At 44.2% G+C, this 144,179-nt stretch overlaps 5 protein-coding genes across 6 annotated transcripts; all 5 read right to left on the bottom strand.

Annotated features, from left to right (window-relative positions):
* Nucleotides 1-15,167: 15,167 nt before the first annotated feature.
* Nucleotides 15,168-37,812, bottom strand: LOC311128114 (oxysterol-binding protein 2-like; the record flags this gene model as incomplete). The annotated part of the gene is made up of 14 exons (XM_084160086.1): nucleotides 15,168-15,310; nucleotides 15,470-15,690; nucleotides 15,887-16,071; nucleotides 16,181-16,276; nucleotides 16,676-16,779; nucleotides 18,344-18,464; nucleotides 23,816-24,061; nucleotides 24,677-24,811; nucleotides 25,014-25,083; nucleotides 25,357-25,471; nucleotides 25,810-25,978; nucleotides 26,217-26,467; nucleotides 35,856-36,061; nucleotides 37,652-37,812. The coding sequence occupies 14 exons, from the start codon at nucleotides 37,810-37,812 to the stop codon at nucleotides 15,168-15,170; spliced, it is 2,223 nt and encodes a 740-aa protein (XP_084016212.1).
* A 3,708-nt stretch (nucleotides 37,813-41,520) lies between these two features.
* LOC311128657 (RNA-binding protein EWS-like) lies at nucleotides 41,521-70,100 on the bottom strand. 2 transcript variants are annotated; one of them, XM_084160853.1, is made up of 16 exons: nucleotides 69,954-70,100; nucleotides 69,289-69,325; nucleotides 65,944-65,998; nucleotides 65,579-65,717; nucleotides 65,212-65,380; nucleotides 60,141-60,403; nucleotides 59,861-60,047; nucleotides 55,263-55,300; nucleotides 54,667-54,684; nucleotides 54,458-54,573; nucleotides 53,789-53,918; nucleotides 53,507-53,626; nucleotides 53,149-53,302; nucleotides 52,968-53,065; nucleotides 42,215-42,449; nucleotides 41,521-41,892 (listed from the first exon to the last, which is right to left on the bottom strand). In XM_084160853.1, exons 1-16 carry the CDS (start codon nucleotides 69,967-69,969, stop codon nucleotides 41,790-41,792), a joined length of 1,878 nt encoding a protein of 625 aa, XP_084016979.1. In that variant the 5' UTR covers nucleotides 69,970-70,100; the 3' UTR covers nucleotides 41,521-41,789. The 2 variants fall into 2 exon arrangements, with proteins under 2 accessions (XP_084016979.1, XP_084016978.1); XM_084160852.1 differs by lacking the exon at nucleotides 54,667-54,684 and having other exon boundaries at nucleotides 54,458-54,591.
* A 21,825-nt stretch (nucleotides 70,101-91,925) lies between these two features.
* LOC311127780 (V-type proton ATPase 116 kDa subunit a 2-like) lies at nucleotides 91,926-103,088 on the bottom strand (the record flags this gene model as incomplete). The annotated part of the gene is made up of 20 exons (XM_084159661.1): nucleotides 91,926-92,028; nucleotides 92,264-92,435; nucleotides 92,562-92,679; nucleotides 92,770-92,889; nucleotides 92,969-93,088; nucleotides 93,232-93,442; nucleotides 93,548-93,666; nucleotides 93,844-93,934; nucleotides 94,097-94,254; nucleotides 94,379-94,518; nucleotides 98,854-99,004; nucleotides 99,113-99,325; nucleotides 99,498-99,591; nucleotides 99,716-99,798; nucleotides 99,910-100,036; nucleotides 100,156-100,250; nucleotides 101,024-101,161; nucleotides 101,540-101,640; nucleotides 102,269-102,347; nucleotides 102,972-103,088. 20 exons carry the CDS (start codon nucleotides 103,086-103,088, stop codon nucleotides 91,926-91,928), a joined length of 2,550 nt encoding a protein of 849 aa, XP_084015787.1.
* A 1,564-nt stretch (nucleotides 103,089-104,652) lies between these two features.
* Nucleotides 104,653-106,982, bottom strand: LOC311128375 (NF-kappa-B inhibitor-like protein 1). Its single transcript, XM_084160491.1, has 4 exons — nucleotides 106,361-106,982; nucleotides 106,151-106,263; nucleotides 105,922-106,033; nucleotides 104,653-105,844 (listed from the first exon to the last, which is right to left on the bottom strand). Exons 1-4 carry the CDS (start codon nucleotides 106,632-106,634, stop codon nucleotides 105,267-105,269), a joined length of 1,077 nt encoding a protein of 358 aa, XP_084016617.1. The 5' UTR covers nucleotides 106,635-106,982; the 3' UTR covers nucleotides 104,653-105,266.
* Nucleotides 106,983-133,841: 26,859 nt separating this feature from the next.
* Nucleotides 133,842-136,144, bottom strand: LOC311128113 (apelin receptor B-like). Its single transcript, XM_084160085.1, has one exon. The coding sequence runs from the start codon at nucleotides 135,966-135,968 to the stop codon at nucleotides 134,853-134,855; it is 1,116 nt and encodes a 371-aa protein (XP_084016211.1). The 5' UTR covers nucleotides 135,969-136,144; the 3' UTR covers nucleotides 133,842-134,852.
* Between the last annotated feature and the right edge of the window lie 8,035 nt (nucleotides 136,145-144,179).

Raw genomic sequence — 144,179 nt, 5'->3', positions numbered from 1 at the left:
ATCCTTCATTGTTTCTAATCATTCTTGCATCTGGGAAACTAAGCCAGGCTGGGGGCTAAAACAACACCAGGTGCAGATAACTATAGGATGAACCCAAGGTGGCTTATGATGGGAGGGGTGGAACCAGCCATGACTACGCATTTTAGTGTCAGCTATATAAGAACCAGGATTCCTCTGTAAGGTCAAGCTCTCGGCACACACACTTCAGAGTATGCGGTCAACGGCTTCATTATTGCAATAATTAATCAATGTTAAATAAAGATAATTGCTTGAATAGTTGTCTAAGTTTCTCTCAGTACTGACATTTCCACGACAAAGGCCCTCGATTAGATCATTGCAATCAGTGATTGATATAGAGGGGAACTGGAGGCCCTTCATGGCGAAATCCCTGACATCAAATAACTTGGCAAATGATTCCAACATCCTCTTCTATACACGGTCCCTTGATTAAAAAAAATCAGTGAGCTTTGTTTGCCCATTTTACTTGTTTTTGCTAGCCAAGTTGGCTAGTGAGTGGCCTACACTAATGTTGTAGCTAGCTAACGGTGAGTAGCCTACACAGTGCAGCCTAGCCTACACAGCAATAGCTACTGTTTACTGCACAAGGTATCAGTGCGAAGTGACACGTGCCAGAACCCGGCCATTATTATTAAATTGATAAGCTGATTGTTGTTGTTTTTTTTACAATTTGTTTTTATCGTTTTTTCCTGGTAAATAATAAATAATAATTTAAATGCATTACATAGGCCTAAATGAAATATATTTTATGTACAGCAGTAGATTTTATGTAAGTTGTTCTTGAGTGTCCTGAAAGGCATCTGCCAAATCAAATGTATTATTATTATTATTATTGTCAATATACACTGAGTGTACAAAACATTAAGAACACCTGCTCTTTCTATGACATAGACTGACCAGGAAAATCCAGGTGAAAGCTATGATCCCTTATTGATGTCACTTGTTAAATCCACTTCAATCAGTGTAGATGAAGGGGAGGATACAGGTTAAAGAAGGATTTTTAAGCCTTGAGACGATTGAGACATGGATTGTGTATGTGTGCCATTCAGAGGGTGAATGGGCAAGACACAGATTTAAGTGCCTTTGAATGAGGTATGTTTGTAGGTGCCAGGTGCAACGGTTTGTGTCAAGAACTACACCGCTGCTGGGTTTTTCATGCTCAACAGTTTCCTGTGTAACAAGAATGTTTCACCACCCAAAGGACATCCAGCCAACTTGACACAACTGTGGGAAGCATTGGAGTCAACATGGGCCAGCATCCCTGTGTAACGCTTTCGACACCTCGTAGAGTCCATGCCCCAATGAATTGATGCTGTTCTGAGGCTGTTCAACTCAATATTAGGGAAAGGGGATACCTAGTCAGTTGCACAACTGAATGCATTCAACCGAAATGTGTCTTCCGCATTTAACCCAACCCCTCTGAATCAGAGAGGTGCGGAAGGTGTTCTTAATGTTTTGTACACTCAGTGTATATCCCTTTCGTTCTCTCACCCACTCCCTACTACTTGCTATGAATTATATCTGATGGTGTATGCATGTTTAGGCCAGTGCTTGACTTGGACACAAATAGCTGCCGGTACTATTTTTGGGTGCCGGTACTGTTTATATTTAGGTGCAGGAACTCCTCAATACTTTGAGATAATATTCTATAGGAGATGCAGGAACTCAAGCAGAAGATAATTTGAGGTGCCAGTACTCAGTTCCGGTGCGCTCCTGCCCAAGTCAAGTACAATGCTTGGGTAAAAAGACAAATAATGTCCCGTTTGGAACACTAACAATTAGAGCATAATTTGTTTCATTTTTTGTTTTAGTTTTTCTTGTTCAGTCTGCACCCACCCAGGCCCAAATCGTGCCTACACCATGCTAGCTAATAGGCTATGTTAGAGTTTACACTTCCTCTTCCATTTACAATGTGGGGAGGTCAAAATAACTAAAAACGATCTACCAAATATTTTAATTTGTAAATGTTGATTACTTCACCTTGCCATTATCATTCACCTGATGATAAGACATGTGGAGCTGTCTCTAGCCTTTTGGGGGCGCTAAGCTAAATTTGGTTGGGGGGCCCCCCCACCAAGCAGAGAGAAACATTTACTTTTTAAAGCACCTTTCCTGCAATTCTACACATTCTGCCAAGAGGCGGAGAGAAAATTCTGCAATTTTATAACACATTTCATGCAATTCTACACATTTTGCCATGACTTGTGCCATGTTAATATCTGAGTGATAGTGACTAACAAAATCAATGGGGGCCCCCTGGAGGTCAGGGCCCCTGGGCACGTGCCCTGCATGCCAGGTCGGTATTCGTCCATGATTACTACAAGTTTAGATAACTGGCTAGACTAACTTACCAATCTAAAAATTGTTAGCTGACATGGCTAATTAACTGACTGTCAGGCACTGACAAAAGAAGAGAAAAACTGCTGATGCACAACCAAATTTCGAACTTGCACCTTGTGTACTCTACTATTCTAAAAGCTAATTAATGCTTGATCCAACATGTGGTCGGAGGCGTCGTATGGAGGGTGTGATGCAATTGCAGAGCCTCCGGAGGCATGCAGAGGCCAAATCAAGCTCCGTACCGCATCACCGTGCGCCTCTCAAATGTTGTAATAATGTGGAGGGCTCCGTATATAGCTCCGCAATGACATGATTGGTTGACAGTAGGTGGGGGCGGTACCTCCTGTATAAACACAAACTCCCTTCCTTGACAACTTCCTACACAATAGCTCTGCTCTGCTCCGCTAAGCGCAAGAAGTATGAAAGCCCTGAAGTCTGCAGAGGCTGCATCGCAGTAAATGCTGTACGGCCACTTCAGACGTCGGATTGACCATGAAGAGCATTTTACTCTCAACAATAAGTTGAGACCCGACTGAGTTCCTAAATATATATATATATATATATATAGATATATATATATATATATATATATATATATATATATATATTATATATATATATATATACATTTTAAAATGTGGGTTGGGGGCCCCATTGCGGCCGGGGGCCCTAAGCGACTGTTGATGTCGCTTACGCCTGGAGCTGGCCCTGAAGACATTATTGGGGGTCCCTGGGTCACCAGTTTGGCTGGGAGGGGGTTTCCTGGGCAAGAAAAGGTTTAAGACCCCTACCTTTGAAAACTGCTCACTCTTCTACTTCCTCTACGGATGCATCTGTGATTGGTTACAATTTCAAATCCAAAAGTTATGACACAGAAAAGTTTCCAAAGAGTATTCAATTGGCTACAATCAGCTGCATAGCCAGGGGTGGGGATGCTGTAAATCTTTTTGCCTGTGTTGGCCCTGCAAATTGATATATCGGTCTGCTATCTGTCAGCTAATACAGGACTATTTATTCATATTTATTTATTTATTCAAAATGTTCAGGGGGTGCTGCAGCACCTTCAGCATCATTACATCCCGCGGCTATGTTCAGCTGGCTACATATCTCCTGCTGTTGTTAGCCAGAATGAAGTCGCCAGACAGGAATGTAAGCAAACCTCCGCTCTAGCAGCTGCAGTCGCAAGTAGCTATAGATAGAAGCATAATTCATGCGAGGGGTCTCATGATTGATAGTAGCAGAACTACGACGATTCTTTTAACCTACTCTACAGCTAGGCGACACATGAGACAAGAGACAGAAGGGGGTAATTGTTCACTTTATTGACCGTGGGTCATTATGATGCAAATACATTGTTGTCGACACATTGAAAAGATGCGAGGCCCCGCAGGGTCCTACACAGCGTAATTAGTGCACGGATCTAGCATCATCATTAAGCCCTGTGTCGCATGCTTTGCTTCATCCAGCGCGAGCGCGGTGTAGAAAATCATGACGTTTCTATCAACTGAAGTTATTATAACCTACCCTGTCCTACCCGTATACATAGCGCGGCAGGTAGCCAGCCTAACGGTTAAGAGCGTTGGGCCAGAAACAGAAAGGTCGCTTGTTCAAATCTCCGAGCAGTAGGTGAACAATCTGTCGATGTGCCCCGGAGCAAGCCACTTAACTCTAATTGCTCTGGATAAGAGCGTCTGCTAAATTATGTACATGTACACCTAAAAAAAAGTCGGAATAAAATATTAGACCAGATAGGCCTGATAAACGATGAAACACAGAATCGTCAGCTGCAATGACAGACCAGCTAAAACAGCAAGTGAAACATCCTCACCGTATGCACATTTAACATACATTTACCTCTATCTTTGTGCATCTTTGGCTTGGTAACATCACAAAAACATCCCCGGCACAAATAGCGGACTGCCTGTCTGCCTCGTTATCGCCAGATCAGCTGTGCTGTTCACGTAACTGCAATCGCCCTCTTCATTCACTGGGACAGTCACTAAGAAAAGATGACCTCGGCGAGGACAACGCTGATAGAGGAAGAAGAAGCAATACTCTATTATGCAGTGTCCGCACACCTCCTCTAAAGGCGTTTGTTTTTATATAACACTTCATAAAACATGTCTGCACAAATTTGAATTACATAACCTAAACAGAGCACTCAATGTACACAGTGAACTAATGTTGACTTACTGCTGACTATTAAAAAATAAACAGTCCACCAACGCAAATATAGCTTATGGGACAGAAATCACAGCGAGAGATTGTTCCCCCTTCACCCTGCTCTCCCACCTCCAAGTGAGGAGTTGTAGGGTGAAGTATGCATGAGGGGACACGTTTTGGTAGATTGCAATGTAGACAATCAAAATCAGTTATTTAAGTGGTGTATTTCCATTAATTAATGATGAAACAACTTGATAATGTATTATTCAGTGGATGCTACAACCCCTAAAACAACACCAGACCCATACTTTTGCTAAGGTTCTCTTTCAGTGCTAGTGGGGCGCTTTAGTAAATTAACTGGGACACTATTTTTTCATTAGAAATACATTAGTGTCCCACTTCACCTCACACTTGTTATGAATTCATCAATAAGACTTTGTAGAAGCTTGTAGATAACACACTATGTGAGGGAAAACACTCCTATTTAACTGGTCTGTGACTCACTGAAAACCTTTCCCGGTCAGAGGAATAAGGCAACCTCACAGAGATAACACACACAGGAACTTTATTGCCAAACAGGGGTAGGGACATGGAAATTGGACATGTAAATAGTTTTTACCCATGCACTCCATGAACACACTGCCATATACACTACCAGTCAAAAGTTTGAACACACCTACTCATTCAAGGGTTTTTCTTTATGTTTACTATTTTCTACATTGTAGAATAATAGTAAAGACATCAAAACTATGAAATAACACATATGGAATCATGTAGTAACCAAAAAAGTTAAACAAATCAAAATATACTTTATTTTGAGATTCTTCAAAAAGCCACCCTTTGCCTTGATGACAGCTTTGCACACTCTTGGCATTCTCTCTACCAGCTTCCTGAGGTAGTCACCTGGAATGCATTTCAATTAACAGGTGTGCCTTCTTAAAAGTTAATTTGTGGAATTTCTTTCCTTCTTAATGCGTTTGAGCCAATCAGTTGTGTTGTAACAAGGTAGGGGTGGTATACAGAAGATAGCCCTATTTGGTAAAAGACCAAGTCCATATTATGGCAAGAACAGCTCAAATAAGCAAAGAGAAACAACAGTCCATCATTACTTTAAGACATGAAGGTCAGTCAATACGAAACATTTCAAGAACTTTGAATGTTTCTTCAAGTGCAGTCGCAAAAACCATCAAGCGCTATGATGAATCTGGCTCTCATGAGGACCGCCACAGGAATGGAAGACCCAGAGTTACCTCTGCTGCAGAGGATACGTTCATTAGAGTTACCAGCCTCAGAAATTGCAGCCCAAATAAATGCTTCACATAGTTCAAGTAACAGACACATCTCAACATCAACTGTTCAGAGGAGACTGTGTGAATCAGGCCATCATGGTCGAATTGCTGCAAAGAAACCACTACTAAAGGACACCAATAATAAGAAGAGACTTGCTTGGGCCAAGAAACACGAGCAATGGACATTAGACCGGTGGAAATTTGTCCCTTGGTCTGGACTCCAAATTGGAGGTTTTTGGTTCCAACCGGCGTGTCTTTGTGAGATGCGGTGTGGGTGAACGGATGATCTCTGCATGTGTATTTTCCACCGTAAAGCATGGAGGAGGAGGTGTTAGGGTGTGGGGGTGCTTTGCTGGTGACACTGTCTGTGATTTATTTAGAATTCAAGGCACACTTAACCAGCATGGCTACCACAGCATTCTGTAGTGATATGCCATCCCATCTGGTTTGCGCTTAGTGGGACTATCATTGTTTTTCAACAGGACAATGACCCAACACACCTCCAGGCTGTGTAAGGGCTATTTTACCAAGAAGAAGAGTGATGGAGTGCTGCATCAGATGACCTGGCCTCCACAATCCCCTGACCTCAACCAAATTGAGATGGTTTGGGATGAGTCGGAGCGCAGAGTGAAGGAAAAGCAGCCAACAAGTGCTCAGCATATGTGGGAACTCCTTCAAGACTGTTGGAAAAGCATTCCAGGTGAAGCCGGTTGAGAGAATGCCAAGAGTGTACAAAGCTGTCATCAAGGCAAAGGGTGGCTATTTGAAGAATCTCAAATATAAAAATGTATTTTGATTTGTTTAACACTTTTTTGTTTACTACATGATTCCATATGTGTTATTTCATAGTTTTGATGTCTTCACTATTATTCTACAATGTAGAAAATAGTAAAAATAAAGAAATACCCTTGAATGATTATGTGTTCTAATACTTTAGACCGGTAGTGTATCCACCTCTGATCTTACACTGGAAGGTTAAAGGCCATTAGCAATTTGTTCTATTTATAGGGCTAGCCAGTGCAGGACCAGCTAGATGTCCTTAACCAATCAGAGGGTGCATGATCAGCTCATGTACAGAGTGTGGGGCAAGTGGGCACCAGCTGATTTAGCTGAGACCACTGGCCCTGCCCTGATCGATATCTCCTCACATGAGGAGAGCTAGACTCAGCGGAGCCAGCCAAACATAAACAGATGTGCACATAAACAAGTAGAAATGTGAAATAGGGTCCTGTAGTGCCCTCCACAGGGGGAATTCTGTACACACTCTGTTTTTAATAACCTTTTACTAAACCTTCTCCATGGCCTTGGAAAATATTTGGGGACATTCCAAGGTCTTGGTGAAAATCTAACTAAAGGAGTTTGCACAGCTTTTACTTGATACTGAAACACCTCTACTATCCCCTATATTCTGTCACCTTTCATAAATGTAGCCTCTTTTCCATCCTATTTCTTTGCTCATTTTGCTTCCTTTCTTTTCTTTCCAACCCTTGTTATTTCTCTCTAATTTCTTCCATGGCCATCCTATGCTGTTTCTTTGCTATATAACATCTCAAATTGTTTCAGAGATCTTATGAACAACTAAAACAACATACTTCTATGTATTTTAGAATATTCAATGAATGAAAAATACATTTAAATTGATTAAAGGTTCATTTTGTGCATTTTAATAGCTGAAAAGGTCAGTGTCCCACTATCCAAACACCATTCAGGGGAAGTGGGACAGTATTATAAATCTGATTTCATAAAGTATAATAACTGTTTACATGAATTATTATATTTTAAAACGACCAATTACTATTAATTTTAACACCAAAAGGTAGATTATTGGATTATAATTGACAGAATGACAGCCATATCATTATAGCGCAAGGTGTCATATGTAGAGCGTTTTTTCATGAGTTTCAACGGGTCAACCCATCTAGGAAACCTGACCACACACACTACAATGATGTCACACTAACCAAAACCATTTTTTCATGCACAAAACACATTCAGCAACAAGCCAATAACATTTGTTGTGATTGGGTTGCAAAATTACCATAGCATAGTACCCTCAAACACAAATTAACCTCTACACCTGATGTCCCACTAATGCTGACATCACCCTATGTGAAAAACTAATGCAAACTGGATTGCATGACACTGCCTCAGTTTGGAACATGCTGTTCCCAGTGTAGAATACAGTATATTACAGATATATCATATAGCCAGGGAGCACTATCATCATCGCCTTAGGTTTTATTTACACAAATAGGCCTACATAAATACATGTGCCACAATGGTGTACTTTGGCAGTTAACAGTAAAGAAAACTGAATTGCAGGGCATTTTACATAAGATACTAAGAGCATAAAAAAACATTACAATGTGATCTACCCCATCCAATGTCTGTTTAAAAGCCTAATCAGCAAAAAGATGGGCTAACTTTCAGATATAATTACTGTAATGCTTAATTCCAAAATATCTTTCATAAGAATACACTGGGATATTCTATTCTCTAAATTTAAGGGAACCCTAGATTATGTAATCCTCAATTCTGAGGAATACATAATTCTGTGCCATATCAATCATAGAACATAAGGTTGTGTATGTACATCCAGGATATTTCACATCAGTGTATCAGGTGAAGAACACGGAATCACCTATTCACTGTTTGCAATACAATTGCATTTTCCTTTTTCCATTCATGTGTATAGCCTAGCCATGAATAATTGTATTTGAATTATTAGACTACCTGAATACTGAACTTGTAGCCACACCAATCAGCTCAATAGAAAACTAATTATTCGTAGCCTCGGACAAAACATTGACATGATGACCATAGATCTGCACTCAAAGGCAGGCAAAAAGTCTGCACCGTGCCAGTTAATCTTTTACTGCAGTGGGCTAAATCAGGGCCATACAGAGTGATTCTTGGTCATCTTTAACAAATCTATTTTGAAACAAAAATCTCTGAAGCTGGAGACACTTATCTCCCTCACTAACTTTAAGTATCAGTTGTCAGAGCACCTTACCGATCACTGCACCTGTACACAGCCCATCTGAAATTAGCCCGCCCAACTACCTCATCCCTATATTATTTATTTTGCTCATTTGTACCCCAGTATCTCTATTTGCACATCATCTCTTGCACATCTATCATTCCAGTGTTAATACTAATTGTAATTATTTTGCACTATAGCCTATTTATTGCCTTACCTCCATAACTTGCTACATTTGCACACACTGTATATATACTTATTTCTGTTGTATTTTTGACTTTGTTTTGTTTTACCCCATATGTAACTCTGTGTTGTTGTTTTTATCGCACTGCTTTGCTTTATCTTGGCCAGGTCGCAGTTGTAAATGAGAACTTGTTCTCAACTGGCTTACCTGGTTAAATAAAGGTGAAATATTTTTTATATATATATATATATATATATATAAAAAATATACCTCACACACATGGTTATGGGCTTAAAAAAAGAAGACACCTGTACCCTCAGATATAGAGTTGAAATGTATAAAATGTTGTTTGCATCCAAATATTACCCTTTATATACATCACAGAAGACTGAAATATAACAAAACTGTTTGTCATAGAAACACTAGATTATTTTCATTTAAAAAACAACAACGTTATTAATTATGAAATTATGAAAAATATTATTAGTAATATTCGACCCACGAGACCAAAGACGGTGCTTTTGGTCATTGACATGCAGGAAAGGGCTACACCCAAAAGATAAGATAATCATGTTTTTTTCTTACTGTCAGTGAACATGGCATTACAGCAGCAATATTACAATTTAGACTATAGTGGCACCTGCTGTATGTAAGTGCTACTGCAGCAACAAATAAGTATTTGGTGGGTGTTTATATTTGTCCTATTTCACACATGTAAAAGTGGGTATTAATATGCATGTGTTAATTGGGGATTTTTTTGTTGTTGGCATATCCAAATTCTCCCTGAGACACCCTCCGAGAGTGGAGTCACGACCAGGGTCTGCCATTATCAACGGAGACTCTGGAGCAATTAGGGGAAATGTCAACATTTTAAAACTTCATATTCATCATCTCCATTACCACCCCAACATGTCATTGGAAACGCTTATCTTCCTATATCATTTTTTACTACAAAACATAAAAACGCGCCATTTTCACATATGTTGATGTTGGGGTGGGGCTGGAGATTATGAATATAAAGTTAACAAATTGTGAAATTTCCCTTTAAGTGCGTTGCTCAAGGGCACCTTTGACAGATTTTTCACCTTGTAGGCTCGGGGAATAGAACCTTTCGGTTACTGGCCCATTGCTCTAACCTCATCCTTAGGTTCAGAGAGGTCAGTTGAAGATGAAACATTGATCAAGATTAGCCAATAAAGTGCTCATACGTAGATTTATTTGTGTTTATTGAGTGTTACACCTTGAATACATGTGTGTGCTAGAGACAAGGTGACATCAAACGAGTAGCCTAAAGTGGAGTGTGCAGCCCTCAGTGTCCTTTCAATACCCCATCATGAGACCCCAGGGCTTCTGCTGCTCCTTCATCCAACCAGCAAGCCCAGATCAGACAGACGGTCCCAGTGGAAATCTCCTCTCGGCTTTGGGTCTTCAGGGGACATCATCCTTCCTTAGGCTTGTCTCATTTACTTCTCATCTTTGTCTTGAGTTGAGAACTGACACCAAAGCAGATTACAGCATTACAGACTATCTCTAACGACATTGTGAGTGTTTGAAAGACTACATTGAGATGCTTTATGTGTTTGTTTGAGCTAATAAATTTATATTTCTGAAGACCTAGGGCACAGGAGTTGAATTCACATGATGTTCTTCTGTGAATGAAGTCTAGAAACAACTAATTGATACTAATTAATGCCTAATTAATACTAGGTAACAGTGCACGAGCTCACTAAACCATGCATGAGCTACACGTGGTGCCACAACACTCGTTTGCGTTCATTGATGGTGCATGTTTAAATGCCTGCAGTCAAACACAAAGATGTGTAATAATTGAATTACACACCTCAATTGCACCATGAAACTCGCCATTACACCTTATAGTATAATTCATATGATTTCTTAATATTGTAAAAAATATAAGACTTTCATTGCACAGGGAGGAATCATGAAACAATTAAAGATTTTGTTAAGATTTAGGATTTTGTCTGTAGACACTAGACAATAAAACAAGTCTACACACCACTTGAACACTTCACATTTTGCTGCCTTAAAATACATATAATAATGATTTTTGGTTCTACTGATGTACACAGCCTACTTCACATTTCCAAAGTTAAAGGAAAATTATGGTGGAAGCTCCTTTGGCAGCCATTACAGCTGTGAAACATTTTGAATAAGATTATATCAATTTTGCACAACTATTAGAGCAACATATATCCATAGTGTTTGTCCAAATGGCTCCAGCTCAGTACATTTGGTTGGGAGTCATTGGATGAACAGCAATATTCAAACCTTGTCTTACATTTTTAAGCATAATTAAGTCAGGACTGAGACTGGACCATTCAGGAACACTCAACACCAATTGGAAAGCCGATCTGGTTTCTCTTTTCCATTAACATTTGTGTAATTGTTCAGCTGAAAAGTAAACTATCCCAGGTTTAGGTATTCAGAAGACTGAGGCAAGGTTTCTTCTAACTTTTTTTTTGGGCTTTGCTCCTTTCATTTTTTGTAAAAATCCTGACAAACTCCTCAGTCCATGCCAGTTACAAGCATACCCATAACATGATGCTGCCACCACAATACTTGAAAATACAAAGGGATCAACAACATTGCATTCACTCCACATTACTGACCTGTATGACAAAGGGAAAAGAATGAAGCCTGTTTTTAAAAATCCACTCCAAATCATCCATTCTGTTTGCAACAAGGCTGTTAAGTAATACTGCAAGACAACACGGCAAAGAATTTGAATTTTTGGCCTAGATTAAAAACTACAGGCTTGGGTCAAATCCAGTACAACACAACACAGAGTGAAACCCTCCGTTTCTTTCAAGTATTGTGGTGGAAGCATAATGTTATTGGTATGCTTGTCACCGGCAGGGACTGGGGAGTTTGTCAGGATAAAATAGGAAAGGAGCAAAGCCCAGGTAAAAATTTAGAGGAAAACCCACCTCAGTCTTCTGAAAAGCTAACCCTAGGATATAATGTTATTATTATTCAGTGGGACAATTATACAATTTAAAATGTCAAAGACACCATAATGGCTTTCTAAGAGGTGTTGAGTGTTCCTGAATGGTCTAGCCTCATTCCTGATTTAAATTTGCTTGAAAATCAGAGGTTTGAATATTGCTGTCCATCAACGACTCCCACCCAAATGTATTGAGCTTGAGCAATTTTGACAAAAACAATGGATAAATGTTGTCCTAAGATTTGTGCAAAGTGGCTACCAAAGGTGCTTCCACCAAGCATTAACTATGGGGTGTAAAGACATACGCAATCAAGACGTCTTTGTTTTTTATTTTGTATTAATTTTGACATTTTTATAGAATTTTCTTTAACTTTAAAATGTGGAATAGGTTGTGTAGATCGGCAGGAAAGAAATCCAATGTATTCCCTTTTGAGATTACATTTTAAGGCAGCAAAATGTGAAGACTGTGCAAGGGGTGTGTAGACTTTCACTAGCGACTGTATGACCAACATTTGAGAAATCAAGACATTTGAACAAAATCTATATATTTTACAAATTATCATAATTGTGGGTAGCTTGTTACATCCTCAAAATTCCCCTTTCTTTGTGGTCTGTACTAATCTCTTGTGGACAGACACACGTAACATAACTGGTATAGATTTTAGTTCTGGGTCTCCGAGATTACGTCCGTACAGATCTTAAATCAAAAGTGCCCATAGTGATACCAGCGTCCACTACACCTGTGTTTTCATGCACTACAGAAAAGCACAGTTTGTTACAAACCTGGGGAGTGCCTAGTTGTTGCATGGAAGGAAACATAATGTTACATATAGATATGTAAAGTATATTGGAGATACTTGAAGTAGAGAGTCATGTCTGTTCTGGTTACTCTATTTCTATGTGCAGCTTTTTGTTTCATAACCTTTCAGTTACACAAACCTGGGGGAGCTTTATCTCCTGGCATTCCTATTGGCCAGTGCAACATAAATGCAGGCCCCTATATCTCCAGCAGGAGGAACACTCTGTTCCTAACCAGCTCAGAGGAACAGGACATCCTATCCTAGCACCAAAACCCAAACTCTTTCCCCCTGGCTTCTGCCTATTACTGTATAATATTATATACTTACGGTAGTTATTACCTTATTACCAGATCAATGGGGCACCAGGCACCACCATACATACAGTGAGGGAAAAAAGTATTTGATCCCCTGCTGATTTTGTACGTTTGCCCACTGACAAAGAAATGATCAGTCTATAATTTTAATGGTAGGTTTATTTGAACAGTGAGAGACAGAATAACAACAAAAAAATCCAGAAAAACGCATGTAAAAAATGTTATAAATTGATTTGCATTTTAATGAGGGAAATAAGTATTTGACCCCCTCTCAATCAGAAAGATTTCTGGCTCCCAGGTGTCTTTTATACAGGTAACGAGCTGAGATTAGGAGCACACTTAAAGTAAAAAAGAGTGCTCCTAATCTCAGTTTGTTACCTGTATAAAAGACACCTGTCCACAGAAGCAATCAATCAATCAGATTCTAAACTCTCCACCATGGCCAAGACCAAAGAGCTCTCCAAGGATGTCAGGGACAAGATTGTAGACCTACACAAGGCTGGAATGGGCTACAAGACCATCGCCAAGCAGCTTGGTGAGAAGGTGACAACAGTTGGTGCGATTATTCGCAAATGGAGAAACCCAAAATAACTGTAAATCTCCCTTTGCCTGGGGCTCCATGCAAGATCTTGAGAACGGTGAGGAATCAGCCCAGAACTACACGGGAGGATCTTGTCAATGATCTCAAGGCAGCTGGGACCATAGTCACCAAGAAAACAATTGGTAACACACTACGCCGTGAAGGACTGAAATCCTGCAGTGCCCGCAAGGTCCCCCTGCTCAAGAAAGCACATATACAGGCCCGTCTGAAGTTTGCCAATGAACATCTGAATGATTCAGAGGAGACCTGGGTGAAAGTGTTGTGGTCAGATGAGACCAAAATGGAGCTCTTTGGCATCAACTCAACTCGCTGTATTTGGAGGAGGAGGAATGCTGCCTATGACCCCAAGAACACCATCCCCACCGTCAAACATGGAGGTGGAAACATTATGCTTTGGGGGTTTTTTCTGCTAAGGGGACAGGACAACTTCACCGCATCAAAGGGACGATGGACGGGGCCATGTACCGTCAAATCTTGGGTGAGAACCTCCTTCCCTCAGCCAGGGCTTTGAAAATATTAAGTATTCCAGCATGACAATGACCCAAAACACACGGCCAAGGCAACAAAGGAGTGGCTCAAGAAGAAGCACATTAAGGTCCTGGAGTGGCCTAGCCAGTCTCCAGACCTTAATCCCATAGAAAATCTGTGGAGGGAGCTGAAGGTTCGATTTGCCAAACGTCAGCCTCGAAACCTTAATGACTTGGAGAAGATCTGCAAAGAGGAGTGGGACAAAATACAAGAAACGTCTGACCTCTGTGATTGCCAACAAGGGTTTTGCCACCAAGTAATAAGTCATGTTTTACAAAGGGGTCAAATACTTATTTCCCTCATTAAAATGCAAATCAATTTATAACATTTTTGACATGCGTTTTTCTGGATTTTTTTGTTGTTATTCTGTCTCTCACTGTTCAAATAAACCTACCATTAAAATTATAGACTGATCATGTCTTTGTCAGTGGGCAAACGTACAAAATCAGCAGGGGATCAAATACTTTTTTCCCTCACTGTACCAGCTCAAATAAATACGGTTTTCCATGCAGTAGCTATTTTCTAACTCTTTCACTCACACTCAAAATATTCTCTCATAAATAGCTATTTGTCTCTTTCACTCACGCTGTTGCACACACACAATCACTCACTTACTCACTCACTCACTCACTCACTCACTCACTCACTCACTCACTCACTCACTCACTCACTCATTCACTCACTCATTCTCTCACTCAGTGAGTGAGAAACACACAGGTGTTATGATACAGAGCATGTTTGATTAGAGAACTACATCGGGGAGGGGGTCAGATTATGTGTATATCTCAGTTCTTGAAGTTTGGGAAGTTGACATTGTTCTCAATGGAGGGCTCTGTCTTTCTCGAACACACACAAATACACATACACAGACAAAGAGCTGTCCACATCTCCATTTGTCTGCAGCATGTGGACCCTCCCTCTGCTTGTCGATCAGTCCCTCAGCTCGGCCCTCCAGTGATGATGTCACAGTCCCAGGGGCGGAGCCTTAGAAGATATCAGGGCATTGGCTCCAGTCCTGTCTGTCTTTGGACTCCCAGTATCCACCCCTGTACACGTAAGTGCTCTCCCCCGTTGAATCATCTGTCCTCCTCTCGAACCACAGTGGCTGGAAGCCCTCAAAGTCTTGCCCTAAGGAGTCAGAGACACAAACATACACAGATATTCCTCAATATGGGTAACATTTTGCTGACATACACAGTATCACAATTGTCACACTTTCTCTTCCTAGTTTCTATACTGTAATCTCTCTTGACATGTCTTATCTAGTCCTTTCACTCCCCACCTCACCTTCTTCCAGGGCTTGTGTGGCCTGTGCCTCCCTCTTCCTTCTCTCCAGCCTCTGTCGTTCCTCCAGACGCTGTTTGTGGACGTTGGCCTCGTCCCACAGCCCCGCCTCCATCAGCCGTTGGTCGGGCCTCAGGCGGCTGTCAGTGGGGGCCACGCCCTCCTCGGGCTCATTCAAGGTCAAGGCCAGGGAGGAGAAGAAGTGCATGTTCTCAGCATTCTCCCTGGGGAGTAGAGAAGGAACTGAGGTGAGACAGATAGGATGGACAGAGAGGGAGAGGGCGAGTAGCAACGGGTAGAGAGGTGGAAGTAAGAAGAGGTGCGAGGATGCAAGAAGAATCAAATGACTTGTATAAATAGGTTAGCGTGCATTATGTGCTATTAGGCTGACTTCATAATATGCAGACAGGCTGATCTTACGGAAGTGGGTATTTCTTCCACAGCAGTTTGGGCTGGAGGGTCTGGTAGACGGTCTTCTGTTTTCCCTCTGACCCTCCACATCCCCGGCTGCTTTCCACTATCTTAGCGCTCTCCATCTTTTCGTCCCAGGTCCCAGACAGGATGTGGTGGGCTGTGCCCTCGCTGTCTGCTACCACACCTGTCACCTGTAGACACAACACCAGAAGAGGGAGGAGACATTGAGGATGGTAAGGACTGCCAGTTTGTTTATATATGACAGAGACCCAGAGGACACAGGGCAAACCATAGAGTTACCTTGCGTGGGAGGTCTCTGGAGAAGTAACTGTAAGGAACAAACTTGAGGTGGCAGGTGTCCTTGGTCCTGTGGTTGACTATTTCAATGTCCCCAGACTACAGAGAGAAAAACACAGGCTATTTTATTCCAAGCCTCAGGCTGATGACTCTCCTAGCTTTACCATTATTGACATACTGTCCACAACATGCCTTACAAAATATGTATAGTTTATCAATGTTAGCAGTCTATTGTAATCATTTACTATGGATGTCATTAATCATGATACGGGACACTGTTGAAAGTGAGAATACCAGAGCAGTACATGGAGGGATGGAGACAGATGGGAGAAAACAGATTGGAGATCTGATGAGTCATACAGACATAATGAGAGACCGCAGAGGATGGCAGAAACCACGGGGCAGATTCTGCACAACACCGCACACATCTACAAACAGTATGGACAAACAGATCGAACACAAATATACAAACACACATTAAATATGTGAAAGACACACCTGGTCAATCCACAGTTTGCCTACTATGATGTTGTGCACCGTGGAGGTGACTTTGCCCCACACATAGTGATTCCCACTGGAGTGGAATTGCAGGTGGATGCAGCCTAGAGAGAAAGAGATCATTAAAATAATCCGCCAGTGGAGGCTCCTCAGAGGAGGAAGGAATGGACCATCCTCCTCATTGAATTTCATAAAAATAAAAACAGTGAAACATTAAAAAAGTTATCCTTTTTAGATAAAACTATGCTAAATATATTCATGTCACAAATAATTGATGAAAACACACTGTTTTGCAATAAAGGTCTACAGTAGCCTCAACAGCAATATGTAGGGTAGCACCATGGTTTAGCTGGAGGACAGCTAGTTTTCGTCCTCCTCTGGGTACATTGACTTCAATACAAAACCTAGGAGGCTCAATTACACAGTAATTATGACAACTTCCATAGGACATCCTCCAACCTATCAGAGCTCTTGCAGCTTGAACTGACATGTTGTCCACCCAATCAAATGATCAGAGAATGAAACTAGTACTGAAAGCATAAGCTATAGCTAGCTAGCACTGTAGTACATAACATGTGGTGAGTAGTTGACTCAAAGAGAGAGAAAGACAAATTAATTTCTTTAAAAATGAAGGAGAAGCAAGAGAGAGAGAGAGAGAGCTATATTTAGTTGTATTTTTTACACTTTCACTTACTTAGCTAGGGAATGCAGCTAGCTAGTTTAACCTAGCCAAACACCTGGCTCAAACAGAGAGGGATGCTATGTTAGCTAACTGGCTACGGCTATCCAACACTGGAACTCTTCCAAGTCAAGGTAAGCTTTTGGTTTTATTAATTTATTGCCAATGGGGCCCACCAGTGTAGCGGCTAAACTGCTTGCTGTAAACTGTACTGCATGATTGTAGTGGGTTTACTAACGCGTTAGTTCTAGTAGCTATGTTTACTATGACGTTAGCTAATATGGTGACACAACGATGTAGGCTGTGTGTAGCGGTTAGCGGTTATGATATGAAGGTTTGGCTTGGAAATGTTTTTTTGCAGACAGACAGCTGTTGTGTTGTGCAATGAAGTCTACAAGTGAAGGGAAAAGGTGAGAGGAGTAGATGTGAGAAGGAATTATATAATGAGCAAAGTGATAATGCTGTTTGTATGTGGCTGCTATGAAAGTGAACTGTGTTTGCGGGTGATCAGGGGTGTATTCATTCCGCCGATTCTGTTGAAAAACCTTTCTTAAACAGAAGGAAACAGGGATAAACATACCTGAATTTGTCCAATAGAAACTCTCGTTAGCAACTGTTTGAACTAATGATTACACCCTTGATCAGCTAGATGCAGGCAAGCGTGTGCAAGGCGGTATTGAATGTGTCACTGTCTGTCACCTTGATTACTCACATTTTTCTCTCGACCTGTGCACCTACATTGTAAACTTTCATTCGTAGGTTGTAACAACCTCATGAGCCTAAACCAATCAATGTTACATTGAGCTGGATGAATGGAATATGAATGACAGTCATCCAATATGCTGTAATAGAAATAAGGCCATGCTCATTAAAAAAACATCCTCCCTAATCTTAAACGGCACAACTGGATTTGAAATAGATATGGTACATGCTTCTGTATGTGTAACCATATTGGAGGAACATTCATGTACTGTGTATGCAGGGCTCACCTAATGGCATGACAGAAATGTATTTCCCTCTGAACTTGCTGTCGATAGTGATCTCCTGCCACAGGGTCCAGCCACGCTGTGACGTCACATGGTGGGCGGCGGCTGGGGGGTGGTGACTGACCTGAGAAAGCAGGAGGATGACATCGTCAGTACGTAGGGGTGTGAACGTTTAAATGAAATTGGGATCCTTAACGTTAAGAAAAATCTCTAACCGAAAAACAATGTTTTTTGTATTTTTTCTCCCACAGAATTAAAATCTGTGCAGTTATCACAAAAAACATTATTTTCCGTGTTATAGCCCAACTAGACGATAGAATTTCCTGGGGAAAGTTGTGTAATTTAAATAAAAAAAGAGAGGAAGAGGTGAACTTTAGGCTACTTTGGTGAATTTGCAAGACTTCCAAGACATATGCGCATGGGTTCTTTCTGCGTGCCCCCTCCTCCTCTCTCTCCCTCACCTGCTCTTTCTCTTTACTAATGATGCGAGTGTGTGTTCAGTCTTCGGTCTCTTGCGTGTAGAATATCCTATTCATTGATGATAGGCCCTGCTTTACTGAAGTTGCGAGACATTGCAAGCCAAGAAATTGAGAGATACAGCATTCCATTGCGAGTTACCGGTTTTGATTGCCGATAGATATGCCTAGTGAACGGTTCTGACTCAGTCTGCCTGGTGGCCAACCTGCCTTCTCTCTCCGTCTCTCGCTAGCTCATTATGAAAGATGCAAGTGTTTGTGAAAGTGTTCTCCGTTCCAAAAATACTGAATCTGAGGAGTCGATTCCTAGTGGAATCGAATCTTGACACTCAGAAATGAGAGTCGACGTGCAAGGAGTAGAGGAATCAATTATTTTGGAGTCGACTCTCCACCAATACGTCATCGTCGTTAAGAGTTAGAAGAATTACAGACAAATGCAAGCAACAGCAGCGAAGTCCTGTATGGCAATACTTTGAGAAGTTAAATGAGATGGAAATGCAAACTTTGCGAGGTGGAATTGAGGTACAATAATGGTACCTGACACCCTAGACCCACTTCAATTTGCATACGGCCCCAATAGATCCACAGACGATGCAATCGCCATCGCACTGTACACTGCCCTATCCCATCTGGACAAGTGGACTCCCTATGGAAGAATGCTGTTCATTGACTATAGCTCATCCTTCAACACCATAGTACCGTCCAAGCTCATCATTAAGCTCGGGGCCCTGGGTCTGAACCCCGCCCTGTGCAACTGGGTCCTGGACTTCCTGACGGCCATCAATAGCCATCACTAGCCAGCTACCACTCGGTTACTCAACCCTGCACCTTAGAGGCTGCTGCCCTATATACAGTTGAAGTTGGAAGTTTACATACACCTTAGCCAAATACATTTAAACTCAGTTTTTCACAATTCCTGACATTTAATGCTAGTAAAAATTCCCTGTCTTTGGTCAGTTCGGATCATTACTTTATTTTAAGAATGTGAAATGTCAGAATAATAGTAGAGAGAATGATTTATTTCAGCTTTTATTTCTTTCATCACATTCCCAGTTGGTCAGAAGTTTACATACACTCAATTAGTATTTGGTAGCATTGCCTTTAAATTGTTTAACTTGGGTCAAACGTTTCAGGTAGCCTTCCACAAGCTTCCCACAATAAGTTGGGTGAATTTTGGCCCATTCCTCCTGACAGAGCTGGTGTAACTGAGTCAGGTTTGTAGACCTCCTTGCTCGCACATGCTTTTTCAGTTCTGCCCCCAGAATAGGATTGAGGTCAGGGCTTTGTGATGGCCACTCCAATACCTTGACTTTGTTGTCCTTAAGCCATTTTGCCACAACTTTGGAAGTATGCTTGGGGTCATTGTCCATTTGGAAGACCCATTTGCGACCAAGCTTTAACTTCCTGACTGATGTCTTGAGATGTTGCTTCAATATATCCACATAATATTCCTTCCTCATGATGCCATCTGTTTTGTGAAGTGCACCAGTCCCTCCTGCAGCAAAGTACCCCCACAGCATGATGCTGCCACCCCCGTGCATCACGGTTGGGATGGTGTTCTTCCGCTTGCAAGCCTTCCCCTTTTTCCTCCCAACATAACGATGGTCATTATGGCCAAACAGTTCTATTTTTGTTTCATCAGACCAGAGGACATTTCTCCAAATCTTTGTCCCCATGTGCAGTTGCAAACCGTAGTCTGACTTTTTTATGACGGTTTTGGCGCAGTGGCTTCTTCCTTGCTGAGCGGCCTTTCAGATTATGTCGATATAGGACTCGTTTTACTGTGGATATAGATACCTGTTTCCTCCAGCATCTTCACAAGGTCCTTTTCTGTTGTTCTGGGATTGATTTGCACTTTTCGCACCAAAGTACGTTCATCTCTAGGAGACAGAAGGCGTCTCCTTCCTGAGCGGTATGACGGCTGCGTGGTCCCATGGTGTTTATACTTGCATACTATTGTTTGTACAGATGAACATGGTACCTTCAGGCGTTTGGAAATTGCTCCCAAGGATGAACCAGACTTGTGGAGGTCTACAATTTTGTTTCTGAGGTCTTGGCAGATTTCTTTTGATTTTCCCATGATGTCAAGCAAAGAGGCACTGAGTTTGAAGGTAGGCCTTGAAATACATCCACAGGTACACCTCCAATTGACTCAAATTATGTCAATTAGCCTATCAGAAGCTTCTAAAGCCATGACATCATTTTCTGGAATTTTCCAAGCTGTTTAAAGGCACAGTCAACTTAGTGTATGTAAACTTCTGACCCACTGGAATTGTGATACAGTGAATTATAAGTGAAATAATCGGTCTGTAAACAATTGTTGGAAAAATTACTTGTGTCATGCACAAAGTAGATGTCCTAACCGACTTGCCAAAACTATAGTTTGTTAACAAGAAATATGTGGAGTAGTTGAAAAACGAGTTTTAATGACTCCAACCTAAGTGTATGTAAACTTCCTACTTCAACTGTACATAGACATGGAATTACTGGTCACTTTAATAATGGAACACTAGTCACTTTAATAATGTTTACATACTGCTTTACTCATTTCATATGTATATACTGTATTCTATTCTACTGTATTTTAGTCAATGCCACTCCGACATTGCTCGTCCTAATATTTATATATTTCTTAATTCTATTCTTTTACTTTTAGATTTGTTTGTATTTTAGTGAATTGTTAGATACTACTGCACTGTTGAAGCTAGGAACACAAGCATTTCGCTACACCCGCAATAACATCTGCTAAATATGTGTATGTGACCAATAATATTTGATTTGATTTGATTTGGTAGTACAGGTGCAATGCTTAACCATCTGAAAGGGACGCACTGTGAAACCCAAAACATTGCTGGCAGCAGCGCAGCTGCTTTGTGAATTCACATGGAAATGTATTATTTTTTCTTATCGTTTTAACGGAAAACCAATAAAAAGATGACAGTTTAAAAGTTACGAAATGTTTTCTATTTGTCACACCTAGTCAGTGGTGTACTAGACCTTATTCTGTCTGTCTCTGGGTCTTTCTATAAACTAGGGTACTAGTGAGGATTTCCTACACTGGACAACTTGTTACAGCAGTGGATAAGTCATTGATAATAATCAGCACGTTTTTTTCATGTCATTACATTAAGATATAACGGGGGATCATAGCTATATTCAATAAAATTCACGAGTTGATTTAAAACCTATTTTTAGCTCTTTATCATGGTTGGTCTCTTGATGGATCTTTCCAAAATCGTGTGACATAAAACATTACTTTTCTGTCATTGCATTTATGGCAGTGTAAGTTGTTGAAATATCATCCATTAATCATTAATCAGTTCAATTAGACATTGAACTTGAAACATGTAAGAATCCTGGATCTAGCTGTCGGACAGTTTTTTGTAGAGATCTCAGTTTTCATGCGCACACAAATCCAAAATAATGTATGCGATTGCAAAATCGAATGCTTCTGACCAAAAGTCACCTTTCCTTGATACTTAAAACTTAAATCGATACTATCATTAATGTGGTTCTTCAATAATTATGCATAATACTTGTTGGATGCGCTTTTGGTGTCCAGCTGATTAGTTACACCTTGATATTTTCACACATCATCATCTGATCCAGGAAGGAATTCTTCCGAATGACAGTCAAGTGACGAACAGCTGTTGTGATAGAGCATGCTATACAACAACAGCCCAAGTGCTGGAAAAAAGGTGTTCCGGAAGAATGTCCAAAATATTTTGTTGTCTCATTCATTACGCCATTGAAGACAGTTGTGGCTGGATCCACGTTGGATCTAATATCCCTAGTGAATTGATGTTGATCATCTGTTGCTGTCTGCTTGATTTACAGCAGGGGCTCATTAGATTTACCAGAGAAAGCATCAAGGTAATGAGTTCGTGTTTTCATATGTTTTTGTGCCTCGGTTTGGACACCGAGTCTAGTGTGCACAATTGTTAGGATAGACGCTATTCCTATGAATTATTCTGGATATAATGACAACAAATTACATAGCCTAGTGGGCTTATTCACAATATGATCTGGTAATGAAATAACACAATTCAAGTACTGGAATAGGCCTACCTTGAAAATCAGACATTTCCTCAATTTGGTGCTTGAAAAGTCCTTGTAATTATTGTAGACAATTTATAAGTTCTCCTGCTCCCTTATAATTATCCCTGATTTCATTTTTGATCCGTTTTTGTGAGGATGTTGTTTCCCGCCACTTCAATGTTGTCGTCCTCATATTATTACAAGGACGACAACATTTAATGTTGGCTTCAACTTGGTTTTCCATACAAATCCTTCCATTAAAAAAAAGAACATGGTTTTTGGTCACTTTCTCATGATAAAAACAGCGATGGTGAGATTTAAAAGGTGAGATTAATGCTACCACTATTCATCGCTCTATTATGTGTGCCTGCGTCAGCCACATAGGCTACAGAAGAATCGCCAGGCATGCATCCAATCTATTTAGTCAGGCAATGTTCACATTATTGTCACATATTTTAGAATATCATAATTTGAATATCAATGCATTGGCAATGCATCGTTCTTCTTAGTGGTAATGGCCTACTTTTTTCATACTTTGTTTTGGGGGGGGAGGGTCTATTTTACGCCCTATATGTACAATTATATAAATTATACTATTGTTTAACATTGAGGTCCTTGAAAATTACAATTAAGAGCTTGAAAAATTTGACTTGCCAATGTTTGTATGAACTTTGCTTAAAGGGTGTATAGTCCTAAGCCTATGTTGTTGTATAGGTGGAGTTATGGGCCAATTTGTATATTTACTTTTATTCCTCATGTGGAACTGAATGAAAATCTTTTTTTATTTTAGTTTCAAACCATTTAGAAATGTTGATACCAATGTCACACATTGGTCCCATTATTTCTAGAAAGATACCTCTGTGCATCTCAGACATAAGTTTCAGAGCGAGAGAGAGAGAGAGAGAGAGAGAGAGAGAGAGAGTCTGTGTGTTTGTGTGTGTGTGTGTGCGTTGTGTCTGACCTGCTCGCAGATGGAGCGGTAGCCGAAGTCGTCCAGGCGGTCCAGCTCGTAGGTCTCCCCCAGCAGGGGGTTGAAGGGCTTGGCAGTGCGGTGTATGGTGGTGGAGTAGGAGGACACAGAGAAGGCTGCCACCAGGCACATCTGTTCCAGGGATGATTCGCAGCGAGCCGCCCGGTCCAGCAGGTCACTGTACTCCAGATCCTCAGTCAGACGCTGCAGCATCGACAGGGGCTCGTTGAAGTTCACCTGAGGTTACACACGCAGGCAGGCACACACCCACATTGGAGTTAGAGCCAACTGACATTGACTCCTGAGTTGCTGAACTGTTGCACCCGCTATAGCCCTCAAATCTGGACTTCGAAGCCATTTCCACTGCTTTGTTTCATTCTTCCCCTCTAATCAGGGACTGATTTAGACCTGGGACACCAGGTGGGTGCAATTAATTATCAGGTAGAACAGAAAACCAGCAGATTTGAATACCCTTGCTCTATAGCCACCATGGTTATTATTTTACCCTGCTGGTCATCTATGAACCAGTCTTGAAAAACAATCTGGCCGTAATGGCCTCTAAAATCTCCAACCGGTACAGCCAGAAGCGGACTGGCCACCCCTTGGAGCCTGGTTCCTGCCTTCTACAGAGTTACCCCTTGGAGCCTGGTTCCTGCCTTCTACAGAGTCACTGTGCTTCTGCCTCTGCATTGCTTAGGCTGGGTATCTGTAAAGCACTTTGTGACAACTGCTGATGTAAAAAGGGCTTTATAAAATAAATGTGATTGATTACTAGAGCTTGCATTTAATACACACACACTACATAGTGCAAACACTAGTACAGACCGCATAGTCAGTTCTCCTTTCTCTTACAGGCATGGGAATCTTGGACAGCTCCTTGCCAATGCAGTTCTTCATGATGCTCCACAGGTTGAGGGAGTAATTGGGTTTGTCTGGGATACGGCTGCGTCTAACTCTGCGAAGCTGCATGTTGTTGGAGCCAGCGTCCTGAGAACAAATACATGTCAAACAGTCAGGTAAGCTGAGATATTATAGGATAGACCTCAACAAATCTTATCTCACCCTTAAGTATTGTATCATACAATCCCTTAGGCCCTAAGGTAAGATACAGGGTAAGATAGAGTTGTCCATGGTTTACTAAGGCTCTGTATGTAAAGGAGTGGTAAAGAGCAGAAGCCTACAGGCTCACCTTCTCGTCGTGGCTCCATTCATTATTGGGTAATCCTCCACTCATGATACTCTGGTTACTGCCTGAGCGTCTGAAACACAAACACACTATGACTACCGTATACACAAAACACAGTATAATGAATTCATTAGACATAAAGAAGTATAATTAATTACACTAGCATCGTCATATTACATAGCTATATGAATGAAATCTACTTGGCCCCATGATCAGTAGAAATGAGGTCAGTGACCCTGACTGAGAAAAGAAAAGCCACATACTCTCACGGCTCCGATGCAATTTAAGTAACATTTCAACAGCAAGCTTCCTTCATCAGGGTTTCATCCCAGCGACCCTGACTGACCTGTGCTGGGTGTGGTCAGTGGCGGTCACTGTGATGAAAGCAGGGGAGTCCTCCATGGCATCAAAAAACTCTGTGTCCTCATTCTCATCCCCCTCCTGCGTCCTCTCACCCCCGTCTGCCAGGGACACAAGATCATTACAGTTTGAGTTAAGTGTTTTTGTTTGTGTAGATCGGATTTTCTAACCTGAGTGCATGTATGATATAAATGAAATTCTGAAAGACAAACCAGCGACATCATCACACTATGATGCAGTGCCTACTGTGAGTGCAGTGCCAGGGATGACCAAAGGAGGGCCAGCTTCTTGTGAGATTCCAATCCATACCAAGCAATAAACTGCACCAAACTACCTTTACAGTAAGAGCTTAAACCATAGACAATGTTTTCTAATCAGTTGCACTATCAAATATGAGAGGAGAGAACCGACTGCTTGTTTGTGTGTGTGTGCCTCTGACCTGGGTGTGTGCTGGGAGCCTCTCTCCAGGCCCTCTCCAGGCTGTTGTGCTGCTTGGCTAGCTGTTCAATAGTCTCCTCCAGGTGGTGGCGCTGTTCTCTCTCATACTGCAGGGCTCTCTGCCACTTCCGGCTGTGTGTCTCCGCTACGTCCAGGAAGTCCCGACAGGCCTGCAGCCACAGAGGTGACAATACATCAATAACACATCTACAGAGCATAGCTCTACCATACAGTCAATTAGTAATAAACACTTATATATATCATGGTATTAAGAGTTCTTAATGTTGTATTGATTAAAGCATTAGATTGACTACTAGCATTGGTCATACTGAACGGTCGATTGAAGTAGCCGGTAGGCGTTGTACTGAAATGTTAGCAAAGTGTTAGCAGCAGTGAGTCGGTCCTCACATTGATCATAGCATTGGAGGTGATGCGGAAGAGTGTAGCACGCTCGTTGACGGTCTTGAGTTTGTCGGTGCCGTCAGTGGCCGTGCGCAGGTCCTCGAGCTCGCTGAGGGATCGCTGCAGGGCGGTGCCGTGTTTGCCGATTAGCTCGTTGCAGGTGCTCAGGTCGTCCAGCTTACTGGCCAGGTTCTTCAGTGCCCCCTGGGTCAGGGCCCGGTCCGGATGGGGCACGGGGGCCTCGTCTCCAGAGTCATCTGCAGACCAGACAGATTGGAAGGCAGAGTTAGAGGGTGCAGCACTGGGTTACCATTCATTCAGGCATTTGCTTACGAAGCCAGATTCTTAGAATAGCACTTATAGCTTGATTCAGTCTGTAAGTGGAAGACATTATGATTGATTTTGAGGGTGGAAAGTGTTATTTTCTTTCATGCCCTAGGACGGTCACACTCATTTAAGTTTCCATTATGTACCAAGAAGATGAGGCAGAGATACTGCGGACACTTATAATTGTGACGCACGCAGATATAAAACAACTTCTCACTGACAAATAGACATGGAGACAAAGGAAAGGGAGGGATCGATGGAGAGCTATTACGGAGATGTGAAATCACGTATAGGAATAGATGGAGAGAGTGTGAGTGTGGGGGATGGAAAGAAAGATGCAGAGAGATAAAGATATATTAACTCTACACACTGTCGTTGCCCCCAACCCCCCACCCCCACCACCCCCCTCGCCAGCAGAAAGCTGTGAATTACATTTCCACGGTTGCCATGGAAACACAGGCCCACGCAATTGCAGGGCTGGGGTTATTTTTAGCAGCGGAGGGAGAAAAAGGATGACGCACTTCACTTCCCTCTGCTCACTTCCCTCTGCTCACGTCCCTCTGCTCACTTCCCTCTACTCACTTCCCTCTGCTCACGTCCCTCTGCTCACTTCCCTCTGCTCACGTCCCTCTGCTCACGTCCCTCTGCTCACGTCCCTCTGCTCACTTCCCTCTGCTCACGTCCCTCTGCTCACTTCCCTCTGCTCACGTCCCTCTGCTCACGTCCCTCTGCTCACTTCCCTCTGCTCACGTCCCTCTGCTCACTTCCCTCTGCTCACGTCCCTCTGCTCACGTCCCTCTGCTCACTTCCCTCTGCTCACTTCCCGTGTTGGTATGAACGGGGCCATCAGTCACAGGCAACTGAGAGGAAATAAATAGGCCAGTACCAGCAGACACAGACATATTCCTGGGGAGGGATCATTATATGGACCTTGAGGAGCCCAGAGAAAGGACTTCTCAGTGAGAGAAAGAGCAGCAGTGTTACAGACATCTCAGAGCTGCTGGAGTCTGGTGTCTGAACACCCGCCATGGTCACCTAGGTCTCCCTAACCCTGCCATCTGCATACTACAACAACAACAAAGTCACCTAGAGTCTACATCATTGACACTTCAGAACTCTAACGTACTACTGACACTACAAGTGATATCTACAAATAACTTTCCAAAACCATGACTCTTTAAATGGAGAGATATAAATAGTAGGCTTCTCATTTGCATAGGGATATTTCTACAACTGGGTCAAACTGTTGTGACTCCAGTGGTTGTGAGTAAATGTCAGCATAAACAATGTAAATATCACAAATGCCTACAGTAGGTCCTACCGCAAAAACCCAGATCTGGGCCAAATCCATCATCTTCTGCATTTGCCTGCTTCACGTGACACATGCATTCATATATAAGCTACAATCTCCCATTCAGGCAGGTAGGTTTTCTGAATCTAGGCCAGTGTCAGGCAGATAGCCTTGGAGCACCAGTGCACAGTGAAGAACTAAAAATGAGAGAGTAAAAACTCCTTCAGGCATCTGCATTGGTCCGATGACCCATATACAGCACAGGGGGAGAGAGAAAAATAAGAGTGCCCAGGAGATATATATCTCTCTCTCACTCACACACACACACACACACACACACAGATACATGGTAGTGCTATGACACCAGGTAGTTTACAACTGCATCTACATAGTCACCAAAACATGTCTGTATGAAGAGGCACACCCCTGCTAAGACACATACTGTGATAATGTAGTCTAAATGGACTGTGAGTAATATCTGCAATACATTAGGACAGGAGGAGGGCTGCATGGTGTGTTTGTGTGTGCGATCGTTAAGTACACATCAGTCACACGTCAGCAGATAATTGTTGGAGATTGCGCTTGTTGGCCCTGATCCTGAGACATCTGAATGACTTGTGTGTGACTCACTATGATCCACCCCTACAGCTGATGGAGAGGGCACCCACAATAGGGACGGAGACAGAAAAGATGCCAGGAAGAGGAGAGACTGCTGCTGTTACTAGAATACAATAAGACCCTGACAGATGATGTAGATCGCAGCAGAGCTACAATCCATTTAAAATAACTGCCGTGCAAATCTATTATCACCTATGATGTCATTACTGAAGACCTCTGTAGTTATAATAATCAATCATCCAAAACCCGATCACACGCAAACACACACATAGCCTATATAGCCAGTACACTCTTGCGCTCGTAAGCACGCTCGTACACGCACACACAAATGACTTCAGTAAACCCCAATCTAAACCCCAATCTGGTGAACTTCTGATGGGACAGAACAATACCAGAACAATATCAGTCACTGTTAGGATTTACAGCTCCTTAATATGGTGGCAGCTCCTTACTGGTGCCCAACCTCAGTGACCAGGGAATTAGAGCAGAGACCATAAGACTGATACTCAATTAAAATCCACAGCTTTGGTAGAGTAATGTAGTTAGTTACCTTTCAGTCGGTCAACTCGGTACAACACAGCTTTGTGAGAGTAATGTAGCTAGTTCCCTTTCAGTCGGTCAACTCGGTACAAAACAGCTAAGGGGAGTTTGTACACTAGCGCCCTCTACTGAAGAACATTAGAATCACGCCTGACAAGGCCAATGAACACTGTGCCTCACCGGAAGCCCACCTTCCACAGGGGATAAATCCACTTCAGGGTCTACAAATTCAGAATGCTCACGAACAACCGGTTGTTATAGTCAGTGCACCCGGGCGATTGGTTCACCTCCATCAACCTGAAGGACGAGTACTTTCATGTGGCCATGTATCCCCCACACAGGAAAGTTCCTGAGTTTCCATTTCAAGGCAGTAGCCTACGAGTTCTGGTCCTCCCTTTCAGGCTTTCCCTCTCGCCTCACACTTCCACTAAAGTTGTGGAGGCGAGTTTGGCACCTATGCAGTGTCTGGGGCTCAGTATATTGGACTACCTGGACGAATGGCTGGTGGTAGCGGAGTCGAGGGAGCATGTGGTGTTACATGCATCCATGCTGGTTTCCCATGTTCAGTCTCAGGGTTTCATAGTGAATCAAGAGAAGAGCTATTTGACTCCATCTCAGCGCATTCCGTCTCTGGGTCTCGAGTTAGACTCAGTCGAGAATCGTGCCTTCTTGTCCCCGCAGAGAGAGGCCGGTTTACGGCTTTGCTTGGTCCAATTTTGGCTAGGTCACCTATTGCATTTTCACCCGTGCCTGCACCTATTAGGGATGATGGCTTCTATGATAGCAGTGGTTCCCTCTGGGCTGTTGCTGATGCGACCTTTCCAGCAGTAGGTGATAGACACTCGCTTGGACGCATCAGCCCACCTAAACGGCTCACTCCAGGTGTCCCCGTCCTGCCTACAGGCTCTGGTTCGGTGGAGGGACCCGTAAGGTGATCACAACAGATGCTGTGCGAGGGAAGCTTAATTCGGTTGTGGACAGTGTCGCACATCAGTTACCTGGAGCTTTTGATGGTGTACATAGCACTCATGCGCTTTGTCCCGTTGTTGGCCGGCCAGCATGTGCTGGTGAGGACCGACAGCGGGGCAGTGGGAGCGTACATCAACAGACAGGGAGGGGTGCGGTCTCGACCCCTCTTATCCTTAGCTCACTCCCTACTGCTGTGGAGCAGTGCACACTTTCCCTCGCTCCGGGCGACGCATCTTCCCAGGCGGCTCAACATAGATCTTTGCGTATGGTCGGCTGTTTTTCTCAATAAGGGACCTGTGCTCTGCTGGGAACGGATGCTCTCACGCACCAGTGGCCTCGGACGCTAGTGGCCTCAGACACTCCTTTGCACATTTCCCCAAGTAGACCTGATTCAGCCCATGCTGGAGTGGGTGCGTCTGGAGGTCTTTGATCCTTGTGGCTCCCCGTTGGTCCAAATGACCTTGGTTCGCGGAGATCATTTGCCTTTTAGGCGGGGACCCGTGGCAACTCCCATTGCGCAGGGACCTGTTGTCCCAGGCACATGGGCAGGTCTGGCACCCACGGCCAGAGATTTGGAGTCTGTGGGCTTGGCCCCTTAAAGGTCCAATCTTATGGCAAAGGGTTTACCTTTGTAACGCTAACACTACTATACAGTCCGCAAGGTCACCCTCCACGAGAGGGTTGTATGAGTATAAGTGTTCGAGCTTTGGTGACAAAATAAAGGAATTGTTCCTTTTCAGAGCTCTCTGGTGGACATTTTTATGAAGGTGTATATGGCAGCTATTTCAGCATGTCATGTGGGAATTGATGGTGCCGCTCCAGCGGCTCATCCCCTGGCGGTGCAGCTTTTACAAAAGCTGTGCGCTGTCTGAGGCCAGTTTGTAAACCTATTGTGCCCACTTGGGATTTGGCTTTGGTTTTTGATGTGCTGTGTGAGCCCACTTTCAACCGATGGAGTCTGTGTATCTGAAGATCCTCTCCTACAAGACCGCCCTGCTTGTGGCTTTAGCCTCAGCTAAACGTGTTGGAGATCTCCACGTGTTATGCATTCACCCCTCCTGTATGAAGTTCGCCCTTGGCGACTTGAAGGTGACATTGCGTCCTAATGCGGCCTTCGCCCCTAAGGTCATGACTATGTCCTACAGGTCTCTAGCTTTTGAGCTTTTCGCTTCCTCCGTTTGCTTCTGAGGAGCAGTGGAGGTTACATGCCCTGTGTCTGGTACAAGAGCTACGCATGTACATTGAGCGAACCAGGGGTGTCCGTTTGTGTAACCAACTTGTGTCTGATTTGCTAATCCGACTCATGGCAGAGCGCTTTCTAAGCAGCGTCTCTCCCACTGGATTGTGGAGGCTATTTCTCTGGCATATGACAGCAAAAAGGCAGGGATTACCTAACGGCTGGGGCAGAAGAGAGTCATTAAGCAGCGCGCAGATTGAACAATAACCAGGTACCGCAGGTTTTCATTACGGGCTCTGGGTGGTCTGCAGTGGGCCATTTCATTTGTTGTCCGCTGGGGTCGGCTTAGGGATTGATTTCATGTCCCCATAGCTATGATGTTAGACTGAAAGGGAAGGTACAGTTATGACTATAACTACTGTTCCCTGAAGGAGGGAAACGAGGTAGAACACGTTTGGCCTCGCACTGTCTAGTTCTGGGCTCAGTGAAGAGCGATACTGAATTGAAGGAATTAATCCGTTCATTGGCCTTGTCAGGCGTGATTCTAATGTTCTTCAGTAGAGGGCGCTAGCCCGCGAACTCCCCATAGCTGTGTTCTACCTCATTTCCCTCCTTCAGGGAACAGTAGTTATAGTCATAACTGTACGTTTACTGACATAACCATTATTGCACCATCAGTGTCCACTGTACTGCATTTCTGTAGTGTAAGCAGTCTTTCTGAGCCATGGGAAAATGTAAAACCATCTAAATGGGCTCAGACCCTTCAAATCCTGTTGACTTAGCCTAGCTTTAATTGCTACATATGTTTGTTTGGCTGCACCGACCCTAGCCACTTGCCAGGCTGTTATTGTAAATAAGAATATGTTGTAAATAAGAATTTGTTCTTAACTGACTTGCCTGACTCACCATTTGCCAGACTGTTAGAATTTGTTAACTGACTTGTTAAATAATGGTCAAAGCAACAGAGGACTTTAAAGTTCAAACCCATGTCCATAAACACACAAGCATACACAGACAAACAAACCTTCCAGAGGGTAAGACTACTGGGGACAGAGGCAGAGGCCCACCCCTCTCCTATGAATGCAGAGCCCCGAGAAAATCAGTCATAAACCCTATCTGTAGAAAAACATGCTTTACATTTAATAGACCTATTACCACCATTATCTCTCATATTTAGGTCAGTTCAAATCAGTAAGGAGGAAAAAGAGGGAGCTTTGACTCAGCATCTCCGCCAAGAAAAGCGAACATATAAAAGATGCCAAATAACAAAGTAGCAGGTAAATCACACTTGTCCCATTGTGCAGCTGAAAAATTAAACAAGGGCCCCAATGAGGTTGATTGGTGTTCAGCTCATCAGTCTTGTGCAACACTACTGGGAAATCTATCACAGTTCATAGACACACACACTAGTAAAGTCCCATCCAGAAATAAGCCTACCCCACTTACTGTCAAAGTGAATTAGCATGACAAAAGAAAAACACATTACATTACAACACAGGGAATGAATCCACACACACACACACACACACACACACACACACACACACACACACACACACACACACACACACACACACACACACACACACACACACACACACACACACACACACACACACACACACACACACCCCTCCACTATAGCTTACTTGACATTTCTGTCCTCAATATAATTATTGCAGGTAATAAATACTTACAGAGGAAAATTCATTACGGAGGCTGCATTCAAATCTCTTTCTCTTCTCCTTACAGTGCAGACGGAGAGAAAATTGTCTCAATGTAAATATGAAGCAACCCTCCCTCTCTCTCCCCTGCCTCTCTCTCCTTCACCTTCTCTTGCTTCCTCCTCTCTTTCCCTCTCCATAGCGGAGTGGGAGGAGGAGTTAAAATGCTGGAAGATCACTTCATTCAACTCTGGCTGTCGTCATATTCAGAAAAAAGGGAGAGGGAGGGAGAGACAGAGAGAGGGGTAGAGAGGAAATTCGAGAGCAGGTACACTACCGGTCAAAGGTTTTAGAACACCTACTCATTCAAGGGTTTTTACATTTACATTTTAGTCATTTAGCAGACGCTCTTATCCAGTGCGACTTACAGTTAGTGAGTGCATACATTTTTCATACTGGCACCCCGTGGGAATCAAACCCACAACCCTGGCGTTGCAAGCGCCATGCTCTACCAACTGAGCTACAGGAGGCCACATTGTAGAATAATAGTGAAGACATCAAAACTATGAAATAACACATATGGAATCATGTAGTAACCAAAAAAGTTAAACAAATCAAAATATATTTTATATTTGAGATTCTTCAAATAGCCACCCTTTGCCTTGATGACAGCTTTGCACACTCTTGGCATTCTCTCAACCAGCTTCACCTGGAATGCTTTTACAACAGTCTTGAAGGAGTTCCCACATATGCTGAGCACTTGTTGGCTGCTTTTCCTTCACTCTGCGGTCCGACTCATCCCAAACCATCTTAATTTGGTTGAGGTCGGGGGATTGTGGAGGCTAGGTCATCTGATGCAGCACTCCATCACTCTCCTTCTTGGTAAAATAGACCTTACATAGCCTGGAGGTGTGTTGGGTCATTGTCCTGTTGAAAAACAAATGATAGTCCCACTAAGCCCAAACCAGATGGGATGGCGTATCGCTGCAGACTGCTGTGGTAGCCATGCTAGTTAAGTGTGCCTTGAATTCTAAATAAATCACAGACAGTGTCACCAGCAAAGCACCCCACACCATGCTTTACGGTGGGAAATACACACGCGGAGATCATCCGTTAACCCACACCGCATCTCACAAAGACACGGCGGTTGGAACCAAAAATCTCCAATTTGGACTCCAGACCAAAGGACACATTTCCACCAGTCTAATGTCCATTGCTCGTGTTTCTTGGACCAAGCAAGTCTCTTCTTCTTATTGGTGTCCTTTAGTAGTGGTTTCTTTGCAGCAATTCGACCATGAAGGCCTGATTCACACAGTCTCCTCTGAACAGTTGATGTTGAGATGCGTCTGTTACTTGAACTCTGTGAAGCATTTATTTGGGCTGCAATTTCTGAGGCTGGTAACTCTAATTAACTTATCCTCTGCAGCAGAGGTAACTCTGGGTCTTCTATTCCTGTGGTGGTCCTCATGAGAGCCAGTTTCATCATAGCGCTTGATTGTTTTTGCGACTGCACTTGAAGAAACTGTCAAAGTTCTTGACATTTTCCGTATCGACTGACCTTCATGTCTTAAAGTAATGATGGACTGTAATTTCTCTTTGCTTATTTGAGCTGTTCTTGCCATAATATGGACTTGGTATTTTACCAAATAGGGCTATCTTCTGTAAACACCCCCAGTTTCATCAAAGCGCTTGATGGTTTTTGCGACTGCACTTGAAGAAACTTTCAAAGTTCTTGAAATGTTCCGTATTGACTGACCTTCATGTCTTAAAGTAATGATGGACTGTCATTTCTCTTTGCTTATTTGAGCTGTTCTTGCCATAATATGGATTTGGTCTTTTACCAAATAGGGCTATCTTCTGTATACCCCCCTACCTTGTCACAACACAACTGATTGGCTCAAACGCATTAAGAAGGAAAGAAATTCCACAAATTAACTTTTAAGAAGGCACACCTGTTAATTGAAATGCATTCCAGGTGACTACCTCATGAAGCTGGTTGAGAGAATACCAAGAGTGTGCAAAGCTGTCATCAAAGCAAAGGGTGGCTATTTGAAGAATCTGAAATATAAAACATATTTTGATTTGTTTAACACTTTTTTGGTTACTACATGATTCCATATGTGTTCTTTCATAGTTTTGATGTCTTCACTATTATTCTACAATGTAGAAAATAGTAAAAATAAAGAAAAACCCTTGAATGAGTAGGTGTTCTAAAACTTTTGACTGGTAGTGTATGTGAGGGAAGATGGAAATTAGATGTGAAAGAGTGAGTAGAAGAAAGTGAGTAGGCGAGAGAGACTGGGTCGCCATTACAAACGGTCATTTTGCACCATCCTTGGCAGTCACCCTAATTTCCACATACCCACGAAGTGCAAATCAGAGACCTGGACTGAGACCAGCAATTGGTGGAGTCATAGCTCAGAATTAGACAGTTCAATCAAGCCAATTTATTTTTTCAATCAAGCCAATTTATTTTAAAGGACACTAGAGCAGTGTGCCCACTTAGCAATGCAATGTGCAGAAAGGCCACATGATAGCATTGGAAGATTTTAAGGGAACAGACAACAAACCACCAAAATAATTATATTTAAATGTTGCATTATATATAGAGAAAACTGGAATACTTGTCCCATTTATTGAGCAAGTGCACCACCTTGTGGTTGATGCATGAATGACACTGGTAACCTTGACATAGAATGCTACATTAAAATGTGTTTACCTCAGGTCCTAAACCTTATAATTTTCAGAAAAGTAGTGGATGCTTTAAAGTTTAGTCACTGTCCCAATATACATTTTCACCTTGAATGAGAAGAAAGCACTAAGGTCAAATATCCCAGTGCGTCTCATATTGGTTTGACATCATTTTTTCATAATCTATAGTCCAATTCCTTTCAACAGGGTCACAAATCAATGTGTTCTGTACAGCAGTATAGCCACAATTAATATAGTTTTGTCCTACTTTCCTTATTTCTAAATATATATGAAGCTAAGCATTCTTTATCCACTCTCCCACTTAAAACCTCCCAATCCTCCCAAATATGATTTCCTCTGGCTCGCACCTGATTGGTGCATCATGTGAGTGGTGTTGGCCTTAGCCTGTTGGAGAGCCGAGACCCAGCGCTGACTCTCCCCATCGGAAGTGGCCTTCAGGTGGTAGTTCCGCCCTCCGCTGGTCAGCACCAGGTGGCAGGCGTCACCCACTTCAATGTGTGCCGTCGCCAAGGTGATGGTGCCACGGCAAGTGTGGGCCATCTCTGCCTGAGTCCTAATGCACAGAGACACACACACACACACACAAACACACGTACACACACAGAGACAGGGGAGAAGAGGCTGCTGACTACATCTAGTTCTAGAAAGACAGAAATGACACATAACAGGGCATGCATACACGCACAAATCCACACACATGCAATGTTTTAATATTTCATAGAAGTATCTCACGGTTTGTTACACCTGCATACTTGAGCATAGCTGATGTGAGTGCTTGTAAGTGTGTTCGTGTGTGCATGTCGGTGCAATGTGCATGCGTTGGTTAGGGCATAAACTCTTTATACAGTGGTGGTACTCAAGAGTACAGTTACATAAACACACATGCCACAGAGGAGAGGGGAAAGAGAGAGAAAGTATAGTTAAATCTACAAAGGAGCAATGCATAAAACCCATTAGGCTATATACAAACACAGTGAACACGACAGCTCCTCCATTAGGCTCTAAGTCTGTGTTGAAACGGTATGCCCTCCAAGGAGCCTTGGGGAGGCTACAGTTGCTGGAGTATGTCTGTGGTACTGAATGACTGAATGGAAGTTTTTGAATTCACCACCAGTCCTTGCCTCTGTGCATTTCACTTTCTCTATCTGTGTCCATCTCTCTTTGTTGTGAATGACGTAACAGCAGAGCCGTGCATTCCCATCCGAGACTGTAGGGCAGCCGGGGTAAGTGCTGATGCCCAAGTGTGCCCGCACGCGCACACACACACACACGCACACACACACGCACGCACGCACGCACACTTATGCAGAATTAAAGTGCATAACATTGATTGACATCACTCACTATTAACTGGTTTTAGGGAAGTGTGCCTAACAACTGGCCTTTACTGAATCAGTGGACCACACATTCACACATTTCTAAAGCATCATGATGCATCAGGTAAAACATGTCATACATTATCATCATCATACTGAAATGTTAGGACGTAGGTAGGTCCCCTACTTGTTACATAGAGCATACTACACTACATACAATGACAGTCATTCCTGGAATAGAAGATATCTAGGTATAAATAAGTAAAAACTGTTCCAAAATGTTATCTAAAAATCTAAAATATTATTCACAGCTTCATCTATAACAATTCTCTACATGAAATTTGCCAAAATATCAATGACTATATCATATATTGGCGAAAATATATATTCACTCATTTGGAGTCTGATACATTTCTAGCTAGCTAGATATTTTGGGGGGTTTGGCTAATTGTGTCCAGCTAGCTCATTCTGCATTTATGCCATGTCATTGACTGTGACTAGAGAATTGCCTTCCTGTGGGAATGGGTTGAAGCTCATGGCATGCTGTTCTCAATTGCCACATAGCTAAACAGATAAGATACTTGTTTTGGTGAGTAATATTGGCATAACTAGCTAGCTAGCTAAGTTAGTTAAAAAGCTACGGCATTTATATTAATTATGCACGTCAAGCACAGTCTAGACTGTCAACTACATGATTCATCTAAAATTACAGTCACTATGGGATTGGTTTGAAACTGCACTTGACTTTGCTAGGAGGATTAACGCAGTGCTAGCTAGCCTGATTTGACGTTTAACAGTAGATAGCGTAGCTAGCTGCTATCAATTACCTGTAATATGACAGAAGGCCGTTGCTAAGGACGAACCAGCGGCGTTGGTAGCCCTTCAAGTAGTTAGTCCATTTATACAGCCAGCCTTTGTAGGTGTCAGACCCCGCAGGTTGCCCCCCTGAAGAAGTAGGGGAAGGCAAACTCTTCACCGGTTCACTCATTTGCCCCACTGTCAGCGGTAGATGGAGTCAGAGCAGAGGAATCAACAGCTGTAGCTAGCTCTGTGTGGAAGGATGATACTGCTAGCTAGCTTGCCTATGAAAGACCAACACCGCACCTGCTTCACCCATCAAGTAACGCCGACGAGATAACCCACTGTAATAGCTATTAGTAGTTCAGCTAGATGCAGGGGTTGCCACAGGAATGGAGAGCGTGTTTAACCCTCTCCCCTAACCTAGCTGAGCCTTCAGCAATGGTCCTGATGAGAGTAAGGGGCGTGTGTGACGTAAATAGTGATGGGGAGTCGACTCCAAAATAATCGATTCCTCAACTCCTTGCCCGTCGACTCCCGTTGTCGACTCTAATTTCTGGGTGTCAAGTTTCGATTCTGCTAGGAATCGACTCCTAAGATTCAGTATTTTTGCAACGGATGAAACTATTTTCCGTAGTCTACTTCGAGAACACAAACTCTCGCATCTTTCACAGCAAAGAAAAAGCGAGCTATCGAGGGAGAGAGAGCGATGGGAGGGGCACAGCCAGGCATAGGTAGGCATGTACAGTAGGCTGAGCTATTCTACACACAACAGACCGAAGACCAAACACACACAAGTGTTTTTTATAGGGAAGAGGAAGAGGAGCAGGCGAGGGAGAAAGAGGATCGGGGCAGGCAGAGAGACAGCCAGAACATCGCAAAGCAGCGTCCCCGCTAAACTTTTCGGAAATGTCAAGTTCACTTTCACCATAAACACAGTCAGGTGCAAATACGGTTCAGCAGCTCAAATCAGCAGGATATGGGGCATTGTTGTCTACTATGGAGGGATCTAAAAAATAATCATTATAATCACACTTCATCAATTTAAATATTATGGGGAGACCTATACATTTAGCAGCCAAACACGAGTTATCAGTGTAGCCTATTATCGTCTAGACATGACGTTGAAATATCTTCACACCTACAATAAAAACATCCAGGCTTCCATCATAACAGTCAATTCAATTTGAAAAAAATTAGAATGACAGGGAGCAGTAGGGAAAACGAATCCTGTGTGAATCGTCCTCTGGAATAACGTACATGCTTGGATAATAAATACACAACCAACGTCTCTAGTAATCCCGTCCGAAAAGGGCTATAACATGGAAAATAATAGGTTTATCAGCGTAGAGTGCGCAGCATCATCCCATGGGATCCGTCAAGGCTGCACACATCAGAAATATCACTGAAATATTATAGTTCCTACACACACCTTCTATATCAAAACAAAATAGGCCTTTTATAGGAAAATGGCAGCATCATGCTCATGTCAGTCCTCTAGAACGCAAATGTTGTCTTCCTAGTAGGACTCTGCAATAATGAGATGGTTATCACTCAATCGCACTCCACACTGCCCTTTCCCACATGGACAAAAGGAACACCTATGTGAGAATACTGTTCATTGACTACAGCTCAGCATTCAACACCATAGTGCCCACAAAGCTCATCACTAAGCTAAGGACCCTGGGACTAAACACCTTCCTCTGCAACTGGATCCTGGACTTCCTGACGGGCCGCCCCCAGGTGGTAAGGGCAACAATACATCTGCCACGCTGATCCTCAACACCGGGGCCCCTCAGGGGTGTGTGCTTAGTCCCCTCCTGTACTCCCTGTTCACCCACGCACGACTCCAACACCATCATTAAGTTTGCTGACGACACAACAGTGGTAGGCCTGATCACCGACAACTATGAGACAGCCTATAGGGAGGAGGTCAGGACAACAACCTCTCCCTTAATGTGTGCAAGACAAAGGAGGTGATTGTGGACTACAGGAAAAGGAGGGCCGAACAGGCCCCCATTAACATCGACGGGGCTGTAGTGGAGCGGGTCGAGAGTTAAGTTCATTGGTGTCCACATTACCAAAAAACAATCATGGTCCAAACACACCAAGACAGTCGTGAAGAGGGCACGACAACACCTTTTCCCCCTCAGGAGACTGAAAAGATTTGGCATGGGTCCCCAGATCCTCAAAAGGTTATACAGCTGCACCATCAAGAGCATCCTGACCGGTTGCATCACTGCCTGGTATGGCAACTGCTCGGCATTCGACCGTAAGATGCTACAGATGGTAGTGCGTACGGCCCAATACATCACTGGGGCCAAGCTTCCTGCCATCCAGGACCTAAATAAAAGGCGGTGTCAGAGGAATGCCCAAAAAATTGTCAAAGACTCCAGTCACCCAAGTCATAGACTGTTCTCTCTGCTACCGCATGGCAAGTGGTACCGGAGCGCCAAGTCTAGGTCCAAAAGTCTCCTTAACAGCTTCTACCCCCAAGCTATAAGACTGCTGAACAATTAATCAAATAACCCCCTTTGTTTTTACACTGCTGCTACTCACTGTTTATTATCTATGCATAGTCACTTTACCCCTACCTACATGTACAAATTGCCTCGACTAACCGGTACCCCTGCACATTGACTCGGTACCTGTACCCCCTGAATATAGCCTCGTTATTGTTATGTAACATTTATTGTGTTACTTTATATTTTATTTAGTAAATATTTTCTTAACTATTTCTTAAACTGCGTTGTTGGTTAAGGGCTTGTAAGTAAGCATTTCACAGTAAGGTCTACACCTGTTTTATTCGGCGCATGTGACAAATAAAATGTGATTTGTTGTGTGTGCGCATCCGTTTCAGCGTGTTTTGGGAGTCGAGCAAAATTCGACTCCAATCACAGGAGTCGGAGTCGACCGCAAAAATCCTGGAGTCGTAAATCAAACACTGGTTTATGAAAAATTCCAACGTGTCGTTTCAACCCAAATTTAGCCTCGTGATAAACTAAATTCCAGTCACATTTCACACGACTTTTCGGCAAAATTAAGGACACTGAATGACAAGACTGCTTTATTGCATTTCCAGTGTATGAAGCATGATGTCGCCGTAGGATAAGAGGAATCAATGTATGTAGCCTACAACTCTTTTGAGTAAGCATGTGCATAGGGTCGCAACGTGATCTCAGAGCATTTTGTATTATTCTTTACTTAAATCAGGGACACTCCATTTTTTTAGTATATGTTAAGTTTTGTAATTTGTGGATGTCCATTAGTCATTTCGTATATATGTTCTGAATTACAATTCATATTATTTTACGAATTTGCAAAACCTACAATATATTATGAATTTTCAAAACGTACAATGTTATATGTTCCAATTTCTAGCTAGGTGGCTAGGAGTTAGGCTTAAGTTTAGGAGTTAGGTTAAAGGGTTAAGGTTAGCTAAAAGGGTTAAGGTTAGGGATAGCTTAAATGGTTAAGGTTAGCTAACATGCTAAGTAGTTCCAAAGTAGCTCAGAAGTAGTTGAAAGTTGCTAATTAGCACAAATGGTAAAGTTGTCCGTGATGAGATTCGAACTCGCAACCTTTGTGTTGCTAGGCGTTCGTGTTATACGCCCACCCATTAACCATCAGTCTTATATAACATTACCAAATGCAACATATCATACTAAATGGAGTGGCTTGGATTTACGTACATAATAATACAAAATGCTCTGAGACCAGGTTGAATTTCATGGCAGGCTGCAGACATTCTGCATAACTTTCACACATTCAGTCCATAGAGAGCTCATAACCAGCTAATCCCCAATATTCCATTTAATCTGGAGTGAAAAAAAATCATTCGATTACTAAACCAGTACTATCGACCCACCCTTTTCCCATTAAAGATCAAACCAGTGACTACATTTTACTTTTTTTTTATTCAACATTGTCAGAGAATGGATGGCATAATAGGTTAAAAAAACATTTGCTTATCACAAGGTTACACAAAAACAAATCTCCCATAATGTATCTGTACACGAGACTGCATGCATTTGCCACCGGTTCACAAATGTTCAACCAGACCCCAAAAATAAAAAAGAATACTACTGGTATAAAATAAAAAAGGTCACTGATGTTTAACTACCGAGCCATCACAAATAAACCATTTATAAATATGGAGTTACAAGTTTAAAAGGTTCTTGAAAAACTTAATCCTGTATGACATGGGAATTTATGCAAGCGTTGCATCCTTAAGTAGGGACGATCTCTGCGGTCCTGGCGATGGTCTCCCCTGGAGAGGGAATAAACATTTCTGTTAAGAACACATTTGTCAGATTTATTAACCGACAGCTTTCTGAACCCATTCAGTCTTTTCCTTTTTGTTCGGAACTGTGTATAATCGTGTCAGGACTGCTTACAAGCATTACGCTACACCCGCAATAACATCTGCTAAATGTGTGTGTGACCAATACAATTAGATTTGATTACAATGCCATCAAGTTACAACACATTTAAAACTATGTGGGGGGTTAAATGTGAGAAACCCAAATGTCCATTAGAAGCTGGTTTGTTTGATGGGAGCTAGCTGAGGATGTGGATAATTCTTTACTCACTTCATTTCTATCATCTTGCCGGGGGGTCCCATACCCCTCCTGCCTCGGCCGCCCATGTCATCCATGGGAGGGCCACCACGGCCCCTACCTCCGAAGCCTCCTCTTTCCATGCCACCACGTCCTCTGAATCCGCCTCCACGATCACCACCCCTGTCTCCACGGAAGCCTCCAGGGCCACCACGGTCCATCCCTCCGCGCCCGCGCATGCCTGGGCCACCCCTACCACGGTCACCACCTGGAAGGAAGACAATTTACAGCCTTTAAAAGACATGCTCCGGTACTTTGGCGACTAGTAAGTATTTTTTTAAACCTACCACTTTGGGCTGGATGTGTCATTGTGTAGTTCATACATGCATAATCTATGTGCAGAATTACTGTCTTACCTCAATGAGCCCCGAAATCCATAGTTTGAAAGCAACTTTTCTTGAAGCTGTGCATTTACCCCAATGTGGGCCAGCTCCCTAGAAATTTGAGTTTCAGCCAGAGCGTCAACCCCTTGCCATTTGAGTGACAGCTAGCAAACGCACACAGTGTTGAACGGTATACCGAAACTTCTGTACTTTTGAGATACTAGAACATAAAAAAAATGGTTTGGTACTAGAATTTGTTACTTTTGGTACTTCTGTCAAATGTGTCTCACGGATCAAGCCTATCAGCGCAGCCAACCCCTTATTAGGCAGGGCAAACCAGTTATGGTGATTTTTGATATATCAAAATAAAACTAACCACAGCACATTGTTGGACTCATTCAGCAGTTTTTACAAGATTAAGTACAATACCAATGGAAATGAATGTTGAAAGTTCAATTTATATTCCTAAAACTTAAGTTGAAAATGCTGTAACTGCTTCCTGTTGACAAGACATTTTGATAAATAGCCCAATGCCAAAACAGTTTGTTTATATATATATATATATTTTTTTTTTTTACAGAACCTTAAAAACTGCACACACCAAAAACCCAGTTGTTTTGATAAGTGGCAATACATCACTGATATCGATTAGGTGGAGAAATTAGGTTGTACGCGCTGTTGAAACTAACAAATACACAGAAACTGGATACATTTTTTTTATGCATCACTGCTTATACAACAACCTGCAGAAGACAATCAGCTACATTTTGGAGTGATGCATTTTGATACAAGTGGGTCACCAACATGGTAAATCTAACGCAACACCTGTTTTGTTATTTACTTCCATCGGTATCACGCTGAAATCAATAAAACAGGGGGCAAACGTGTGGGGTGTATCACTGTTTAAACTAACACTATTCAAAGGCCAAACAGAAACTTGGACTAACCTATACATGGTTGGTTAGATGAGAACTTGTAGAAGGCTTATAGAGTGGCTTGCGAACGTAATCACCCCCACTGGAATTTTTCCTATTTTGTTGCCTTACAACCTGGAATTAAAATGGATTTTTTGGGGGTTTGTATCATTTGATTTACACAACATGCCTGCCACTTTGAAGATGCAAAATATTTTTTTTTTGTGATACAAGAAATACGATTTTTAAAAACCGAAAACTTGAGCGTGCATAACTATTCACCCCCCCCAAAGTCAATACTTTGTAGAGCCACATTTTGCAGAAATTACAGCTGCAAGTCTCTTGGGGTATGTCTCTATAAGCTTGGCACATCTAGCCTCTGGGATTTTTGCAAAACTGCTCCAGCTCCTTCAAGTTGGATGGGTTCCGCTGGTGTACAGCAATCTAAGTCATACCACAGATTTTCAATCGGATTGAGGTCTGGGCTTTGACTAGGCCATTCCAAGACATTTAAATGTTTCCCCTTAAACCACTCGAGTGTTGCTTTAGCAGTATGCTTAAGGTCATTGTCCTGCTGGAAGGTGAACCTCCGTCCCAGTCTCAAATCTCTGGAAGACTGAAACAGGTTTCCCTTCAAGAATTTCCCTGTATTTCAAACGCCAACCATCATTCCTTCAATTCTGACCAGTTTCCCAGTCCCTGCCGATGAAAAACATCCCCACAGCATGATGCTGCCACCACCATGTTTCACCGTAGGGATGGTGCCAGGTTTCCTCCAGACGTGACGCTTGTCATTCTGATGTAAGAGTTCAATCTTGGTTTCATCAGACCAGAGAATCTTCTTTCTCATGGTCTGAGAGTCCTTTAGGTGCCTTTTGGCAAACTCCAAGCGGGCTGTCGTGCCTTTTATTGAGGAGTGGCTTCTGTCTGGCCACTCTACCATAAAGTCCTGATTTGGTGGAGTGCTGCAGAGATGGTTGTCCTTCTGGAAGGTTCTCCCATCTCCACAGAGGAACTCTAGAACTCTGTCAGAGTAACCACCGGGTTATTGGTCACCTTCCTGACAAAGGCCCTTCTCCCCCGATTGCTCCGTTTGGCTGGGCGGCCAGCTCCAGGAAGAGTCTTGGTGGTTCCAAACTTCTTCCATTTAAGAATGATGGAGGCCACTGTGTTCTTGGGGACCTTCAATGCTGCAGAAATGTTTTGGTACCCTTCCCCAGATCTGTGCCTTGACATAATCCTGTCTCGGAGCTCTACGGGCAATTCCTTCGACCTCATGGCTTGGTTTTTGCTCTGACATGCACTGTCAACTCTGGAATATTATATAGACAGGTAATGGACTGTCGTTTCTCCTTGCTTATTTGAGCTGTTCTTGCCATAATATGGACGTGGTCTTTTACCAAATAGGGCCATCTTCTGTATACCCCCCCCAATCTTGTCACACCTGTTAATTAAAATGCATTCCAGGTGACTACCTCATGAAGCTGGTTGAGAGAATGCCAAGAGTGTGCAAAGCTGTCAAGGCAAAGGGTGGCTATTTGAAGAATCTCAAATATATTTTGATTTGTTTAACACTTTGGTTACTACATGATTCCATGTGTGTTATTTCATAGTTTTGATGACTTCACTATTATTCTTCAATGTAAAAATAAAGAAAAACCACTTTCTCTGTTAGTTAACTTAAACTAATCATAACGCATCATAGGATTTCAACAGTGACAACGGTTGCCTGCCATTTAAGTGAATATCAAATCCATTGATTGGAGTGTGGCCAGCGACTTTCAAAGAGAGAACGCCCAAATTTTCTGTACCCTTTCATTAACTCCACGTCCTGCGCATCCCAGCTTGTGACAAAATCAACGGAACTAAAGAAAAGATATTGATCTGTTTTAAGCAATCTACAGTGGGGAAAAAATGTATTTAGTCAGCCACCAATTGTGCAAGTTCTCCCACTTAAAAAGATGAGAGAGGCCTGTAATTTTCATCATAGGTACACGTCAACTATGACAGAAATGGAGAAAAAAAATTCCAGAAAATCACATTGTAGGATTTTTTATGAATTTATTTGCAAATTATGGTGGAAAATAAGTATTTGGTCACCTACAAACAAGCAAGATTTCTGCCTCTCACAGACCTGTAACTTCTTCTTTAAGAGACTCCTCTGTCCTCCACTCGTTACCTGTATTAATGGCACCTGTTTGAACTTGTTATCAGTATAAAAAGACACCTGTCCACAACCTCAAACAGTCACACTCCAAACTCCACTATGGCCAAGACCAAAGAGCTGTCAAAGGACACCAGAAACAAAATTGTAGACCTGCACCAGGCTGGGAAGATTTTCTGGAACATTTTTCCTCAATTTGTCTGTCATAGTTGACGTGTACCTATGATGAAAATTACAGGCCTCTCTCATCTTTTTAAGTGGGAGAACTTGCACAATTGGTGGCTGACTAAATACTTTTTTCCCCCCACTGTATATTATGTCATTGTGACGACTATAAAACTTTTATACTAACATTACCAATCTGAGGTAAGAAGGATGTGTAATTCCACTACATTTTATGGGGTGAAAATGCAAGCTTGTGTACAGTAGTAATAAACTGTCCACATTAGGGAAATTAGCGCAATATACAGTGCATTCGGAAAGTATTCAGACACCTTGACTTTTTCCACATTACCGCCTCATTCTAAAATTGATTAAATTAATGTTCTCAATCTACACACAATACCCAGTGACAAAGCAAAAACTGTTTTTTTTTAGAAATTTTAGCAAATGTATTAAAAAATAAAACAGAAATACCTTACTTACAGAATTCAGACCCTTTGCTATTACGACTCGAAATGTAGCTAAGGTGCATCCTGTTTCCATTGATCATCCTTGAGATGTTTCTACAAACTTGGAGTCCACCTGTGGTAAATTCAATTGATTGGACGTGATTTGGAAAGGCACACACCTGTCTATATAAAGGTCCCAGAGATGACAGTGCATGTCAGAGCAAAAACCAAGCCATGAGGTCGAAGGAATTGCCCGTAGAGCTCCGAGACAGGATTATGTCAAGGCACAGATCTGGGGAAGGGTACCAAAACATTTCTGCAGCATTGAAGGTCCCCAAGAACACAGTGGCCTCAATCATTCTTAAATGGAAGAAGTTTGGAACCACCAAGACTCTTCCTGGAGCTGGCCGCCCAGCCAAACGGAGCAATCGGGGGAGAAGGGCCTTTGTCAGGAAGGTGACCAATAACCCGATGGTTACTATGACAGAGCTCCAAAGTTCCTCTGTGGAGATGGGAGAACCTTCCAGAAGGACAACCATTTCTGCAGCACTCCACCAAATCAGGACTTTATGGTAGAGTGGCCAGACTGAAGCCACGCCTCAATAAAACGCACGACAGCCTGCTTGGAGTTTGCCAAAAGGCACCTAAAGGACTCTCAGACCATGAGAAAGAAGATTCTCTGGTCTGATGAAACCAAGATTGAACTCTTACACCAGAATGACAAGCGTCACATCTGGAGGAAACCTGGCACCATCCCTACGGTGAAGCATGGTGGTGGCAGCATCATGCTGTGGGGATGTTTTTCAGCGGCAGGGACTGGGAGACCAGTCAGGATCGAGGGAAAGTTCAACGGAGCAAAGTGCAGAGAGATCCTTGATGAAAACCTGCTCCAGAGCAATCAGGACCTCAGACTGGGGCAAAGGTTCACCTTGCAACAGAACAACGACCCTAAGCACACAGCAAAGACAACGCAGGATTGGCTTCGGGACAATTCTCAATGTCCTTGAGTGGCCCAGCCAGAGCCCGGAATTGAACCCGATCAAACATCTCTGGAGAGACCAGAAAATAGCTGTGCAGTAACGCTCCCCATCCAACCTGACAGAGCTTGAGAGGATCTGCAGAGAATAATGGGAGAAACTCCCCAAATACAGGTGTACCAAGCTTGTAGCGTCATACAGAAGAAGACTCGAGGCTGTAATCACTGCCAAAGGTGCTTCAACAAAGTACAGAGTAAAGGGTCTGAATACTTAGTAAAAGTAATATTTCCTTTTTTTATTTAATGCATTTACAGAAATTCTAAAAAGCTTGTTTGCTTTGTCATTATGGGGTATTGTGTGTAGATTGATGAGGGGAAGAAACTATTTAAACCATTTTAGAATAAGGCTGTAACATAAAATGTGGAAAAAGTCAAGAGGTCTGAATACTTTCCGAATGCACTGTATTTGGACACCCCTTAAAATGAGTGAATTCGGCTATTTCAGCCACAACTGTAGCTGACAGGTGTATAAAATCGAGCACACAGCCATGTTATCTCCATAGACAAACATTGGCAGTAGAATGGCTTTACTGAAGAGCTCAGAGACTTTCAACGCGGCACCGTCATAGGATGCCACCTTTCCAACAAGTCAGTTAGCCAAATTTCTTCCCTGCAAGAGCTGCCCTGGTCAACTGTAAGTGTTGTTATTATGAAGTGGAAACGTCTAGGAGGAACATCGGCTCAGCCGCGAAGTGGTAGGCCACACAAACTCACAGAACAGCACCGCCGAGTGCTGAAGTGCGTAAAAATAGTCTGTCCTCGGTTGCAATACTCACTACCGAGTTCCAAACTGCCTCTGGAAGCGACGTCAGCACAATAACTGTTTGTCAGGAGCTTCATGAAATGGGTTTCCATGGCCGAGCAGCCGCACACAAGCCTAAGATCACCATGCACAATGCCAAGCGTCGGCTGGAGTGGTGTAAAGCTCGCCCATATTGGACTCTGGACCAGTGAAACCGCGTTCTCTGGAGTGATGAATCACGCTTCACCATCTAGCAGTCCGACGGACAAATCTGACTGTAAAGTTTGGTTGATGTTCCAACATCTAGTGGAAAGCCTTCCCAGAAGAGTGGAGGCTGTTATAGCAGCAAAGGGTGGACTAACTCCATATTAAATTTACATTTTACATTTTACATTTAAATGGCCATGCTTTTGGAATGAGACGTTCGACGAGCAGGTGTCCACATACTTTTGGTTGTGTAGTGTATAAGATCTCCTTAACCTGTGTTAACCTCAGACCTTATTTTCAGCGTTTATCCCAAAACCCTATTCTTTCTCCATTACATTTTCCCCATAGGAATGGTTGAATGAACCAGAGGTAACTCATTTCTGGTTTTTAGGACAAGCTGGTGAGCTCTATTACCTCAGCGAACTGACTGCCTCGTGAAAAACGTTATTACTCGTTACAGAGCATATGAGCGGAGTGGAGCGGTGAGAATCTCAGCTCCTCGCTCACGGAGCTGTTCACTCCTCCGCTCCCCCCGCTCAAAGCCACATCAGGCCAGTCCGCTCATTATCGCTCAGCGCTCAACGCAGTTTGCATCGCGCTCCACTCAAAATCGCCCCCCGCTCACTCCAAAAAAGGAACAAAATCTGCATGTATTTCACTTTTAGCTTAAACCACAGCCTTACTTTATCTCCCCGAATTTGTTGCATACAGACTCATCTCGGATGATCCATTCTGTCTTGAAACGGGGATCTAACACTGACGCTAAAATGAGATGTTAATCAGTATAGTATATTCCATAGCGAATTGACACGTTGTTTGCCAATGTTTCTGCAAAAGCAGCGATGCCCATTGGAAGTGCAGCGTGAGTGTAATCGGTGAGCAGGGATTTGATTTCTGTGACAGCAGGGAGGATCATCCCCAGGTTCCCCAGCTCCTTCTGCATTTTGTCTGTGAGGTCTGCTAGTGGTGTCAGCACACTGACAAGGTGCGTCAGCTGCCGTACTTGATTCAGGGTGATGTTAGCAACATTAGACTTGAGTTTGTTTTACCATAACGGGTCTTTTTGGAACAACCGGATGAACGACTGAATCATCCGCAGCTGGCTGCTCCATCGAATGGCGCAGGCATTTGTGGGGCGGACACCTAATTGGTCGGTTTCCTCTGTGCTCTTGCGTACACTTTTCACCAGGTGCCCGACTTTCACTAACAGCCTATTAATGTTGTCGTGCTTGTTAACGGCGTTTTTGATCGCCAGCTGAAGCATGTGAATGGGGCATCTCAGATGTAAATTTGACAAAGTAAAGTACTGATTTATCATAGTTTCTTGGGGGAGTGTAGCCCGGTTGAGCTGCGCTGGCGAAGTGTTGCATCCCTTCGCGTTCTCCTTTACTCAGCGGTTCATAGTCCATGAAAATCATTTCAAAAAATGCTACATCCAGCTCTCTTTTTCTCTCCCTTGTTATGGTTGGGCCTTTGCGTGCAGTGAATAAACTTTTGAATTCCTCAACCCTTTTCTCTTGTTGCTGCTGCTGCTCCTCTCGCTCTATAAAATACAAATTCATGGACGACACAAATTAAATTAAACAGATGGATTCTGGGTCAGGCTTGAGCATGCTTCAGACTCGTGGTGTGAGCGAGCGAAATTGGAGCGGGACATAGGGCGACGCTCCGTCCTTTTAAAAATGCCGCTCTGCGCTCTGTTCAAAATCCGTCCGCTCACGCTCCACGCTCGCTCCACTCCGCTCATATGCTCTGACTCGTTAGAGACTTTACAAAATAAGCTACTTCTATGCAAATGTTGTGGATCAGTTCAATAAAATAGGTCACAAATGGAAGGGGAACAGATTGTCATCTGTAGCCCCATGAATTACAGCCAAAACAAGCTTGATAACTCAATGAATGCACACACTCCTATTGAATATGCATTCACCTGTAATTTTATTTTTTACATTTTAGTCATTTAGCAGACGCTCTTATTCAGAGCGACTTAGTGAGTGCATACATTTTCATACTGGCTCCCCACGGGAATCGAACCCACAACCCTGGCTTTGCAAGTGCCATGCTCTACCAACTGAGCTACACGGGACTGTAATGTGGATAGGCCTAGGCTACATCTAGATTTACCCAGTTTATTAATATAGATTTACCATTCAAATAAATGATTACCATTATGTTATGTAGTTAGATTGGTAAAAACAAAGTCTAATTGATTGTATGATTGTATAATTGAACCATTAATGCATACATGGTGTCTCAGAAAAATGTTTGTTAAAAAATAAATCTAATTTTAATGATGTTGAACTCAAGATGCCCAACGATTGAACAGAGCAGTAGCTGAGTTTATCTGATCAAGTGCCATTCTGTGACTTTGGCTAATAAGTCATTTATTTGCTGTGTTTCCGTGACGGTATCGAGTATTGTGATACTAAACCTGATATTGTGACAACACTAACACACAGTAGAGCAAGAGTCAGTCACCGGCTTCATTAATAAGTGCACCGACGACATCGTCCCCACAGTGACCGTACGTACATTTCCTAACCAGAAGCCATGGATTACAGGCAACATCCGCACTGAGCTAAAGGCTAGAACTGTTGCTTTCAAGGAGTGAGACACTAACCCGGATGCTTATAAGAAATCCCACTACGCCCTTCGACGAACCATCACAGGCAAAGCGTCAATACAGGACTAAGATCGAATCCTACTACACAGGCTCTGACGCTCGTCGGATGTGGCAGGGCTGGCAAACTATCACGGATTACAAGTCTACCAGACAAGCTAAATGCCTTCTATGCTCGCGTCGAGGCAAGCAACACTGAACCATGCAAGAGAGCACCAGCTGTTCCGGACAACTGTGTGACCAAGCTCTCCGTAGCTGATGTGAATAAGACCTTTAAACAGGTTAACATTCGCAGGGCCAGACGGATTACCAGAACGCGTACTCAGAGCAGCTGGCAAGTGTCTTCACTGACATTTTCAACCTCTCCCTGATCCAGTCTGTAATACCTACATGTTTCAAGCAGACCACCATAGTCCCTGTGTCCAAGAATGCCAAGGTAACCTGTCTAAATGACTATTGCCCCGTAGCACACACATCTGTAGCAATGAAATGCTTTGAAAGGCTGGTCATGGCTCACGTCAACTCAATCATCCCAGACCCACTCCAATTTGCATACCACCCCAACAGATTCACAGATAATGCAATTTCTATTGCACTCCACACTGCCCTTTCCTACTTGAACAAAAGGAACACCTACATGAGAACGCTACATTGACTACAACTCAGCGTTCAACACCATATTGCCCTCCAAGCTTACCACAAAGCTAAGGACTCGGACTGAACACGTCCCTCTGCAACTGGATCCTGGACCTCCTGACTGGACGCCCCCAGGTGGTAAGGGCAACAACACATCTGCCACGCTGACCCTCACCACAGGGCCCCTCAGGGGTGCGTGCTTAGTCCCCTCCTGTACACCCTGTTCACCCACGACTGCGTGGCCGCGCATGACTCCAACACCATCATTAAGTTCGCTGACAATGGTGGTGGGCATGATGGCCAACGACGATGAGACAGCCTATAGGGAGGTCGTCAGAGACCTGGCAGTGTGGTTCCAGGACAACAACCTCTCCCTCAACGTCAGCAAGACAAAGGAGCTGATCGTGGACTACAGGAAACGGAGAGCTGAGCACTCCCCCATTCACGTCGACAGGGCTGTAGTGGAGCGGGTCGATAGCTTCAAGTTCCTGTGTCCACATCACTAAGGATCCATCATGGTCCAAACACACCAACACAGTCGTGATGAGGGCATAACAATGCCTCTTCCCCCTCAGGAGGCTGAGAAGATTTGACAGGGCCCTCAAATCATCAAAATGTTCTACAGCTGCACCATTGAGAGCATCTTGACTGGCTGCATTACCGCTTGGTATTGCAACTGCTAGTCATCCGACCGTAAGGCGCTACAGAGGGTAGTGCGTATGGCCCAGTACATCACTGGTGACGAGCTCCCTGCCATCCAGGACCTCTATACTAGGCAGTGTCAGAGGAAGGCCCTAAAAATGGTTAAAGACTCCAGCCTCCCAAGTCATAGATTGTTCTCACTGCTACCGCACGGCACCGATGCACAAAGTCTGGAACCAACAGGGACCTGAACAGCTTCTACCCCAAAGCCATAAGACTGCTAAATAGTTAGTTAAATAGTTAACCAAATAGCTATCCGGATTATCTGCATTGACCCTTTTTGCACCAACTTTGACTCATCACATACGCTGCTGCTACTGTTTACCATCTGTCACTTTATTCCTAGTTACATCTACCTCAATTACCTCGTACCCCAGCACATTGACTCTGTACTGGTACCCCTTTCATAAACCCAAGTTATCATTACTCATTGTGTATCTATTATTACGTGTTTTACTTTTCTATTATTTCTGTATTTTCTTCCGTTCTGCGTTGTTGGGAAGGGTCCGTAAGTAAGCATTTCACTGTATGTTTACACCTGAAGCATGTGATAAATACACTTTTATTTGATTTGAGAGAGAGCAATGAGGTGGTGCACATATCTGCACATTTGTGGCGTAGTACGCAATTTCTGGGGAGCACTTTTGGCTCATGGGTGCTACTTTCAGAACTACTGGCTAAAAAAATATACAAAAGTACCAGAGAATATCTTTAACCTACCGGAGAGTACTTTATCCTTTATGAAGTAGGAATTGATAGCAAAGCATTTACCTGGAGGGGAGAAAGGAGGTGGTCCAAAGCCTTCTGGTTTGGGTGATTTGCACTGGTTACACTCCATTCTCCAGGCAAAGTTCTGATTACCACAGCCCCTGCAATCATAAGCCTCAGTCAGGACTACCCCAAACCACAGAGAAAGGCAGTCAATGACTCAACTGTTGTTGTCAGTACTCACGCATTAGGGCACTCCCAGTCTCCTGCTCTCTGGTGCATGTTGCCCCCTGAGGGCCCACCTCTGCCCATGCCACGGGGACCACCCCTGGGGATAAAGCCTCCGCGCTCCCCACCTCGACCCATTGGACCACCACCACGGCCTATCATTCCTGGCCCTGAGTGTGACCAGGGGATGACAGTGTTCAGAATATGTTACACTAAGTTTGAGATCTATCAACTTTTACCACCATCTACTAATTGCCAAGTATATGTTACATCTTAAATGTATTTTCTATGTAGCAAGATATTCTAAAATGCTGAAACAGAGTAGGTTGGATAAGTCCATTCCAGATGCGTTGAACGGGATTGGTAGAACATACCTCCACGGTTCATCATGCCTCCCTTGTCACCCCTCATGGGCATGCCTCCTCGCATCATCCCCATAATGGGCTTACGGCGAGCCATCGACACCTTTAGCTTCTTCCCCTGAAAGTCTTTGCCTAGGTAGAAAAACAGGAAGAGGTTGAGAGGTGCATATTTAATACAAACATTTATAGAAATAACTTTGCCAAGATTATGCATGAAGCCCTATTGATTCTTATCAGGGGGCTATCAGAGGGCCTCCGTTACTACCCAAAGTAAAATAGCAATACGACACTCACCATCAAACCACTCCACTGCAGCTTTGGCGCATGGGGGCTCATCATAGGACAGAGTACAATCGCCCTGTGGTTTCCCTGAATCTTTGTCTGTGTAGATGTTGATAGCAGGCAAACCTGTGCGCTTGTTGATCTGAAAAATTGAAACCAGTTTTTTTTTTTTTTTTATCATCACCCAATTCGCCTCCCGAGTGGCGAAGCGGTCTAAGGCACTGCATCGCAGTGTTGCGGCGTCACTACAGCCTGGGGTTCGATCCCAGGCTGTCTCACAACTGGCGGCGCACAATTGGCCCAGCATCGTCCGAGTTAGGGGAGAGTTTGGGGGTTTACTTAACTCATCGCGCTCTAGCGACTCCTTGTGGCGGACCGGGCCGCTGCAAGCTGACCTCGGTCGTCAATTGAACGGTGCTTCCTCCGACACATTGGTGCAGCTGGCTTCCGGGTTAAGCAAGCGGGTGTTAAGAAGCGCGGCTTGGCGGGTCATGTTTCGGAGGACACATGATTCGACCTCCGCCTCTCCCGAGCCAGTTTGGGAGTTGCAGCGATGAGAAAATATCGTAATTGGATCGCAATTGGATATCACGAAATTGGGGAGAAAAATTGGGGTATTTTCAAAAGCCTGTGATAACATTTAGCAAAACTCTCCAAACTGCATCATAGCCAAGTACCAACCCTGATTATTCCACTGTGCTTGAAAAAGTCAGCAACGTCGGTCAGCGTGGCATTCTCTGTCAGGCCAGTGATGTAAATTGTGCTGTTCTCAGAGTCATCCTGCACCTCTGGGCGTCCTGTGGACAGAGTTAGGGCTGTTAAACATTTTATTTACAAACTGATGCACACAGATATTTTGCTGGGTTTGATACATGGCATGCTGAACTTACCCATGTCGGAGTCTGGTCCTGTTGCCCATCCACAAAGAGGAGGAGAGAAGACGAGAGACCCAACGTTAGTATGCACATTTGCCTGATCATCTACCCCATGCATGCAGCGGTTTGACTTTACTCAGGCACACATGCTCATCTGAGCGTTCCCTTTTGCCAAATAAGAAAATAAAAATAAGCTGTTGCAACCTCATGATTATATCCCTGAAACCCAATTTGTCTCATGTATAAGAAAGTGGTTTCAAAACCCCTGAACACACAAAACACCAAAGGCTGAAAATTTACCTCATATGAAAGTTGTATATCAAAAGACCACATTACTAAGCAAATAAATATGTAGAAAAGCCTAATGGCTTGGGGTTGTATACCATAAACAATGGGAACACTTTAAAACTCGGAAGTAATTGAGTGGACGCTTGACATTGAAAATACCATCGAAGCAGTGTGTGTGAAAAACCCAAATGAACCGTCAATATCATATTTGCTTTGTTTTTCCCATTGACAAGAAAATACTTAACACGGCAAGTAGAGAAAAAGTTCCTAAATGTGTAAGGTGGACTAGTGTATTATTGTCTTGTAATTCTCATTAAACTTACCACCAGGCTTACTGAAGCCACCTCTGTCTCCAGCGAAGCTGGGGGAATAAGCGGAGATATGAAGACGATTTCCCTTTAACAGCCACTTTGTACCACAGGGATGGGGAGAGTGGGCACAGTTCTGACTAGCTCTCATTTAAAACACCCAAAATAAACTAACTTCGCTCTAAACCCCCCCAAAAGACACATTGAATCTTAAAAGGAACTAAAGAATCTTAAAAACAGGGGTAGGGGTCTATACAATGTTTGTAGTCTATGGGTTCCCTTGCTGAATACAATATTATTGTTGAATGCAGAAGTGGCATAACTTAATAGGAGTATCAATGTTTTTTTATAATGGGGTGGCTTCAATCTTTATTACCTCTGGGGTAGAAAACCCCTGACTTTTACACAACAGGAAATATTTGTATTGTTTCAGATGCATCTCAAGTTAAAGACCAAACTTCTCGGGTCAATATAAAAAGTAAAATTCACCCCCCCCCCCCTTTCCCTGCAAAATGCCATAACATGTATGACATGAAGTGCTCTGCTGAGACACATGGAAGCCTTTACTATTCAGAGCTGCACCTGAGACAATTGTGTTAAAGAACTTGTATGGTACATGCAGCCATTTCATGTAAACATGTAGTCAATTAACACAGTATTACACAAGGAGATTATTTGATTACATAAAATATAAATAAGCTACCAATCATTTTCATCAAATTACATTTGTTCAAAAACATTTTTTTTCCCCTCTTGATGACATTTACTGACATTTTTGGACACCTCGTTGACACCACCGATTATGTCCCCTTTTCAAAAGGCTGCCGGCACAGACTCAGAACTGAGTAGTGGTACTGTAAAAGTATTGGTGTGTTTACATGGCTCTCACTTTGTAACCTGTAGCATATAAATGCGACAAAGCATGTTAAAAGAAAAGTGCACTTCAGCAATACATTTTAAGTTATACCATTTAAACACATATTTGTTTCTTACCTGTGAGTAAGAAAGGTGAATGCAATGCACTTGTGAATACTGGGGTAATTAAACGTCTATCAATTATGTTAAAAGTTAAAACCGCAATATAAAATGTGCCTCTGCTTTTACCAGTACAATAACTGCACCGGTAGTTATGAATAATTATACATTTGGCCTTAAGTGACAAAGCAATGCATTCACCTTTTTAAAAAATAATAACAAATTAACATGAAAAATAACCTCCAAAATCTGAAAAGCTCTTCACAACGCTGTATGGCTTTAGACCAGTTCACTCTGTTGTTATTGATATACCCATCTACTAATATCAAGACCTAACATAGCTAAATAAATATATTGTTACTGTATGTATGCAGGTTTGGAGCTATACGTTCCCTAAGTGGATATACGGTTCACACACAACTTTAGCATTGTATAGCCTACCTAAAGGGGTTGTGCCAAAGTTGGAACACAAACTAAATACCTTTAAAAATGTAGATAGGGTTTATGTAGGAACCCCATAACAATTTCCTGAATTAAAATAAATAAACCAGGGACCCCAAAGATGTATCATTAATTTAACCATTAGAATAACGTGGTTGAATAGCCTATTCAAATTGTGGTCCTTCATGAGCTTCTGTTCATTTGAATGTGACCAGAAATTCCCTCATTCCAAAAAATACCTACAGACATCTTGTAGCATAAACATGCTGTAAATTATGTACTGGCTACCTGAATCTCCCAAATTAAGCAAAATCTCTGGTTCAATGAACTCACTGCTTTTATCCCAACTGACTTTGGCTCTCGTGTGCTCCTTTTTAAAATAAACTTGCACAGGCAAAAAATATAAACTGGCAAAAAACATCTTTCTACATCTCTCTGGGTAGCCAAACTGGTATTTGACTGACACAGTTCAGTTGGGAGTGTCTAGGGAGCCAAAGTAGAGATGTTTGCTGATGGTCTTTAGCTTGTGGGTACCTTCTTACCTTTGGCCATACAGTGGGAGGGCTGAGAGCAGCAACCAGTGGCACAACATACACTGCCTTCAGAAAGTATTCATACCCCTTGACTTATTCCACATTTTGTTGTGTTACAGTCTAAATCAAAATGGATTAAAGTAATTAATTTTCTCACCCATCTACACACAATACCCCATAATGACAAAATGAAAACATGTTTTTAGAAATGTTTGCAAATGTATTGAAAATTAACTAGAGAAATATTTATTTTACATAAGTATTCACATCCCTGAGTCAATACATGTTATAATCATATTTGGCAGCAATTACAGCTGTGAGTATATGCACTCACTAACTGTAAGTCGCTCTGGATAAGAGCGTCTGCTAAATGACTAAAATGTAAATGTGAGTCTTTCTGGGTAAGTCTCTAAGAGCTTCCCACACCTGGATTGTACAATATTTGCACATTATTCTTTTTAAAATTCTTCAAGAGCTCAAGTTGGTTGATCATTGGTAAACAGCCAGTTTCAAGTCTTGCCATAGAACTTCAAGACAATTTAAGTCAAAACTGTAACTAGGCCACTCAGGAACATTCAATGTTGTCTTGGTAAGCAACTCCAGTGTATATTTGGCCTTGTTTTAGGTTGATTTCGTGCTGAAAGGTAAATCTGTCTCCCAGTGTCTTTTGGAAAGCAGACTGAACCAGGTTTTCCTCTAGGATTATGCCTGTGCTTAGCTCTATTACATTTACTTTTACACAAAAAAAAATCCATAGTCCTTGCCGGTGACAAGCATACCCATAACATGAGCCAGCCACCACGCTTGAAAATATGAGGATTGGTACTCAGTGATGTGTTGTGTTGGATTTGGTCCAAGTATAACGCTTTGTACTAAGGACATAAAAGTTCATTTCTTTGCCACGTTTTACTTTAGTGTCTACCGTATTTTCCGCACTATAAGGCGCACCGGAGTATAAGCCGCAGCAGCTAAATTGAATGATGTGTACATATATAAGCTGCACTGGACTATAAGCCGCTGGTGTTTTAATGTTTAATTACCATATGTAAGGGTTCGTGCACAGAGGGGATTGTCGGGAAAGAGATGGTTGCTTGAGGAAGCTCCCATTTATTAACATTTCAACAAACAAGTTGCATATTTGCATAACGTATTCAAGTGTTACCATTTAGTGCAATAGTAGCTACAGAACATATACTGTGCTGTGTAAACTGTACTGTATCACATAGCGTTTCAGACACACAAACTTTTCAATTTTTTAATCCATAGATTAGCCGCACCGTTATATAAGCCGCAGGGTCGAAAAATTGGAAAAAAGGCGCGGCTTATAATCCGAAAATTACGGTAATTGCAAATAGGATGCATGTTTCTGAATATGTTTTATTCTGTACAGGCTTCTTTCTTTTCACTGTCATTTAGGTTAGTATTGTGGAGTAACTACAACGTTACTCAGAGATTTATCCTATCACAGCCATTAAACTCTGTATCTGTTTTAAAGTCACCATTGGCTTCATGGTGAAATCCCTGAGCGGTTTCCTTCCTCTCCGGCAACTGAGTTAGGAAGACGCTTGCATCTTTGTAGCGACTGGGTGTATTGATTCACCATCCAATGTCTAATTAATAGCTTCACCATGCTCAAAGGGATATTCAATGTCTGCTTTTTTTCTTTTTTTTTTACCCATCTACCAATAGATGCCCTTCTTTGCGAGGCATTTGAAAACTTCCTTGGTCTGTGGTTGAATCTGTTTGAAATTCACTGCTTGACTGAGGGACCGTACAGATAATTGTATGTGTGGGGTACAGAGATGCGGTAGTCATTCAAAAATCATGTTAAACACTATTATTGCACACGGAGTGAGTCCATGCAACGTATTATGCGACTTGTTAAGGACATTTTTACTCCAGAACTTATTTAGACTTGCTATAACAAAGGGGTTGAATACTTGACTCAAGACATTTCAGCGTTCGATTTTTTATTAATTTGTAAATGTTTCTAAAAACATAATTCCACTGACATTATGGGGAATTATGTGTACGCCAGTGACCCAAAATCACAATTTAATTCAAATTAAAATTCAGGCTGTAACAACAAAATGTGGAAAAAGTAAAGGGGTGTGAATACTTTCTGAAGGCACTTAAATGATAAGACCGATTTCACATAATATTTTAGAGAATGTGTTCATCAAGCTAGTTTAAAATGTATCCTACATCCTATGCCTCAAAGGGATACTTCTGGATTTTGGCAACGAGACCCTTAAATCTACTTCCCCAGAGTCAGATGAACTTGTGGATAACATTTCTATGCCCCTGTGTCCAGTATGACAGAAGTTAGAGCATGCTAGCAGATGACTGGAAGTCTATGGGTATCTGCTAGCATGCTCTAACCTCCGTCATACTGGACACAGACATAAAAATGGTATCCACGAGTTCATTGACTCTGGGGAAGTAGATAAATGGCCTCATTGTCAAAATCCCGAAGTATGCCTTTAACTTCCCACTCAATTCCAATTGCAGCAATAATGTGTACCATGTCTTTCTGCTGCGCTTCGTTTGGCTCACTGCCCTATTCAGTGAGGGGTGATATGCAGCTCTCAGCCCTGTGCAGGCATCACTCTGCTCCTGTAGGAGAAAAGGTTTGATGAAGTGAGAGGACAGGCGAGCACTTACCCCATTCCTCCTCTGCTCATTCCACCGCGCATGCTGCCACCACCACGCATCATCCCGCCACGGTCAAACCCCCCGCGGCCGCGGCTCTCCCCCCCACCCATGCCTCGGCCCTCACTGCGGCCCCCATATCCACGCGACTCTGGCCCCGAATAGCCCCCTCCGTTGGAATTATCCTGCCTGTAGTTGCCTGGGAAGAGAGCAGACAGTTAGCACCCAACACAAGTAAGAACGTTAAATATAGAATAGACCAGTATACAATGCCTTAAGTAACCAGACTTACTGTACTGGCTAGGTGTTTTGTATTCACCCTGCTGACCATAGGTGCCTCCTGGTCCACCTGGTTGTCCATACTGGCTGGAAGGTGGCTGACCGTAGGACCCTCCTGATGGGGGAGCATAGCTGGAAGGTGGGACCTGCTGCTGGGGAGGAGGAGCCTGTTGCACCTGGTATCCACCAACCTGAGGAGGCTGGGAGTAGGAGCCCTGCTGGGGCACCGTTGAGTAGGAGTTCTGTTCATAGCTGGAGGGTGGCTGGCTGCTGGTGCTGTGGGGACAGGAGAGGCAGAAGACACAATTAGGTAAGAGAAATAGGGTCAAACCTCCAGCTGGCATAATGCAGCTGGTCTTTGTCAGATTAGTAGATACATGGGCGGGATACTACCAAGCATTAACCATCCTCACTGGACATAAAGGACGAACAGTCTGGCCCTAGAATGACCTCTTATCACCCAATGTTCTGGTAAAGGAGCTTAAGTGCGGTCACTTTTATTTTTCGTCCTGTGTAAATATCCCGTTTCTTGTTTTTTTTGTCTATATTTCTCAATTTTTTACTTTCATTCTTTAACTAAATATACTTTCCTGCAACCCGCCTCACCCAACGTGGAAAGGATTCTATTATTTCTTTATAACTTTCATCAAGAACCGTAAGCTGAAAATAGTGGCTACCTGTTATTAGTCACCGTTAGCGTCTTCACCATTGTCCGTGGCCTACACTATCCACCAGCCAGCTCTAGCTCTAGCCTGGACAATTCGTCGGCCAGTCTGCACAGCGTGCTATCGACCCAGCGTGCTATCGACCCAGAGCTTATTGGACTTTCTGCCGGAATCACTGGACCTTAGCGCCGGATCATCACAACCAGCTAGCTAGCTGCAACCTGTTGTTGGCTGATTACCATTACCATTGCCCTATAGCAAGCACCAGTTAGCCTTGAGCTAGCCTCAGGCCCATCTCCCGGCTATCTACCTCTCTGTCAACCGGACGGGACCTCCTAGTGTTGACACTGAGCCCCGCCGATCCAACACGACTGGTTTGCCGACGAAATAGTCTGATGTGGTTTCAACAGGCTTCCCGTTGCGACGACCACGAAGATCCATCTGCCAGCCCCGGCCCGCTAGCACACGCAAACCACAACTGTGCTCCCTGCTAGCTGTGCTGAAGCACCAATTTGAACTGCTCTCGGACTCACATATTGCTGTTCACTGGACCTTATGATCACTCAGCTGCACAGCTGATGCCTGCTGGACTGTTCCTTTACACGGTACTCTGTCCTGTTTATTCTGTTTAGTCTTAGCCCAAACGTTATCGCTATTTCCAGTTGTGTCTTAGCTCTCTCTAATAACACATGTGACTGCTTTATGCCTCTCTCCCATGTCAATTATGCCTTGCCTATTGCTGTTTGGGTTAGTTCTTATTATACAATTTCAATGTAGAACCCCTAGTCCCTCTCAAACTGCCTCATATAGTTCCTTTGTTCCTCCCCCCATACACGCCGAGACCGGCTCAATCGATGCCTCCAATGAGGCTCTCTCTTTCATTGTTACCCAACGCTTAGGGTTACCTGAACTGTACTCATATCCTTCCATATCCTTTTCTGTACATAATGCCCTGAATCTTTTCTACAACGCCCGGAGAACTGCCCCCTTTATTCTATGTACCCAACGCACTAGAAGACCAGTTCTTAAAGCCTTTAGTCGTATCCTTATTCTAGTCCTCCTCTGTTCCTCTGGTGATGTAGAGGCTAACCCAGGCCCTGCAGCCCCCAGTATCACTCCTACTCCCCAGGAGCTATCATTTGTTGACTTCTGTAACCGTAAAAGTCTTGGTTTTCTGCACATAAATATCAGAAGCCTCCTTCCTAAGTTTGAGTTATTCACTGCGTTAGCACACTCCGCCAACCCTGATGTTCTAGCAGTGTCTGAATCCTGGCTTAGGAAGGCCACCAAAAATTCTGAAATTTCCATCCCCAACTATAACATTTTCCGTCTAGATAGAACTGCCAAAGGGGGTGGAGTTGCAATCTACTGTAGAGATAGCCTGCAGAGCTCCATCATACTATCCAGGTCTGTGCCCAAACAGTTTGAGCTTCTACTTCTAAAAATCCACCTTTCCAGAAATAAATCTCTCACTGTTGCCGCTTGCTACAGACCCCCCTCAGCCCCCAGCTGTGCCCTGGACACCATATGTGAATTGATTGCCCCCCATCTATCCTCAGAGTTCGTACTGCTTGGTGACCTAAATTGGGATATGCTTAACACCCCGGCCATCCTACAATCTAAACTAGATGCCCTCAATCTCACACAAATTATCAACGAACCTACCAGGTACAACCCTAAATCCGTAAACATGGGTACCCTCATAGATATCATCCTGACTAACTTACCCTCTAAATACACCTCCGCTGTCTTCAACCAGGATCTCAGCGATCACTGCCTTATTGCCTGCGTCCGTAACGGGTCCGCGGTCAAACGACCACCCCTCATCACTGTCAAACGCTCCCAAAAACACTTCAGCGAGCAGGCCTTCCTAATTGACCTGGCCCAGGTATCCTGGATGGATATAGATCTCATTCCGTCAGTAGAGGATGCCTGGTTGTTCTTTAAAAGTAATTTCCTCTCAATCTTAAATAGACATGCCCCATTCAAAAAATACAGAACTAAGAACAGATATAGCCCCTGGTTCTCCTCAGACTTGACTGCCCTTGACCAGCACAAAAACATCCTGTGGCGTACTGCATTAGCATCAAATAGCCCCCGTGATATGCAACTTTTCAGGGAAGTTAGGAACCAATATACACAAGCAGTTAGGAAAGCAAAGGCTAACTTTTTCAAACAGAAATTTGCATCCTGTAGCACTAACTCCAAAAAGTTTTGGGACACTGTAAAATCCATGGAAAATAAGAGCACTTCCTCCCAGCTGCCCACTGCACTGAGGCTAGGAAACACTATCACCACCGATAAATCTACAATAATCGAGAATTTCAACAAGCATTTTGCTACGGCTGGCCATGCTTTCCACCTGGCTACCACTACCCCGGCCACCAGCTCTGCACCCTCCGCTGCAACTTGCCCATGCCCCCCCCCGCTTCTCCTTCACACAAATCCAGACAGCTGATGTTCTGAAAGAGCTGCAAAATCTGGACCCCTACAAATCATCTGGGCTAGACAATCTGGACCCTTTCTTTCTAAAACTAGCCGCCGAAATTGTCGCAACCCCTATTACTAGCCTGTTCAACCTCTCTTTCGTAACGTCTGAGATCCCCAGAGATTGGAAAGCTGCCGCGGTCATCCCCCTCTTCAAAGGGGGTGACACTCTAGATCCAAACTGTTACAGACCCATATCCATCCTGCCCTGCCTTTCAAAAGTTTTTGAAAGCCAAGTCAACAAACAGATCACCGACCATTTCGAATCCCACCGTACCTTCTCCGCTATGCAATCCGGTTTCCGAGCTGGTCATGGGTGCACTTCAGCCACGCTCAAGGTCCTAAATGATATTATAACTGCGATCGATAATAGACAGTACTGTGCAGCCGTTTTCATTGACCTGGCCAAGGCTTTCGACTCTGTCAACCACCGCATTCTTATTGGCAGACTAAATAGCCTTGGTTTCTCAAATGACTGCCTCGCCTGGTTCACCAACTACTTCTCAGATAGAGTTCAATGTGTCAAATCGGAGGGCCTGTTGTCTGGACCTATGGCAGTCTCTATGGGGGTGCCACAGGGTTCAATTCTTGGGCCAACTCTTTTCTCTGTGTATATCAATGACGTCGCTCTTGCTGCTGGTGACTCTCAGATCCACCTCTACGCAGACGACACCATTTTGTATACATCTGGCCCTTCATTGGACACTGTGTTAACAAACCTCCAAACGAGCTTCAATTCCATACAACACTCCTTCAGTAGCCTCCAACTGCTCTTAAACACTAGTAAAACTAAATGCATGCTCTTCAACCGAACGCTGCTTGCACCCGCCCACCCGACTAGAATCACTACTCTAGACGGGTCTGACCTAGAGTATGTGGACAACTACAAATATCTAGGTGTCTGGTTAGACTGTAAACTCTCCTTCCAGACTCACATTAAGAATCTCCAATCCAAAGTTAAATCTAGAATCGGTTTCCTATTTCGCAACAAAGCCTCCTTCACTCATGCTGCCAAACATGCCCTCGTAAAACTGACTATCCTACCGATCCTTGACTTCGGCGATGTCATTTACAAAATAGCCTCCAACACTCTACTCAGCAAATTGGATGTTGTCTATCACAGTGCCATCCGTTTTGTCTCCAAAGCCCCATATAATACCCACCACTGTGACCTGTACGCTCTTGTTGGCTGGTCCTCACTACATATTCGTCGCCAAACCCACTGGCTCCAGGCCATCTATAAATCACTGCTAGGCAAATCCCCGCCTTATCTTAGCTCATTGGTCACCATAGCAACACCCACCCGTAGTCTGCGCTCCAGCGGGTATATCTCACTGGTCATCCCCAAAGCCAACACCTCCTTTGGCCGCAATTCCTTCCAGTTCTCTGCTGCCAATGACTGGAACAAATTGCAAAAATCTCTGAAGCTGGAGACACTTATCTCCCTCACTAACTTTAAGCATCAGTTGTCAGAGCACCTTACCGATCACTGCACCTGTACACAGCCCATCTGAAATTAGCCCGCCCAACTACCTCATCCCTATATTGTTATTTATTTTGCTCATTTGTACCCCAGTATCTCTATTTGCACATCATCTCTTGCACATCATTCCAGTGTTAATACTAAATTGTAATTATTTTGCACTATAGCCTATTTTATTGCCTTACCTCCATAACTTGCTAAATTTGCACACTGTATATTATATGTATTTCTGTTGTATTTTTGACTTTGTTTTGTTTTACCCCATATGTAACTCTGTGTTGTTGTTTTTATCGCACTGCTTTGCTTTATCTTGGCCAGGTCGCAGTTGTAAATGAGAACTTGTTCTCAACTGGTTTACCTGGTTAAATAAAGGTGAAATAAAAAAATAAAAGCTGCCAGTTAAGCAAAAAAAATAATTAAGTGTGAAATTCGAGTGCTCAAAGAAACACCTTGGTGGTGCTCCAGCGGCCGGCTGCTGCCCATATCCCTGGTATGCAGGCTGGGCACCATATCCACCCTGGCTGCTGCTGGTGGTGGTGGCAGGAGCAGGGGAGGCATCGTACCCATGAGCTGGTTGGCTGTAAACCTGAGGGGCAACAGGAGCGGCAGCGTACCCAGCTGAGAGGAGAAAACAAAAAGTCATTGTTAAACTGCGTTTATAAGCCCCAGCTGTCCCACAGTAAACTAGGGGGTAGTGGCATAAAACTAAACATTATACTGTGTGCTGGGCTCACACATAAAAAGTTGTATTTCACTTTTTGATCAAATGTGTTAAGTTAGTGAACCCGGTTTTAAACTGTGAATAGAAGTTATCACCTGCAGCTGGTGGTTGCTGACTGTATGAGGATCCATAACCCTGTTGAGAGTAGCCACTTGAGGAGCTACTGCCTTGGGGATAGGTTGACTCAGCCGGCTGGCTGTATGACCCATATACCTGCGGTTGGCTATAACTTGTCTGAAAAACAACACAGATTTAATCTATGGAATGTCCAATACCATTCAGTGGTTTCTTCAGAAAGCAACAAAAAACATTTTTATTTTTGGAGTTTCGGAAATTTGTCCTCCGATAGTCAGAAGAGAAGCTTCATATTGTATTCCTTCACCGAGTCCTTTCAGATCTGTGATCCCTAAAAGGCTAGGGGCTATGGAAAGGGGCTTAGGTCAGAACAAAGGGAGCTTACCTGTGTGTTTTGTCCATAGCCGGCCTGAGGGGGCTGGGCTGCATACGCGCCACACCTATAAACATACATAAACAGCCTTAATTACAATATACAGTTCCTTTCTCCAATGTCCCCCAAAACATTTATTTTTATTTAACCAGGTAAGCCAGTTGAGAACAAGTTCTCATTTACAACTGTGACCTGGCCAAGATAAAGCAAAGCAGTGCGATAAAAACAACAACACAGAGTTACATATGGGATAAACAAAACGTACAGTCAAAAATACAACAGAAAATATATATACAGTGTGTGCAAATGTAGTAAGTTATGGAGGTAAGGCAATAAATAGGCCATAGTGCAAAATAATTACAATTTAGTATTAACACTGGAGTGATAGATGTGCAGAAGATGATGTGCAAATGGAGATACTGGGGTACAAATGAGCAAAATAAATAACAAATGCGGATTAGGTAGTTGGGTGGGCTAATTACAGATGGGCTGTGTACAGGTGCAGTGATCGGTAAGCTGCTCTGACAACTGATGCTTAAAGTTAGTGAGGGAGATAAGAGTCTCCAGCTTCAGAGATTTTTGCAGTTCGTTCCAGTCATTGGCAGCAGAGAACATGAAGGAATGGCGGCCAAAGGAGGTGTTGTCTTTGGGGATGACCAGTGAGATATACCTGCTGGAACGCATACTACGGGTGGGTGTTGCTATGGTGGCCAATGAGCTAAGATAAGGCAGGGATTTGCCTAGCAGTCATTTATAGAGGACCTGGAGCCAGTGGGTTTGGCGACGAATATGTAGTGAGGGCCAGCCAACGAGATCGTACAGGTCACAATGGTGGGTAGTATATGGGGCTTTGGTGACAAAACGGATGGCACTGTGATAGACAACATCCAATTTGCTGAGTAGAGTGTTGGAGGCTATTTTGTAAATGACATCGCCGAAGTCAAGGATCGGTAGGATAGTCAGTTTTACGAGGGCATGTTTGGCAGCATGAGTGAAGGACGTTTTTTTTGCGAAATAGGAAGCCGATTCTAGATTCAACTTTGGATTGGAGATGCTTAATGTGAGTCTGGAAGGAGAGTTTACAGTCTAACCAGACACCCAGGTATTTGTAGTTGTCCACATATTCTAAGTCAGACAGTAGTGATTCTAGTCGGGCGGGTGCAAGCAGCGTTCGATTGAAGAGCATGCATTTAGTTTTACTAGCGTTTAAGAGCAGTTGGAGGCTACGGAAGGAGTGTTGTATGGCATTGAAGCTCGTTTGGAGGTTTGTTAACACAGTGTCCAATGAAGGGCCAGATGTATACAAAATGGTGTCGTCTGCGTAGAGGTGGCTCTGAGAGCCACCAGCAGCAAGAGCGACATCATTGATATACAAAGAGAATAGTGTCGGCCCGAGAATTGGACCCTGTGGCACTCCCATAGAGACTGCCAGAGGTCCAGACAACAGGCCCTCCGATTTGACACATTGAACTCTATCTGAGAAGTAGTTGGTGAACCAGGCGAGGCAGTCATTTGAGAAACCAAGGCTATTTAGTCTGCCAATAAGATGCGGTGATTGACAGTGTCAAAAGCCTTAGCAAGGTCGATGAAGACGGCTGCACAGTACTGTCTTTTATCGATCGCGGTTATAATATCGTTTAGGACCTTGAGCATGGCTGAGGTGCACCCATGACCAGCTCGGAAACCAGATTGCATAGCAGAGAAGGTACGGTGGGAATCGAAATGGTCGGTGATCTGTTTGTTAACTTTACTTTCAAATACTTTTGAAGGGCAGGGCAGGATGGATATAGTTTTTTTTTGTCATTTAGCAGACGCTCTTATCCAGAGCGACTTACAGGAGCAATTAGGGTTAAGTGCCTTGCTTAAGGGCACATCGACAGATTTTTCACCTAGTCGGCTCGGGGATTAGAAACAGCGACTTTTCGGTTACTGGCACAACGCTCTTACCCACTAAGCTACCTGCCGCCTTAGGTCTGTAACAGTTTGGATCTAGAGTGTCACCCCGGCAGCTTTCCAAACTCTGGGGATCTCAGACGATACGAAAGAGAGGTTGAACAGGCTAGTAATTGGGGTTGCGACAATTTCGGCGGCTAATTTTAGAAAGAAAGAAAGGGTCCAGATTGTCTAGCCCAGGTGATTTGTAGGGGTCCAGATTTTACAGCTCTTTCAGAACATCAGCTGTCTGAATTTGGGTGAAGGAGAAGCGGGGGGAGCATGGGCAATTTGCAGCGGAGGGTGCAGAGCTGGTGGCCGGGGTAGGGGTAGCCAGGTGGAAAGCATGGCCAGCCGTAGCAAAATGCTTGTTGAACTTCTCGATTATCGTAGATTTATCGGTGGTGACAGTGTTTCCTAGCCTCAGTGCAGTGGGCAGCTGGGAGGAGGTGCTCTTATTCTCCATGGACTTTACAGTGTCCCAAAACTTTTTGGAGTTAGTGCTACAGGATGCAAATTTCTGTTTGAAAAAGCTAGCCTTTGCTTTCCTAACTGATTGTGTATATTGGTTCCTGACTTCCCTGAAAAGTAGCATATCGCGGGTGCTGTTCGATGCTAATGCAGTACGCCACAGGATGTTTTTGTGCTGGTCAAGGGCAGTCAAGTCTGGGGTGAACCAGGGGCTATATCTGTTCTTAGTTCTGAATTTTTTGAATGGGGCATGCTTATTTAGCACTTTTAAAAGAACAACCAGGCATCCTTTACTGACAGAATGAGGTCAATATCCATCCAGTATACCCGGGCCAGGTCAATTAGAAAGGCCTGCTCGCTAAAGTGTTTTAGGGAGCGTTTGACAGTGATGAGGTTTTGTGTGAGATTGAGTGCATCTAGTTTAGATTGTAGGATGCCCGGGGTGTTAAGCATATCCCAGTTTAGGTCACCAAGCAGTACGAATTCTGAGGATAGATGGGGGCAATCAATTCACATATGGTCTCCAGGGGGGCTGAGGGGGGGCTGTAGCAAGCAGCAACAGTGAGAGACTTATTTCTGGAAAGGTGAATTTTTTGAAGTAGAAGCTCAAACTGTTTGGGCACAGACCTGGATAGTATGATAGAGCTCTGCATCTCTACAGTAGATTGCAACACCGCCCCCTTTGGCAGTTCTATCTAGATGGAAAATGTTGTCGTTGGGGATGGACATTTCTGGTGGCCTTCCTAAGCCAGGATTCAGACACTGCTAGAACATCAGGGTTGGCGGAGTGTGCTAACGCAGTGAATAACTCAAACTTAAGGAGGAGGCTTCTGATGTTAACATGCAAGAAACCAAGGCTTTTACACTTTGACATGTCAATGTTTGGGGCTGCTGTCAATGAGATAAACAGTTCAAATTATTTATATTTGTTTTTCAGTGCAAGAATACACTTACCCCTGTTGGCCTCCCGCCTGGCCATAGGCGCTGTAGTCTGCACACAAAAAAACGAATAAATAAGCAAAAATACACTATAGCCCCTGGCCTGAGGAATGTTTCACATCTGATTCTAAGGTTATCGTAAAGGCATGATGCTGTGTGTTTATTTGATTCTTTACCATGTCAATATGATGATTATGAACTTTGTTTGTGGCAAAGCAGTCTCAAACACCTGGCTAGCTTCTAGCTGGTAACGTTAGCAAAACTCAATTCAAGAAATGGCTTTAGCAGTTCGCTTTTCAATGCCCGCCTATTCTACGCTAGCCCGCAGGTTATTCACGAAAAGGCTAGCTAGCTAGATTTAGCAATAATTTGGTAGCTAACGTTCGCTAACTACCGGCACATAGCCATTGGACGATAACTATGAGCTAGTTGTATGAGATGCATAATAACTCCCAACAACAATAATAGATTCGGTGTTTCAACAGTTCATTCCAAAATGCAGTAGTTAGCCACCATAGTTAGCTAGCGAACGAACCCGTCCCCCACAAAAACGGAGTGAAGTAGACAGCTACCGTTAGCTACCTAAATTGTTCGCACTGGACATACTTACCTACTTCAAAAATATCTAAAATCTGATAGCTAGCTTGGTAAACTAATTAAAAAGGTTTCACCATCCTTACCTGCTGCTGACGCCATTTCGTGTGTGATCGGATTAAATATACTGTTGTTGGTAATTTTCTTCTCTCTCGCCACGCAGGCGTGTACAGGGCCAGATTTTAGTTTGCGGACCTGACTGGACACACTTCAGTAAAAGAGCGAATGGCCGTGGCGGTTTCTTCTTCTTTGGGATTGGGTTGGCGGATCGCATATAGCGCCACCTACTTTACTGGAGTGTGAGGCCAGTGAAGTCCTACCTACAGTCGTGGTCAAAAGTTTTGATAATGACACAAATATTTTTAATTTTCACAAAGTCTGCTGCCTCAGTTTTTATGATGGCAATTTGCATATACTCCAGAATGTTATGAAGAGTGATCAGATGAATTGCAATTAATTGCAAAGTCCCTATTTGCCATGAAAATGAACTTAATCCCCCAAAAAACATTTCCACTGCATTTCAGCCCTGCCACAAAAGGACCAGCTGACATGATGTCAGTGATTCTCTCGTTAACACGGGTGAAAGTGTTGACGAGGACCTCAAGTTTAAACGGCCGTTCAAAATCTGGAGCAGCAAGAACAGGGGTACTAGATAAGAGTGCTTTGGCAGTGTTTAAAGCAGTGTGACAATCCGCAGACCATACAAATTTTATCGCCGGACTGAGCAAATCCGTTAATGGAGCAACTACCGCAGATACATTTTTACAGAAACTACGGTAGTAGCCAACCATCCCTAAAAGCGGCGTAGCTCTCTTCTGGTGGTAGGTGCGGGAAATGCAGTTACAGCTGAGACCTTGGCTTCAACAGGGCACACCTGACCATGGCTGACCTGTTTGCCGAGATAAGGAACAGTGGCCTTCCCAAACTCGCACTTTGCTAAGTTCAGGGTTAGAGAAGCGGCTGCTAGACGTTCACACACTACCCTTAGAGTGTTAATATGATCTGACCACTCAGTTGAATAAATTACCAGATCATCAAGGTAGGCACTACAATTAGGAACTCAAGCCAATACTGTGTTAACCAGGCGTTGTAAAGTGGCTGGTGCGTTCCGCATCCCAAATGCCATGACAGCATATTGTAGGAAGTGGTCTGGGGTCACAAAGGCAGAGATGTCGGAGGCACGTGAGGTTAACGGCACCTGCCAGTAACCTTTTAGAAGATCTAGTTTGGTTGCATAAGTAGCAGCACCCACAGTGTCAATACAGTCATCCAGTCTGGGTAGCGGGAACGAGTCGGGCACTGTGACAGAATTTACCTTTCGATAGTCCGTACATAACCTGGATGTCCCATCAGGTTTGGGAACCAGAATGCACAGAGAACTCCAAGGACTTGAACTCATCCCTCATTATGTTTTAGAGACGTTGACACGATAAGCATGTTGCTTGTTAGGTGCAGCGTTTCCAACATTAATATCATGTTCTAACACATTTCTACGTCTAGGAACATCATTAAAAATAAATGGAAAGCTGTGTAATAGCCTCACAATATCATCTGTCTTTCCGTCCGTTAAATGAATCAGGCTTGACGGGAGAGACAGCAGCATCTCTGAATTGGGCAATCTAGCACACTGCTGCTGAGTATTGCGCAACTCCAAACCATCTCCGTCCACATCATTAACATGACCTCCCACTACAGCCGCAGCAGCAATAGAGACAGCCGTCTTGGCCAGTTTCTCTGGACTGTCTATCTGGGTGACGGGTCTGGTGTGGTATATCTTCAACATGTTAATGTGGCACACACGAAATTGGCGTTTTCTATCAGGAGTCTGTATCACATAATCAGTTTCACTTAGTTTCTTTTCAATTACATAAGGACCAGAGAAACGTGCTGACAATGACGCTCCTGGTACAGGCAATAATACAAGAAAGTGGTCACCTGGCTGCAGCGAACGACAAACAGCCTGGTTGTCATAGTGCCGTTTCATATGTCTCTGTGAGGAAGACAGCGCTTCCTTTACCAGAGCACAGGCACCATGTAGGCGCTCACGAAAGCGACTAACGTAGTCCAACACATTTTCTTTCGCACACAACTCTTGTGATACAAACGGATCCTTAAGGACTTTCATAGGTCCTCTCACTGTGTGTTCAAACTCCAGTTCAGCTGGGCTGAACCCTAGGGATTCCTGTATCGTCTCACGGACAGCAAACAAAACTAGAGGAACTCCCTCATCCCAATCCTTCTCAGATTCCAAACAATATTTACGGAGCATAGACTTCAGTGTCTGATGCCAACGTTCAAGCGCACCCTGAGACTCTGGGTGATATGCGCTTGACACACGGTGTGTAACTGACAAGGATTTTAACACCTGTTTGAAAAGCTTAGAAAGGAAATTCGTACCATGATCAGTTTGTACCACCTTAGGTAACCCAAAAGTTGAGAAGAATTTGATCAAAGCTTTACTCACCACCGAAGCAGTAATCCTTTGCAGAGGAATGGCCTCTGGGTATCTGGTGGCCACACACATAATCGTCAACAGAAACTGGTTACCAGATTTTGTCTTCGGTATTGGTCCAACACAATCAACCATCACATGTTCGAATGGTTCACCTATGACAGGTATGCGCAATACTCACATGGGGCGGCAGGTAGCTTAGTGGTTAAGAGCGTTGTGCCAGTAACCGAAAGGTCGCTGGTTCTAATCCCCGAGCCGACTAGGTGAAAAATCTGTCGATGTGCCCTTGAGCAAGGCACTTCACCCTAATTGCTCCTGTAAGTCGCTCTGGATAAGAGCGTCTGCTAAATGACCAATTTATTTATTTTATTTTTAGGTATGGGACAAAGAGGAGCGGGAGGAATAACCCGGTTCGGTTTCCCAGCTACCTGAAACATCTTGTTTTAAACCGGGCCAAAAGAAATGTCGCAAAACCCGATCATAAGTCTTGGTGACTCCCAGATGTCCGGACCACTGGTGATCATGAGCGAGGGATAAAACATTTAGTCGGAAGGCTGTAGGAATCACTATTTGGCAAACAGCATTCCAATCTCCGCCAGCGCCACCTTGGGATGTCCATTTACGCGTGAGGAGATTACCATCAATGAAGTTTGCCATGTTTTTATTTTTTAGCTTCTCCTCTGAGACAACACTAGATAAACATTTAGCCAGGCTAATGTCAACCTTTTGGTTAGCAATCAGCTGCTCACGTGTCACGACTTCCGCAGAGGCTGCCTCCCCTCCTTGTTCGGGCAGGTTTCGGCATTCGTCGTCACCGGCTTACTAACTACTGCCGATCCCATTCTCATCACTCCACTTGTCATGTCTTGTCTTGTCAATCACACTTACTGGTGCTCATTCCCCTAATTAGTATGTGTATAAGTGTTCCCTCTGTTCCCCTTGTCTTTGTGAGTGATTGTTTCATTGTGACAGCGAGTAGCTCCCCCCGAATACCATGATCTGGCGCTCGCGTTTTCCAAGACGCAAGCGACTAAATTACCACCTCATCGGGAGGGGGATTGCGCGATAAACCTTCAGGTAGACGCTGTACCTCCCAGGAGTCATGTGTATCCCCTGTCGCAGGCTTAAATGGAGGCTATGGAAACATACGTCACCGAGTCCCTGAGCCATGGGTATATACGTCCCTCCACTTCACCTGCTTCCTCGAGTTTCTTCTTTGTGAAGAAGAAAGATGGCGGTTTACGCCCGTGCATTGATTATCGACCACTGAATAAGGTGACGGTGTGATTTAGTTATCCTCTTCCCCTCATTCCTTCAGTGATTGAGTCAATGCATGGGGCCTGTTTTTTCACCAAATTAGAACTCAGGAGTGCCTACAACCTGGTGCGTATTCGGGAAGGGGATGAGTGGAAAACAGCATTCAGCACAACCTCTGGGCATTATTAATACCTGGTGATGCCCTATGGTTTGATGAATGCTCCATCCGTTTTCCAGTCCTTTGTGAACGAGGTGTTTCGGGACATGCTTGGTCGCGGTGTGGTGGTCTACATCGATGACATCCTGGTGTATTCCGCTACGCGCGCCGAGAATGTGTCCCTGGTTCGCAAGGTACTGGTCCGACTGCTGGAGAATGATCTTAATGCCAAAGCAGAGAAGTGTGAGTTTTTCCAGCAGTCAATCTCCTTCCTCGGATACCGCATTACTACCACAGGTGTGGAGATGGAGGGAGATCGCATTTCAGCCGTGCGTAATTGGCAGACTCCAACCACGGTAAAGGAGGTGCAGCGCTTCCTTGGCTTTGCCAACTACTATTAGAGGTTTATTCGGGACTTTGGCAAGGTCGCAGCTCCCATTACCTCCTTGTTGAAGGGTGGGCTGTCCCAGCTCTGCTGGTCTGCTGAGGCTGATTTGGCCTTCAGTAGATTGCGGGGTCTGTTAACCTCAGCCCCGGCACTGGCTCACCCCGATTCATCACTACCGTTCGTAGTGGAGGTGGATGCGTCCGAGGTAGGGATAGGCGCTGTCTTATCCCAATGCTCGGGCACGCCACCCTTTTCGAAGAAGCTCAGCTCGGCGGAGCAGAACTACGGCATTGGTGATCGGGAGCTGCTGGCTGTTGTCCGAGCTTTGACGGTGTGGAGGCATTGGCTCGAAGGGGCGAAACACCCTTTCCTCGTCTGGACTGACCACCGTAACCTGGAGTACATTCGGGCAGCGAGGAGGCTGAATCCTCGCCAGGCCAGGTGGGCCCTCTTCTTCACCCGGTTTGATTTCACACTCTCATACATTCCGGGTACGAAGAACGTGAAGGCAGATGCACTGTCTCGGCTGTATGACACAGAGGAGAGGCCCAGAGACAACACCCCTCATACATTGTGGCGCCGGTAGTATGGGCGATGGACGCGGATATAGCGCAGGCATTACACACAGATCCATCTCCACCGCAGTGTCCAGCTGGGCTGCAGTACGTGCCTGCGCTTATCTGTGACCGTCTGATCTACTGGGCACACACGACACCCTCCTCTGGTCATCCAGGTATCGGTCGTACAATGCGCTCCCTGACCGAGAAGTACTGGTGGCCTACCTTGGCTAAGGATGTGAGGGTGTATGTTTCCTCCTGCTCAGTGTGCGCCCAGAGTAAGGCACCTAGGCACCTCCCAGCGGGTAAGCTACAACCTTTACCAGTTCCACAACGACCATGGTCTCACCTTAGTATTGATTTTCTTACTGATCTTCCCCTCTCCCAAGGTAACACCACTATCCTGGTCGTTGTGGTTCGCTTTTCGAAGTCCTGCCGCCTCCTTCCTCTGCCCGGTCTCCCCACGGCCCTACAAACTGCGGAGGCTCTGTTTACTCACGTCTTCCGGCACTATGGGGTACCAGAGAATATAGTGTCAGACCGAGGTACCCAGTACACGTCTAGAGTCTGGAAGGCGTTCATGGAACGTCTGGGGGTCTCGGTCTGCCTGACCTCTGGACCTCCCCGAGAGTAATGGGCAGGTGGAAAGGGTGAATCAAGATGTGGGTAGGTTCCTGCGGAACTACTGTCAGGACCGGCCGGGGGAGTGGTCAGTGTTCCTGCCATGGGCAGAATACGCTCAGAACTCTCTCCGCCACCCCTCCACTAACCTAACACCCTTCCAATGTGTTTTGGGTTACCAACCGGTCCTGGCACCGTGGCACCAGAGCCAGACCGAGGCTCCTGCGTTGGATGACTGGTTTCGGCGCACGGAGGAGACTTGGAACGCTGCCCACGTTCACCTCCAGTGCGCCATGCGTCATCAGAAGGCGAACGCTGACCGCCACCGCAGGGAGGCCCCGGTTTTTGTACCGGGGGATCGGGTCTGGCTCTCGACCCGGAATCTACCCCTCCGCCTGCCCTGCCGGAAGCTGAGCCCGAGGTTTGTGGGGCCGTTTAAAGTCCTGAAGAGGATAAACGAGGTTACATACAGGTTGTTACTCCCCCCTGATTACCGTATTAACCCCTCGTTTCATGTGTCTCTCCTCAGGCCGGTGGTAGCTGGTCCACTCCAGGAGTCTGAGGTGCGGGAGGATCCTCCACCTCCTCTGGACATCGAGGGGGCCCCGGCGTACTCGGTCCGTTCCATACTGGATTCGAGGCGTCGGGTGGGGGGCCTTCAGTATCTCGTGGAGTGGGAGGGGTACGGTCCGGAAGAACGGTGCTGGGTCCCAAGGAGGGACATCCTCGATCCCTCCCTGTAGAGGGATTTCCACCGTCGCCATCCAACTCGCCCTGCTCCTCGATCTCCTGGCCGTCCCCGAGGCCGGGGTCAGTGCACTGCTGGAGCCGCGCGTCAAGGGGGGGTACTGTCACGACTTCCGCCGAGGCTGCCTCCCCTCCTTGTTCGGGCAGGTTTCGGCGTTCGTCGTCACCGGCTTACTAGCTACTGCCAATCCCATTCTCATCACTCGACTGGTCATGTCTTGTCTTGTCAATCACATACACCTGGTGCTCATTCCCCTAATTAGTATGTGTATAAGTGTTCCCTCTGTTCCCCTTGTCTTTGTGAGTGATTGTTTCATTGTGAGAGCGAGTGGTGGAATATATTTCCCTTGTGATAGTTTCGTTTTGACGCTGGGTGCGTTTTATTTATGTAAACGGAATAAACTCTGGACTTCGGTGTTTTACCTCCTGCGCCTGACTCCCTCATTCACACCTCACCACATCACGAGTGACTGGTAACTGTATTGCATCAGCAACAAGTTCCACATACTTCTTCCCTTCCCTGGGCTGTTGGTCAGACCGCACCACCTTACCAGAGGTAGCACACAAGCTATCCTCTGGGTCACACTCTCACGTCACCCACAAATCTATCACGTCACCCACTTGTCGTGCTTGAGCACGTGTGACAGCACAAGCGGGGAACACATTTGGATAACTCTGTGCCAGCTCCTCAGAGAGAGACTGGTCACTTTCATCTAATACCTCCAATACAGGTATCACCTTTCCTCCGGCAATATCGTTGCCCATTATAAATGTCACACCTTTTACTGGCAACATACAGTGAGGGGAAAAAGTATTTGATCCCCTGCTGATTTTGTACGTTTACCCACTGACAAAGACATGATCAGTCTATAATTTTAATGGTAGGTTTATTTGAACAGTGAGAGACAGAATAACAACAAAAAAATCCAGAAAAACGCATGTCAAAAATGTTATAAATTGATTTGCATTTTAATGAGGGAAATAAGTATTTGACCCCTCTGCAAAACATGACTTATTACTTGGTGGCAAAACCCTTGTTGGCAATCACAGAGGTCAGACGTTTCTTGTAGTTGGCCACCAGGTTTGCACACATCTCAGGAGGGATTTTGTTCCACTCCTGAGCCATGGGTATATACGTCCCTCCACTTCACCTGCTTCCTCGAGTTTCTTCTTTGTGAAGAAGAAAGATGGCGGTTTACGCCCGTGCATTGATTATCGACCACTGAATAAGGTGACGGTGTGATTTAGTTATCCTCTTCCCCTCATTCCTTCAGTGATTGAGTCAATGCATGGGGCCTGTTTTTTCACCAAATTAGAACTCAGGAGTGCCTACAACCTGGTGCGTATTCGGGAAGGGGATGAGTGGAAAACAGCATTCAGCACAACCTCTGGGCATTATTAATACCTGGTGATGCCCTATGGTTTGATGAATGCTCCATCCGTTTTCCAGTCCTTTGTGAACGAGGTGTTTCGGGACATGCTTGGTCACGGTGTGGTGGTCTACATCGATGACATCCTGGTGTATTCCGCTACGCGCGCCGAGAATGTGTCCCTGGTTCGCAAGGTACTGGTCCGACTGCTGGAGAATGATCTTAATGCCAAAGCAGAGAAGTGTGAGTTTTTCCAGCAGTCAATCTCCTTCCTCGGATACCGCATTACTACCACAGGTGTGGAGATGGAGGGAGATCGCATTTCAGCCGTGCGTAATTGGCAGACTCCAACCACGGTAAAGGAGGTGCAGCGCTTCCTTGGCTTTGCCAACTACTATTAGAGGTTTATTCGGGACTTTGGCAAGGTCGCAGCTCCCATTACCTCCTTGTTGAAGGGTGGGCTGTCCCAGCTCTGCTGGTCTGCTGAGGCTGATTTGGCCTTCAGTAGATTGCGGGGTCTGTTAACCTCAGCCCCGGCACTGGCTCACCCCGATTCATCACTACCGTTCGTAGTGGAGGTGGATGCGTCCGAGGTAGGGATAGGCGCTGTCTTATCCCAATGCTCGGGCACGCCACCCTTTTCGAAGAAGCTCAGCTCGGCGGAGCAGAACTACGGCATTGGTGATCGGGAGCTGCTGGCTGTTGTCCGAGCTTTGACGGTGTGGAGGCATTGGCTCGAAGGGGCGAAACACCCTTTCCTCGTCTGGACTGACCACCGTAACCTGGAGTACATTCGGGCAGCGAGGAGGCTGAATCCTCGCCAGGCCAGGTGGGCCCTCTTCTTCACCCGGTTTGATTTCACACTCTCATACATTCCGGGTACGAAGAACGTGAAGGCAGATGCACTGTCTCGGCTGTATGACACAGAGGAGAGGCCCAGAGACAACACCCCTCATACATTGTGGCGCCGGTAGTATGGGCGATGGACGCGGATATAGCGCAGGCATTACACACAGATCCATCTCCACCGCAGTGTCCAGCTGGGCTGCAGTACGTGCCTGCGCTTATCTGTGACCGTCTGATCTACTGGGCACACACGACACCCTCCTCTGGTCATCCAGGTATCGGTCGTACAATGCGCTCCCTGACCGAGAAGTACTGGTGGCCTACCTTGGCTAAGGATGTGAGGGTGTATGTTTCCTCCTGCTCAGTGTGCGCCCAGAGTAAGGCACCTAGGCACCTCCCAGCGGGTAAGCTACAACCTTTACCAGTTCCACAACGACCATGGTCTCACCTAAGTATTGATTTTCTTACTGATCTTCCCCTCTCCCAAGGTAACACCACTATCCTGGTCGTTGTGGTTCGCTTTTCGAAGTCCTGCCGCCTCCTTCCTCTGCCCGGTCTCCCCACGGCCCTACAAACTGCGGAGGCTCTGTTTACTCACGTCTTCCGGCACTATGGGGTACCAGAGAATATAGTGTCAGACCGAGGTACCCAGTACACGTCTAGAGTCTGGAAGGCGTTCATGGAACGTCTGGGGGTCTCGGTCTGCCTGACCTCTGGACCTCCCCGAGAGTAATGGGCAGGTGGAAAGGGTGAATCAAGATGTGGGTAGGTTCCTGCGGAACTACTGTCAGGACCGGCCGGGGGAGTGGTCAGTGTTCCTGCCATGGGCAGAATACGCTCAGAACTCTCTCCGCCACCCCTCCACTAACCTAACACCCTTCCAATGTGTTTTGGGTTACCAACCGGTCCTGGCACCGTGGCACCAGAGCCAGACCGAGGCTCCTGCGTTGGATGACTGGTTTCGGCGCGCGGAGGAGACTTGGAACGCTGCCCACGTTCACCTCCAGTGCGCCATGCGTCATCAGAAGGCGAACGCTGACCGCCACCGCAGGGAGGCCCCGGTTTTTGTACCGGGGGATCGGGTCTGGCTCTCGACCCGGAATCTACCCCTCCGCCTGCCCTGCCGGAAGCTGAGCCCGAGGTTTGTGGGGCCGTTTAAAGTCCTGAAGAGGATAAACGAGGTTACATACAGGTTGTTACTCCCCCCTGATTACCGTATTAACCCCTCGTTTCATGTCTCTCCTCAGGCCGGTGGTAGCTGGTCCACTCCAGGAGTCTGAGGTGCGGGAGGATCCTCCACCTCCTCTGGACATCGAGGGGGCCCCGGCGTACTCGGTCCGTTCCATACTGGATTCGAGGCGTCGGGTGGGGGGCCTTCAGTATCTCGTGGAGTGGGAGGGGTACGGTCCGGAAGAACGGTGCTGGGTCCCAAGGAGGGACATCCTCGATCCCTCCCTGTAGAGGGATTTCCACCGTCGCCATCCAACTCGCCCTGCTCCTCGATCTCCTGGCCGTCCCCGAGGCCGGGGTCAGTGCACTGCTGGAGCCGCGCGTCAAGGGGGGGTACTGTCACGACTTCCGCCGAGGCTGCCTCCCCTCCTTGTTCGGGCAGGTTTCGGCGTTCGTCGTCACCGGCTTACTAGCTACTGCCAATCCCATTCTCATCACTCGACTGGTCATGTCTTGTCTTGTCAATCACATACACCTGGTGCTCATTCCCCTAATTAGTATGTGTATAAGTGTTCCCTCTGTTCCCCTTGTCTTTGTGAGTGATTGTTTCATTGTGAGAGCGAGTGGTGGAATATATTTCCCTTGTGATAGTTTCGTTTTGACGCTGGGTGCGTTTTATTTATGTAAACGGAATAAACTCTGGACTTCGGTGTTTTACCTCCTGCGCCTGACTCCCTCATTCACACCTCACCACATCACGAGTGACTGGTAACTGTATTGCATCAGCAACAAGTTCCACATACTTCTTCCCTTCCCTGGGCTGTTGGTCAGACCGCACCACCTTACCAGAGGTAGCACACAAGCTATCCTCTGGGTCACACTCTCACGTCACCCACAAATCTATCACGTCACCCACTTGTCGTGCTTGAGCACGTGTGACAGCACAAGCGGGGAACACATTTGGATAACTCTGTGCCAGCTCCTCAGAGAGAGACTGGTCACTTTCATCTAATACCTCCAATACAGGTATCACCTTTCCTCCGGCAATATCGTTGCCCATTATAAATGTCACACCTTTTACTGGCAACATACAGTGAGGGGAAAAAGTATTTGATCCCCTGCTGATTTTGTACGTTTACCCACTGACAAAGACATGATCAGTCTATAATTTTAATGGTAGGTTTATTTGAACAGTGAGAGACAGAATAACAACAAAAAAATCCAGAAAAACGCATGTCAAAAATGTTATAAATTGATTTGCATTTTAATGAGGGAAATAAGTATTTGACCCCTCTGCAAAACATGACTTATTACTTGGTGGCAAAACCCTTGTTGGCAATCACAGAGGTCAGACGTTTCTTGTAGTTGGCCACCAGGTTTGCACACATCTCAGGAGGGATTTTGTTCCACTCCTCTTTGCAGATCTTCTCCAAGTCATTAAGGTTTCGAGGCTGACGTTTGGCAACTCAAACCTTCAGTTCCCTCCACAGATTTTCTATGGGATTAAGGTCTGGAGACTGGCTAGGCCACTCCAGGACCTTAATGTGCTTCTTCTTGAGCCACTCCTTTGTTGCCTTGGCTGTGTGTTTTGGATCATTGTCATGCTGGAATACCCATCCACGACCCATTTTCAATGCCCTGGCTGAGGGAAGGAGGTTCTCACCCAAGATTTGACGGTACATGTCCCGTCCATCGTCCCTTTGATGCAGTGAAGTTGTCCTGTCCCCTTAGCAGAAAAACACCCCCAAAGCATAATGTTTCCACCTCCATGTTTGACGGTGGGGATGGTGTTCTTGGGGTCATAGGCAGCATTCCTCCTCCTCCAAACACGGCGAGTTGAGTTGATGCCAAAGAGCTCGATTTTGGTCTCATCTGACCACAACACTTTCACCCAGTTCTCCTCTGAATCATTCAGATGTTCATTGGCAAACTTCAGACGGCCCTGTATATGTGCTTTCTTGAGCAGGGGGACCTTGCGGGCGCTGCAGGATTTCAGTCCTTCACGGCGTAGTGTGTTACCAATTTTTTTATTGGTGACTATGGTCCCAGCTGCCTTGAGATCATTGACAAGATCCTCCCGTGTAGTTCTGAGCTGTTTCCTCACCGTTCTCATGATCATTGCAACTCCACGAGGTGAGATCTTGCATGGAGCCCCAGGCCGAGGGAGATTGACAGTTATTTTGTGTTTCTTCCATTTGCGAATAATCGCACCAACTGTTGTCACCTTCTCACCAAGCTGCTTGGCGATGGTCTTGTAGCCCATTCCAGCCTTGTGTAGGTCTACAATCTTGTCCCTGACATCCTTGGAGAGCTCTTTGGTCTTGGCCATGGTGGAGAGTTTGGAATCTGATTGATTGATTGCTTCTGTGGACAGGTGTCTTTTATACAGGTAACAAGCTGAGATTAGGAGCACTCCCTTTAAGAGTGTGCTCCTAATCGCAGCTCGTTACCTGTATAAAAGACACCTGGGAGCCAGAAATCTTTCTGATTGAGAGGGGGTCAAATACTTATTTCCCTAATTAAAATGCAAATCAATTTATAAAATGTTTGACCACGTCATAATTCATGCTGTCTTCAAGAGGCAGTGCTGACAAAACCTCTTGGGCTTTACCTGTTAATCTACACTGAAGTAATAGGCACCATACCTCTTCGGGCCATTTCAATGCTACCGCTATACGCTCAAAACCACTAAAATATGAGTCAACCTCTGACTCCCTAAACACAGGTACTAAGGTGGTCTGTCTACTAATATCAAACATAGCAGACGACACAGCGGGTGAGAACGGCTCTCTAGCAGGCATAGCATGAGCAGAGACTAACCTCGCTGTCTCTGCCTCCAGTTCCATTTTACGCATCTCCAACTTTTCTCGCCTGATTTGTGCCCTCTCTTCCGCCTCAATTTGGAGCCGTCTCAAGCGGACATCCATCCTGGCATCACTGTCTGACAGTGGGGAGAGTGGGTCAAAACGGGGCAATGTGGCTGGAGCCTTAGCCTCGCCCTCAGAAACCGACGGGCTTACAGGAGCTGCAGGCTCAGGCGGCGGTAACTCAAGCACTCGCTCGTTCAATAATACCTCTAACACCACTTTCCTATCTTCCGCGTTCACTAAAACCCTCGCTATGGGTATAGAAAAGTGGTCAGCCAAAGCCTGTAGATCCACTCTACGGCAATTATCAAAAACCTCCCACGTAGGGTTTTCCAAAATGGCATCCAAATCAAAAGTAGACATCTTGAGCTAGCAACACGAGCCAACAAATACTGCACACAAAACCAGCTAGTCACAGCTGCCAAGCTCAACACTGAACCAGACACTAAACCAATTTGCATGAGTGGCATGGGTATCATTGAGATATCCCGGACGAGCCCCCACATTATGTTACGAACCCCGTGGTTTTAAAAGTCTAGGGTGGATGGAAAAGAGACCCGTAACATAACTCATGCGAATTAGAATATTGACCAGGAACAGTGAGAACAAAATACACCGACAACCATATGCTACCGTCAAACACAAAATGTTTATTATAAACACACGGTAAACGGTTTGGGGAAAAGGGGCTGAGCTGGACCCAAGGAATGAAACAATAATGTAAAAAAAAACTAAACTGATCTTGCCTGCCTCAAGAACCACTAAGCTTACTGCTAACCATACAAAAATACAGTGGGTGGTCCGCTCAGGTCTGACTAGTGTATTTAGACAAGGTATTCCAAGGGTAGTGTATGCCCAAGGGCGACTTGCTAAACCCCCCTTTTCCCAGGCACAAACAAACAACATAGGTCCAATATGGACTAGACAGCAAACAAGTGAGTACACCTAAACCAAGACACCACAGTATCCATACTCACAAAGAAAAAGAGTCTCTGTCAGAAAACACAACTGACTGGCTTTTTAAAACCAGGGGATGTGTGATGTGATATGGTAATGAATAACCAGAAACAGGTGGTGCAATATGGAGGAGTGTCCACTGATTGGTCCACCTCAGCAATCAGCAGACGAAGGATGTCGAACAGGTGAGACACACCAACAACCACCAATCAGGAAAACAAGAGACACCTGTGATTAGGGCAGAAGGAGAGGAAAAACAAATACAGAATACCTGTATCCGTAACAGTCAGAATAATAGTAGAGAGAATGATTTCTTTCAGCTTTTATTTCTTTCATCACATTCCCAGTGGGTCAGAAGTTTACATACACGCAATTTGTATTTGGTAACATTGCCTTTAAATTGTTTAACTTGGGTCAAACGTTTCAGGTAGCCTTCCACAAGCTTCCCACAATAAGTTGGGTGAATTTTGGCCCATTCCTCCTGACAGAGCTGGTGTAACTGAATCAGGTTTGTAGGCCTCCTTGCTCGCACACGCTTTTTCAGTTCTGCCCACACATTTTCTATAGGATTGAGGTCAGGGCTTTGTGATGGTCACTCCAATACCTTGACTTTGTTATCCTTAAGCCATTTTGCCACAACTTTGGAAGTATGCTTGGGGTCATTGTCCATTTTGAAGACCCATTTGCGACCAAGCTTTAACTTCCTGACTGCTGTCTTGAGATGTTGCTTCAATATATCCACATCATTTTCCATCCTCATGATGCCATCTATTTTGTGAAGTGCACCAGTCCCTCCTGCAGCAAAGCACCCCCACAGCATGATGCTGCCACCCCCGTGTTTCACGGTTGGGACGGTGTTCTTCGGCTTGCAAGCGACCCACTTTTTCCTTCAAACATAAATATGGTCATTATGGCCAAACAGTTCTATTTTTGTTTCATCAGACCAGAGGACATTTCTCCAAAAAGTACGATCTTTGTCCCCATGTGCAGTTGCAAACCGTAGTCTGGCTTTTTTATGGAGGTTTTGGAGCAGTGGCTTCTTCCTTGCTGAGCGGCCTTTCAGGTTATGTCGATATAGGACTCGTTTCACTGTGGATATAGATACTTTTGTATCTGTTTCCTCCAGCATCTTCACAAGGTCCTTTGCTGTTGTTCTGGGGTTGATTTGCACTTTTCGCACCAAAGTACGTTCATCTCTAGGAGACAGAACGAGTCTCCTTCCTGAGCGGTATGACGACTGCGTGGTCCCATGGTGTTTATACTTGCGTACTATTGTTTGTACAGGTGAACATGATACCTTCAGGCATTTGGAAATTGCTCCCAAGAATGAACCAGACTTGTGGAGGTCTACAATTTTATTTCTGAGGTCTTGGCTGATTTATTTTGCTTTTCCCATGATGTCAAGCAAAGAGGCACAGAGTTTGAAGGTAGGCCTTGAAATACATCCACAGGTACACCTCCAATTGACTCAAATGATGTCAATTAGCCTATCAGAAGCTTCTAAAGCCATGACATCATTTTCTGGAATTTTCCAAGCTGTTTAAAGGCACAGTCAACTTAGTGTATGTAAACTTCTGACCAACTGGAATTGTGATACAGTGAATTATAAGTGAAATAATCTGTCTGTAAATAATTGTTGGGAAAATTACTTATGTCATCCACAAAGTAGATGTCCTAACCGACTTGCCAAAACTATAGTTTGTTAACAAGAAATGTGTGCAGTGGTTGAAAAACGAGTTTTAATGACTCCAAGCTAAGTGTATGTAAACTTACGACTTCAACTGTACTTCATCCTCACTCTCATCAGATTCCATCTCTGAACTACTGGACCATGTATCCTTCTTTTTGCACTTGATGCCACCTCACCACACCGCTTCCGTCTACACTCAGCTCCTTCTCGACGGTCATCACTGCACCTGCCACCACATTTAATTCATCCTCACTCTCAATTTCCATCTCTAGCTCTTCCAAACGTTCTGTCTGATCCTCCATTCCATATTCACTCAAAACCAGTGGAGGCTGCTGAGGGGAAGAAGGCTCATAATAATGGCTGGAACGGCTAAATGGAATGGCATCAAACACATGGAAACCAATTGTTTGATGTATTTGATACCATTCCACTAATTCCGCTCCAGACATTACCATGAGCCCGTTCTCCCCAGTTAAGGTACCTCCAACCATTTTCCACGTTTCTCTTGTACACTGGCCGTGGCATCAATCTGAGAAAGCTGTCTTCTTACATTTACCAGACGCTCTTATCCAGAGCGACTTACAGTTAGCGCATACATTATTTTTCATACTGGCCCGCCGTGGGAATCGAACCCACAACCCTGACGTTGCAAACGCCATGCTCTACCAACTGAGCTACATCCCTGCCGGCCATTCCCTCCCCTACCCTGGACGACTCTGGGCCAATTGTTTTTAATGAGGGAAATAAGTATTTGACCCCTCTGCAAAACACGACATATATACATACACTGCTCAAAAAAATAAAGGGAACACTAAAATATCACTTCCTACATCTGAATGAATGAAATAATCTTATTAAATACTTTTTTCTTTACATAGTTGAATGTGCTGACAACAAAATCACACAGAAATTATCAATGGAAATCAAATGTATCAACCCATGGAGGTCTGGATTTGGAGTCACCCTCAAAATTAAAGTGGAAAACCACACTACAGGCTGATCCAACTTTGATGTAATGTCCTTAAAACAAGTCAAAATGAGGCTCAGTAGTGTGTGTGGCCTCCACGTGCCTGTATGACCTCCCTACAATGCCTGGGCATGCTCCTGATGAGGTGGCGGATGGTCTCCTGAGGGATCTCCTCCCAGACCTGGACTAAAGCATCCGCCAACTCCTGGACAGTCTGTGGTGCAACGTGGCGTTGGTGGATGGAGCGAGACAGATGTGCTCAATTGGATTCAGGTCTGGGGAACGGACGGGCCAGTCCATAGCATCAATGCCTTCCTCTTGCAGGAACTGCTGACACACTCCAGCCACATGAGGTCTAGCATTGTCTTGCATTAGGAGGAACCCAGGGCCAACCGCACCAGCATATGGTCTCACAAGGGGTCTGAGGATCTCATCTCGGTACCTAATGGCAGTCAGGCTACCTCTGGCGAGCACATGGAGGGCTGTGCGGCCCCCCAAAGAAATGCCACCCCACACCATGACTGACCCACCGCCAAACCGGTCATGCTGGAGGATGTTGCAGGCAGCAGAACGTTCTCCACGGCGTCTCCAGACTCTGTCACGTCTGTCACGTGCTCAGTGTGAACCTGCTTTCATCTGTGAAGAGCACAGGGCGCCAGTGGTGAATTTGCCAATCTTGGTGTTCTCTGGCAAATGCCAAACGTCCTGCACGGTGTTGGGCTGTAAGCACAACCCCCACCTGTGGACGTCGGGCCCTCATACCACCCTCATGGAGTCTGTTTCTGACCATTTGAGCAGACACATGCACATTTGTAGCCTGCTGGAGGTCATTTTGCAGGGCTCTGGCAGTGCTCCTCCTGCTCCTGTATGTTCTATGTGGTGTATTTCTATGTTGGGTTTCTATTAGGTGTAGATCTATGTTGGCCGGTGTGGTTCCCAATCAGAGGCAGCTGTAGCTCGTTGTCTCTGACTCGTTGTCTCTGACTTAGGCAGCCTATTGGCACTAGTGGGTTGTGGGATCTTGTTCCGTGTAGGTATGTTTTGTGTTCTACCTTGGACTTCACGTTTCGTTTGTTTATTGTTTTGTCGGTTGTTTATTCATTTAAATAAACATGTACGCATATCACGCTGCGCCTTGGTCCGTCCCGTCTGTAAGCGATCGTGACAGGTTTGCTTCTGTATGCCATATCTTTCTAACTGTGCTCTTTCACAAAAGCTCTCAACCTATAACCTATATACCTATTATGGACACAGTATGCTTACATTATTAGTTATCTTGTTGTTATTAGTTGTTGTTAGTTGTTATTAGTCCCATCCTTCAACTCCATTCAACACCATCCATATTGGATTTCTATTTGCCATATATTTGTCACACCCTGGCTCTGGGACTCTATATGTTGAGCCAGGGTGTGCTCATTCTATGTGTTGTAGTTCTATGTTGGGAGTTCTAGTTGTGTTTATTTCTATGTTGGCTAGAGTGACTCCCAATCAGAGGCAACGAGTGTCAGCTGTGGCTGGTTGTCTCTAATTGGGAGCCATATTTAAACTGTCTGTTTTCCCTTTGTGTTTGTGGGATCTTGTTCCGTGTTGGTCTATGTTACCTAGGACGTTACGATATCGTTTTGTTGTTTTTGTATCATGTGTGCACTTTAATTAAATAATTCATTGGTCTACTCCATACGACGATCGTGACAGAAGATCCCACCATACCAGGACCAAGCAGCGTGTCCAGGAGCAGGCAGCCTGGACGTGGGAGCAGATCTTAGACGGGCAGGGGTCCTGGACCTGGGAGGAAATCCTGGCCGGGATGGATCGGCGGCCATGGAGTGAGACGGTAGAGGCGCGACGGAGAGAGGAGCAACGGCGTGATCAGTGTCGTCGTCGGACGGTCGAGAGGCAACCCCAAAAATTTTTTAGGGGGGGGCACAGGGCATGGACGACGGGGTTGACGGAGGCAGAAAAGGGGCGTATTCAGAAGGCCACCAGGTTAAGGGGGCCACTGGCCAAAGTAGGGAAGGAAGGTGTGGAGGCACGGCGAGAGGTACTGGGGTGTGTTACCAGTCCGGTCCGGCCCGTTCCAGATCCCGGTGTAGAGCCAGTGGTGTGTGTCCCCAGTACGGTCCGGCCTGTTCCGGCCCCTCGCACCAAGTGTACGGTGCGCGTCGCCAGCCCGGTCCGGCCTGTTCCGGCCCCTCGCAGCAAGTGTACGGTGCGCGTCGCCAGCCCGGCCCGGCCTGTTCCTGCCCCTCGCACCAAGCCTACGGTGCGCGTCGCCAGCCTGGTCCTGCCCGTACCTGCCACTCGCACCAAGCCAGGGGTGCGAGTCGTCAGCCTGGTCCAGCCCGTTCCTGCTACTCGCACCAAGCCAGGGGTGCGAGTCGTCAGCCCGGTAAAGCCCGTTCCGGCTCCACGCACCCAGCCAGGGGTGCGAGTCGTCAGCCTGGTCCAGCCCGTTCCTGCCACTCGCACCAAGCCAGGGGTGCGAGTCGTCAGCCTGGTCCAGCCCGTTCCTGCTACTCGCACCAAGCCAGGGGTGCGCATCGTCAGCCCGGTCCGGTCCGTTCCTGCCTCACGCACCAAGCCAGGGGTGCGCGTCGTCAGTCCGGCACAACCCGTGCCTGGGTCACCGGTGCCTAATCAGGTACCGGTCAGCTGCTCCACAACGGAGCTGAAGCTATCCGCTCCTACTACGTCCAGTTCAGCTCCAGCCAGCGGGGCCAGACCGGACCAGGGGCGCTATGGGGGGTTTATTGGAGGGTGGTGGGCAAGCCCGGAGCCAGAACCGCCGCCGAGGAGGAATGCCCACCCAGCCCTCCCCTGTTTTGTTCTAGTGGAGGCGCGGTCACAGTCCCTTTAGGGGGGGGTACTGTCACACCCTGGCTCTGGGACTCTATATGTTGAGCCAGGGTGTGCTCATTCTATGTGTTGTAGTTCTATGTTGGGAGTTCTAGTTGTGTTTATTTCTATGTTGGCTAGAGTGACTCCCAATCAGAGGCAACGAGTGTCAGCTGTGGCTGGTTGTCTCTGATTGGGAGCCATATTTAAACTGTCTGTTTTCCCTTTGTGTTTGTGGGATCTTGTTCCGTGTTGGTCTATGTTACCTAGGACGTTACGTTATCGTTTTGTTGTTTTTGTATCATGTGTGCACTTTAATTAAATAAAGTATGTTCGCTCAACACGCTGCGCATTGGTCTACTCCATACGACGATCGTGACAATATTTTTCAACTGTACTGTGATGTTTTACAAAAGTTCTGAACCTTTCTATTCTCATTGTTTCTACAGATTGTAAATTGAAAATAAACATTTTTGCAAAAAGTATTATTATATTATTGATCGATTGACTATGACTTTTCAGATCACCCAGTAAGGTCTATTTATTTGGGTATGAAGAGCCATTTGGGGGCTAAATGAGCCGTCTCTCTTTTATGTGAACGGAGCCAAATGAGCCCGCTCACCGAAAAGACTTAGAATGCCCATCACTAGTAAGTAAGCTTGCTATCTGTAATACCTATTCTAGTCATGGCATATTTAATTTGATATATTTCTATGATCTAGAAAATTCAATAAATAAGTATGTGTTCATACTATTGAGCATTGACTCTTTATTTGTTGGCATTTGTGCTTTATATCCTAAATGTAGCCTATGTCTAAAAAGGATTGAGATCCTAACTTCCTACAAAGACAGAAATAAATAGATGTAGCTAAATGGCATGAATCATGATGATACCAGTAGGGCTACCTCAAATCACCAACTAGACAATGAATTGCACCTCCCTCCCATTCACTACAGCCACAATCCATGACTGATCAAATCCTTACAATCTATTGCCAGATCCAATTAATTTGTATATACTGTACCAGTCAAAAGTTTGGACACCTACTCAATCAATGGTTTTTCTTTATTTTTTACAAGTTTTCACATTGTAGAATAATAGTGAAGACATCAAAACTATAAAATAACACATGTGGAATCATGTAGTTACCAAAAAAGTGCTGTCATCAAGGCAAAAGGTGGCTACTTTGAAGAATCTCAAATATAAATTATATTTTGATTTGTTTAACACTTTTTTGGTTACTACATGATTCCATATGTGTTATTTCATAGTTTTGATGTCTTCACTATTATTCTACAACATAGAAAATAGTAAAAATAAAGAAAAACCCTTGAATGAGTAGGTGTGTCCAAACTTTTGACTGGTAGTGTATATACACGATGTGGGTGAATGGATGATCTCATGTGTAGTTCCCACCGTAAAGCATGGAGGAGGAGGTGTTATGGTCTGGGGGTACTTTGCTGGTGACACTGTTTGTGATTTATTTAGAAATCTTTTTTTTTTTACCTTTATTTAACTAGGCAAGTCAGTTAAGAACAAATTCTTATTTACAATGATGGCCTACACCGGCCAAACCCGGACGACGCTGGGCCAATTGTGCGCCGCCCTATGGGACTCCCAATCACGGCCAGTTGTGATACAGCCTGGAATCGAACCAGGGGGTCTGTAGTGATGCCTCAAGCACTGAGATGCAGTGCCTTAGACCGCTGCGCCACTCGGGAGACCAGCATGGCTACCACAGCATTCTGCAGCGATATGCCATCCCATCTGGTTTGGGCTTAGTGGGACTATCATTTGTTTTTCAACAGGACAATGACCCAACACACCTCCAGGCTGTGTAAGGGCTATTTTACCAAGAAGGAGAGTGATGGAGTGCTGCATCAGATTACCTGGCCTCCACAATCCCCCGACCTCAACCCAATTCAGATGGTTTGGGATGAGTCGGACGGCAGAGTGAAGGAAAACCAGCCAACAAGTGCTAAGCATATGTGGGAACTCCTTCAAGACTGTTGGAAAAGCATTCCAGGTGAAGCTGGTTGAGAGAATGCCGAGTGTGCAAAGCTGTCATCAAGGCAAAGGGTGGCTCTTTGAAGAATCTCAAATATATTTTGATTTGTTTAACACTTTTTTGGTTACTACATGATTCCATATGTGTTATTTCATAGTTTTGATGTCTTCACTATTATTCTACAATGTAGAAAATAGTAAAAATAAAGAAAAACCCTTGAATGAGTAGGTGTGTCCAAACTTTTGACTGGTACTGTATATATCTGCTTCAAGTAGACTTCAGGGAATATCCAAACCATGAAAGTAAAGCCAAAAATATTTCTATCCTGTGCAAACTGTCTTGTTAGCAGTAGCACATAACATTTAGCATCACAACAGTAAGACTAGTCATCAGTGAAAATGCTGACTTTTATTGTACAATCATTTCTGCATTGTTATTTGAAAAGTGCTCTGTGACAATGTCGTTTGCAAAAATACATAATTGAGCTGTCATCTTTTATCCTCCCCGGAATGCCACATGGATTGTATAATGGCAATACAGGAGGAACATCATGATCTACTGTACAAGTATACAATTCATTATACAGTACTATATGTCCAAAGCTGTCTTCACATGGATAAGCACTGTGAAAAGCTGCACAATTAGCAGCCGTGGTATTCACATTTGTCATTATCGGGAAGAAATTGTTATGGCACTAGAAATCAGGATATTTTATATGACCTCCTGTCCTTGCATCTATAACATATTTTGTTGTACTTTAAAGGATACATATGAGTCTTAAGTAATAAATTAACAATAAAAAACACTATTTCCTACAAAAAGCTAATAAAATGCTCAGATCCACAAAATTGGCTTAAAGTGGTCATTACATGAGATGCATAAATTACTCCAGAACAGTACAAAGTACATATCAACAGACCTAGATGAACAGTTTTGAATCCCACTGAATTCAGGAATTGAGGTTAGCTGATATGGACGCATTTATGATGTAAGGCAGTCAATGCAGCCAATAGTGTCAAAAGCCGTATGCTGACAAACTTTGCTACAAGTCATCCCACCACTGCTATGCAGTTTCTCCTCTTCATCAGTGTGCCATCTTGCTCTAACTCATAGCATCCTTCCTGGTACATGTTTCCTGTTCAAATCCAGTGAATCTGGTTGTCGCTGGTCACAGTAAACCGTCCTGCTCAAAGACTGAGGGCAGGGCGGAGAAGTTGAAGGGGGCAAACTTGATACCTGTCCCATGATAGAACTTATTCTGGAACTCCACCCTAGGAAAGGAGAGCATTGACATACTGTATGTAAACAACCAGTATGAATGCATGTGTGAACAAATTACTAAGTGAATGATTAAGAGATTTTGTAAAAATTATACTGAATTATACCGAGTAGGTGACCACCGGGGAATGTGAGAGTAGATGAGTGATTAACAGAGAGTGATTGATTGACTGACTGAATTAGTTAGTCAGTAAGGCATCACGTAGTTAAGTTTAAAGACTGACTCACCAGTGCAGCCGGAGGGCATGGAGGAAGGCTGAGAGCCCTTCCATGACTAGCAGGATGGACACAGTGAGCACAGCGAACAGGCTGAACACTGGTACCAGAAACAGAGCCCCCAGTCTGGAGGTCATCCTGAGGCCCAGACGCATCACCATGGCCCACAGTACCTCCGAAAGCTCTGACAAACATATAGATGGACATAGTAAGAGGAAGATGTATGGATCAATATCTGAACATAGAGACAGTCATTGATAGTAATTGCCCCCTTGTGGCCTTTTAAAGGCATAGTGAGTCCGATACTTACGAGCATGGGCCAAACTGAGGGCCCAGAGACGTAGGTAAGAGGCTGTGTTGGAGATGCAGCCCAGGCAATACTCTATGGTGTGGATGGCTTGGTGCAGGAACACGTCCCCAAAGTCAAACTGAAAGATGGACAATACATTGATTAGACAGAAACGCAACAGTGATGTATTCAAATGTGTATATATGAGATGTACAGTTGTGGTTCTGACCTCCTTAGGCTGGGTCCCTCTGCTGGTCATGAGATCATCTAATCCCTCTTCCTCATCATCATCGTATGCTGGTGCTTGGGACATATCATCCTCACTCACACGTCGAACTCTCTCATAACCCTAAAATACAGACAACAGACATTAAAATGTGCACATACATTATTTACTGAAAACACATTACTCTTTCCACCATACTCACCCTGCGCAATCGCAGGCCCTTCCCTCCACGGTGCAGCCAGTAGAGGTAGACAGGTTTTCCTAACAGCAGCACAGGCACAGACAGCAGAGCCACCACTACCAGGAAGACCTGCAGCCCAGTCTGCGGAGCAAAATACACACAGTCAAACACAGAGCCACATGGACAGATGGTAAAAAGAGACATTCAGAGATTCAGATACAGATGCTGAGAAACCCAGACTCAGGAGGGACACTCGGAATCATGAACCCGTCCCCAACACCCACCTGTCCAGGGTAGAGAGGGGTGTTGTCCCCTCCCTGCATGAGGAACATGTTGATAAAGTGGATGAGGATGCTAGGGGCCAGGCGGGAGTCACGTGCACCGAACGCCAACCACTTGTAAAGGATCATGAAAACCAGGTAGCCAAAGAGACACAGCAGGAACAGCAACTCAGGGAGGAACAGCAGGTAGACGTTGAAATTCTGTTTGAAGTGCCTGGATAGAGAAGGGGAGGAAAGGAGGATTTACATTTAGAGAAACTCTTTCTGAAGTTTTTCAACTTTTGTGACTACTGTTAGGAACCACCAACTGCTCACTCACAAATGGTTGAAGACACTGAGCACCACCCCAAAGCTCATGTGCACGACCCCTATGATGACTGACATCTTCATCTTGTAGGAGTTCAGGAAGGATAGACGATTCACTGCCATGTTCCATATCTGTGGGTGTGATACAAAGCATAACATGAACATAACATTAGACAACGTCAATCTCTGGGATTTGGGATCAGTGAAAGGCATGAGAAGGGACATATGAGAGTGCGTGATTGTGGGTTTGTGTGTTTAGCATCTGAGAACATTGCTTTGTGTCTGTGTGCAGTGTGCATGTATACTCACAGGATCGATGCCAAAAGGGTATGGCCCACTAAAGACACCACTGACATTGGGATCAAGGGTGAGCAAAGCATTCGTTTGGAGAGTTTCATTTCTGGAATAAGAGGTGAATATGAGTACAATAACCTCAGCCAGTTACAGCTAAATTAAAATGACATGTTCACATCGACAGGTACACTGACCATCAATTCTGTGCATAATCTGCTTGTGAATGTACTAATGTGCATGTTTTTGTGTGTTCGTTTTGATGACTCACGTCCACTGCTGATCTGTGAACATAGCCCTAACACTCCAGCCTGAGCCAAATATGTTGAGTGACTTGGAGAAGCAGTCATTGTAGATCAGCCCCGTGTACACAGAGAAAAGGCCCATCATTAGTATGATATAACGTCCCTCGAAGAACATTGTCCAGATCTGAGGGCAATAGAGAAACCAAGACCAACATACATGGCAGTAAATCAAAATCTACACAACAAAATCAAGACAACTACAAAAACACAGTCGAATTTGATAGAAATCACACTGAAAACACTCTCACCTCATTATCAGAGCGCTTACGCTTGTGGCTCTTCTCTTTCAGCACCATCCACAGGGCAAAGCATGCCATGACCACACCGTGACCAAGGTCCCCAAACATGACCGCAAACAGGAAGGGGAATGTAATGATGGTGTAGGGAGCTGCCAATCATAAATACATTCAATATTTTAGTCATTTAGCAGACGCTCTTATCCAGAGCGACTTACAGATTTTTCACCTAGTCGGCTTGGGGATTCGAACCAGCAACCTTTCAGTTACTAGCCCAATGCTAAACATGATCAGCATGGACAACTTTGCTAGCTTTCATTTATTCCTATAACTGTGCTCAACCTGACCAGTCTGCTTTACATGTATTGGTTAGTCATAATTGTAATCCTGTAATGAGTCCTCACAAAATCCAGACAAAAAAAGACCATGATTTGAGGGATTTTCATGACATTTTATCCACAGAATAGTCCTTTGGAGGAAGGATTGTTGACATATATTTTCCATTTGTATTTAAAAGCGTCCAATCACAGCCCTCCTTTTACTTTTATCATTGCACACCCTGCAAATCACCAGCTGAGGGCGACCATTTTTAAACTATTTTCACGTGTTTCAGTACTCATACTAAGCACTAACCATACTATTTGTGACGTAAATTGAGTATGTAGTATGCTTATTGGTCATAGTATGGATATAGTTAGTATGCCAAAAATTTCCCGGATTTGTACTAAATTCACCAAAATACGAAGTATACAAGCAGTGGACACTATTTCCGTGCTTTTAGGGCCCATATTGCAATTCTTCAGAAAATGGACGTGGCTTCACAACGTTTTTAGATTTGAAGAAAATGCCGGCCGAAGTCCGACGAGAGCGGATACAAATTAATTGCTTTAACTAATTATGACAAATGTTAAGAAAATGTTGAGCAATGTAATAAAGTAATGACACTCTGGATAACATGAAAACAGCCTAACCAGCTCTGCTAGGGCGAGTAAAATGGTCAGAGTGAGGTGTTCTCTCATTTGTGTCTGGAAGTAGCTAGCCAATGTTAGCCAGTTAGATTGGGTACTTGACTGCCGTTGTGAGGTCAGAACGCTCGGATCAACCCTACTCCTCGGCCAGAGCGTCCAGTGTATGCTCCGAGAGCGAAACGCTCTGAATTTACGAACGGACAATCTGACAACGCTCTGGATTTGTGCACTCTGGCACTCCAGATTGAATTTACTAACACACCCGAAATCGTAAAATGTTTAGCTAGTAATTTGTTATGCTAACAAGCTAGCAAGAGGTTGCATAGCAACAGCATCAACTTCCGGTATACAGGCGAAGCGCTAGTACGCTCAACTGAAAGGATACCGTTCGTTTACAGCAGGGGTGTCAAACGTACGGCCCGCGGGCCGGATTAGGCCCGCAAACGGGTTTAATCCGGCCCGCGAGATGATTAAAAAAAAAAAAATATATATATATATATATATATATATATATATATTTTTTTTTTTTTTTAAGTATAAAAATGTGCTGCAATTTTTCAATAAAATAAACTGCTGTTCCAATTGCGTCCACTGGATGGCGCAATAGCAATTGTGTTAAGCAAGCAAACTGTTTATACCGGGGCAGAGCAAGTAGGTCAAGCACGTGCAGCCAATGAGCTACTTTGTTTTGCCTGCGATATTTATTACGGCTTCTACTTTTAACATTATGTGCTTTGGCACCCTCATTGTCCCAATATGTCTCTGTCAAAAAAGAGAAAAGTGGACGCAGAGTGCAGAGTGTTCCAAGAAAAATGGTCATCCTATTTAATCACGGAATTGAATGGGAAAGCTGTATGTTTGGTGTGTTCAGAGCATGTTGCAGTGCTGAAAGAATATAACCTTCATCGCCACTATGTGAGTCTTCATGCCGACAAATATGACAACTTTCAAGGACAGCGGAGATGAGAGAAGGTGAATGAACTGTTGGCGGGTCTGAAGAAACAGCAGTCTGTGTTTACTCACAGCCGAGACATCAGTGACGCTGCAGTGAAAGCTAGCTACCTCATTGCTAATGAAATCGCAGTGGCTTCAAAACCATTTAGTGAGGGTGAATTTGTAAAAACATGCATGATGAAGGCAGCGGAGATTGTGTGCCCTGAAAAGCGGCAGGCTTTTGCAAATATCAGCCTGACAAGAAACACAGTTGCAGACAGGATTTCCGATCTTTCAGTGGATTTGGACAGCCAGTTGAAGCAAAAAGTAAAGTCATTTATTGCGTTTTCGGTTGCAATTGATGAAAGCACGGACATTACAGATGTTGCACAACTGGCCATTTTTTCATCCGCGGAGTTGATGACACATTGACCGTCACCGAGGAGTTCGTGGAGTTGGTGCCGATGACAGATACAACGACAGCAGCTGATATTTTTACCACACTCGTCGGCGCGCTGGACAGGGTCGGAGTGGACTGGTCCCGCGCTGTCAGCCTGGCTACAGATGGTGCGCCCTCAATGATCGGGAAAAAAGCAGGCGTTGTGACAAAGTTCAGAGAGAAAGTGCAATCTGCAAATGGAGGACGTGATTTTTTGACTTTTCACTGTATTTTGCACCAGGAGGCTTTGTGTTGCAAGTCATTAAAGATGGATAACGTCATGAAGGTGGTCATCCAAACTGTTAATTTCATCCGATCCAGAAGCCTGAATCACCGTCAGTTTGACAGCCTTCTCAGAGAGAAAGACCACATCTATGGCCTGCCATACCACACTGAGGTAAGATGGTTAAGCCGAGGTGCTGTGCTGAGGCGTTTCTTTGATTTACGAGAAGAAATTGAACAGTTCATGGAAGAAAAGGGCAAACCAGTGTTAGAATTTCATTCCGCAGAATGGATGCCGGACCTTGCATTTATGGTGGATGTTGCAGAGCACCTGAATAACTTGAACAAACAGCTGCAAGGGCGCAACAAAGTTGTCACGCAGTATTATGACAGCATACGTTCTTTCAAGTTGAAGCTGTCATTGTGGGAGACGCAACTTGCCGGTGGTGATGCAGCTCACTTCCCCTGTCTGAAAAATGTGTGCGCGACCCAACATGTGGCAGACATGAAGCGGTTCAAAGATAAAATAACTGGACTGTTACGGGAGTTTGAGCAACGCTTTCAGATTTATGTTTATATGTTTTTATGTTGATGTGCTATTGTTTTTAATTGTTTTTATTTTATTTGTATATTTAACCTATTCTTGACTCTGTGGTTCTTGCACTTGTTTGGGGAAATGACTGAGAAATGACACCCTGATATAGTTCTGTGATCTGTGATATACTTCTGTGAATCACTGAGGCATTGTGTGTTTGTGTGTTCTTTGTCCTCAGAACTTTCAAATAACTTGAGGTGTTTTATGATTAATAGTGATGTTGTGCTTTTGGACACTGTCCTCAGGCTCCAGCTTTATGTTTATATGTTTTTATGTTGATGTGCTATTGTTTTTAATTTATTTTATTTTATTTGTATATTTAACCTATTCTTGACTGTGGTTCTTGCACTTGTTTGGGGAACAGGATTTCATTATTTTTATCTACATTTCTGCCTGAGAAATGACACCCTGATATAGTTCTGTGATCTGTGAAACAGTTCTGTTAATCACTGAGGCATTGTGTGTTTGTGTGTTCTTTTTCTTTAGAATTTTCAAATAAACTTGACGTGTTTTATGATTAATAGTGATGTTGTGCTTGTACTATTTTGGACACACTGTCCTCAGGCTCCAGCTTTATGTTGTATGTTGATCGTATTAAAACAAAGAAAACAATCTGAAGTTGTTGTTTTTAAGTTATATATACCATGATTTTTCCGGTCCGGCCCACTTGGGAATAGATTTTCCTCCATGTGGCCCCTGAGCTAAAATGAGTTTGACACCCCTGGTTTACAGTATACTAAAATGAACGAATAGTATATAGTATGTAGTATATACTCATTAAGTATGTAGTATACAGTATGTTAGTATGGGTATTCAAACACAGCTATTCACTCTGTTGGTAATGCTTTCAAATTGTATCATAACTCTAGAAGTAGCAGAGATCCCACTCTGGAACTTTGATATGCCAGTAGAGTATATTATGTTCAACAATATATTGAATAATTTGCCAAATCAAAATTGGTATATTTTCATGTTTATATTTCTCAATATTAATTAATTAATGTAAATAACGTTTTTTAAATCAAAATACTAGTCATATTACAGAGCAAGCGGTAAAGCTTCATATGACACCAATGTTTGCTTTGTAGCACCTACAGATGAAACACAATGGAGTCTTACATAAATATGACAACTTTATTAAATTATTTATCAATAATGCTTTTAGATAAAAATGTCAAATATATGTCAACAATCCTTCCTCTAAATGACTATTCTATGGATTCCATTTCATGAAAATCTAATAGTGCCCACCTGAGCTTGCCTAAATGTGTCTAAAGTGTTCCAAACTAGCCTACCTTTAGGTTAGTCTGTCTACTGAAGCTGTACTCACCTGGACTAGCCTCCCTGTAGTCTCCAACCCCATAAGCCTCCACGATACTCTGAAAGCCGGAGGTGAACTTGTTTGTTCTCAAGAGCGTAGGCGGAGTGTCGTTGCTTGGGATTCGGTTTACAAAGGATGGTACAGTGGCGTCACCTTTTCTCTGATAAGGGAAAATAGCATGTATTCCATTAATACACACTACTGCCAGATTTGACAAAACAAACTACTGTATCTGTAGGACTACGGTATCCTCAACAGCCTCACTCACTGAGCCTTCCTCCAACGCCCCCCGCAGGTTGGTCAGGTCATTGACAGGGCACCACACCTCAGCAATGAGACACTTGTTGGTGACGTCAAAGCTACTCAGGTTGAGGATGTGGTAGATGGCCTTCATCTTCTTCACCTGCACTACCCAGGTGAAGGCTGACTCTGAGGCCTTCTGCAGCCCCTGCCTCAGGTACTCCTCAGTGCGGTGGAGCACCTGGTGGAGCCAGGGCACAGATTTGACATGTTCAAGGATTTGCATAAAGTCTTATAACTAGTGTCTTTGTTTGGGCCGTGCCTTTAACATGACATACATATTGACAGACAAACAGACAGACAGACAGAGAGACATATGGGTAATGTCCTGGAAATATCAGTCCCAGACGTACATTGTTCAAGTCCAGGATGCGTGTCCTTAGGCTGTCCATCACATCTGCCCTCTCCTCATCATTCTCAGGGTGGGGGTAAAGGTGACAGTGGTAACTGGAAGAAAAGCATACAAAAATATCACTGATACAGTTCAATGAGAGACACATGCTTGAGAGATGAAGAAGTGTGTGCATGCAATGGATGATTTTGTGTTTTGTGGTGGCAAAAGCGTAGTTACCAATCACAGATCTTTTGGACCTTCTGTCCAATCTGGTCTCCCCAGAATGAGATAAGGAACACCACATTTTCGCTGATCTCACCCTGTAATGTACACACACAATACATATAATATGTGTCTTATTCCAAAAAAAAAAATTATATGGAGGTAGACATAGATTTCTGAAATCCGTATTGCTATCTATTTCTACTCACTGTGTCCAGGTCAGCGAGGCTCTCGCCCAGCTCTGCGTAGCTGAGGATAGTGTAGCCCTTACACACCCTCCACAACATGCGCTCAAAGGCCTCCACCTTCACCCGGTGGATTAGGCCTGACACAAACCTACAGCCAAGAGGAAGACTTTACCACTCAGGACTCACCACTTACTCAAGCTGACTCTCACAGTGATTAGCTACACATTATGTGAGTGTCTATTATACATGTTTGTCTGTGAATCTCACCCCAGCTTGGCTCCCAGTCTCTGCATACCGGTGCAGCCTCCAGAGTCTGACTCAATCGATTGGAACTCTTCATACTGGGGGCCAAGGGCCTCATGCTGCATAAAAGGAAAGGTCAGGTTAGCATGATCAACACACAAACAAAAGTAACCTTTAATTTGAAAAAAGGGTAAGTCTTAAAGTGGTATTTAAGTAGTTTATAAACCGTTAATTACTAGTTTATAGACCTTTTGTAAATCTGTAATAGCAATATTATTACATAATGGTTGAAATTCATTGCTACACCTATTGTCAAGTGTAGCCTATTACAGGGATCATCAACTAGATTCAGCCGTGGGCCAATTTTTTCTTGAGCGGATGGTCGGGGGGCCGGAACATAATGACAAATAATTTGTAGACTGCAAATTGCCCATACAGATATAATATGTGACTAAAACATAATAATTTCAAACCTTTGTATACAATCACGTCTCTCTATTAAGCTGATTTCCTGGTGTTTTTACAGTCATTTATGTCCAACAAATTTGGCCCGCCGGCTGCCAGTTGGGGAACCCTGGCCTATAATCTACATGCTAAACAAACGTGCATCATAGGCTGTGGAATCACATGACCAAATGTTCATTGTTCAAAGTCAGGTGATCCTCATGCGTGTGGTGATGAGGATACTCATCACATGGAGAGGCCAGAAAGAGCCAAAATATGGTGTCACTGTCAACTGACAGTTGTGTCTTGGAGGGCAATAGAGCAAAGGGGGAGTCTGATAAGAGTATGTGTTACTTAAATGGCATTAGGCAGTTACGAGGAAAGGTTATGTGATAGTAATGTGTATGGTGGGATTCATAGTTCTGTAAATAGACATGGTGGCACTAACCCGGGAGCGGCTGTGTACGAAGGTGTGTGTGATCCTCAGCATGTGCGTGTACTCGGTCAGCTCCAGAAGATTCCGCTGCAGCTTCTCTTTGTTCCTGGCCACCTCGCTAAGCTCCACCTCCAGCCTCTGGAGGTGCTCCTGGGAGACCACAGCAGACAGACCACACACGGTCAACACCCCTTGACCACAGCAATCATATGCGAATCAGTTCCCCTCAACCATTAATAACACACAATCAATACCCTAAACCACACATGGTCAATACTATCTTCAAACATTTACCAACTCAGCAATTCATCCTAAATAATAATAATATGCCATTTAGCAGACGCTTTTATCCAAAGCGACTTACAGTCATGTGCGCATACATTTTTAAGGATGGGTGGTCCCGGGGATCGAACCCACTACCCTGGCGTTACAAGTGCCATGCTCTACCAATTGAGCTACAGAGGACCACACAGTGAACATCAACCACAGCACATGTTCGTTACATGACAAACAGCATCTCAGACCTACCATGATCTCAAGGACATGTTTGGGGGGAGGGGCGACTGGACAGATTTCATCATCTTCTGGCACAGCAATATTTGCCTTTCGGATCTCCCTCAAAAGGTACCCTGTCCAAAGAAAACAAAAAATGACTTTTTTTTATTGTTTACTCAGATAAACAAAGACTGACTGAGCACACACAATCATCATGGGATCTGTTGAAACATCCAGAGACACGTTTGATCAAAACATAAAGAGGTCTTGCTAAAATTATCTGTAGAAGAACAACTGAGATCTATATCTAGCACAAAGCCAGTCTTTCACAGCTGAATGACTTGTAATTCAATCCCACTGCATTCCTGTTACCAAAAGCAATATGTCATTCTGTAGAGGTGACCAGCGCCTGATCAAACCCCACTAAATCAAAGGTACAGATATAGGATCTTAATTTGATCACTCTTTTGTTGCTGAAAATGTTCCTGTGCCGCAGGAAATGCAAACTTGTAGTGTATTTGAGGTTTAAAAAGGCTTCTAACGCTTGTAATTTCCACTTTGAATATTTCATACTTCATTTGCCCTAATGAAAAATGTATCATCCCCTAGAAAAATGTCCATTAATTGTATAATCCACATAATAATTTACATTTCCTGTTGCTGCAGGATTATTTTCCTGCTGTAGCAAACTGGCTCAAATTAGGATCCTACATCTGTATGGTATTAGTAGTCTTGGTCTAGTGTCCATCTCAGTGACCTCACCCAGAATTCTCTCCATCTCCTCACATCTCTTGATTTCGCTGACGAAGCGGCGCTGAAATGAGTTGACACTGGGGTTGAGCTGAAACCAGAGGAGCACAGTGGTCAGTGACTGTGCCAGGTGGCCCAATGCTCACATCCTGGAGTTCATAAAATAGATTCCTTTCCAGTCCATTTTACTGTGCAGAATGTATCATTCAAATATCAACATATAGGTCCAAATCCATTTGCTTTTGAAATCTAGGTCAGGTCACAACAATTAAAATTAAACAAACCTAGTGACCAAGGTACCTGGGTACCAGGTTTTTGGAGCCCATTAATTATATACAGACAGACCATATGCAGTTGCATAGGGACCTCGATCAAGACTACCAGACAATCACAGAATAGGGGGACAACTATATGTGATCAAATAATGCTTTTATTGATTTGCTTAATCAGTTTGTGCTACTTTAGTTTTTTGTTTTGACAAATAATTGATCCAAGAGTAGCACATTAACTGGACTGATAGACACACTTAGGCATAACCCTGGGTGCACTGGTAGTCAGACGCAGACAGACACACAAAGAACAGTTTTGGTCCAGAAATATAATTGACACCTGACAGACACTGAGTAGGCCTAACTAACTGATATACACAATGCTTGTATTACTGCATTGCAAGTCTGCACATAGGCTCGACAGACAGGTGGAACAGCCTACTTACATCTCGAAACTCGACCAGACCCATTTCGCCCAGCTCACTTATGCAATCGTATGCAGAACCGGACTGTAGAAATAACTGCGCCAAGCACATCTCTTCACTTCGGAACACCGACCCCATCTTATCTGCCACCGGCACCTTGCTGACGAAATCTCCTCCGGCCTATTAATTCACACTACGACAACCGTAGCAGTAGTTGCATTAAATAAATCATACCAACCCGAAATCACAACTCTGCCGGTGTCTATTATGCCAAGCTTCGCAATAGCATTTCCGAAAATTAATACATTGTATCGAGTATGAGCTCTCTCAATTTGGCAAAATTACTCTGCCTATTAACGGGTTAGTTATTTCATCGATAATAACGCTCGAGCTCTTACAATAGATCAGGCCCCCTAAATTGTGAGAAAACAAACAATACACCCTCACCCTTCTATCGCTTTGATCCTATTTTATCGAGCGAGTGAGATAATACGCGTCATCCTGTGTCGCTTTCACCAAGAGTCAACTATATCCCCGTCGCAATGCTATGTGCAAGATTGCTCACTATGCAAAATAGAAAATAAAAATATATTACAGTCATGCCAGAAGACAATATCCAAAATTGTACATAAAAAGTATAAGTTAAACTGTGGGTAAATATAAAAACAGCCTTTTCTTTAATCGCAATATGTTGGCTGCCTATATAGCCAGAGCGCGACTGCAGGTTGCCAGATAGCTTTATTTTAGTCCCCCAATTTAGATTTGACACTAGAGTATAGACTGCTATTATCAAAGTGTATAAAGGTAGAGTATGGCCTAAACCCACAGTCTATACACTCAAATAATAATCCACTTTTTGAATGCAAAATTACCAATACGAAAATACTACATTATTCTCAATAAAGCCTATGATTCATAGGCTATGAGCCCTTGTGGCAAGAGATAAATAAACAAAGCCATCAGGCCTAGTACAGTCAAGATATTTTTCTATAACATTTCCAAAAACACAGAGAATTGTAGATTCATTCATTCATTTGAATGTGCATTTTTTCTCAATACATTTTCACTTTTCTGATAGCCTATACGGAGGACGAATACGCCCTACAGCTATAATTTACATTTGGGATTTTGTACCGAATCTGGCAACTAGGGCATCCTTTCATTTATTCAGTTCCATCATTCAAATTCGGGTGGACCATCTGCCCTTTCTTTGTGTGTGTAGGCCTGTATGAGGATTTTAGGTGGTGGTAGGTTCATAAATGCTGTCCAATAGTTTCTCATTTTAAAATCAAGTCAAATGTTTCTCCATCAAACTGTTTACTTACTGTGATCTTAAAAATAAAAAAAATCTGACCCACTTTGATCTCATCAGCACTCTGCCTTAGAGGGTAGAGTGTATTGTGCAGTTTGTGTCATCGTGGTCCTTTTGATCCCCTCCCAATCCTTAACCCAAATAGCTTCATAATTTTTTCAGTTGGGTAACATGCTGAACTTGTCTGAATAAGGCAGGCCAGGTTCATGACAACATCATAATAACAAGTGTCTTTTCTCATTTTTTCTGCAGGGTTACCATGACACGATCATATTATTAATGATGCTAGTAGCACTTACAAACTAATGTAAACCATTTGCGTAAGTGTTTAAGTGTTCACTAAATATTGGTATTGGATGTTATCTTCAATTTTGTCTATACACAGGCTTTACACAACTTGTTTCAACATTTATTTGTGGATACAAATATTGTCAGTTCTGACAGCTTGAAAATCAGTGGCATAACATGAAGGTTGATGTCCAGTGTCCATCAATGATCCCTAACCAACTTGGCAGAACCTTTGCCAATAATGGATAAATGTTGCACCCCTAAGAGGTGTTCATAAAGATTCATGGCGGTTTGCTGCCAAATGTGCTTCCTCCAAGTATTGATTCAAGCAATACTTATGTGATCAAGAAATCACAGGTTATTTATTTTCAATTAATTTGAGAAATTAAACAAGGCAAACACTTATTCTCTCCAGCAACATCATCTCTTCCATCAAGTCCTAGTGCCGAGAAGTTCACAACACAATACAGCACTCTGCGAAATATGGCATTCACTCAACACATTGGCATGGTGACAAGATTGAGTTACCATATAAGAAGCTCAGCCAAGTTTATCCAAGAAATTAGGTGCTTCAAGTGGAAATTTGTTTTGACAGATCAAAACAACTGACCACAACTTGAAACATAACCACTGCCCTGCATGAACAGGACCGTGAGTGGCTAAATGACCGACTGTTCAACATCTCATATCTCAGGTTCCATTCCAGTCTGACTTTGTCACCTGAGGCTCTGAGCCAGTCTATTGAGCTCCTGTGAGAGAGCAGTGACAGTGTCCAGGATCCTCTGCTTGTCTCCCTCCTCCAGCCGGGCCCCACAGCGCTGGGCAAACCTATCGGGGTGCCAAACGGTCTGCTGGCGCCTGAGGAGTTTACGGAACACTGGCATGTCTTTCCTGTCTGCACCATGCAGCATCACCTCCACCATCTCCTCAATTGAGCCCTTCGGTGCCGGCCAGGGGATGTCCCGATAACTCAATTTTGTGGTGGCCGCTGCTGCAGTGTCAGTGCTGAAGGTATCTGCACATCGCTCCTCGTAGCGCCGCTTCTTCCCCTGACGCGTCTCCTCCTCTTTCCGTGCAGCACGCGCCAGGTACTCGTCATGCTCCCTCTGTAGCCTCTCATGCAGCTCTCTGTTAGCCCGCTCCTCCTCATCCGCACCTTTCTTCCCCTTCCCATGAGAACCTGAGGATGCCAGTCTTTGAGCCTCTGCATGCTGTTTAGTGACATACTCATGTCTAATTCTATCTGCCCAGTCTTGAAAGTCCTCCTCATCGGTATCTTCCGCAAATAAATCATCTGCCAAATAAATAAAAAAACATCAATATGACAAATGTACAATTATTTAATCACATTATTCAAGAGTGAAATATTACCATCATATTGTCCAAAGGTTTCAAAAAACTCATCCTGGCATTCCCCAAAGAGCTTCTCTTGCCACTCTTTCTCAGCATCTGTCGCTTTTGAAGACTTCCCCCTCGGTGCAGTCTTTGGGAGAAAAGTAGCATCAGAAACAGTGCTCAAGTATGTGCACACAATACAACCATGTCCTAGCTCTGTCCTAAAAAAACCTATTACACATGCATATGGCAGAGACATTCATACCTTCTCAAATGTAATCCATTGCAGTAGGTCCTGAGGTGTAATTCCTGCATTATTTGGTGCAACCATGGCATCTGGGCAACTCTTTTGAAGGGGCACGACGAAGTCATCATATACTACATGATAAAAGGGGATAAAAAAGAACAAGGTTAGAAGGCGTGTTATTATCCTAGCTACATATTTTTGTTTTTAGTAATACTGGCAGACCTTCACCTTTTTTGCCATGTTTCAGAGCCTTGTTAGCAGCAATGTGTAGGGGCGTGTCCCCTTTCTTGTCTTTCTGAAGGATGTCGGCTCCATACTTCAACAAAAGCCGGAGGATGGCGTCATCACCGAGCGAGCAGGCCAGGTGCAGGGGAGTCCTGCGCTTTTTCCCCTGGGAGAAGTTGACGTCGAGGTCGGAGTGTTTCCGAAAGTAGGACTTCAGCTTCGTTAAACTGCCATCTTCCACGTATCTTATAATATTTTTCTGTTTACGAGTCACCATGACCTCCCTCCGTATGGAGACTTACTATAATTCTAATTTACTTCAACAAAAACTCAAAAGCTGTAACAATAACGTTACATAGCTAGCAGCTTCCCAAGTTTAGTTAGCCATAGCTAGCAGCTTCCCAAGTTTAGTTAGCCAGCAACACCACAACAACAATAGCTAGCAAACGTTATAGGTTGTCATAAAAGAGCACGACAACGGGTGGCGTAATCCTATTACCCGTCTTCGGTGCATACTAAAATGATTTTGTCAGTTGATTAAGCCAATTTCAATGTTTCGCAACTCCCAATAGTTAGCTAGCTGGCCGATTAGCTAATGTAACCTCGACCAAATTTGCGGAGACACGGACAAATAACAATGTAACACAAACGCCAATACGCTGTCCTATCGTTAAATCCCCCTATATATTTATTCAGAGTCTTTTTTTCCCGGATGAGTTGTAATTCTGAATTCAATCACTAAGTGGCAGTATACTTCTGTAGTATACATGGCTTTGATTTGCATTTCAGTTCATTTAAATCTTAATCCCTTGCGTTTATTGCTCGTGTTTAAAGTGTAAACCATTCTTTCACCGAGTAGATTATGATAAAAAAAATGTCTGATTTTATCGTAAGTGATCATACTTTTCTAGGTAGACTGCGTATAAAGGAGAAGCGGGGGGTAGAGCAGGTGTGATGCTTTAGCAAAGCATTGAGACATTGATTTATTGTGTGTAGGGAACTATAAATCTTAGCCATAAATTACGTAAAACAATATTACCATGGGTTATGTTGCTATAAAGTTTGTGTGTATTTTTCACTTTTTAATTGTAGGTTCCCTTACAAAAAAAGTCCCATAGGATTTTCAGAGCCATTTTCCTGTAGGACAACCTGCAGGATCCCTTCCTCATGCTTCATATAGAATTTACTGTAGGACAATACATGTTTTTTTTTTTTTTATGGACAGAAAGCACAAGATATCAGATTGCATGGTCATTTCATTATTCAATGCAGCAACAAAGGATGAGTTTGATTGTCCATTTCAGCTCCAGCACTGCATAAAATATGATTCCTTGGAGAATTGCCTGCATGGCTGTCCAGTGCTGCTGCCTGTGTTAGTCAGTCTCACTGGAGCTCATAGGCTCGGTCTTAACTGGGGAGGAGAGGAAAGAGATGAGAGGGGCAGAGTTCACAGGATGTAACGGCAGAAACGGTATGTGTGCGTGTGTTACATGAGGAACAGTGACAAAGGAAATCACAAGTAACCGTTAGGTCATACTTACCAGAATCTTACTTACTATCATAAATCCAACTCAATGAAAGGGGTCGTACTTGGAACAGAAACAAACTTGATCGTTTTTAAACATGGTTATTAAGGCCATATATGCGGTATTACTAATAGGCTGTCAACTCAGTCACATGGGTAATGATTAGCCTATGTAATGATATAGGCCTACTATTAAACATGTTACAAAAGAACACTGAAGACATAACTTCCTTTTTACTTTTATTAAATATTGATATTGTCTTTTCTCTCTATGCTGAAATAAAAAAAAACACCACTCAATGGTCTGAACCATGCAAATGGCTTCATTGAAGTGACAACACTACAACGCTCAGGTGTTGTGGAGCCTTCCACTCAAGAATTCTTCCTTTCCAGATAAACAAGTAAAAAAGCTGACCCCTGGGAAAAGTAGGAAGCGAAGCAAAGGAGGGGTGTTACTATAACTGAATAAAATAGGTAATTTGGGGTTAAGGGAAACGTTGCTCACGTAAGCATTTTTTGCCTGAAAAACACAGAAGAAATATGTATATTAACACGCAACACACCTATACATTGACAAGAAGGTATGTAAACCTATACCTGATGTGAAGTTTATGCTCATCGTTCATCTTCTCCCTCAGTGCTGCTCAAATAAAATAAAAGTTTATTGGTCGCATACACATATTTAGCAGATGTTATTGCGGGTGTAGCGAAATGCTTGTGTTCCTAGCTCTAACAGTGCAGTAATATCTAAAAATACACAACAATACACACAAATCTAAAAGTAAAAGAATGGAATTAAGAAATATATAAATATTAGGATGAGCAATGTCGGAGTCCGGAGTATAAATATATACACTATATATACAAAAGTATATTAGTGGATTCAGCTATTTCAGCCACACCCGTTGCTGACAGGTGTATAAAATCGAGCACACAGCCATGCAATCTCCAAAGAAAAACATTGGCAGTAGAATGGCCTTACTGAAGAGCTCAGTGACCTCAACGTGTCACCATCATAGGATGCCACCTTTCCAACAAGTCAGTTTGTCAAATTTCTGCCCTGCTGGAGCTTCCCCGGTCAACTGTAAGTGCTGTTATTGTGAAGTGGAAACGTCTAGGAGCAACAACGGCTCAGCCGCGAAGTGGTAGGCCACAGAAGTGCACAAAACGGGACCACCGAGGGCTGAAGCTCGTAGCACATCAAAATCGTCTGTCCTCGGTTGCAACACTCACTACCGAGTTCCAAACTGCCTCTGGAAGCAACGTCAGCACAATAACTGTTCGTCGGGAGCTTCATGAAATTTGGTTTCCATGGCCGAGCATCCGCACACAAGCCCAAGATCACCATGCGCAATGCCAAGTGTCAGCTGGAGTGGTGTAAAGCTCACTTGGAAATGCGTTCACTGGAGTGATGAATCACGCTTCACCATCTGACAGTCCGACTAACAAATCTGGGTTTAGCGGATGCCAGGAGAACGCTACCTGCTCCAATGCATAGTGTCAACTGTAAAGTTTGGTGGAGAAGGAATAATAATAATAATAATAATATGCCATTTAGCAGACGCTTTTATCCAAAGCGACTTACAGTCATGCGTGCATACATTTTTTTTTTGTATATGGTCTGGGGCTGTTTTTCATGGTTCGGGCTAGGCCCCTTAGTTCCAGTGAAGGGAAATCTTAACACTACAGCATACAATGACATTCTAGATGATTCTGTGCTTCCAACATTGTGGCAACAGTTTGGGGAAAGCCCTTTCCTGTTTCAGCATGACAATGCCCCCGTGCACAAAGCGAGGTCCATACAGAAATGGTTTGTCGAGATCGATGTGGAAGAACTTGACTGGGCTGCACAGAGCCCTGATCTCAACCCCATCGAACACCTTAGGGATGAATTGGATGTTCCAATGTTCCAACATCTAATGGAAAGCCTTCCCAGAAGAGTGGAGGCTGTTATAGCAGCAAAGGGGGGAACAACTCCATATTAACGCCCATGATTTTGGAATGAGATGTTTGACGAGCAGGTGTCCACATACTTTTGGTAATGTAGTGTATATATGTGATGGGATGTATAGACATTATGGACAGTATGTGGATAGAATACACTACCGGTCAAAAGTTTTAGAACACCTACTCATTGAAGGGTTTTTCTTAATTTTTACTATTTTCTACATTGTAGAATAATAGTGAAGACATCAAAACTATGAAATAACACATATGGAATCATGTAGTAACCAAAAAAAGTGTTAAACTAATAAGAAAATATGTTATATTTGAGATTCTTCAAATAGCCACCCTTTGCCTTGATGACAGCTTTGCACACTCTTGGCATTCTCTCAACCAGCTTCATGAGGTAGTCACCTGGAATGTATTTCAATTAACAGGTGTGCCTTCTTAAAAGTTAATTTGTGGAATTTCTTTCCTTCTTAATGCGTTTGAGCCAGTCAGTTGTGTTGTGACAAGGTAGGGGGGTTATACAGAAGGTAGCCCTATTTGGTAAAAGACCAAGTCCATATTATGGCAAGAACAGTTCAAATAAGCTAAGAGAAATGACAGTCCATCATTACTTTAAGGCATGAAGGTCAGTCAATACGGAAAATGTCAAGATCTTTTAAAGTTTCTTCAAGTGCAGTCGCAAAAACCATCAAGCGCTATGATGAAACTGGCTTAGAGTTACCAGCCTCAGAAATTGCAGCCCAAATAAATGCTTCACAGAGTTCAAGTGACAGACACATCTCAACATCAACTGTTCAGAGGAGACTGTGTGAATCTGGCCTTCATGGTCGAATTGCTGCAAAGAAACCACTACTAAAGGACACCAATAATAAGAAGAGACTTGCTTGGGCCAAGAAACAGTGGAACGGTGGAAATTTGTCCTTTGGTCTGGAGTCCAAATTGTAGATTTTTGGTTCCAACCGCTGTGTCTTTGTGAGACTTTGGGTGAACGCATGATCTCTGAATGTGTATTTCCCACCGTAAAGCATGGAGGAGGAGGTGTTATGGTGTGGGGGTGCTTTGCTGGTGACACTGTCTGCTGGTGACACTGTCTGTGACACTTAACCAGCATGGCTACCACAGCATTCTGCAGTGATAATCCATCCCATCTGGTTTGTGCATAGTGGGACTATCATTTGTTTTTCAACAAGACAATGACCCAACGCACCTCCAGGCTGTGTAAGGGCTATTTTACCAAGAAGGAGAGTGATGGAGTGCTGCATCAGATGACCTGGCCTCCACAATCCCCCGACCTCAACTCAATTGAGATGGTTTGGGATGAGTCGGACGGCAGAGTGAAGGAAAAGCAGCCAACAAGTGCTCAGCATATGTGGGTGCTCCTTCAAGACTGTTGGAAAAGCATTCCAGGTGAAGCTGGTTGATAGAATGCCAAGAGTGTGCAAAGCTGTCATCAAGGCAAAGGGTGGCTATTTAAAGAATCTCAAATATAAAATATATTTTGATTTGTTTAACACTTTTTTGGTTACTACATGATTCCATATGTGTTATTTCATAGTTTTGATGTCTTCACTATTATTCTACAATGTAGAAAATAGTAAAAATAAAGAAAACTTTGGACCGGTATTGTATGTAGTATATCTGAAGAATACACAGGATAGAATAGTATATGTACAGCAATAGCTGAATAGGATGGCCTTGATTAGAATATAGTATATACATATGAAATGGATAAAACCGTATGTAAACATTGTTATAGTGACCAGTGTTCCATTATTAAACTGACCAGTGTTCCATGTCTATGTAATAATATAATAATATGCCATTTAGCAGACGCTTTTATCCAAAGCGACTTACAGTCATGCGTGCATACAGTGGGGAAAAAAAGTATTTAGTCAGCCACCAATTGTGCAAGTTCTCCCACTTAAAAAGATGAGAGAGGCCTTTAATTTTCATCATAGGTACAGGTCAACTATGACAGACAAAATGAGAAAAGAAAATCCAGAAAATCACATTGTAGGATTTTTAATGAATTTATTTGCAAATTATGGTGGAAAATAAGTATTTGGTCAATAACAAAAGTTTCTCAATACTTTGTTATATACCCTTTGTTGGCAATGACACAGGTCAAACGTTTTCTCAAATCAAATCAAATCAAATCAAATTTTATTGGTCACATGCGCCGAATACAACAGGTGCAGACATTACAGTGAAATGCTTACTTACAGCCCTTAACCAACAGTGCATTTATTTTAAACAAAAAAGTAAGAATAAAACAACAACAAAAAAGTGTTGAGAAAAAAAAGAGCAGAAGTAAAAAATAAAGTGACAGTAGGGAGGCTATATATACAATAGAATAAAGTGACAGTAGGGAGGCTATATATACAGGGGGGTACCGTTGCATAGTCAATGTGCGGGGGCACCGGCTAGTTGAGGTAATATGTACATGTGGGTAGAGTTAAAGTGACTATGCATAAATACTTAACAGAGTAGCAGCAGCGTAAAAAGGATGGGGTGGGGGGGCAGTGCAAATAGTCCGGGTAGCCATGATTAGCTGTTCAGGAGTCTTATGGCTTGGGGGTAGAACTCGTGAAGACTTTTCTGTAAGTGAAGACTTTTCTGTAAGTCTTCACAAGGTTTTCACACACTGTTGCTGGTATTTTGGCCCATTCCTCCATGCAGATCTCCTTTAGAGCAGTGATGTTTTGGGGCTGTCGCTGGGCAACACGGACTTTCAACTCCCTCCAAAGATTTTCTATGGGGTTGAGATCTGGAGACTGACTAGGCCACTCCAGGACCTTGAAATGCTTCTTACGAAGCCACTCCTTCGTTGCCCAGGCGGTGTGTTTGGGATCATTTTCATACTGAAAGACCCAGCCACGTTTCATCTTCAATGCCCTTGCTGATGGAAGGAGGGTTTCACTCAAAATCTCACGATACATGGCCCCATTCATTCTTTCCTTTACACAGATCAGTTGTCCTGGTCCCTTTGCAGAAAAACAGCCCCAAAGCATGATGTTTCCACCCCCATGCTTAACAGTAGGTATGGTGTTCTTTGGATGCAACTCAGCATTCTTTGTCCTCCAAACACGACGAGTTGAGTTTTTACCAAAAAGTTCTATTTTGGTTTCATCTGACCACATGACATTCTCCCAATCCTCTTCTGGATCATCCAAATGCACTCTAGCAAACTTCAGACGGGCCTGGACATGTACTGGCTTAAGCAGGGGGACACGTCTGGCACTGCAGGATTTGAGTCCCTGGTGGCGTAGTGTGTTACTGATGGTAGGCTTTGTTACTTTGGTCCCAGCTCTCTGCAGTTCATTCACTAGGTCCCCCCGTGTGGTTCTGGGATTTTTGCTCACCGTTCTTGTGATCATTTTGACCCCACGGGGTGAGATCTTGCGTGGAGCCCCAGATCGAGGGAGATTATCAGTGGTCTTGTATGTCTTCCATTTCCTAATAATTGCTCCCATAGTTGATTTCTTCAAACCAAGCTGCTTACCTATTGCAGATTCAATCTTCCCAGACTGGTGCAGGTCTACAATTCTGTCCTTTGACAGCTCTTTGGTCTTGGCCATAGTGGAGTTTGGAGTGTGACTGTTTGAGGTTGTGGACAGGTGTCTTTTATACTGATAACAAGTTCAAACAGGTGCCATTAATACAGGTAACGAGTAGAGGACAGAGGAGCCTCTTAAAGAAGAAGTTACAGGTCTGTGAGAGCCAGAAATCTTGCTTGTTTGTAGGTGACCAAATACTTATTTTCCACCATAATTTGCAAATAAATTCATAAAAAATCCTACAATGTGATTTTCTGGAAAAATGTTTCTCATTTTGTCTGTCATAGTTGACGTGTACCTATGATGAAAATTACAGGCCTCTCTCATCTGTTTAAGTGGGAGAACTTGCACAATTGGTGGCTGACTAAATACTTTTTTTCCCCACTGTACATTTTTACGTATGGGTGGTCCCGGGGATCAAACCCACTACCCTGGCGTTACAAGCGCCATGCTCTACCAATTGAGCTACAAAGGACCACATGTACAAAGTGCAGCAGCCTCGAAGGTGCAGGGTTGAGTAACCGGGTGGTATCCTGCTAGTGACAGTGACTAAGTTCAGGGCAGGGTACTGGGTGAAGGCCGGCTAGTGATGGCTATTTAACAGTCTGTTGGCCTTGAGATAGCAGCTGTTTTTCAGTATCTCGGTCCCAGCTTTGATGCACCTGTACTGACCTCGCTTTCTGGATAATAGCGGGGTGAACAGGCCGTGGCTCGGGTGGCTGAGGTCCTTGATGATCTTCTTGGCCTTCCTGTGACAACGGGTGCTGTAGATTCCTGGAGGGCAGGCAGTGTGCCCCCGGTGATGTGTTGGGCAGACCACACCACCCTCTGGAGAGCCCTGCGGTTGTGGACGGTGCAGTTGCCATACCAGGCGATGATACAGCTGGACAGGACGCTCTCAATGGTGCATCTGTAAAGTTTGTGAGGGTCTTAGAGGCCAAGACAAATTTCTTCAGAAGAGGCGCTGTTGTGCCTTCTTCACCACATTGTCTGTGTGGGTGGACCATTTCAGATTGTCTTTGATGTGTACGCTGAGGAACTTTAAGCTTTCCACCTTCTCCACTGTGGCCCTGTCGATGTGCTGTCTCCTGAAGTCCACGATCAGCTCCTTCATTTTGTTGACATTGAGGGAGAAGTTATTTTCCTAGCCCCACTCTGCAAGGGCCCTCACCTCCTCCCTGTAGGCTGTCTCGTCGTTGTTGGTAATCAGGCCTACCACTGTTGTGTCGTCTGCAAACTTGATGATTGAGTTGAAGGTGTGCTTGGCCACGCAGTCATGGGTGAACAGGGAATACAGGAGGGGGCTGAGCACGCACCCTTGTGGGACTCCTTTGTTGAGTATCAGAGTAGTGGAGGTGTTGTTGCCTACCTTCACCAACTGGGGACGGCCCCTCAGGAAGCCCAGGATTCCGTTGCACAGGGCGGGGTTCAGACCCAGGGCCCGAGCATAATGATGAGCTTGGAGGGTACTATGGAGTTGAAGACTGAGCTGTAGTCAATGAACAACATTCCTACATAGGTATTCTTCTTGTCCAGATGGGATAGGGCAGTGTGCAGTACGATGGCGATTGCGTCATCCGTGGATCTATTGGGGCGGTATGCAAATTGCAGTGGGCCTAGGGTGTTGGGTAAGGTGGAGGTGATATGATCCTTAACTAGCCTCTCAAAACACTTCATGATGACAGAAGTGAATGCTACGAGGCAATAGTCATTTAGTTTAGTTACCTTCGCTTTCTTGGGTACAGGAAAAATGGTGGACATCTTGAAGCAAGTGGGGACAGCAGACTGGGATAGGGAGAGATTGAATATATCTGTAAACACTCCAGCCAGCTGGTCTGTGCATGCTCTGAGGACGAGGCTAGGGATGTCGTCTGGTCTGGCAGCCCTGCGAGGGTTAATACACTTAAATGTCTTACTCATGTCGGCCAATGAGAACGAGAGCTCAGAGTCCTGAGGAGCGGCCCTCGTCGGTGGCACTGTGTTATCCTCAAAGCGGGCGAAGAAGGTGTTTAGCTTGTCCGGGAGCAAGACGTTGGTGTCCGCGACGTGGCTGTTTTTTTTTCTTTGTAATCCGTGTTTGTCTGGAGTCCCTAACACATACGTCTTGTGTCTGAGCCGTTGAATGGCGACTCCACTTTGTCTCTGTGTCACGATCGTCGAAGGAGGAGGACCAAGGCGCAGCGTGGACTGCAAACATACTTCTTTATTAAATGCTTACACGAACAACAAAACAACAAACGATAACGTGACGTCCTAGGTCTAACACAACCAACACGGAAACAGATCCCACAACTACTGTGGGAAAACAGCCTGTCTAAATGTGGTTCCCAATCAGAGACAACCAGCAACAGCTGACACTCGTTGCCTCTGATTGAGAACCACTCCGGCCAACATAGAAATTCAACAACTAGAATATCAACACAGAACACAAACACATAGAATCTACACACCCTGGCTCAACATATAGAGTCCCCAGAACCAGGGTGTGACAGTACCCCCCCCCCAAAGGCGCGGACTGCGACCGCGCCTAAACATAAACCAAACAGGGGAGGGCTGGGTGGGCATTCCTCCTCGGAGGCGGTTCCGGCTCCGGGCTTGACCACCACCCTCCAACCATCCCCCCGTAGCGCCCCTGGTCCGGTCTGGCCCCGCTGGCTGGAGCTGGACTGGACATCGTAGGAGCGGATTGCTTAGGCTCCGGTGTGGAGCAGCTGACCGGTACCTGACCAGGCACCGGTGACCCAGGCACGGGTTGTGCCGGACTGACGACGCGCACCCCTGGCTTGGTGCGTGGAGCAGCAACGGGCCGGACCGGGCTGACGATGCGCACCCCTGGCTTGGTGCGTGGAGCAGGAACGGGCCGTACCGGGCTGACGACTCGCACCCCTGGCTTGGTGCGAGTGGCAGGAACAGGCCGGGCCGGGCTGGCGACGCGCACCGTAGGCTTGGTGCGAGGGGCAGGAACAGGCCGGGCCGGGCTGGCGACGCGCACCATTAGCTTGGTGCGGGGAGCAGGAACAGGCCGGGCCGGGCTGGCGACACGCACCATTAGCTTGGTGCGGGGAGCAGGAACAGGCCGGGCCGGGCTGGCGACGCGCACCATTAGCTTGGTGCGGGGAGCAGGAACAGGGCGGGCCGGGCTGGCGACGCGCACCATTAGCTTGGTGCGGGGAGCAGGAACAGGCCGGGCCGGGCTGGCGACGCGCACCATTAGCTTGGTGCGGGGAGCAGGAACAGGCCGTGCCGGGCTGGCGACGCGCACCATTAGCTTGGTGCGGGGAGCAGGAACAGGCCGGGCCGGGCTGACGACGCGCACCATTGGCTTGGTGCGGGGAGCAGGAACAGGCCGGGCCGGGCTGGCGACGCGCACCATTGGCTTGGTGCGTGGAGCAGGAACGGGCCGTACCGGGCTGACGACGCGCACCATAGGCTTGGTGCGAGGGGCAGGAACAGGCCGGGCCGGGCTGGCGACGCGCACCGTAGGCTTGGTGCGAGGGGCAGGAACAGGCCGGACCGGGCTGGCGACGCGCACCATTGGCTTGGTGCAGGGAGCAGGAACAGGCCGGACCGGGCTGGCGACGCGCACCATTGGCTTGGTGCGGGGAGCAGGAACAGGCCGGACCGGGCTGGCGACGCGCACCATTGGCTTGGTGCGGGGAGCAGGAACGGGCCGTACCGGGCTGGCGACGCGCACCATCAACTTAGTGCGGGGAGCAGGAACGGGCCGGACCGGACTGGTGACACACACCACTTGCTTGGTGTGAGGAGCGGGACTGGGTTTCTTCATATTCCTCCGCTCCCTCAGCTGCCTACACAGTTCCTCTCGCCGTGCCTCTACTCTCTCCTTTTCCCTTATCGCCTCCATTAGCTCCTCCCTCTGAACCACTAACTCCTGCTCCCTCTGGACCAATAGCCCCCTTAACCTGGTGGCCTCCTCACCTAACCTCCCAATACGCCCTGTAGCTGCCTCCTGCTGCCCCGTCGCCCATGCCGTGTGCCCCCCCCCTAAAAAAAATTGTTGACGCTGTTGCTCCTCTCTCGCCAGGGCCTTAACCTTAGCCCATGGCCCTTTTCCCGCGAGCATGTCCTCCCAGGACCACAATTGGCCCACCTGGGCCATCGCCAACCTCTCCAGCTCCTTACCCGGCGCTTCCTCCTGGACACGCTGCTTGGTCCTGTTATGGTGGGATCTTCTGTCACGATCGTCGAAGGAGGAGGACCAAGGCGCAGCGTGGACTGCAAACATACTTCTTTATTAAATGCTTACACGAACAACAAAACAACAAACGATAACGTGACGTCCTAGGTCTAACACAACCAACACGGAAACAGATCCCACAACTACTGTGGGAAAAAAGCCTGTCTAAATGTGGTTCCCAATCAGAGACAACCAGCAACAGCTGACACTCGTTGCCTCTGATTGAGAACCACTCCGGCCAACATAGAAATTCAACAACTAGAATATCAACACAGAACACAAACACATAGAATCTACACACCCTGGCTCAACATATAGAGTCCCCAGAACCAGGGTGTGACACTCTGTACAGACATTTTGCCTGTTTGATTGCTCGGATGAATTTGGGGGGTATATCTGGAAACTTGTTTTGCAGTTTCTACAAATCCAAATCCGGTCAAAGTAAAACATTTTATGAGTTACTAAATGGGTTTTGCCACTGGAAATAACTTTTTAGTGCTGCATTACGGTCTAATTGTTTCCCTTACCAATGATCAGTTTGACTTTTCCCTCATCAAGGCCCGGCTTTGCTGAAGTCCCTTTATTGGCATTTCCAATTTTCCAGATAATCCATGGGTAGCAATCACCTCTCACCCAAACACAGCCACGGCCAGGTCTTTCACCATGGCTGTGCTGCAGGTGCCACCTCTACTGCAGGCCTGCAGTGTGGCATTACTTATTACTTATGCCCAAAGGGGTCATCCCCTCTGCCGATGGTCCTGGCTGTATAAATGTTAACATAATCATTCACTAATATCTTAGTATTTATTGTCCAACGTTAAAACATGACAAAGAATATCAAACAGTTTAATGGTGAACATGGGTGCAACTGGTGCTGTCATAAAGGAGAAGGAGTAGAAAAGGGTAATGGGTTCACTAGAGTGTATCCTACTGTTTAAAGTGAGCCAGAGCCACGCTGTGACGGCCCTGAATTTGTCTGAACCATCGCAGTGCTTCTCCTACCAGTAGGGCGCTTCCCCTTTAATTCCCTATTAAATAGCCAGCCACAGCTGCGCAAAAGGGGAGTTTTCTGTGACAGTGGCGCGAGAGAGGAAGTGTTCTACCCTCAGCTTGGAAGCTCGTTGAGACCCAGTTTGTTTTGTTTGTAGTAAAAAGTGTGTACTGTAGCTGTGTCGCAGGATCAACTAGAATTGGATCTACTTATGTCTATTGTTGGACTACTGATCTATGTTGGTCTCCGCTGTTTCTTCATGGCCTTTCCCCGCTGGAGATCTGTTAGCGGATTGGATTGTCTGACTGACTGACTGACTGCAACTTTTTGCAGATGGTATTTCATTTGTTTTGGTGTGATTTAAACCGTGATGATTTATGTGTTCAGTTGTAGTGAAGAGATGTGACACTCTTTATAGTTGTGTGGTAAAAGAGTTGATTGCAATCTGATTGTATTAATGACACCGGGATTACGCATCACTTTATGGAAGGACAATTGCGTGACTGAGGTCACTTGGGTTCACTGAACTCCTTTACCGGGCTGGACTTTTTTAGGCCCGAGGTACAGGACTTTTCTTGAGGAACCAGAGCTCCTTGTTTGTTATATTATTATGTGTGAGATACTTTATTTTAGTAATACAACCAACGCAAAAGAACACAGTTGTTTTGAAGTTATTTCCAATGTTTTATGGGTTTATGAGAAGTGTATTTCCATACTGACTTTTACATGAGTCCTTTGTATTCGTGTAGACTTGACGGACCGGACGGGACTCATTCCCTCACAACAAAAAAGGAGAAATCAATATTTGATTTGGTAGGCACAAACCCCTAAAAACAATAACCTCAAGTCAAAACCGTTACATAAAGGATGGCATCCCAGTTTGGACTTGAATCCACAATCCCTAGCTTTGGAGGCCAGTGCCTTATCAATTAGGCCACTGGGGCCAAGCTGGCACCTCAGAATAGCCAAGACAATCACCATGCATCCTGGTATTCATTTTCATGGTCTGATAACTCTGTCACCCTCTACTTCCTCAATCCCTCCTAGCTCTCTTGTTCATGGTGATTTGAGTAGACTTCATGTGGGGGCGATGCCCATTAAATTGCAATTTCCCACCTTTGGGAAAAAGGATGACAGTCCTGATCCGCTAATGTATCTGGAAAGATGTCGTGACTTTCTTGCCCTCAATCCCCTGGCTGACGAAGAACTCCTTGCCACATTGAGGAATACATTGCATGGGACAGCTCGAGACTGGTGGGATGTGGCACGTCTCACCACTACCTCCTGGGCTGACTCTGAGGCCAGGTTTTCCTCTGCCTTTGTCTGAGGACTACACAGATGAGCTGGCAGACAGTCAGGAATCAAGTGCAAAGAGAGAGAGTATCCGTGACTTTGCATAGGGTTACCACTTCCTGTGCAGACGGTGGAAACCTGGCATTGAGGAGGAAGAGGTCATTAAGTTGATCTTGAAGAACATCAACCTCTACTAGCTAGTCAACTCAGAGAAAGAGTCACCACTTTAGTCGTGGTCAAAACTTTTGAGAATGACACAAATATTAATTTTCACAAAGTCTGCTGCCTCAGTTTTTATGATGGCAATTTGCATATACTCCAGAATGTTATGAAGAGTGATCAGATGTATTGCAATTAATTCCCTCTTTGCCATGAAAATGAACTTAATCCCCAAAAACATTTCCACTGCATTTCAGCCCTGCCACAAAAGGACCAGCTGCCACCATGTCAGTGATTCTCTCGTTAACACAGGTGAGAGTGTTGATGAGGACAAGGCTGGAGATCACTCTGTCATGCTGATTGAGTTAGAATAAGAGACTGGAAGCTTTAAAAGGAGGGTGGTGCTTGAAATCATTGTTCTTCCTCTGTTAACCATGGTTACCTGCAAGGAAACGCATTCCGTCATCATTGCTTTGCACAAAAAGGGCTTCACAGGCAAGGATATTGCTGCTAGTAAGATTGCACCTAAATCAACCATTTATCGGATCATCAAGAACTTCAAGGAGAGAGGTTCAATTGTTGTGAAGAAGGCTTCAGGGCGCCCAAGAAAGTCCAGCAAGCGCCAGGACTGTCTCCTAAAGTTGATTCAGCTGCGGGATCGGGGCACCACCAGTCCAGGAAAAACATCAGGGACAGACTGATATTCTGCAAAATGTACAGGGATTGGACTGCTGAGGACTGGGGTAAAGTAATTTTCTCTGATGAATCACCTTTCCAATTGTTTAGGGCATCCGGAAAAAAGCTTGTCCGGAGAAGACAAGGTGAGCGCTACCATCAGTCCTGTGTCATGCCAACAGTAAAGCATCCTGAGACCATTCATGTGTGGGGTCGCTTCTCAGCCAAGGGAGTGGGCTCACTCACAATTCTGCCTAAGAACACAGCCATGAATAAAGAATGGTACCAACACATCCTCCGAGAGCAACTCCTCCCAACCATCCAAGAACAGTTTGGTGACGAACAATTCCTTTTCCAGCATGATGGAGCACCTTGCCATAAGGCAAAAGTGATAACTAAGTGGCTCGGGGAACAAAACATCGACATTTTGGGTCATGGCCAGGAAACTCCCCAGACCTTAATCCCATTGAGAACTTGTGGTCAATCCTCAAGAGGCGGGTGGACAAGCAAAAACCCACAAATTCTGACAAACTCCAAGCATTGATTATGCAAGAATGGGCTGTCATCAGTCAAGATGTGGCCCAGAAGTTAATTGACAGCATGCCAGGGCGGATTGCAGAGGTCTTGAAAAAGAAGGGTCAACACTGCAAATATTGACATAAACTTAATGTAATTGTCAATAAAAGCCCTTGACACGTATGGAATGCTTGTAATTATACTTCAGTATACCATAGTAACATCTGACAAAAATATCTAAAAACACTGAAGCAGCAAACTTTGTGAAGATCAATACTTGTGTCATTCTCAAAACTTTTGACCATGACTGTAGATGGACTGGTTAGACTGGGACAGCAATTCGAGAAGGACATAGAATGCCAACAGCAATATGAACAGAGAAAGAAACAGACACCCAAACAGTTACCCAAGACAGACCATCAACCACATTCAGAGTCTCCAGCCTAGACCCCTCCAGTGTTCTGTTGGAGATGTAGTAAAAAGAGGGACATTCTTCAGCTACATGTCCAAATCAGTATCAAATAAACCCTTCCAGAAACTACAAACCGTACAACAAATCACAACAGGCCAACACACCTAACTCCCTTCGCAGGAACGACCATCCTACTCTAGGTGCTTTGACCAGAGCTGAAACTCCAAGAGTCACTGCCTACGCCCACCCATCGATATCCCCTTCCTTTCAGTCAATACAGCACCAACTGGTGTTACCCCTGTCCATAGGCCCTTGGACAGGAAGAGCCATCCTGGACACCGGGTCATCCTACACACTGCTCAATGAGAAACTGTGGAAGGAGGTTAAAGGTCCACAATACAACTTTGAAGCCGTGGACAGAAGGTCCTCTATATCTGGCTGATGGTGAGGCTAAACGACCACTTGGAATGAGTGAGGTACAGTTCTGCCTGTGCAACCGCTCCTATATGATTCCTTCTGTTATTCTACCTTCCAAGACCCTAGCTTTTCCTGTCTTGTTGGGAATTGATTTAATGTACTTCAGTGGTGTCCAGATTGATATCGCACACAATTGCTACTGGTTTCCACACAATCAGAGCTAGAAGCATTTCTTCCAAGCAGAAGCTACGAAGTTACATGATTGGGGTCCAAATGTGGCAGTCTTCTCTGCCATTGCTCCAGTACAGCTAACCCTTGATAATCCTTCTGATTATCTCCTTTTACCGGCTGTGAGAAGAGCTCAGCTGGAACAGCCAGAGGAGTTAAGACTATGGGAACAGCTGCAGAATAACTCTGATGTATGTACTTCGAAGCTGGGACGCACCGGGCTCCTGAAGCACAAAATATTCCTTACACAGGAAATGCCGATCAAGCAGAAGCCATATCGTTTGTCCCCAGCGAAGCTAATCCTCCAAAAGGGACTTATTAATGATATGTTGACAGAAGATATAATTGATCATTCCTCCTCTACCTGGGCTGCTCCTGTTGTCCTCATCCCAAAAAAGACCGGTGGTCTTAAATTTTGTGTGGACTATAGGAAGACCAACAACGTCTCCCAAACTGATGCCTATCCTCTTCCCACCATCCAAGAGATCCTGGAGTCATTGTCTGGTGCTGTTGTGTTCACCACCCTCGACCTCAATAGTGGCTATTGGCAGGTTGAGATGGACCAGCCTCAAGGCCCTTCAATGGTTCCTTGGGATGGCAGGATGGTACCATCGGTTTGTGTCGAATTTCTCCCTGGTGGCAGAACCACTCAACGCATTGAAGCGAAAAGGAGGGATATTCCGATGGACGGCAGAGTGCCAGACCTCCTTTGAAACCCTGAAACAACACCTTGTCACACCTCCCATTTTGGGTCATCCCAACTTTGACTGTCCTTTTGTTGTTTACACGGATGCAAGTGATATTGGACTTGGTGCTGTCCTAGTCCAACAGACTGGACTTGGCACTGAAGAAGTGCTAGCATTCGCCAGTTGGACATTGAATGGAGCAGAACGGAACTATTCCACAACCGAGCAAGAGTGCCTTGCCGTTGTCTGGCCTTTGGAAAAGTGGAGGTACTACCTAGAAGGAGGGTACTTCACTGTGGTCACTGACCATTCCTCCCTTGTGTGGATATTCAAGACCAACAAACCAAGCACCAGACTCATCAGATGGGCTCTACGGTTGCAAGAGTTCACCTTTGCTGTAGAATACAGGAAAGTAAAGTACAACACTGTTCCCGATGCCTTATCCAGAGCTCCTGCTGATGGTAACAGTGGCCCTCATTTTACTTGTGCTACTGTCCTGTCTAGCAGTCGAGACTCACCCAAAACTGACTTTCCCATCTCTGTTGAGGCCATATGGAAGGCCCAACAGGATGATCCAGAAGTACAGGCTTTGTACCAGACTATCCTGGAAGATGGAGAAAAGATGGTCAATCCTACCACAAAGCTGACCATCATTGAAGACAAAGTCTACCGAGTTGTACAACTACCTCACAGAACACTCTACCAAATGTACATATCTGAACCTCTACGCCTTCAACTGCTGCAACATTTCCATGAAGACCCGTTAGCTGGTCATTTGGGCAGGTTCAAAACCTACAAGCGGTTTCAAGCATTACTGTACTGGCCACATCTGAGCATGGATGTGAAGTCACACATCCAAAGCTGTCAGGTTTGTCAAATGTACAAACCAGAAGGCAGAAAGACTGCTGGTAATTTGCAGCAAACTGTGGTTACCCGACCTTGGGAAGTGTTAAGAGTGGATTTGATGGGTCCATTTCCTAGAAGCTCGAATCAGAATGTGGTAAAAAAAAAAAAAAAGATTATTCCAAGTGGGTGGAGCTCTTTGCCCTTCGTCAGGCCACAACGAGGACAGTCTCTAACATCCTCACGAAAGAGATCCTGACTCGCTGGGGAGTGCCTGATCACATCCTTTCTGACGAGGTTCCCAATTAATCTCTGGTCTTTTTGAGGAGACCTGCCAAAGATGGAATCTGAGACAGAAGTTGACCACGGCCTATCACCCACAGACCAACCTCACCGAGAGGGTTAATCGAACCTTGAAGACAATGGTTGCTTCCTATGTAGGGACCCAGCACAAACACTGGGACAAGCACCTTCACGAGTTTAAATTTGCCCTGAATTCTGCTGTGCAAGAGTCCACTGGAGTCACCCCTGCAGAGCTGAACCTGAGTCGTCCCCTCTGAGGACCCTTGGATATGGTGCTACAACCCCAGTAGGTTACTTCAGACTCTGCATGCTATGACCAAGTAGTCCATCTTCACGACTTGTGAGCTCTTGTCTCAAAGAACATGATCAAGGCCCGTCTCAAGCAGAAGATAAATTATGATAAGAAGAGATGAAACATGCAGTTCCAGGTTCGTGATCGGGTGTGGCTTCGCTCGCATCCGTACTCATTCTTTATGTAATGGTTTTTACTTGAGGTTATTGTTTTTAGGGGTGCCAGGTAGTTTGTGCCTACCAAAGAAAATGTTGATTTCTCCTTTTTTGTTGTGAGGGAATGAGTCCCGTCCGGTCCGTCAAGTCTACACCAATTCAAAGGACTCATGTAAAAGTCAGTATGGAAATACACTTCTCATAAACCCTTAAAACATTGGAAATAACTTCAAAACAACTGTGTTCTTTTGCGTTGGTTGTATTACCAAAATAAATGATCCCACACATAATAATAGGAGCTCTGGTTCCTCAAGAAAAGTCCTTTACCTCGGGCCTAAAAGAGTCCAGCCCGGTAAAGGAGTTCAGTGAACCCAAGTGACCTCAGTCACGCAATTGTCCTTCCATAAAGTGATGCGTAATCCCGGTCTCATTAATACAATCAGATTGCAATCAACTCTTTTACCACACAACTATAAAGAGTGTCACATCTCTTCACTACAACTGAACACATAAATCATCACGGTTTAAATCACACCAAAACAAATGAAATACCGTCTGCAAAAAGTTGTAGTCAGTCGGTCAGTCAGACAATCCAATCCGCTAACAGATCTCCAGCGGGGAAAGGCCATGAAGAAACAGCGGAGACCAACATAGATCAGTAGTCCAACAATAGACATAAGTAGATCCAATACTGGTTGATCCTGCGACACGGCTACAGTACACACTTTTTACTACAAACAAAACAAACTGGGTCTCAACGAGCTTCCAAGCTGAGGGTAGAACACTTCCTCTCTCGCGCCACTGTCACAAAAAACTCCCCTTTTGCGTAGCTGTGGCTGGCTATTTAATAGGGAATTAAAGGGGAAGCGCCCTATTGGCAGGAGAAGCACTGAGATGGTTCAGACAAATTCAGGGCCGTAACAACGCACAGACACGAAACACTGCAGAGAGGTGTCGTTGGTGGTAGAGTCAGGAACATCATACATGGTTTTAAGTGCTGTCACGATCGTTTATAGACGGGACGGACCAAGGCGCAGCGTGATATGCATACATGTTTATTAACGAATAAACACAACGACAAAACAACAAACGAAACGTGAAGTCCAAGGTAGCACACAAACAACATACCTCACACGGAACAAGATCCCACAACCCACTAGTGCCAATAGGCTGCCTAAGTATGGGCCCCAATCAGAGACAATGAGCAACAGCTGCCTCTGATTGGGAACCACACAGGCCAACATAGATCTATACATACTAGATCCAAACCTAGAAAATAACACATAGGAACATACACAACAAGGAAAATCACACCCTGACTCAACAAATAAGAGTCCTCAGAGTCAGGGCGTGACAAGTGCCCATCTCCTTTAGTGTTCCTTACATTTCAAACGGGATTTCAGGGTTTGCTTTTGATTACATGCATGGCATCTTACTAGGTATATGTCATCAAATGACTACAGTGTGGTTTGAGTCCAAATATCACCCTGAGTCCTGGTACATTCGAAGAGAAATAGAGCGCATAAACAAAAGATTGCTTGCCATAAAACCACCTGTAAATGTGACATTGATATGGCTGAGATGTTCCTTTGAGAATTTGTTATTAGGTTTGAACAATTGTATGGGAAATGTCAAGTTAGTGACAATGTCCACATACTTTTGCATGCACCTACATCTGTCCGAAACTGGGGACCTTTGTGGGCTCAAAGTGCATTCATCTTTGAAAGTAGTAATGGGAGACTTGGTAAATTCTTCCATGGCACTCAAGATGTACCAGGACAAATAGTGGAAATATTCACTCTCTACCAGCACATCCCGAGACTACTCACTATTACATTCACCACAGAATCAAACCAAGCTAGCAAAAGGTTTGTTGAAGAAATATTAAGGGGCTACAAATTCGCCAACAAATGTGAAAATTGTGTTTTTACTAGGGTATCCTGTTGCACAGAACCCTACATCAAGGGAGGCTTTTCTCCTTGAAGAATCAGACGTTACTTACAAATAAACATGTACATTTCACCATAGAGTGATCGTTAATGGGAATGCATTCATTCCAAAACAGCAAGTACTTTACCGAAATGAGTAAACCATGTAGTGGTCACTCAACATTGGTCAGTGGGGATGGTCAGGTCTTTTATTGACGTAGGCAGTGAAGTGGGCTACGCAGTGATGACAACAAGCTGCACAATAAGAGACTGAGAGACAGGAGGCACCGCCTCTGGGATTCTTAAAGAGATTGGCATTTCAAATGAGGTTCAATTAATCAAGTGCACAGACATCTGTACCACCTGTGTTTACCTGAAAGACATCCAAGGTGTACAAGGGAACTACCGGTACATCTGTTTACAACCCAACAAGTGGGAAGTAGACTGAGAAAGGATTGAACCGCTCAACACATTTTTTGGTGGGTATTTGTTATGAAAAATGAACAAGGGAACTACACCTGTTTACAACCAACAAGTGGGAGGTAGACTGTGAATGGGTGGAAGCGCTTAACTTAACTATTTATTTATTTGTTATAAAAAATGTGTACAACTTTTTTACATTGTATTTGTATATTCAGAGTATGTATGAATAAATATGTTTCTTAAACTGGCAGCATGATATATAAATGCATTATTACATTGACATTATTACATTGACTGAACTGTGGATCTACTGAAACCATTATCAATTGTGTTGGTATCTATCAAATAAAAGTAGCATACACTATATTTATTGCATGTGGACATTGTCATTTATTGAATTTCTCACATCCACTGAGTTGAAATTTTGTCTGACATTGCACTATATTTCAAAAGTATATTTTCTATGTTGTCACAATATATCTCAAATCCTGTAGTTAACTTGAAATTGCCATATCCTGCAGGAATATCAAAAGTTGGTCATCCAAGAATTGCAATATCCTGCAGAAATATCAAAATCCTGCAGGTTTTGTTCCTGCAGGATACCTGCAAAAATGTACTTGGTTGTGCAGGATTTTCAAACTTTCTCCAGGATAAGTTATGCTCCTACTGGAATCCTGCAGGAACATCAGGGGTTTTTCCTTCAGGATTTTGACAATCCTACAGTATTCCTGCAGGACACCTGCCCGTACATCTTTATATTCAAATGTTTTTGTCTGATCATCGCTTCTCATCTTTAGTTCCTCCTTTCCTCTCCTTTGGGGTAGATGCTCTGCCATGAAGCTGTTCTGGAGGTCCTTATTCAGCTTACCACCTGTCAGGAAGAGGAGACTGTGTAGGCTATGAGAGAGCATCTGTGTGAGTGTGTGTGTGTGTGTGTTGTATGTGTGTTGTTTGTGTGGTGTGTGTGCGTAGGTCGGTTGGTCGGTTGGTGGGAGGCAGCTGGTTGTTGTAGCAGGCACCAACACCAATGGCGCTTGCAATAACAGAACCCAAATGCTGAAATGTGGAACAGCAGACTTAATTAACAGCAGACTTAATTGTTTTTTACAAGAGTGTGTGTGTGTGTGTGTGTGTGTGTGTGTGTGCGTGCGTGCGTGCATGCATGCATTTGATCGTGTGTGTGTGTGAGGGAATTTTTATATACACTGATTCTGTAACCAATTTTTATGCAATTTGTATTAATCATACTGAAAATGTCTATAAATAGAAAATAACGCATCTTTGTATTACAAACTTACCCTGTGTTCAAATAAGGATGGAATTAGCAGACGCAACTCTTGACCTAAACACATTTGTACCTGTCTCCAGGTCTGTCTGTCTGTCTGTCTGTCTGTCTGTCTGTCTGTCTGTCTGTCTGTCTGTCTGTCTGTGTAGCTAATGTTATGCTCAGACTGCTTGAATGAGTACAGCTGAACTGGCTCTGTGCTGGGGCTGATGACAGAGGCTTCATTTAGCCCTTGGGTGGGCCTGAGGGAGGGAGATGGCTTCTGTGCAGAGAGAGGGCTCCCTCACAATGGGGATAGAGAAGGATATGAAGGGGTGCTTTGTGCCCTAGAGAGGAGTATCCGTTCGGGATAACTCAGTTCCTCACACCCGTAGATCCGGAGTGGTCCCTCAGTCAGAACCCCTTCTTCCCCCGTGGCTGTCGGAAACGACGTGACTCCCTTAACGATACCCGTCTTGTGTGAAAGGGCTCCACTATGTCACCTCACGTGTTTGGGTCACATGCTCACCTCTGGTGTTTGGGTCACATGCTCACGTCTCTGTGGAGACTGGGCTGAAAAGCAATAGATAGGCAGGGTGAGGGTGCATTCTTTGGTTTCTCACAGACAATCGATTTCAGCAGGGTGAGGCGGATCACCCCTCCCCATCACCCCCATCCTACTATTCCATTGCCTCAGAGTTGGGTCATGTGGCAGGTTTGATCATATCACAGTGTAGCTGCTCCTGCTAACACCCTGAACTCCTATAGGGTCAGGTGGGACGTGTGTCTCTCGCGCCAGGGGGATGAAGCGGCGCGATGCTGCTGAAAGACAGGATATCCCTGGACAGGAACCCCTACCTTGCCGCTTGTCTTTCCTGCCTGGCCTGCTGACTCTATCCTGTCCACTGAGGTCCATCACCCTCCAGATAGGAAGGAGGGTAAGACAGGCAGCAGGAAGGCAGGGGTCCTCCAAGACGCTCCAGGGGTCATCTCCCCATCCCGCCACAGCACAGCCAGGCCTGGTCCCAGGTCCGGTTTGTGGCCTTGGCTACCTTCTCCCCATTGTTCAGATGGAGGAGAAACGTGCACACACTTCCTCTGGATCTATTTTTGCTTTTGCCTGGCCTGGTTTCTTCTGCTCTGATTTATGACAGCTGGAGATGTGTGTATGACAAGAGGCCTGACTATATGCCTGTTTTAATAGCGTTACCCCATTGTGATTTTGACTGGGGTCACTCATAACAGGTAGAGGAGTTGTGGAGGTCTGTTGGGAGGGAGAGCTGTTTGGCTGAAACGGCTCATCTCCTCCTAACCTAGGGTTTGGAGAGGGCTGTTTCAATTTCACCATTCTTACCAATAAGGATGTCAAGGCGGTTTCCATACCTAGCATGCAAACCACAGCCTTATCTGCAACTACTGTGAAACACACTCCTGCTAACAAACAACACATCAATGTAAACAAAGGATGTAACTCTTATTTGACCCACAATGGGCTGGGGTTGGTAAATATTCATTGAGTTTGCCTGGGTGTGGTAACACCTCCCATACAGTCTGTCAGGGGCGTTTCCACATGTCCACTGAAGATAGCCATTAGGGCAATGGATATAATAACTAGCACACAACAACTCAACTTCTCTCCCCTTGTCTAATGACATTCTGTGGTATAATCAATAACTCACCTATTTTATAAAGGTGAAATGATGTCTAGGCTGTTTGACATGTTTCTATGTTGTTTTACTAAGTGTGAGGTTGTCTTTGCATAATGTGTATTGCACTGGAAATGCCTGAAAGGACTTGATATTGATAAAGCAGAGTGTCATATATTCTACTGCTGGTGTTGAATTTACGACTCAAATATCTATTATAAATGTTTCTTAGAGCTTGGTGAGAGTGTGGTTGTCCCATGGTTATTTTGCAAACAACCTTCCCAGAACTTTGTTTGGCTTTGGAATATTCTCAGCACATTTAAAGGAAAGCTCCACTCAAAAACTATCTTTTGGTATTTCTTTCATTAGTCCAATGTTGATATAGTGCCAAAATGTTTTGCATGTCAGCAGTCAAGTTTCCAAGATATATAACTTTAAAACTATAACACTGCATTGCAGTGCTAGCTGTGCCACTAGAGATCCTGGTTCGAATCCAGGCTCTGTCGTAGCCGGCCGCGACCGGGAGACCCATGGGGCGGCGCACAATTGGCCCAGCGTCGTCCAGGGTAGGGGAGGGAATGGCCGGCAGGGATGTAGCTCAGTTGGTAGAGCATGGCGTTTGCAACGCCAGGGTTGTGGGTTCGATTCCCATGGGGGGCCAGTATGAAAAAAAACATTTTGGGAGTACATCAACAATAGACTAATGAAACAAATACCAAAATATAGTTTGGGGGCGGAATTTTCCTTTAAGGAACATCCCAGCTTTTTTTTTTTTTTTTAAGGTATAATCTTTGTTAATGAGTTCGTAAATTCACTCTGGCTATCTACTCAGATTTCAGAGCACTCTCGTCTGAGTGTGCCTGACCGCAGAATAACTGAGGAATTTACGAACGCGCAACATCAGTTGAATATGACCGGTGTCAGTAAACTTTGGCAACAAAACCTAATGAATTCACTCTCAGAATGCTCGGATAAACCCTGATCCTCAGCCAGAGAATCCAGTGTGTGCGCTGAACGTTCTGAGTGTGAAACGCTCTGAATTTATGAATGGACAATCTGACAACTCTCTAAATTTACAATGCCCAGAGTGCTCTGAGCGCACTCTGAGTGCACTCTGAGGGCACTCCAGAGTGAATTTACGAACACACTCGATATCATAAATAGGACTGGTGGAGTTATGTCACACATGCAGCTAACAAAAATATATGGAAATATCTGCTCTATCCAAAATTACAACCAACTGACTGCAGCATTACTGCAAAAATGGAGGAGGAAAGTGGAAGGGGGAGAAGCTAAGGAACTTGTCTGTTGGCCCTGCATTAAAGACCAACATTGGTTAAAAGAAAATTGATAAATAAAAATGTATACCAGTTCCATTTAAGGACCAAAATAGTTGGGAAGAGATTTTCGATGTGCCGATTCCATGGTACAGGGTTTATGAACTGATATACAAAACAACACCGGATTCAAAATTGAGAGTTTTTCCATTTAAGTTATTATACAAAATTCTTGCAACCAATATAATATTATGTACAGTATATAGGGGATACAACAATCCCAGCTCTGCAGTTTATTTTGCAAAGAGACAGAATCATTAGATCACTTGTTTTGGTACTGTCCATATGTAGCTTGTTTTTGGTCACAGGTTCAGGAATGGCTGAAAAATCACATTTACCTAAAATTAACTCTGTAAATAGCACTGCTGGGTGACTAGAAAAGCATTAGTCATTCGATCAATAATATAATAATACTCTTAGTAAAAATGTTCATCTTTAATTTAAAATCTGTAGAAACTATGAGAATACAAAGGTTCAGAACTTTTGTGAAACATCACAGCACAGTTGAAAAATATATTGCAAGTAGAAATGAAAACTGGATGGTTTTCAGAGATAGATGGGAGGGGTTGAGGGTAGCTGAAGGGTAGGAATAATTATTATTACTTTTAAATAAATAATAACTAGTTTAAAATATACAGTGTCTGTGAAATGTGTTTAGTATGTATAAGCAAATAAAAATACAAAAGAAATCCTGGAAAACTTTCAGGGAACCATAGTAAAATGTTTTCAGAACCTCCCTACAACCTAATAATAATGTTCACAGAACAGCCAAAATGGTAGAGCATGGTGTTTGCAACGCTGAGGTTGTGGGTTCAATTCCCATGGGGGACTAGTATGAAAATGTATGCACTCACTACTGTAAGGCGCTCTGGATAAGAGCGTCTGCTAAATGACAAAAATTTGAACGTAAAGAGCCTATGAGACTAACATTTGAGCTAATGGCCCTTTGAAAAAAACTCTGTTCAGTCGTCTTGTCACCTTGTTTGTCATCCCATGTGAAGTCTATTAAGGGAATCAAATTAGAAGATCTTGAATGGGAAATCCCCATGGTAAGACTGCTGTCAAAGATATAGGCCCACTTGAAACCCACACCCTATTATTATATAGGAATGTTGATTTGAAATGTTTTGTGTAATCTATTTTGAAAAGCACTCTGCGGCATACCATCCATGCTATCTCAAACAAACGTGTAACCCAGTGGGGTGCAGGGACCAGAGGGGCAAATGTCTCTCATGTTACTATGGCTAAACGCCCTCTTTAGCTCAAAGAGAAACTATGTTGCCCAGCATATGCAAGGTTCAGGCCGTGAAATCTGTATAATATGATCAAATTACCTCCATAAAACTTGAAAACCTCAGAGCATAATCTATTCAGATTGTCTTTCACACTTTTCTGTGACCCTGCACAGTGGCGTCGGCAGATGGGGGATAGAGTCATGTTTTTACACAGTGAGCGATGCCTGGTGTGTCTGATGTGGACCCAGTCAAGACAGCTGCTGATGAGGAAGACATGGGGACTTGTGTGAAATCTCCTGTCTGATAAATTAACTAACCATTCAATATCCTCCTTCTCTAGACGAAAGTCTTTATCAGACATGAGATTAGTTCGTAGTGTAGTAGTGCTTTCAATCTGTCTGTGGGCCTTTGTTCTGTGTGGTGAGTTTAACATGCATGAGGCTCTGGAGCTGAGAAGAGGCAGAATAAACATGTTTGCATTATTGGGCTTCTCAAACACGCATAGAATTCCATGACGAGGTATTCCAACATGGTGGTATAATGATAGAGAGTACGTTTGGTTTGTAGATTAGAGACGGGGATGCGGTTTTCTAATTGGGAAGAGTTTGACTGGTGTCTGTACATTTGAGACAATGAGAAATAAACAACTTATAACAGGTCTCCAGGGCCACACTTTAACTGTTGAATCAGGTTCAGGTTCCTCCAAGCCCAATTTATCCTGTCAACAAAGGCAAATATTGTTTCACAGGAGGAGTGTGGTGTCTGTAAGTGACCCAGGATTAGTAGCCCACTCCTCCTATCCCCCTGCTGTTACTGATTATGTCCAGAACAAAGCTCATTACAGCCAAATCAGTTAATCATGGGGATGGTCTCTTACAGGTCAATGACCTGCTGTATGCACAGTGCTTGTTGGCAAATGACTCATACAATAGTTACATTATCTTTATTGGCTTAAACTGGTCTCAGTGCAAAGCATCCCAACAATGGAACAGTGAGTTGATAATGGTACACTACAATATTGTGCCATTACAAATGGGGAGTGAATCTTAGATATTTGCTTTAAAAGAAGCTACTCAAGCTTACATGTTGCTTGAGGGAGTGAGGGAGAGATGTGGTAGCATGATTACACTGGTTTACATAATCAACACATAAGTTCTCTGAGAAAGAATACATTGTCCTCCATAATTTAATTAGCTAATTTTCAACACATTTCTGTTAATCGTCTGAGGGGGACACTGTCGTAAAGGAGCAAAGAATCAAACATTGGAGGGGAAATAGAACTCATATGTATTTCCCGTAGACATAGCTTTGATTCTGTTCTAACTGCACACAGTGGGAATGAGACTGCCATCCTTCAACCCTGTGTGCTAACAGGAAAAAGCACATTCTACTGAATAGTGTTTGCATGACATCGTAACAAGCAACACAGTGACACGAGAGGATTTTAGTTCAAAAGATTACTTTTTATTTCAAATCATCACATAAAAGCATTATACAGCATGTATTGACATCTTTGTCAAATAAAGACAAGTTAATTCATGCCTTCCCCAATCCTAATTCAATAAACTCACACACACACACACACACACACGCTCATACCTTCACACACACACACACACACACACACACACTAGAATTTAATCTGTCAGAGCAGCCAGCTATTAGTTGGCCCTCCTCCCTCGACAACATTTGTCAGCTGCCACCTGTCCGTCTGGGACCACCCCCTCCCTCCGTGCCCTTATCTCCCCTTACATTTACATTTTACATTTTAGTCATTTAGCAGACACCCCTTACAACCCTTTAATCAAGCTGCAACACCTTTCCTGTACATACACACACACTGACGTCCTGACTGGTGCAGAGAAAGAGGTCTCCCCTCTTTCCAATGAGCAAGTGCTTAAAAAAAACAAGAACAGCATGGTACAAATGCATGTATAATACACTCCTCCAGTGTTAAAAGCCAGAGCCATGGTACAACCAACCTAAGAGCTTGCCTTAAGTCCAGAAAGGACACCAGGAGAACAATATGAGCTGCTTTGTCCCTTTGAAATACATTCAACTCTGTCCAAAATGCTGGGGTCTGGTTTGCATCACCCTGGCATGGAGCTTGGCCCCCTGTATCAAGCAGTTCAAGGGGTTTGTACAAACTTCCTAATCACTGAGAGTGAGCTCGGAGGATGTCAGTGGTCATGATTACAGCCAGAAGACTGACTATCAGTTTCCTCAGTCACACAGTCAGGAGGACACGTGCATTTGCACTCAGTCTGCAGTCCACATGTATGTGGCTGGATAGGTAATGATATCACTTTGCTGGATAGTTAATGATATCATGCACCTCTGAAGTCTTAGATTTACCTGCAGTGTTCAGGTGACGATGGAGGCAGGACAGGAAAAGGCAGCTGGAGACCTATTCTCTCTGGCTGGCATCCCTCTCCCATGCCCTGACCCCAGCATAAACGTCACACCTTAGTGGCCAGCGACTGGGCCTCTGTCTTCTGGGAGGACAGGGAGCAAGCGGGGCTGGTGTGCAAGGCCTTCTTCAGGTTGAGCAGACAGAGGCACTGGGAACGGAAGCGCAGGTCGAAGAAGGCGTAGAGGAAGGGATTGAGGCAGCTGTTGACGTAGGCCAGGCAGGTAGCATAAGGGTGGGCCAGCAGGAGGAAACGGAGGAAGGCGCAGGTGTTTGGAGCCAGGTTCAGGTAGGAGAGGGCATCAGCGCTCTTCAGCACGTGGAAGGGCATCCAGCAGGCAGCAAACACAACCACCAGGGTGGTGATGATCTTCAGCAGACGCCGCTTCCGCTGGTCCTCCTTACGCAGGCTGTTGAAGTGGCGTGTCACGGTGCAGCCGATGAAGCAGTAGCACACCATCATGGCCAGGAAGGGCAGGAGGAAGCCCAGGGCAGAGGAGGAGATGCTGAGCCCTGCAATCCACATGGACTCCTTCTGCTTCAATACATTTGATCGATTGATTGTTTGATTACCCCCACCCAACACCAGGCTGAAGTCCATGCCACAGGAGATGCGGTTGCTGTTCTCATCGTCCTTGGTGGTGCGGAAGATGAGTGTGGGGGCAGCCAGTAGGCCAGAGAGGAGCCAGATTGCCGTCAGGGAGGCCTGCATGTGGCCACGGGTACGCAGCTGGGTGCTGGACAGAGAGTGCACGATGGCCAGGTAGCGGTCAAAGCTCATGGCGGTGAGGCAGAAGACGCTGGCGTACATGTTGAGCAGCACCACGTAGCTGCTGATCTTGCAGAGGGCCACACCGAAGGGCCAGTGGTAGCCCAGTGCAGTGTACACTGCCCAGAGGGGCAGAGTCAGCACGAAGGTCAGGTCAGCCATGGCCAGGTTGCCTATGTAGATGTCTGCTGTCCGGCGCTTGGCCTGAGCCCTCCACACAGTGAAGATGACCACGCCGTTGCCAGAGAGACCTAGGATGAAGATGAGCATGTAGAGGACTGGGATGACTTTGTAGGACGGCTCCCACTCAGAGTAGTCACACATGGTGCTGTTCTCCTGTTCTTCATAATCATAGTCATAGTAGTCAGAGCTGTCAGCGGTTGTCCACATCTCCATTCTTCTTAGAGTATCCTTTACTTCTTTAAAAATGTTGATTATTTTATCAGGTAAAATAATGTTGATCTAATGGATCAATAAAGTGTATAAAGCAATTAGAAACTTGGTCCAAATCCGTGTGCAAGAAGTTCAGAAAAAGCACAAGAGTTTTTTAAGTAGTTCCTGAGCAGTCGAGGGTGATTTCAGGTCTGGTGTCACAGCGCAGGGCAGGCTGCCTTTTTAAATCCCGGCAGTTCTGCACACAACCCTCTGTCTCCTCCTCCCAGGCCGAGCCCAGCACACCGCACCCCCCTTTCCCAAACGCTCTCTCTCTTTCACCACCACCCACGCCTCCCGCGACTCCCTAACATGCGAGTGTGAAGAGAACTCTCCAATAAACGGTAAGCAGGCCTCAATTTAAAAGCGAAAACATAATGAAAATACAAAATAGGGCATTGAAAGAACATTATTACAACTCTCATGACGCACACTTTTAATACATGTTAAAGACTGAAGCCGAATTGTGGGACCTGCTCTACATTTTACAGCCTTCAGAAGTCATAAAATGTTGAATTGAATTGATATTGAATTGATTTGAACAATATTCGTTTTCCTGCCTGTCTAGGCAAGCCAGGGCAAGCCAGGGCAAGCCAGGGCAAGCCACTAGTCTAAAAGTAGACAATTACAATAATAAAGTAGCAGCTTTTAAGGGGAAACCACTGCCAATCTGGCAATTGTACACTAGAGCACCCAAATTAGAATAACACATTTCCAAGTCAATGATTGCACAATTGCATAGGACTGCTTGTTCAAACATGTTGCTTGTGTCATGTGCAATGTATCAAATAAAATATTATGTTTAGGATGAGTATAATATAGTAATATCTAACATAATTAATTTTGATAAATTATCAATTACCATGGTCTAGCAAATTAACACTGATAGAGAATATTTGCTCATAAAATATTATATTATAAATATCCTATTCTCTTTATAATGGGAATGTGTTGTGCTGCATGAAATAGGACAGAAAAGGTTCTTGGCCTATATTTTACATAAATACTATGTACATGTTTAGCTAACTGTTTTCTTGTCTGGCCATTAGATGTCCCAGGGTGGGGTCTACCCTATCAGGGTGGGGTCTGCCCTATGTTACTCATTTAAGAACAAGAAAATGTAATTTATTATCATTTACCTAAAAAAACAACCCAAGAAGCACCATAATATTTGGATATAGGCAGCCAAGAAGACTTGGCCTGCCGGAGTTCATCAGCTCAGACATTCAGTATTCCCACATCCAGGACACTGTTATTGTTGACAATCACTGCCTGTTATTTATTTTGTAAATATTTTCTTAACTCTATTTCTGGAACTGCATTGTTAGTTAAGGGCTTGTAAGTAAGTGTTTCACGGTAAGGTCTACACCTGTTGTATTCGGCGCATGTGACAAATGAAATTTGATTTTATTTGATTTTATATTAGAATTGTATCACTGCAGACTTGGTCATCATTTTTATTTTTATTTTTTATTTCACCTTTATTTAACCAGGTAAGCCAGTTGAGGACAAGTTCTCATTTACAACTGCGACCTGGCCAAGATAAAACAAAGCAAAACGTTTTTCTCCCTGACTAAGCTGGTGCTTAAGGGACAGTTAGACATGCTCAGTATCCTGTGGATCAGTGTGTGACATGAGATGAGACAAGACAGAGGTAGAGAGTTGAGACCAGGTATATGTAGGCCTAATATTATATAATCTCTGAACATTTTAATTCAGGTGCTCAGTAGTTTGTCTCATATCCACTCAGAAATATGATTCTGTCCAAATGGTTTAGTTGGTGAGAATCATCAGTTGACTGATGTAAAGTGAATCTGATCTAGTCCCTGTGTATCCATGCTGAAGGAGCCCAGGTGGGAGGGCTCATTCTCCACCCTCCTCTGTCTCTCAGCAGTGTAGCAGCAGTGGCGCCAGGGCACTGACCTTCTTAGACACAACTATCACTCAACAATCTGCTCAGCCGGTCCCCTCCTCCTCCTTCCCCCTACCCTTCTCCACCCATCTCTCTCTTCCTCTGATGATGAGCCAGAACCAGGCTGTGTGGAAGTCTCAGCAGCACTAGTCTTCAAACGTCACTTACCCTATATTGAGCAGTTTGTTTTTGCTACTTGTTTTGGTAGTTTGTGTGGTGATTAAACTGATTTAATTGTGTTTCTCCCTCTGCTCTGTCTCCCACCCCGTCTCTCTCCTCTGAGCTGTCTCCTGAGCTCTTTTGCAGGACATTTGGCAGCTCGGAGCAGGAAAGGAGCAGAGTGAGTTGACTCAATGCGAGCTTCCCCTGTTCTAATGGGAATCTATGAATATGTGAGATTGTGTTTTGTGCAGCATTGTAGGGCCGTTGGAAGTATATGCTGGTCAAGGGCGTGAAATCTAAAGTTAAATAAAATATTACACCTAATCCCATTCACACCCACAAACTCACCCACCATCCAGCACCAAAGAAGTGATCAACCCTTTAACGAGCAGATAGGCTAATTTAACAGGGATCAGAGATAAGAAACAGATGGCTAATGCTGATGATTAACATCAATGACAACTTCCAAAGTTCCTATGTTCCATTACAATGTTGTTGCCCAGTGTGTTGACCCATGTTGCCCTGAAAGATTCATTGAAGTCCAAAGGAATTTCAATTTTTCATTTTGTGTGAGCATAGTTCTGTTTCTCCAACATTCCATTGGTGTTTTATCCCTAAATTGCACAAATGCAAGAATGTACGAAAACACACACACATACACGCTACACATACAGACAGAGGGTCTACATCTGTCTGCATGGCTGCTGAGAGCCGCTTTGATCCTCCATCGTCACATGACCTGTGTTAAAGTGTGTTTATGAGCCAGGTTTCTGTTGTGTCTTTTGCACCAAATGAGCAGGAGGTGATACGGCCGGTGTGATGTGTGTGAGAGAGAGCGGGGGAAACAGTCAGCCAGTTGTTTGATGTGTGTGTGTTAAACTGTCAGAGACCCCATGCATTGGTCCACTGTAACTTACTGTGACAGCTGGCTCTGCAGGGATTGATTTGCGAGCTGACCAACACTCAGCCAGTGACATTACATATCTGTTTTATAACTTTATATTGAGAGTGTACAAACACATTACACACAATGAGGAAAATAATATTGAAGTCACACTAGTGAGGTACCATCAATGTCAAAATAAGATAGATATGGTGTATGGACAGTCTCCAAAACAAGCTACCCTTCCCAGTTGGAGAATGCGAACATTTGGGCAACTTTATGGTCCATCCCACTGTCCTCTCCACCTCCCTTCAACCAGGGGGTTGAGATGATTGACACCAGCCTGCTAAGCACTGGAGCCACCAAGATGGACAAGGTTACACCTCCTACAGCCCAGCCCCCAGTCCTCTCCCCTTACAACCCTACTCACTCACATGGACCACTGCTGGGGAGAGGAAGACCACATGATGGGCAGTGTGACCATCTGTCTGGACATGTAAACAATCCTACAGCATGTGATTGATTGGACATGTCTCTGCTTCTGTGAGAAGATTTCATCATACTGTGGATGTGGTCTACCACACAAACCACAACAAAACACAAACCCATAGGAATGCTCAAAAGATAAATGAGTGATGTTAGATGATAGATAAGATATGATAGATTATGAATCGTCCAGGCAGTGTAATGTCATGTCATGCCCGTCATGTCTGTAAGGAACATGGGCTACCATGGAGAAACACTTGGACAAACTGTTCAGAACCTGTACGTCTTGTGTCACTTATTAGGAAAGAACCCACAAGATAGTAGTCAGAGAGAGGGGATCCAATGAATGCCAAAGAGCATAGTTAAAATTAAATGTGCATCATTTCCTTATTTTCTTAACTGCTTCCTGCAGACAGAGAGCTAGACAGAAAGCTACAAGTATGTTCTGTCCTAAATTGTGCTTTGTCCCACAGTGACTTAAGCACTTAGAATCCTGAATGAGCTTTTTGAGGCTCATCTAGTAATTTTTTTCTCTGCATCTCTTCCTCTATAACAACGTCTGAAAGTATTGTACTGGACCATGACGATTTCCATTTCAGCTTTCTCCAGCAAGACTTTCCTGTGTGCCCTATACACTTTAGGGAAAGCTGTGCATTTACTGTAATCCTTTTGCACACCCCAAACACAGACGTGTGGCCGGATGACAACATGCATCCAGACCTCCGGTCTTCATCGTCCTGACGACAGAGCACCGGTGATTATAAATCTGCCTGATTGGGCCTTTCCCTTGGCCAATTAGATGAAATATGGGAGGTCACGGCTGCTGTGGAGGCAGCATGTAACCAGCGCTCTGTTTACTTAAATGTCCCTTTTCAGCCAGGACCTGGGACACAAAGAGGAGAGAAGGGGCCCAGAGTGTGTCCCTTTGTTCACAGAAATGTGCCCTTACTACAAGATTTCCTCCATTGAGTTTTATGGCATTCCTTTAGCAACGGACATCGAAATTGTTAAAATAAATAGAACAGTTGGATAATGGATGAAGATACTCTAAACTTTTTGAATTTTTATAATCCATCAGATATTGACTGGATTATAGTTCAGGGATTCTGGTGGGAATTCAGGTATTCAAGTTATTGTCAAATTTCACTTTTTTTTCTTAGAATGCACTCATATATACATTTTGTTATTGTATCAGGTATTTTTGTATTTATTTATGTTAAAATAACAAAAAGTAGATGTGCCTAATTTGCAAAAACACAATGGGTGTATTTGCATATATGAATTCATTAACATAAACGGGTGGAACAGGGCTGCATCCACTAAACACTCTGTCTACCATACCTGCACTCACCTGCGCTGTCTAAACTGCCTCATAAATTACTGTTGTTGTCCTGTTCTGTTGCATAATTCAACAAGTGTGTCAATAGTTTGATAAAAAATCAACACACTTGGCTCTAGATTACACCTATCTGAACATACTTTACGTTGTTTGCAAGATCAGATGTAATATCACTATAATCCAAGTGTTAATTTTCAGAAGTTGCTTTCATTTCAGCTAATCTAAATTGTAAACATTTAAACTGTATTAAATTATATATTTTTTTCAAATCCACAAAAAATTTGTTATCTTTCTTCTGTTTCTTGTGATGTAAGTGTCGATATGATGCGTTAAATGCCGATTAAGCTTTACAGAAGGTTTACACCAACAACGAATTCAGCAGGAGAAGTACCGCCCCCATTCATAAGAAATGTTTTTCAACAGAATCAGCGGAATGAATACATGGGGGGGGCAGTATGAAAAATTTATGCACTCACTAATTGTAAGTCGCTCTGGATAAGCGCGTCTGCTAAATAACTAAAATGTCAATTGGATCACAAAAAAAAAATACACCCCTGATCACACACAAACACAGTTCACTATCATAGCAGCCACATACAAACAGCATGACCATTTTGCTCATTGTATAATTCCTTCTTGCATCTACGCGCTCTCCTCCTCTCACATTTACATTTACATTTACATAATTTAGCAGACGCTCTTATCCAGAGCGACTTACACCTTTTCCCTTCGCTTGTGGACTTCAGTGCACAACACATCAGCTGTCTGTGACCAGGCGAAACCTTCATATCATAACCGCTAACCATTACACACAGCCTACATCATTGTTACCATATTAGCTAACGTCATTGTCACCATAGCTACTAGAACTAACACGCTAGTAAACCCGCTACAATCATGCAGTACAGTGTACAGTCAGCAAGTAGTTTAGCAGTTACACCGGCGGGCCCAGGTGGCAATAAATTAATACAACAAAAAACTTACCTTGACTTGGAAGAGTTAGCCAGCTAGCTAACCATAGCCATAGCCAGCTAGCTAACATAGAGTCCCTCTTTGTTTGAGCCGGGTGTTTGAGTAGGCTAAACTAGCTAAAGTGAAAGAAAGTGAAAAAATACAACAAAATATAGCTAGCTCTCTCTCTCTTTCACTCTCTCTTGCTTTTCCTTCATTTTTAAATTAATCAATTTGTTCAAAATTGTTCAACTATTGTCTTTCTCTCTTTTTGAGTCAACTACTCAACACATGTTATGAACTGCAGTACTAGCTAGCTATAGCTTATGCTTTCAGTACTAGAGTCATTCTCGGATCCAATGATTGGGTGGACAACATGTCAGTTCATGCTGCAAGATCTCTGATAGGTTGGAGGACGTCCTCTGGAAGTTGTGTAAGTATGGAAGGGGGTGAGAACCATGAGCCTCTTAGTTTTTGTATTGAAGTCAATGTATCCAGAGGAGGACGGAAACTAGCTGTCCTCCAGCTACACCATGGTGCTACCCTACAGTGTGCTGTTGAGGCTACTGTAGACCTTTATTGCAAAACAGTGTGTTTTAATCAATTATTTGTGACATGAATATATTTAGTATAGGTTTATCTAAAAAGGATAACTTTTAAATGTTTCACTGTTTTTATTTTTATGAAATTCACTGAGGAGGATGGTCTTCCCATTCCTCCTCTGAGGAGCCTCCACTGGTGGGAAGGTGAGCGGCGAGAACCCTTCTAGTGGAGCGGTAGAAAAAGTTGAGCTCTGCTCTACTTTATGCAAATTATAAGCGATTATAAGCGAAGCGAAGCCTTGGAGCGAAGCATTGTCAAGAGGAGGCTCCGCCACTGGTTAAAACCCACTGTCATTCTGATCTCCTTTGCATTATTGTAGCCTTTTACTGTAGCCTGTCAACTATGTGTCTGTCTATCCCTGTTCTCTCCTCTCTGCACAGGCCAAACAAACACTTCACACCATGTGGCTGTTGCCACTCTAATCTGGTGGTCCCTGCGCGCACAACCCACGTGGAGTTCCAGGTCTCTTGCAGCCTCTGGAACTGCCGTTCTGCGGCCAACAAGGCAGAGTTCATCTCAGCCTATGCTGCCCTCCAGTCCCTCGACTTCTTGGCACTGACGGAAATCGATTACCACAGAAAACATTGCTACTCCTACTGCTCAGACCCTCATCGAGTGTATCCATTGTTAGTGTTAGAAAGTAATGAACTAGGGTGAATTCGGAATAAGACACTTTTGTATAATGTGTTGGGCTAATATGTTCGATAGATGTCTGAAGAGGCTACAGAAGACCGAAATGCAAAAAGTGTCACACTTTTTCTGAATTCACTCAAATAACAGGACTAATATCAGTACTACAAGAAAAAATTTACAGGATTTAGTACTACAAGAACCAGAACCCTGCCTAACCTAAGTACAGGGGGTCCCTAATGTAAACTGGATTTCATTGAAAAAGCCTATAAGACTGTCCCACTTTATCTACTCCATGCTGTCCTACTTTAGCTAGCTATGGTTGGTAAAGCGGAACAACAACAAAAAATAACTCAATAAAAACATTGAAACATAATATTGGCAACTTTTTATGTATTTTGATGCACCAGTACATAGTATGCATATTAAATTCACAATTTGGCACAGTCAGTGCTTGACTTGGGCAGGAGCTCACCGGAGCTGAGTACCGGGACCTCAAATTTTCTACTGCTTTTGCTCCTGTTTGTTTTATTGAATATTAGCTCTAAAGTATTGTGGAGCTCCTGCACCTAAATATAAACGGTACTGGCACCCAAAATGAGTACTGGCATCTATTCAGTTCAAGTCAAGCACTGGGCACAGTACATTATTTATGACAGTTTTATAGCCTTAACTTCAAAACAGAAGAAAAAAAATGATGTCACTGATCTTACCGTGTGCTTCACGGGGTGAGCTTCCTATCTGAAATTTGCTCTGCCCCCCTCCATGATGTCACACCAATTAAGTGATGTGATTTGGTCATTTGGTCGTTTCTCTGCAAGGGCTTGGTAACAATTGTTTACATTTTCTCTTGTCAGACCAATAAATAAACGCATCAGGATTAAGCTGTCCCAGTTTATATGACGTCCCACTCTTTCAGAATTCACCCTACATGTAGTTCAACTAGTAATGAAACTAGTTTGGTGGTAGTTGAACTAAATTAAAATCTTGGTAGTGTTTTCAGTAGTTAGTAACTTTTTTTAATGTAGTGGTGTAGCTAACTACTGGAACTACACACTACTGTATTTGCTAATATAAAATAAATATGGGTGAAGTATGCAAGAATTTCCTTTCTTTTTCGATATCAGACCGTCCTAATTCTCACTTGAAATATATGTTTTGTGTTTCATAGGCTAAATTTCACATTCTGTTAACATCTGACTCCAGAGG

Source organism: Coregonus lavaretus (assembly GCF_964263955.1).
Source record: "Coregonus lavaretus genome assembly, chromosome: 4".
Lineage (NCBI taxonomy): Eukaryota > Metazoa > Chordata > Actinopteri > Salmoniformes > Salmonidae > Coregonus > Coregonus lavaretus.
Note: the sequence above shows the minus strand (reverse complement) of the source record. Positions and strands in the feature narration are given on the sequence as shown.

Bases quoted from the DNA above. Each gene is read 5' to 3' on its own strand.
- LOC311128113 (XM_084160085.1), bottom strand. From the start codon at position 135,968: ATGGAGATGTGGACAACCGCTGACAGCTCTGACTACTATGACTATGAT.
- LOC311128375 (XM_084160491.1), bottom strand. From the start codon at position 106,634: ATGGTGACTCGTAAACAGAAAAATATTATAAGATACGTGGAAGATGGC. The intron at 106,264-106,360 runs GTGAAGGTCTGC...TTTATCATGTAG, and splicing joins TCTGAAACATGGCAAAAAAG to TATATGATGACTTCGTCGTG. The intron at 105,845-105,921 runs GTAATATTTCAC...TTTATTTGGCAG, and splicing joins AACCTTTGGACAATATGATG to ATGATTTATTTGCGGAAGAT.
- LOC311128657 (XM_084160853.1), bottom strand. The intron at 55,301-59,860 runs GTAAGTGCTCGC...TTATTCCCCCAG, and splicing joins ATGAGCAGAGGAGGAATGGG to CTTCGCTGGAGACAGAGGTG. The intron at 53,627-53,788 runs GTGAGTGTCGTA...TTTTCTACCTAG, and splicing joins TGCAGTGGAGTGGTTTGATG to GCAAAGACTTTCAGGGGAAG.